We start from the raw sequence: 124,098 nt of genomic DNA on the forward strand, positions 1-124,098 counted from the left end.
AAAATGAGAAGACATGTCCTCCAATTCCTCTGCAGAAATGGAAGGCCCATGGGTGTAGAACACTGCATATACTTCCAGATGTTTTTCAATATTGATCAGTTATGCTGATTTTTTTTCTCTTCTTTTTCTCCTTAAAAAAAAAATTCATTGTTAAGTGAGATATCACTCTATGATGGGGAGGAAGAAGGACACAGGGAAAATAAAGCTATATAAAAACACCAAGCTATGTAAAAAGACATCAAGAAAAATTTATTTTTAAAAATTTCCTAATTTCCCAAATTTGATTCAGCTCACCCTTCTTTAAACTTAATTCTGGACTCAGTTCATTGTGTATCTATAGTGACTATTCCATATATACCAATGACCTGGCTTGTGGGCTGCCCATTAAACCTACATCTTAATCTGGGCAATAGGTATTCTTCATCTACCTGGCTGATTATGAGGATGACTTCTTTTAAGCCATCATAATTTCAGAGTCAAGTGATTTTTCATCTCACCTTTACTGATTGATCTTTACTTGATAGCCGAGCTTGTGTTCATTCAATATCAAAAAAGCATTTGACTCAGAAGAGCAAAACAGTCTGGAGAACTCTCCTCCAAGAAGGTATTTAAGCATCACCTTCACCAGCTCTGTAAGTTGAGGACTTCGCCTCATACTTCACCCTCCAAACATAAAGCTACAACCAAAAGCTCCCTCTTCTTTCCTCAGCCCTCCAGTGTCAACCTCCACTATCTCCTCCATTCTAATTTCCGAGGATGAGGTGACCCTTCCTACCACCAATATCACTCCTTTACACGTCTCCTGGATCTCATTCCCTCCCATCTGTTCCAGCAGATCCTTTCCTTAGTTTCTTCATCTTTAAAATGCAAGGGCTGGATGAGATGATTCCTTCTAGTTCTAACATATTATGACTGTATTGACTCTTTATTTAGAAATAGCTAAAAAATAAACTATCATTTTTCTTTTTTTTCTTACAAGTTAAACAATTAAAAATATACTTTCATATTTACTTACAGAAATTCATTACTGCGCTCATCAGGAGAAGGCAGGTACATAGTAACGGCATCTAATAAGGGCTGGACCCCTTTATTCTTCAGGGCACTTCCACAGAGCACAGGGACAGCTTTCTGGGCCATAGTTACTCTACGTATTGCAGGGTATAACTACAAGGAATACACAAGAAAAGCAATTTGCAGTTAAAATATAAAATATTAAAGCCTTAGCTTGGATTTATTCACACACATCAGAAAGAACCATTTCCAAACAAAAGCACACAAATACAAATTTGTCTTGCATGACTTTGTCACAAGGGTGGGTTTTCATTTGCCATAGTTGGAGGACAGAGATACAACAGATTAGTGAGGATAGAAAACAATGCAAGAAAGAGAAGAAAAGAGTATCAATGAAACATTTAAAAATGCCCAAAGGCAACAGAGAAATACTGGTCCAATCTGTTAAATTTAATGTATATCACTAAAAAGAACAAGTTATATGCAGAGGATTCATGGTTTCACATACAATCCCCATTTTCTGGCTTCCTTTGGGCATGGAATGATCATGTTTGTTCATGATTTTCGATTTCATAATGAAGAATAAAATGGAATAAATTTGTTTCTCAAAATAAAGTACAGAAGGGGCGGCTAGGTGGCGCAGTGAATAGAGCACTGGCCCTGGAGTCAGGAGGGCCTGAGTTCAAATCCGGCCTCAGATACTTACCATAAAAACTAGCCATGTGACCTTGGCCAAGTCACTTAACCCCAATTGCCGTCCAAAAAGCAAAAAAGACAAAAAAAAAAATAAAGTACAGAATAAGTGGACAGATCAAGGATTCTATTTCCCCTAAACTAAATAACTACTCTTCTATCTTTTTCAAATATGCAATGTTCTTTAAAAAAAAAAAAAGGCAACAAACCCAAAATTAAAAGAAAAAATATAGCTAACTTTAAGAATTGAAAAATTACAAGAAATAAATCACCACAGGTGACATTTAGAAAAAAAAAAAACAAAAGAAAAAGAAAACATTTCCTTTACAATTCTCTAATTTCACGTAACCAAAACTGGATTAGAGATCCTTTCATATCTGGAGGCCTAGATTCAATCTTTGAATTACAAATAGACTAAGTCATTGGTGTCCAACAGAAATGAGGACTGTTAAACCACACATAAGAATCTCTGTGGGAGGGGCGGCCAGGTAGCACAGCGAGTAAGAGCACCGGCTCCAGTGTTGAGATAGACCTGGAGATCGAATCCCGGGCTCAGACACTTAGCACCCACCCAGAAACACCTGGCCGTGTAACCTTGAGCAAGTTACTTAACCCCAATTGCTTAGGGGCGGCCAGGTGACTCAGCAAGTAAGAGCACCGGCTCCAGTGTTGGGACGACCTGGAGATCGAATCCCAGGCTTGGACGCTCAGCACCACACCCAGAAATAACTGGCCGGGTAACCTTGAGCAAGTTACTTAACTCTGATTGCTTAAAAAAAGAAAAAAAGAACCTCTGTGGGCTGCATATTGAGTTAGAAAACCACATATTAACATTCTTTAAGTTTTACTGTACTTCCATTTATCTTGTTAAATATTTCCCAAGTACATTTTTATGCTCGGAAGTGTTGTGGGCCACATGGCTGACACCTCTAGATAGGTCACCTCCAATGTTCCTTGTAGCTCTAAATCAATGATTCTATTATGGGCTCATTTTGATTAATCATTTTACATGTTATCATTTCAAAAACAGCATTTGATAACTTCTGGTTTCTGGAAACTAAGAGCAAGAAACACTAAGGTTGCCAAGCTCACGTGGAAAGCACCAGGAAAATCAGAGTAAAATGCAAGCTTACTGAAATTTGTTAATGTGAGGGCTGATTGAAACCAGCAGCATGATTTCCTGCCCTCTTGTTCAACTGATTTAAAAAATAAAACAGGAACAAATTTAGATTTTAAAATCTTCAGAATAACCATTAAGTGAAAAATAATTTCAACATTAGCCTGAAAACCCAGTAATTAATTTGATGAGACAAATTTGTGTTTGAGCTTTCTTCTTAGAATCCTTTAAAAGGAAGTGATTTGAAAGGAACAAAGTTGCAAAAGTTGTGTAAGGTATTTAATAATGAATAAAACTTGTGTTATCACAAGCTGCATTCATACAGACCCCCAGGTTTATAAAGTGCTCTTCTCATCATAGGGTAGGCAGTACAAGTATTATCATTCTCCCTATCATACAGATGAAGAAAATGAGGCTCATGACTAATCAGATCTTTCTAATTAGGGCTAGCATCATAACACATGAATCCTGATTTTTTCACTAAGGTATACAAATTTTTTTTAGCATTTACTATTATACTGCACTGTGCAGGTGTTTCACAAAAGACAAAAATGAGTAAGATATTATCCCTTCCCTCAGAAGTCACGTGGTCCCAAAAGTTCAACTTCTAATATCCAAAGATTTAGCACATAAAGTACAGCAGATCATCATCATCACCATCATCACCATCATCCTTTAAGTTTATAAGCAGTAAATTTACTTTGGATAGCTTTGGTTTTTAAACATTTGTTGATGTTATGCAAAGTACAAGAAATGAGCACACAAATAAATAAAGCTACATCTAATCAATCATGGTAGTTACATGATCTGTTTTACCTTTTCAGCTGGTAACAAATCAAAATTTTCAATAAACTCTCCTAAAACTAGGTCAGCAAACTCGTCATCTAGATCTGCAATCTGCAACAGAAATGAATCAGTACATTTCCATCAAGTATAGCTACTTATAGCTAAACATAAAAATGCAATATTCATGAGAGGAAAAAAAACTTTTATCAAGACAAATGAAGGACCCAATGCAGTAAAAGTAAAATGGCAAACAGCTACCTGTTGGATATTTAACAGGATTATAAACTTTTAGTGCATTAGTTTTGTCACAGAATTAATTAGGGGCTAGGAGGGGCAGCAAGGTAGTGCAGGGCTTAGAGCAACAGGTCTGGAGACAGGAAGATCTGAGTTCAAATCCAGCCTCAGATACCAAGTAGCTGTGTGACCCTGTGCAAACCATTTAACTCCTATTTGCCTCAGTTCCTCATGTGTAAAATGGGAACACAAGAGAAAAGGAAAGGGCAAAAACCACTCCAGGATTTTGCCAAGAAAACCCCGTGGACAATGGGATCACAAAGAGTAGGACACAAGTCAACAACAACCAAATAACAGAAGGGACCATGGGAGTCAACTTGTCTCATGTCTTCATTTTGTATGTGAGTGAACTGAGAAATATTGGTTCAGTTACTTGGTTATTCAAGGCCATATATCCATGACTCAGACTCTTCTGATTCCAAACTTAGAGCTCTTGCCACATATTCATAGCTGCAAAAATGTAGCACTTGATACATTCTTTGCAACAGTACTTTATTGGTGAATGCAAATAATTCACAGATGGGACATTTATCTTCATATCAAAAATGGTTAAGAGAAAAGATAAGCAACCAGAAAAACAATTAAAGGGAGTTAAAATTAGGCGATACATTATGGGTTTCCTGAGCTCATGGTTATTTAAATTCTGGTAGCTAATGTCTATTCACAGTGTCCTAGAAAATAATGAAAGGTACTCCAAATGGTAGCTTGAATGTTAACAATCCAGTGAACTATTTAAGGATTTTTTCTGCAAAGCTATAATGGTAGATTTTGTTTTTATTTTAGTAAATTTTTATATTAAGTCTAAAATATTCTGAATGTCTTCAGATTCCCAAGGTATTCAAATAAGCACATTATATTGCATTAAAAAACAACCAAAAATAACCCCACCTACTCTCACCATGATTTTACATTTAAAGAAAACATTTTAAAAGATGTGAATGTTTAGCAAATAGTGGTTGATAAATATTAAAGAGACATGAAAATTAACTAGCTCATAATTTTATCAGTTAATTTCTTTTGTGAAATATAAGGAAAATACTTCAGCTATCTGATAAAACAACTGATGTTCAAAGGGTGAATTTAAAAATTCTGTGCCAAATAACTTGAAGGGAGGACAGAACATAAATCTTTGTAGCACCGATATCTATGACAGAAACTAATCTGCATTTCTGTACCATTGCTAGTATCAATTTGGCATTTAGTCAATGTTAACTCAATCTCTTCATTCTCAAACATTTGTTTTCTGCAGCATACAATAAGCATTTTTATACTATCCTTTGCTTAGTCATTATTTCATGTTTCACTCTGCCATAAACTTCTTGGAGACCAGGATCATAAATTAAACACAAGAAATATGTAAATGTTTTTTTTCATCTCTCTGTACATTGCAATAAAAACATTACTTGTTAGATAACAAGTACAAATTTTAAATTTACTCTTCAAATGAGTCTTGATTACTATTAACTACTTTAAAAATGACAAATTTTACCAACAGCTGTAAAGTTAACCACAAAGTATAATTTATGAAAAAGTAAGCTCTCAGCATAGATTAGACCTAATTCTCCTGTTGGAAAGTTGAAATTGCAGGTTCCTAAATAATCTTATGAGATATGTAACTAGACCTCTTTAGTTGAGTATGACAATATTTTTGTTCTTTGCAGACTTACTGATACTATAAATACCAGCAATCCGGCTTAATAAAATTCTACAAAGGAAGAACAATCCAGACTGCATTTCTCCTCTCCCATAATTATGAAATAAAGGCTTTTTAAAAGCTCCTGAATATTCCATATAATTTAAGCACCAAGTATATTTACTTTACTTGTTCAATTAAGGCATTTCTCGCTTCCTTGGCCTCCTTCAGCAACTTGGGATCGTTTGATTCTGTAAGGGGCTCTCTCACAAACTGTTTTCCATCATCAGAATTAGATTTAGGGTTCCAAATAACTTTTTCCATAGTCACAACATCAACCAGTCCTTTGAAAGTTTTTGCTTCACCAATTGGCAACTGCAAGCAAGAAATTAACATTATTAGATCAACATTCAACTAGGATTACAGTGGTGCACAGTCCAGGCCCTCCACAGAAATGTGCCCCCAATGTTATTTTAATAATCTGTTGCTATTAAGTCAACCAGTTTACCTGTAAAAGCAAAGGTTTGGTCTTCAACTTCTCTCTGATGCTATCAACAGTATAGTTAAAACTGTGGGAGGTAAAACAATTACAAAGAAAAGGTAAGAAAAAGATTATATAATCTGTAAACTCAGCTCAAGATAACTTTTAAAAATTTGGTCACACACAATTTTAGTAATCCATAATTTTCCTCACACCTTCCAGGTTCCCTAACATCCTCTAAGAAACATACTGGCTCCTCCCATCTCATCCAGACTGGAAACTTAGCAGTTTGTGACCTGGGTCAGAGCCTCGGGGCTCCCTCCTTATATGGGTTCCCCACACTGGTGCCAGATGCAGTGCTGGCACCAGATCAGCTAGAACCCAACTGCAGCTCTGAACTCCAGAGCTCATGCCACCTCCTAGCCTCAGCCTTCCCAGTGGCAGAGGGTGGAGGCGATTGCCACAACACACCTGGCCCTAACTTCCTTTTATCAATTTCCTAAAGGATATCCTTTTGAATAACTTCATACATCTAAACACTCCCACTTAGGTTCGCAGATTTAGAACCAGGAGGTCATGTGCTCAAATCCTTATTTTACAAATGAGGAAACTGAAGCTCATAAAGGTTAAGTTACTTGCCTAAAGTCATACAAGCAGTAGAGCCAGGTGAATCATCACTCCAAAGATGAGGAAAGAAGGATATTTCAGAATTAAATGGGATGTAAAAACATAAGATGTAAATTAAAATATGGCAAAATATAAAATTTTAAAGAGCAGTACCATCAGATCTAGGTCTTTAAACTCCAGAACCATCACTTTTCACTATATTATGTTGATAACTAAAGATAAACCTTCAGGATTTTTTTTAAAGAATCTCCTCACCAGTCTTGCCCCCTCCAATTCATACTTCACTTCACTAATTAGTTAATCTTCTATATTTATAGAAAACTGATGCTAATATTTCTCTACTCAAAACCCATCAATGGCTCCTGAATGCATAAAGGGTAAGCCTGGCATATGAAACCCTTTCCAGTCTACTACAGCCTGCCTTCCAGTCTTATCTACACTTCTTTGTTCCACGTACAATCAAAATAATTTTTGTTGCCTGAACATACCTTCCTATCTTCATGCCTTTGCTCAAGCTACTCCCAATGCTTCCAATGTCCTCATTTCCTATTATCACCTACTGAAATCCTAGATCCTTCAAAAATCAACTCAAAGTTCACTTCTTGTATGCCACCTACCCAGATGCCCTCTAGTCTGCAATGATGACAAAGATACCTGACAAAGAACTGTTTGTTCTTTTATAAATTTTCTGTTCTATTTTTGTGATCAAGTGATTTTTAAAGAGGAGAGACAATAAATGCTGTCAGAGAGGAGAGGGTAGTCTCAAATTTCACATTACAAAGGTAATGTCTATTATTTTTGTGTTTCTTAATTTCATACACTTTTTATTATAAACCAGGCTAGGCCAAACACAATTTTCACATAGTCTGGAGGCTAGCAACTGATGGCATACAAATACGCTGGCATTCAGATTCATTTTTATTACCATACCATCTGCTGACACCCTCCCATTCCCCACTCCACCTCCTACTTGGATGCAGACATTTGGTCTCCCTTTCCTGGGAGTTAAGAGTCAGTGTGAACAACAGTTCAGGATCCGAGGAAGGTCATAATTTTAGCATATCAACTTTTTAAAATACTCCTATATTAATATGATTAATGAATAGAGACAAAAATCATTTTAAAATATATCAATTCTAGTAGAGGTCACATAGAAATACAACACATACAGTACAATACAACACAAGCTAGTTTTGTCTTGGTCATAACATAAATAGCTATACATTCTCCAACTACATTCATAGAAGTACAAGGACCCCTAGCAGGTCTTCCTCCATGTTGGAAATATCTTTAAGTCCCTTTAAGGTAAAGCTTTATACATACCACTCCTAATCAACTATCACACTTCCCACTACTCAAATCATTTTTTTCCTGAGGTCTGTGAAAGATGGTTTGCCAGAGTTTTGTTGCTGTTTAAGTTATGCCACTATATAGGGGAGATGAGGCTTCCCCTTCTTCTATCTGTACCCTTAAGGCTCTTGCCCTCCCTCCTCCCCTACGGCATCTTCTGCACAGACAGTATAAAGTATGACTGTCCATGCTTTGGGGTACACAAACTATATCCAAAGAGGTCTAGGCTTGGTATTCATTTTGGTTCTTTTTGGTGACTAAGGGAATAAAGCCCTTTTGGCCTAACCCCTCAGATTTTCTCCTTGATTCACAGTGTGATTAGCTTTCCTCATCTACCTTGATTCCCATTCAGAAATTTCCCTTAATTCTGCCCACATAATTTCCTTAAACTATATTCCCTTTTTCCTTGACCTACAGTCTTTACATCAAATCCCCTAAGCTACTACTGCTTTTCCAGTCTCTGGCCTTTACCCTCTAAACCAGGGGTGGGGAACCTGAAGCCTCAAGGTCACATGTGGCCCTGTAGATCCTCAAGTATGGCCCTTTGACTGAATTCAAACTTCACAGAAAAAATCCCCTTAATAAAAGGATTTGTTCTGTAAAACTTGGTCTCAGTCAAAAGGTTGGACCCAAAGACCAAGAATGCCACCTGTGGCCTTGAAGCTGCAGGTTCCTCACTCCTGCAAAACCCTCCACCTCTTTTTTTTAATTCTAAAATGTCCTCCTTTCCTGAACCTAGTATTTCTAAAAGCTTCAAGTTTGCCCAGATTTATTCTCTCTCACTTCTTTGGATTAACTATTGTCCCCAGATAGCAACTACCTTCTTTTTCACTACCATTCTATTGCTATGTCCTATTGATTTTCTATGTGCATTTCTTAACATCTATACACAAAACATTCTCATTTCCTCTATACTTATATTGACCAGTCAAGAGCTAAAGAGAGCAGGAGACATGACAGAAGTAGCTTGTCTCATAGATAATCATGGCAACAGAAAAGGGAATAATATTTCACTCTCTCTGCCTCCAGAACTAAAGAGGGCCAAAGTGTCTTCAATTAGCCTGCAAAGACCATATATTTACACTAAAAAAAAAACCCCAAAAGTCAGCAAGTCTACTATCTACTGTGGCAAGAACCGTCCACCTCAACCACAGCTGAATCTGTCTGACCCACTTCACTACCAGTAGGGGCTCCCACCAGCTAGTCTATTGAGCTACTTCCTTACTAAAAACTGTTATTTGTTCTGGATTATTTGCAATGCTACTTATAAAACAAGATAAAAAATATTATCAGAAGATATACAGAAGATGATTCTCCAGAACAGTTACACAGTTCAGATTGTAAATTTCAATTCTACTTCATTGAAGGCCCAAATAATTTTCTCATTTTAACAAACAAAACACAAATGTTTTCAATACCTTGCTCCAGTTTTGTCCATCTTATTTAAAAAACAGATTCGAGGTATATGGTGTTTATCAGCTTGTCTCCATACTGTCAGAGTCTGTGCCTAAGACAGAGAATGGAAAATAGAAACTTATTTGACAACAATAGACATTTATTACCAGGCATGGAAATATTGTCATAATCATAAATTTATTTAAGTTTAACACAGAATTAGGTTTTTTCTAACACTAATTAAATGTGGAATCACTACATTTTGCCACCTACACTGTCACACCTACTGAGTAAAATGCTATCATTTTGCTAACTATACATATGACTATTCAATTCAATAAACATTTATTGAGCATTTAAAAAAAAGAAAAGATCAAAATTAATGCTACCTCAAGTTTCTACTGTATTAATTACCACTGTAGTGTAGATTTGATCCTGTATTAATTTTATAATTAAGTCTGCATCTGCCTAAAACCACCTTTTTATGTCCTTGAGTTGAGCTCAGGAATTTCCTCTGAATTAACTTTAAAGTTAGTTTAAAAAAATATTGTTATCTCTAATGCCGGTACCCCTTAGGATACTTTTTTGGATATGTCTGTTAAATCCAATAAGTTAACTTCTTACAATTCCCAAAGATAATGCCATCAGTCCTTGCTTGTCTTTTTGTAATTAGGAGACTTTTAAATCTCTTTCAAGGAGACAGTGAGTCTGACAGTTTTGATCCCCTAGCAAAGATTACAAGACGTGGATGGGTCTCTTAAGACAATAAATAATTCTTAATTGTTGGAGAGGTGTAGTTATTAGTCCCATGTAGGCATTAGCCCCTTGATGTAATCATTCACGTTGTCCCAAACCCCACAGTGTTATCCACCCTGTAACCAATCACACTGTCATCCCTACCTTCCCAACTCTGTACTTCCCAAATCTATATCAAGGCTAATAAGTCCCATCTAGGGGCCTCTGGCTATTGAGAGACTGTGGATCCAATTTATTGGTTACTGTTAGCCCAACTAATAAATTGATCATGATCATGCTGAGACCATTGTCTCTTAGTTTACCTTGATTTTCAAATGTTTAACAAAATACATTAATCTTACTAGGGTAAAGAAATAAACTATTTGGGGAGGAATCTGTTCTTCCAAGACATTAAAATGCCATATTTGCAAAATCATAAGTCTTTTTCCCAAGAGTTCCATTACCTTCCTAGGGTAATTTATGTTCTAGTTTCTGATGACTTAATATATATGCAGAATTAAGCTCACTCTGCATATTTAGGAATGAACTGTTAATTGAACACTAGACTATTCTATCTAGTTAGATACATTATATACTTCTAGGTTTAATCATTTGCTTTATGGCCAGCACATGTTTGATATATGAAGGAAAAGGATGCTCATACTGTCTGATAGCAAAATCTTATAGGACCTGGAGTGTCATATGGAATGAATAAGAGAAAGATGGATTCGAGATTATATTTTCACAAGACAGTCAACGTGGTATAGAGAAAAGACAGCCAGCCTCTGAGTGAGGAAGATCTGGGTTCAAGTCTCAGAACTGATACATTATTTAACTTCTCAGTACCGTTAGCAACTTTCTAAGATTCTAAGGTGTGTTAAAATAGGAGCTCTTCATTTACAGAGAAAGTTGTTCACTTATGGCACCATGTTCTAAAAAAAAAAATTAATTCTAAATTCTAAAAAAAAACAATTCCAAATTCTAAAACAAAAAACAAAAAAAAATCTTATTTTCATAGCAGGTTATAGTTGGCAACGTTTGCTCTGTGTGTATGTTTAAAGAAAACATGCAACATAAAGACACCTATATAACAAATATCTACTTATGTTTTTCTCCTCTTTTATTGTGAGCACTAAACTTCACTCTAAAAATTACTAGGTATGGGGCGGCTAGGTGGCACAGTGAATAGAGCACCTGCCCTGGAGTCAGGAGAACCTGAGTTCAAATCCAGCCTCAGACACTTAACACTCGAACAAAAAAAACTATCTGTGTGACCTTGGGCAAGTGACTTAACCCCAATTGCCCTTCAAAAATAAAAAAAAAATCATTTATTAGGGGCGGCCAGGTAGCACAGCAAGTAACAGCACCAGCCCCAGTGTCAGGATGACCTGGGGATCAAATCTGGGCTCAGATACTCAGCACCACACCCAGAAATAACTGGCCGTGTAACCTTGAGCAAGTTACTTAACCCCAATTGCTTAAAAAAAAAAATTACTAGGTATGGGGTTATTATAAAGCTTTATGACTACAGATACCATAAACACCACTGTCTATTACAATCTTTTCGAAAACATACATACAGAATTTCAATTAGTGATAAAAATCATAACTGTTGTTATTCAGTAGTTTCAGTCATGTCTGACTCTTCATGACTCCATTTGGGGTTTTCTTGGCAAAGATACTGGCATGGTTTGCCATCTCCCTCTCCAGCTCATTTGACAGAGGAGGAAATTGAGGCAAACAGAGTTAAGTGATTTGCCCAAGGTCACACAGCTAGTAAGTGTCTAGGCCAGATTTGAACTCGGGAAGATGACTCATCCTGACTCCAAGGCCACCACTCTATCTACTGAGCCACCTAGATACCCCCAAAGTAGGTCCACCTAAAAGTGAGACTTGTACAATTTACTCCTATAGCAATACTAGGAAGGGTCCACCTAATACAAATACAAATACAATACAAATACAAAGAAGGGTCCACCTAAAAGTGAGACTTGTACAATTTACTCCTATAGCAATACTAGGGGAAAAAAAACAAAACATATACAGAAAATACCTATGAACAAATTAATAAAACAAATGCAAAGAATGCTTTCTCTATTATTTGCCTTAAAGCACTTAATGCTTCATAAATCTAGAAATCTGTTATACAAACACACCACAAAATTGAGGCAAAGACCATGTAGGCAATAAAATGTGTCTCTTAACAAGAAAATATCTGGCAAATAAATATAAAGTAACGACAAGCAAACTTATAGGAAGATTGGAAGTGGAATGGAAAGAGCACTGGTTCTGGAATCAAAGGATGTAGGTTCAAATTCTGCCTCTGTCACTTATTATCTTTGTGATACCAGGCAAGTTATTTCACCTTTCTGGGCCTCAGTTTCCTCATCTGTAAAATCAGGAGATTGGATGAGATAATCTCTGAGATAGGTCCTTTCCAGCTCTAGATCTCTGATTCAATTAGAAAGTAAGAAGGCTAAGGTGTGGTTCTCTAGCAAGAAGAGGAGATATATAGGGAAATGTAAAAGATATGAAAGTAAAAGATATCAGTAACTTTTTTTTTAAGTGAAATGCCTCATACAACACCAAAAAAAAGTCAGTAGTGGATAATCAACTCTGTCCCATGTTCAGACAATTCTCAATTCAATGAATAATTGTTAAAAGTGTCCACCATGTTCATAGGCTGTGCCAAGTGCTGGAGTCACCAAAGACAGAAACAAAAATGTTGCCCCAAAGGGGATGATGAGCATGGTCTGCACATACTGTCCACACTGGACAGATGTCCTGATTGGACGGTCTTTTCCCTTCTTGTGTTGCTCTCTGTCACAAGGAATGTGACAAATCAGAGAGAGAGGCAGTTCCATTTAAAAACAGAAACCCTATGAAAATGAGGCTGTGAGGTTTTCTTTTAAAAGAAAAAAATAACTCTTTTTCCCAAAGATATTTTGTTCTACTGGGGGACTACAATGTCTATACTTTGGTAAAATACAAGACAACACAGAGAGGAAAAGAATTTAAGAAACCACCAGTCTATGTTTAAAGTATATGACATATGGTATATCATCTGATCCTCTCAATAGCTTTGTGAGATGGGTGGGAAAAATATTATTTCTTCATTTTACAGATGAGACTAAGGCTCAGTAATCAACTCCTAAGGCCGGTGTTCTTTCCACAAGACAATGGGATGCATAATGATGCAGGAAATCTTAACGAGGAAAGTCATCATTGATTGGAGGTAAAAGAGAAGCTTCCCAGGGGAGACAGTAATTAGGCTGGACTTTAAATGACAGGTAAGAATCAGTGTCTGTCATAGGTTTTTATTGGCAACTTAAAGGTAACAGCATCTATAGGTCAAAGTTCACAACATTAACAAAGAAGGTAGAAATATTGCAGCTTTCAAACTGTACATAAAGTAACTACTTGGGCACAGAGAAGAGAAGAAGGGCATCAGTAATGAATGTATCTTTAAAATCTAAATATAAGAAATTATACCTTAAAAATGTAACACAATATAATTTAAGATAGCCAAGGAGGCCTCATTATGCTAAACTTTACATTTCCTACAGAATGGCACTATGCTCTAAAAAAATTATGAATACCTTTCATCTAAGATTAAACACAATTAAATTATTCAATACTTTGTAACAAAACTTTGACGTATATGAGCTATCCACAAACAGAAAATAATACTAAAAAATCTCAGAATCCTTCAACAATTTATTTAATATCACAATAGCCTCCATTATACTTTAATATTTTTTACCTCTACACCTGCTGAAGCATCAAATACAGCTACTGCACCATCCAATACTCTTAGACAGCGTTCAACTTCTAAAGTGAAGTCCACATGACCTAAGGAAAAGATTACAAATAAAATGTTTAAAGTGTAACAGAAATTAATAACAACATATCTATACCTGGTTAGAAATGCCATACCTAGAGTATCAATGTACTATACCTGGCGTATCAATGAGATTAACTCTATACCCCTTCCAATCAAAGGTAACAGCAGCTGATTGAATGGTAATGCCTCTCTCTCGCTCTTGGGCCATGAAATCTGTCACTGTGTCCCCATCATCAACATCTACCCAGAAAAAAGATTCATACATCAATTTAGTCGATAATTTTTGTATTCTCACGACAAAATAGCTTAAGTTACTTTGGAGAACATAGCAATAAAAGATAATATGATATATAAACAACTTCCAAGCCATGAAGACCTGGTTTAATTGATTAAATGGAGAAAAATAAAGTTTCAGTCACATACAACTATACAACTTTTGCACAAACAAAATCAATTCAGCTATACTTTTAAATTATCAACCGCAAAAATCTTTGCCCCAAATATTATGATAAAAATCTGATTCAAGGGAGCTAGATGACATAGTGGATAGAGTGGTGGGCCTGGAGTTAGGATAATCTAAGTTCACATCAAACCTCAGACACTAGCGGTCACTTACCCTGTCTTCCTCAGTTTCCTCAACTATGAAACGAGGAAAACAATAACGTCTACCTCCAACATAGGTTGCTGTGAGGATCAAATAAGATAATCTTTGCAAAGTGTTTGGCATATTTTTGTTATGATTGTTGAGTCATTTCAGTCATGTCTAATTCTTTGTGATCCCATTTGGGATTTTCTTTTCTTTATTTTTTTTTTTGGCTTTTTTTTTTGGAGGGCAATTGGGGTTAAGTGACTTGCCCAAGGTCACATGGCTAGTTAAGTGTAAAGTGACCAAGGCCACATTTGAACTCGGGTTCTCCAGACTCCAGGGCCCATGCTCTATTCACTGTGCCACCTAGCCGCCCCTATTTGGGATTTTCTTGACAAAGATACTAGAATGGTTTGTCATTTCCTTCTCTAGCTCATTTTACAGATGAGGAAATGAGACAAACAAGGTTAAGTGACTTGCCCAGGGTTACACAGTTAAAGTGTCTGAGACAAGATTTGAAATCAATTCCTCCTGAATCCAGGGCCAGCGCTCTCTCACTGTGTCACCTAGCTACCTGCCTGGGACATAGAGACTTTTAATAAATGTTTGTTTCTTTCTCTTACCATAATATTCATGATATAGTTGGAATTGTTATGACTTGATAGACAGAGCTATTCCTCAGTAGTTAAGTGCTTAAAGGATATGAGTGTTTTCAGAAAAAGAAATGTAAAATATCAACCACCATGTGAAAAAAAAAAATGTTGTTAACCACTAACAATAGGAGAGACACATTAAATTTTTCTCTCACATTCCTCAAATGGGCAAAGATGACAAAAGACAGAAATATTTAGCTTGTAGTAACTGCTGGGCTACAAGAAGAAAGGCACAGTAATATACTCTTGGTGACAACTGTGCCACATCTTATGTAGTATATTTGAAAAACTCAAATAATTGAAGCACACACTTGAAGCACCAAATGCAAGGGAAACACTGAAAAGTGGGGGGAAAATTACAAATATTCATTCTTGGATTTTTTTTCTTTTTACAAATATTACTTTAAGTTTAGTACAATGGCAAGACTCTAGAACCTAGAGAAAGGATAAAAATATATCAATACTTCAGCAAAATGACCATAAACTTACTATTCTGATAGAAGGATGAAGGGCCATCTATTACATTTCTTCATCAAAATATTTTCCAATACTACTTTTAATTTTATTTAAATTGTGATGGGAAAACCATTCTCACCTCCCAAAGATCTGGTGTATCCGGAATAATACAATATTCTCTCTGTGGTTGTGGTTTTGCCTGCATCGATATGAGCCATAATTCCAATGTTACGAATTCTGTTTAAAGAAAAAAAATTTTAGATAACATACTAATTAATTCTAATGAGGAAACATAAGAATTAACTTAAAATAAGTGATTTGAATGCCTTCACTGGAATTGTAAATAAGAAAATAACACATTTATACAGGGTTTCAAGCTTTTGAAAGCAGTGATGCATATTTAATCATGAAACTGCATGGTATTTTATGTTATCTGTACAATAGCAGTGGCAATACTTAGCTTAAAAAATGAAAATATATCTCATAGTACCATTACAACATTACATTACTATCTAATTAGATAGAAATGATCATAAAAGAAACTTAAAATCTTGAAAACATGATGATTTTTACTCTATTAAAATTAAAGTACTGAGAGACAAATAGCAGGCATTCTGGATTTTTCAGATACATATTCAAGTTAATTATTAGTCAGGATAGAGATTATAGCATTCTCTAAATTAACAAAGAATAAACAAGAAGAAAAACACAGCCTCACAAATTAACATGAATGTAAAAGCAGGTGATGTCTATGAAATTACTTACTTAGACATAGGAGGGTTGATGATGGAGCGTAGAGATTTGACATCATTTTCTATTATACAAAAGAGGAAGGGAAAGGGCAAAATTAGTTTTCATTTACCTAAGAAATTTGCAACATAAAAAAAGGAATTTATACATCTACATAATTCCAAATAAAGCTAAAACCAATTAAAACCCAACTCACCCCAAGTTTTCAAGTACCTAGAATTTCTTCTGCAACCAAAATGAATAACAAACAACAAATAACAAAACATGTTTACCTCAGTATTTCTTTTTTTAAAAAAAGTCAACTTCCAGGTTATATAAATGAAGAGATTTTAAGCCTATGGTTTCACAACTTTTACATCTTAAATCTACAGAACTAACAGATGCAATTAAAAATGAAAATACTGAGTCACTAGAACTTGTACTGCATTTAAATTAAACTCTAGATAAACAGCCTCATTATTTATAGTGAAAATTGATGCTGAAGAGCAGAAAGTTTCTAGTGAGCAATTAGTATCTTCATGCACTTTCGCCTTTTAAACAACAGCCAACCAACTATACCCACAGGGAAGACGAGCTAGTCTAGCTGAATCATCAAGGCATCAGGGTCCCCTCAGATCCTGAGCCCAAGAACCCTTGGAATAGTGGCAGTACTGCTCCCCAGAGCACCAGCCCTGCTTCCAGCCCAGGCCCTTCAGCCACCAGGGCTCCCTTGTCCTATTCTTCTTAAGGACTTTTTTGTTTGCCCTTACCATCCCTGTGACCTCAAGGCATGAGACAAAAGAAAAACATCTCTTGTAAGAACAAAGGGCTCAAGGCGGCTAGGTAGTGCAGTGAGTAGAGCATCAGCACTGGAGTCAGGAGGATCTGAGTTCAAATCCAGCCTCAGACACTTAACACAAAAAAACTAGTCGTGTGACCTTGGCAAGTTACTTAACCCCAATTACCCTCCAAAAAGAAAAAAAAAGAACAAAGCTCATTTTTTTGTAATATGTACATAAAACAATTATCTCAAAACACAGAATCTTTCAAGTTTGTGGCTCTCAGAGGGTCACTCTGAACCTGAACTGTACTTCAATGTCAACAAACATTTATGGAACACTTGTCATATTAAGTCACTGTGTTAGATGGTAAGGGAGATACAACGACTAAGATAAAACATAGTACCTGCTCTCAAGGACTTCACAAGGGTAGAAGGGAAATAAAAGAAGAAGACAGAAAAAAGTTAAGGCAAATTAAGATGTAACCAAAACCTATACCTGGTAAGGAACTACAATTTCTTCCAAGAAAAACTTGTGATATTAATCCCTTTAAAATCACTCCTGTTCTACAGGAACATGTGTGCTGTGAAGGAAAAGAAAAATGAGAAATTAACTTTACTAAAATACACCTAAAAAAAAGCAAACTTCCTTTTGCATTGTCATTTTCCTGACTTGCATTATATGCTTTGTGTCATTACAATCTGGTCCTTTACATTTCTTTGAAATTCTATAATAAAGGACTCCTAACCTTTCTGGAACTGACAGCCTAAGATCATTACAAATGAAGCTGCAGCAGAAGATTAACTTCACATTGTCTCCTAAGGTGATTTGGGGGAGGGAGGGAGAGGAAATAAATGAGAAAGGGCACTAGGTGTCTTTTCTCACATACATCCTGAGGAGAATAATTTTATTTTATTTTGGGGTTTTGTTTTTTTGTTGGGGGGAGAAGGGAGCGTAGAGTGGGGCTGGACTGGTTATCGCTATGATCAACCGATCCTTGGAAATCACTAGTAATGAAGAAATCTATGACGTATTGTCACAAGCTTCTGTTAGGTACTAGGGCATCCCAGCCACCAACAATAGAGGTATAAAAATGGTCAAATTCCTTCTGAACCAGATTAAAATGTCATTGGTAAATGTTTAAGAAAATTAAAAATGCAATACAATATAATGTTATTTTGTAGTTTTCTAAGTCAACATAGGGCTACAGGATCTAATAAGACTTCCAAAATACCTATTTAAAGCTTGTCAGCATATTTCATGCAATTTTAGCTAATGTTTAATGACATATTTGTACCATAACCTCCCTTTTCTAACACACTTCTATATTTTCTATAGTATTTCTGTTTAAAATAATAAAATCATAAAGCTAAAGCACTCTTAGAGATCATCTAGTGCAAATCCTTCATGTCAACAGATAAGGAAACTGAAGATCACAGAAGTTAAAGGACTTATGAATGCCAGGAAACATCTGACAAAAACATGTGTTTGGAATGCATCCTATTCATTAATGGGATCTTGCAAAGTCTTGGGTTTTGTGACTGGATCAGGACCAAAGCTATTTGTTGAAAAAAAAAAATCCTGTAGCAATGAAGTCAGCAGATTATTCTAAGAAGATAATAGTCTGTAAATTGAAAAGAAATTCAAGGATGAATTTCCTTCTATAGAATGAATTCTTACCACACAAAGGAAAAAGTCAGGGCAGGAAGAAAATAAAGCCTAGGTTAAGTGTCTTCATCCAGGTCACAGTGGTAGTAAATAGCAAAGACAGTTTGGAATCCACAGCCAATTCATGCCTAATAATAGGACTATGAACTTAAAGTCAGAAGACTTGGCTCCAAATTTTTCCTTTTTTACTTATGACGTGACTTTATATTAAGTCATTTAATTTCTCTGGGACTCAGTTTCCTTCTCTGTAAATGAGGGTCTTATGGCCCCTGAGATCCCTTTTTTAGTTCTAAATCTATGGCGCCATGATTCATTTAAAAAGGAAACCCTGATTAAGGCTTTTAACTAATTGTTACCTCAGGGAGGATGGAAACGTTTTTCAGAATGTACTTATGACTTTAGAGAAGACTGGTTATAGAAATCTGGCGAAATTTTGAAATAGATAACCCAGCAGAAACATAACTAGCTTCTGAATTTAAAAAAGTTTAACTGCTATCACAGCATATACATCAAACCAAGGGTTATCAATTATTCCCAAATAAGATGCTTCTTCTATATAGAAAAACTTATGTCTCAAAAAGGGGAGCAAATCAAGTAACATCGTAGCTCAACACTTATACATGTCATACAATCATACCTTCTGTATTACAGAAAAATATGGTTTTGCTATATATGTTCATTTTGGTTATTTTAGTAAAATTTTAAAATTACATGAACTCTGCTTCAAAGCTTTTGTTTTTTAATATGATAGTCTTTAAATTATTCAGGGGTACAATAAAGTGAGGTTTAGGCAGTAAATTTGACAATTTGGAATATGTGTGTATGTATATCTAAATCTATCCAAACCAACTTTACATGAGAAATTGTGGTTCAAGTACTAAATTTTATATACATATCACTTAACTTCTCTGGGTCTCAGTTCTTCATCAATAAAATGGGGGTTGGTCTAGATGGCTTCTAAGGTCCCTTTCCAGCTCTAAATCTATGAAGCTATGTAGACATTTAAAAACAAATATATGGAATGATAAAAACTTACATTAATATACAAATGGGATACTTTCTGTTGATTCAGTACAAATTTCCTTAATTTTGTCAACATCATGGTCCTATTTATTCACTGAAAGAAAATGAACATGACAGAATTAAATTTTAATACTTCAATTATGGAATTTAAGTATTTTGCTTGAATAAGTGTGGAAAGTAATTTTTCTTAACTCTCTTTAAAAATTTAATAAATTAGTTTATAAAACAAAATTTTACCTAAAAATAAGAAAACACATTTGATTCTCAGGTTAAACATTTTCCCCTTATCCCCTAAAATTAAATGCCTCCTTTGAAATAAAATCTTAAAAGTAAAGATTGATGCTCTAACTGAATATCATAAAATAATTTAAGCAACAGAAAAAATGATAGCTAAGATATTCATGAAAATGTCAGTATTCCATATACAGTTTTAGGTTCTCTCAAGCAGAGTGAAACAGATTGTTTTCTGTCCTTTATAATCTAATTACTTTCCTATCTCTAGCTGAAGTACCATAAGAAAACAGGAAACTGATAAAGAGAATTCAAGTGTTATAATGAATACAAAAAGAACTGGAAAACAGTCATATACTTGTTACCATTTTTTTCCTTTTCTTGGGCAATGAGCCACTTAATAGGAGTTATCAATGTCCTCTACCACCTAAGCTAGTGCCTCCTATGACAGGCAAGGCCAAGTTTTTGTCCAAGTGTCTTTTCTCAATCTATATCCTTCTTAGCCTTTCCATAGCACCAAACACTACTGACCACTTCCTCTTCCAAGATTCTCTCTCCTATGTGGATTTTTGTGATAAGGCTTCTTTCTGTTTCTCCTCCACCTAGTCTGCCCACTCTTCTTATGGGGAATGATCATCCATTTCCTGCTCCCTGATTGACTTAACATCATTCACTCCCGTTCCAATACTCTATTCCTGTCAAATTGGCCTATTACCAGTTCCCCTTACTCAAAATTACTCTTTTTACCCTTGTATAGATTGTCTCCCGTGCCTGGAATACTCTGCTGCCTAACTTCTGCATCTTCAAATCCTTAACTCCCTTTAAAGTTCAGCTGGAATACCACAGTCTTTTCCAATTTCAGGTTTTTGGTGCTCTCCCCCTCCCCAAATTTACTTTGCATATATTTTGTACTGACCGAAATTACTGCATTTCTCACTACACGGTAAGTTCCCTGAAGGCAGAGAATGTGGTTGGGTTTTTTTTTCACAGTATCTTATATTTAGACTTGTAAAACAGAACTAAATTAAATTAAATTGCAATACACTTCAAATAACACACTGGAAATCAGCTAAACCACAGTTTCTGAAATTTGAGGAGAAAAAAACAGACAAACTTAAATGTACATTAAGAACTGGTGTAAATAAAACCAGAGACATTTGTAGCATCAATGATTTTCTGGCTAGTTAAATTTTTTTTCCCCTGATGTGCACTGCATAGTTCAGGTCACTAGAGGGCAGTTTTATATCGTTACAGCCTGTATTTTCCACTCTGAATGGCCCTACAATCAATGTACTCAGAAAAACATTCACTTTCCTATGGACCAGACCCACTGTTTATTTTTATGTTCAAATTCCAAATCAGCACCCTAACCGAATGCCCTTCTGTTTTCTAAAAGCAGTAATAATACAGATATATTTGAATGACTTTCAGTGACCTCAGCACTTCAGAGTCCTAATTCTCTCCGTACTGCCCGGAAAAATAGATTACTTTCCATGTTAGTGTCTGCCCATTCTGCCAGCAGAATACCCTCCCGAAACATTTTTGATGTCTGATTGAGGTGTAAGCTCCTGTCACCAACTTTTGGGTTTTAAAGGGGTTGGGGGCAGGTGACCCCTCTACTCAAGTCAGGATGTAATTATTAAGTACCTACTATGTACCTAGCACTGTGCTAGGTTAAACGCTGAAGACGGAAAAGCAAAAGGGTAGCTACCCTCAAGCACCTCACAATCTAATGGGGGAATAGTCAACCCCACTGGCTTTCTATTGTCTCCAGGATCAAATAAATTGTTTGACAGATCTTTACCTTCTATACAACCTGACCCTAACATAACTTTGCTGTCTCATTGGAATCACTCCCCCTCCCAGAGCCAAACTGGCCTTTTCTCTATTCCTCACCCATAATAGTCCGTCTCCCATTTCCATGCCTTTGCCCTGGCTGTGCCCCATAGGGGGAATGCACTCCCTCCTCACCTCCACCTCACAGTTCTTCTGCATAAGATGCAATTTACACATCACCTTCTGCATGAAACCTCTCCAGACCTCCAGCTTCCCCAATTGCCGGTGCTGCTCCCAAACAACCTTGCAATAAACTACTTCACTTACATTTATATTTTTGTTGCACATCTTCTATGTGCTTGTGACCTCCCCCATCGGAATGTAAGCTCGTTGCCAATGGGGATCCTATAATTCTCTACCCTTGCAGCCCCAGTACCTAGAACAGTGGCTGGCGCACAGCAGGCGCTTAATACTTGCTGGGTGCTGGGATAGACGCAAGGCTCACATTGGACACGGTCCCCAGGTACCTGTACTCAGGAACCTTATAACCTAGGAGTGGTACGAAAAGCAAACTCCGTGAATCCATCGAAAAGCCCTTCGTCGTCCTCAGGAGGAGGAGCCCCCAGGGACCCACCTGAGGGACAGCTGCCCCCTCGGAGCGGACGGTCGGCTGGCCTAGGGGTCAGTCATCAGCTGCTGCAAAACCTCCGCTAAAGGGTCAGACTCCTCAGTCAGCAGGTGCTTAGTATTCGGGCCGGAAGTCGGTGCTATCCGCCTCGGCCACGAGAGTGCAACAGTCAAATGCAGCCTCCGGTGACTTCCGCCCGGCCTCCCTTTGGTGTGAAGCGGTGAGCACTGGGAAAGGGAAGGCGGAGCGACGCGGAAGGAAAGTGCCGAAACCTCTGATTGACTCCGGGAGTTTTAAAGGGAGACCCATTTCTTTCCGGCTTGTGGGGAGTCGGTGGCTCACGGCAGAAGGTCTGATCTGAGGTTTGGAAGCGTTTTCGGCGGCTCTTCGACGGGCCCCCAGCCGTCAAAATGGTGAGCGGGTCGGTCCACTTAGACCGGTCCAAGGAGCGGAAAGAGCTTCTGACACTGATCGCCCGGGAAGGGGGAGTGGGGAGCGGAAAGCCCCTAGTGTCAGGTCCGACTGGGCTGCTCTGGAGACCGTGTTTACCCGGAAATGGGGGAAGGGACGAAAGGAGGGGGGAGGAGGTCGCGCGGCCACGTGTTCCTTACCCCAGGACCTGCCCGGTGTCTTTAGAATCGTGAAACGAATCCAGCCTTCTCCAGTCAGTCAACCCAAAGGCATTTATTAAACTCTTCCTTTGTTTCTGGCACAGAGCCAGGCTCTGAGGAGATAAAGAGAGGAATGAGATATATAACCCCTGCCCTCCAGGAGCTTGCGCTCTAGGGAGCGGAGGAGGGACGTATAGACACATTAATATAGGACCGAGACAAACCAAAATAAAGGGACTTGGCTAGTTGGGGCTTCCTGGGAGGCGGCACTCGGGTTGGGCCTGAAGGGGGCGAAGGGTTCCGAGAAGCCGAGATGAGGGAGAGCCTGGGCCCGTCTAAATACTTGGGGGCTGAACGTTAAATGTTTTGTATGACTGTTTGGCCGGAATATGCCATACGTTGATGAAAGGAAAGTATAATCCCTCAGCAAAGATCTCCTGGAGCCAGATTGTTAATGGGTTTGAATGTCCAACAGGGTGTTTTATATTTTATCCCAGAGGCAGCAGCAGGAAGCCACTGGAGCTTCTAGAGCAGATGAGCAGTGATCAGATCGCTGCTCTGGGAATATTAATTTGGCAGCTGAGTGAGGAATGATTGTGCGGGGGAGAAGCTGGATAGAGAACAATTAGTCCGGGGAAAGGTGACCGTGGTCGTGGTGAAAAATAAGGAATATGATAACAAAGATGTTCGTGATAAGGTTGTCCAATCTCCATTTACATTAGGTAATTCATGTAAGTGACCTACCAGCCTTATTCTCCTGAAGCAAACCTTTGGTAATTGCATCAGAATGATTCTTGGAAGCTCAGAATGCAGGAGCAGGATGCTACTCTATTTTTTTTTCTTTAAATGAAAAGTAAAAGATAAAAGGGAAGCATAGTTTGAATCATTTGAGTCATGGCAGTTTATTAATTGTTGAATATCTCTCCTGCCCATAAAATGGGTTTATTTTAATCTTTCTCAATCAGTATGGCATTTGCCAGTTACTTATGCTGAACAGATAATATGTTAAGGGACTAAAGAGGCATTCCCTGCCAGTGTTCTCCTATATAAAAAATAGCTTCAAGGGGCAACTAGAAGGCACAGTGAATAGAACACCGGCCTTGGAGTCAGGAGGACCTGAGTTCAAATCCAGACCTCAGACACAACACTTAGTAGCTGTGTGACCTTGGGCAAGTCACTTAAACCCAATTACTTTGCCTTCCCCCCTTCAAAAAAAAAACAACTTAATTTTGTCTTGGAGCAGGCATATGTGAATTTAAGTACTATAATTACGTGCATGTATGAGTAATCACTTTCAGCTAGGGTGGATTTTCTCTTAGCATATGGTCCATATATAAGAAAGTACTTATTTAGGAAGTTATTCTTTCAGTAATTGCTTTTAAAAGTATTTTATGCTTTCTGTGCCTTATAGCCGCAGAACGAATACATAGAGTTACACCGAAAACGGTATGGCTACCGCTTGGATTACCATGAGAAAAAGAGAAAGAAGGAAAGCCGAGAGGCTCATGAACGTTCAAAGAAAGCAAAGAAAATGATTGGTCTAAAGGCCAAACTCTACCATAAACAGCGTCATGCTGAGAAGATTCAGATGAAAAAGACGTGAGTATATTTTATTTATTTGCTATATTTGCAATAACTGTGTATTAACTTTTGAAGGAAAATTATTTGGGGTAATTTTTTTTCTGGACTTTTTATGTAGTATCAAGATGCATGAAAAGAGAAATACCAAGCAGAAAAATGATGAAAAAACTCCCCAAGGAGCAGTACCTGCATATCTGCTGGACAGAGAGGGACAGTCCCGAGCCAAAGTCCTTTCCAATATGATTAAACAGAAACGAAAAGAGAAAGCTGTAAGTGATAGTACTTCTTAGGATATCATTTTTCTTTCTTCCTTTTCTTTGCTATGTTTAAATGGTTTCTTTTATGAAAAATATTCATGTCTAGTTTTATCAAAGTTCATAAGAAATGTTTCATAGTTTTTCAGATTGATCTGAGACAAAAGGCTTAGTTAAAATTGTCCAATCTTTCTTGAAGAATTCATGGTTCTGTTAATACTCCTACACCAGTGCAGTTAGACAGTCTTTCAGAGTTTGGATGGCCAAAAGATTCAGTAACTCATAGCCAACTTGGTAAGCAGGTCGTCCAGTTTTTGATAGGCTAGTTCTTAGATGACGGAAAACAATAGTTTTCTTCTAGAACTGCAATTGAAGCCTTTCCATCGTTGTAAAAATTCATACTTTGGGAGAGATAAGAGCAAATTGACAGAGAAAATTGGTGAATCAATGACATGAAATGAATTGCAGGATTGTTTTGGGGGGGGTGGATTGGAAGCAAAAAACTGGATATACTCCTTATCCACATGTAGTTTGCAATGTTTTTTAGAGAGAAAAAACAACCATGAATCGCTTAAATTATAATACAAGTAGACAACCTTTGAATAATTACATATTGACCATGGGGTGAGGTATAGAGAATGAGAATATAAAAGTATTATATAAGTTCTTTGTTTATGGCACTTAGATTTTAGTAAGACTATAAGTTATGTTGAGTACAGATAATAAGGATAGGAGTTTAGAATATATCAAACTAAATCTTTATGTAATTTGTCTCACTATATACAGAATTAGCAATGAAATAAGCATTAGCTTTAGTGGTTCTTGATACTACACCTTGATATTACACATATTACTGTGTTTTTAAAGTTAGCATATGTTGTTAGTTCCTTCACAGAATTTCATATGAGGGAAAATTCATCTAGTAAAGCTTCTGTCATTTCTGTGATGTCTTTCAATAAACCACTAGTGATGGTATCATATTTTAAGAGGTGGTAACTCTTATACTTATTCTTCCAGTATTAGGCAATGATATCTAAACAGCACAGTCTTCTATATGCCAAGGTCTGTCTTAGGTGCTAAGATACAAAAATAAATGTGGGGGCAGGAGTTAGGGATACAAAACTAAGAAAATAAAATATAGTAAGTACATAAGAGGTACAAATAACAGGCTTCATAAAGTCCAGTGGAAGAAAGATTATTTCTAATTGAGAGATCTGGGAAGGTTTCATGGATGAGGTGTTATTTTGCCCTGAAGAGGTTTTCAGCTGGTAGTTAGATAGAGGCAGGATGTTTAAGGAATTCAGGGGTGGGGAACCTGCATCCTCAAAGTCACATGTGGCCTTCTAGGTCCTCAGGTGTGGTCCTTCGACTAAATTCAAACTTCACAAAACAAATCCCCTTAATAAAGGATTTGTTCTATAAAACTTTGACTCAGTCAAAAGGCTGAATCCAAGAACCTAGAAGGCCACATGTGGCCTCAAGGCCGAAGATTTCCCATCCTTGTCATAGAGGCAAGAAGAATATGGCGCACATTAGGGGAACAGTGAATAGTTTACTTTGACTTAAGTATAGAGTATGAAGTTAGGAATGGTGTAGGATTAGGGTGGTACCAGACTGAGAAACATCTTCAATACCATGCTAAGAACTTTAGACTTGATTTGATAGGCAATTGGAAACCATTGCCTTATCTCTTTAGTTTGCCATTTCCTACCACTACCAGTAATGAAACCTCCAAGGATCTTAAGGAGATCAGACTTTTAATTAAGAATTCTATGTCCTGTTTTTCCTCAATAACTATACAGATTCAAAAAACCAACTCTTTCTACTGAGCCTTCTGCTTCTGTGATTTATTAGCCATGTGACTTTTGTCCAAGTCATTTAACATTTCTGAGTCTTGTTTTCCTCATCTATAAATGGGAATAATACATATGTTACCTGCCTCAGAGAGTTATGATTAACTGTATAAAAAGTGCTTTGTAAAACCCCTACCATCTATATAAACGCGAGTTATTTTTATTAGCTTTTGGCTCAAAAGTCTCCACATTTTGCTACCAATACCATATGTTAATAATGATTTGTATGTGTACTTTTAGGGTAAATGGGAAGTGCCCTTGCCTAAAGTTCGTGCCCAGGGAGAAACAGAAGTGTTAAAGGTTATTCGTACAGGAAAGAGAAAGAAGAAGGCATGGAAAAGAATGGTTACTAAAGTCTGCTTTGTTGGGGATGGCTTTACTCGAAAACCACCAAAATATGAAAGATTTATTAGGCCAATGGTAAGTAATTTGCAAGAATTTGCTGGTTCAAAGATTGATGCCAGTCCTCCAGATCTACATGAAGTTTAAAAAATGTAATGCAACACGGGGAAAAAAGATTAAGTTAAAGAAGATAATTTTTTCACAGTATTTTTTAAATTTCTTTGTCCTTCGTGACCCTTAGAAGGGGACAAAATCTTGTTTGAATTAATAAAAGCCATAGTTCTATAATTTGAATTATTTAGTAATTGAACATTTCCAGGGATCTATTTGTAACATACTACATTAGAGTTTCTATTTTCTACATATTGGCTTCTCTTCTGCAAATTGTTCTCCTGAAATTACTCTTTCAGAAGAGGCTTTTCTGGTAATATCAGAAATAAGACTTTTGTAAGCTTACTTCTTGAAAAGATGTAAGATTCAGTAATGTAAATAAAGATTTTAAGTTTCTGTTCTTTTAAAAGGTTGATGATTTTTATAAGTAGTAGTATTACTGTAATCTGCATTTTTAGCGTAATTTTTCCCATCATAAATAATAACTAGGCAGTTTGGTGAGACTATCAAAAGGACTATTAGATAATTAGATTACTAGACACCTGCAGAGATAACAAAAGCATTTCACCTATGGTATTGTATACCTACCAGGCTACTACCCCTTCCAGACATGTTTATAGGGCAAAAGGAAAAGGGCAAGAGTGATTCCTATCTCTTAAATGTTCAGTAGAGAACATTTGGCTCATAGCTGTTAATATTTAGAAGAGAGAAAAGTACATTGTAACCGTAGATACTGATGATATTGTAGATTTTGTTATCCTCTTTAACTCATAGATTTTCATTTGATGAAATTTTTTAGCGATTTAGTATGTCTAAGACAAGATAAACTTTTCAGTAGGGGCAGTTTTGTGAGAAGAACGTGCTCTTTAAGTTTTAATACCTTCTTGATCTTTGACTACACAAATGGTGAAAAAATAATTTAGGTAGTTGGAAATTAGCTATTGACATTTTTGTTTTTAATAGGGTTTACGTTTTAAAAAGGCTCATGTAACTCATCCTGAACTTAAAGCCACTTTTTGCCTACCCATACTTGGTGTGAAGAAAAATCCCTCCTCCCCACTATATACAACGTTGGGTGTTATTACCAAAGGGACTGTCATTGAAGTGAATGTGAGTGAGTTGGGCCTTGTGACACAAGGAGGCAAAGTTATCTGGGGTAAGTAGGATTCACTATGCTGATAACTGCTAGTAATCTGTGGTTTGAAAATAAGCACATAAGATCTGACATTCAAAAGAAGCAGCTAGTATATAATACTTTTTAATGCTCACTGGAATGGATTTAATTTTTATCAAATTTACATCATATCTATGAGGAAGACTATTCTAAATTCATAGCTCAGCAATAAAGATTTTTTGATAGAAGGTGTACTATTCAAAAGCAATGATTTTTTTTAAATTAGTGTTACAGCTACATCAGATTTTATTTACCAAAGGTAAATTGTCAAAAATTTGTCAAAGAGAAGACATTTTACCTTAATTCAAAAAAGTTTGTGATGAAATGCTTTTTAAACAAGTACTTTTTAGCATTAACCATCTTATTTAATTACATATTCAATTAAAATTTCTACCAAGTCAGCATGTAAAATTGAAATACTGTGACATACCTGAATCAATATTCCTTTTTCTTGTTTATCAACATAGATCTAGGAAGGTCTTTGTTTGCTCTTCACTCAGTGCCCAGATCATTTCTAAATTAGTGCAAAAATTACATTCTCTCTACACTAACTGAAGCTATTGTAACATAAAGTTTTATGCTCAGATGTTTTGTAACTAAAGAGGCATCATGGTGAGGTAGAAAGTACTGAAACAGGAGTAAGGAGTTGTGAATTTGAGCCTTGATTCAATATAAAAATCAATTTCTTTGAGTTTCACTTCCTTAATCTGCAAAATGGGGATAGTATTACAGTATATCTCGCAGGGTTGTTGTGAGGAGAGCATAGATGTGACTTACTAGACATCCTAAATCTTAACATTCAGTCAGATCTGTGATTTTGTTAGATGTTCCCTCTAATGACACAGACCTGCCCATCCTGTGGTACTCTTATCCATCTACTATGTCCATAAAGGTTCTCCAACATTCTAGGGAGTTCAAGAGTGAGGAGTCTTCCTCTGGATCTCTTGATTTCTGTGGGTATGAATTGAACACACAGGCTATCAATTGGTTATCCCTTGCTCTTGCTACATGACCCACCCATTTTCTCTTCTCATATATCTCTCTCACATCTTTTGCATGATTAATACTTTGTAACACACTGAAACTGGTTGATATCCATGAGGAATCTCTTTGGATAACTCTTTAGGAAGTAGTGTTCCATTGTTGATAAGAGGTAACATTATATGAATAAGTTGTTTGGTTGTTGTTTTTTTTCCTAATGGGGCCTTTGTTTCAGATTAGCATATAATTTAAAAAAAAACTACCTCTTCCAGAAACATTTCTCTTTTTAGAATGTCTGACTACATAGTTATAGCATAAATTGACACTTTTAGGGGCGTCCAGGTGGCTCAGCGAGTAAGAGCACCAGCCCCAGTGTCAGGATGACCTGGGGATCAAATCCAGGCTCAGATACTTAGCACCACACCCAGAAATAACTGGCCCTGTAACCTTGAGCAAGTTACTTAACTCCAATTGCTTTAAAAAAATAAAATAAATTGACACTTCTTAAAGCTGACTTATGCTCTGTTACTAACTTGTTTGTGCCCGTATTTTTAGTTTGCAAAATTTTTGAAGCTTAAGTTCATGCCTTATTTTACATTTAGAGATTTTGTTATATCTACATTTGAACATTTTGAATATAACTAAAAAAAGTTGTTTTGAGGAGCTTTTATATCACAAACTAAAGTTAGTGATTTATTAGAGTAGAATTAATACTAATTCTTCCTAAATTTTTTTTAAAGGAAAATATGCACAGGTTACCAACAATCCAGAAAATGATGGATGCATAAATGCTGTCTTACTTGTTTGATTGACTGAAGTTCTACATCTTTGATAATTATTAAAGATTCTACAATATATCAAGAAAATGACAAAAGTTACTATGTTCAACAGTCAAAACAGAACCAAAGACCCAGTTCTACACGTTGGTTGTTTTGATTTGAGACGAGACACTTTTCTACTCTTTTATGAGACTTTTTCCCATTTTTGAAGTGGCAATAAAAAAAGCTTGTAGCTATTCTGCCTGCTGAATACATTGAAATCCTCTTTCAAGATCAAGAAGTAGTAAATTATTTGTCTCCATTTTGTCAAAGTGTTTTTCTGACCACTTAAGACTCAGGTAGAAAAAGACTAACGAAGGGTGTTAGGTCAGTCTAAATTAATGGATGTTTTGGGAGAACAAGAGCTTCATTCATATTAAATTGCAAGTCTGACTTAAAAGATAGTTGAAGGATGAAAATTAAAAGTGACAGGATAGCTTTTTATCTGATTTGCAAAACCATGTCATTAATAAGGAAAAGGTACCAGAACTGGGTTAGGATGTGCCAGTGGGCTAATACAGATTCATCCATACTACTAGGAGAAAACTTCATAAGACAAAATACGATGTATTTACTGCTAATTCTTTACATTTTATTAATTCATTGCTTTGCCAGAGTAACCAAGAGGCTATTACCCTCTTGAAACAACTAGAAACAACTAGAACACTGAAGTTTTAATATATTATCAATAATTAAATGTTTTATAAAAGCTTACATTTATAATACATTAATTCACAAGCTGTCTACAACTCCAGTGGGGTGGAAGTAGCCCTAAGTTCTTGAAAACCACTGCTTCAGAACAAGCTCTGACAGGTTCTGTGCTGGAAAGGATAGGTACCATCCTAGGGAGAGACTGTCTCCAGCTGAAGGACCAGCAGAACTGAGGGTGTGGAAGCTCATCACCAAAAGGTGGCTATTGCATTATTTGCCCATGGCAGCCTATTAAAACCTCTCAGTTCTTCAGTGATAATGGCAGAGTGGGGTAAAGAAGAAAGGCTAAGAAACACCATTTACTAACAACTGTTGGTACTTCAAATGTGACATTATCATCCACTGACACACTAAAATGGACAAGCCAAGTCATATTAATCTTGACTTTGTTGCTATCAAACTAGTGAGCAAAAAGGAAGCTGTAACTGAGAAAAACAAGTAGATGAATTGGATTCATTGTCCCTTCAACAGCAACAAGAAAAATTTATGTGATTGTTCATCTTGTATAGTAGGGCTTGCAATGCATACTTGCAGAAGAGCTAAATGCAGTATTTATACCAAGGTTTGTGGTAGAAGGGAGAGGCAGAGAAATGAGCACAGTGAGATCTTTTAATCTAAAACTTTTAGCTAACTACATGAGAATAAAGGTATCACCTGTTGCAGGCTAACATTTGTGGAAGTTGGCTTATTTCTAATTTGTCAAGGATGCCCTTGATATGTATGTAAATCTAAGGTTTTGTTGGGGTTTTTTAAATGGAAGAATAGGCATATGTATGGGTGATACTTTATTCCATTTTTGTGGTAGTAATAGCCATAATTTATTCAGGCATTTCATATTCTCCCACATGAGAACATTATTCAGGAACAGTTTAGGTTCCTATTCAAACAAAATGAGACAACTATAGGTGATTGAGTTGAAGAAGAGATTAACTTAATCCTAAATTAGAAGAGTATTCAACAAGGCTACTGAAGCATTTAGCTATGGTGGGCTAACCTCTGGTCAGCAGGGCAGGTGTAACTAATCTGGCTTTCTGACAATTAACCACAATCATGTGGGCCTGACTCCATGTTAAGGTGGAAGGACCATACAGCCAGAGGTTACCAGGTAGCAGCCCTAAAGGGATGCACATCTTGAGCCTTGGCCTCAGTAATAGCTTTGTGGTCTTTGAGGGGAAAACTAGGGGAAAGGAAGAAAATTAGAAGATCTTAGTCCTACGACATCCCTTTCAGATGTCTTGAGAATTGGTGTAAAAGAATAAAATGCTGCACTTTAATAAGATGTCTTCAACATACATTTAGATTATACAGAAATCCAAAAAAGATGACAGTTCAACTCTTATTATCAAAGACAAGCAAATGCTCACCAAAGGTTTTACCACCGTCATGAAGGAAGTTGTCCCAAAGAGAAGACAGATTGAGATTTCTAGAATGTTGGTATACACCAAACAAATGGGTCATTTGGGGGAAGAGGATAAATTGTGGTCATTTACTACAACTGGAAAGAGCCCTCTGAGAGACAGTTTTGAAATGAGGTGTGACCTGTTTCTCCTGACCTTTCCAGTTCCTACCTTTGGCAGGTAACACCTCAGCAATTGAGCAATCAAGTGGTAATCCAGTGTAGACAATGGATTAGTGGTGGAAAGGAGAGAGCACAGACCTAGTAGAGGGCTGAAAAATGTTTTAACTAACAACAGGTTATCCAGGGAAAATTAGTATGATACACTTTAAATTGAATCTGCATTAACATTCTATCACCTAACTCTAGACAATCCTGTGTGCCAATTCCTGAGGTGTGAATGCTCACACTGAAAAGCTAACAGTTGCCAAGAGCCAGTATAAACTGGTGCTAGAACACTGCTAATCTCCCAAAGAGATGGGGGGGGGGGAGAGTGGGGGGTGGCTAGATGGTGTAGTGGATAGAGCACTAATCCTGGAGTCAGGAAGAGCTGAGTTCGAATTCAGACTCAGACGCTAGCTGTGTGACCCTAGGTAAGTCACTTTATCTACAAACAAAAGAGATACGGGATATTCTTTTCAGCAGTTGGAGAAGGGAAGAGGGTGCTGTGGTACTATTAATCTGTCCAGAATGGGGCAATGGTGTGGTAGGTCCTAAAATGCCTTTCCCCTTTTGTACAGGAAATGTTCCATCTATGATTTGTGTTGAGATGCGTCTTCAAGGTATCACTGATCATCTCTGCTTCCAAATGTGTACTTGGGGAATAGCGTGATGAGAGTATTGGATTAGATAGGAATGTTTGCCAGTTTACACAAAGTGAAGTAACAGAGGTAAGGGTAGGATCTTAACCTATGGTCTGAGGTGCAGTGGAGCTATTTGGGCACAGAGAAGTATATTTATAAAGTTACAAGTGGGCAAATGAGGTGACCTCCTTACATGGTTTCAGGGGAGAAAGCAACATATCAATTCAATTATAAAGATTTAGGATATTGGCCAATTCCAAATTGCTAGGAGAATGAGCTTGGTAATTAGTCTTCCAAAAGAGGACCGAAAGTCTTAGGAATAGTTGATGGCTATTCTCCTTTGATATTCTCCTTATGAATGCTACTGTCAGATTGTAGAGGGAACTCGGAATACACAAAGATCCTAATGTATGTATGATTGTAACTGTTCTATAGCAAACATCAATTAATTTAAAATTCCCAAAGTGAGAAAGTTTGACATTTGTTATTACATAACTCTAAGAAGCAACTATATCTTAATACTCCAAATTAAAAAGTGTAGTTTCTGTGAATCTTAGACCAATCACTATGAAACAAGTCAGAGCAATAGGTTAGTAGACCATGAAATAAAGAGGTAATAGGGGAGCAAGGACTTCTAGACATCCCACAGGACATAGCAGTTGGGCTGATCCTTGAGGGAAGATAAAGATTTTTTTACTAGACAGATATGAGGGAGTGCACATCACTCACACTTGGGGGAAGAGACTATGCCTGCTAAAGGCACGCTGATAGATGAAACATCATGATTTAATGTGTGAGGAGCAGCAAGAAGGTGAGTTTGGCTGGACTGTTAAAATATGAGAAAGGAAGTGATGTGTTATAAACCTGGAAAGTTAGGTTAGAACCAGATAATGAAGGGTTCTAAATGCAAATTTATAGGAAAAATCTCTTTGGGAAATCTAGAGGATAGGTGAAGACTGGGGATACTTTAGGCAGAAAGACCAATTAGGAAAAGACTGAAAAAGTTCAAGTGAAGTATCAGGAGCCTAGACTATGGTGGTGGCCATTTGAGTAGAGAGAAAAGACAGTAAGACAACTGATGAAATATGGAGGAGAGTGAGGAACCTGGGTGAACCTTTCTGCCTTTGGCAAGTCAACAGAGTGAATTTGGAAGGAAAGGTCATGACTTCCAATTTGGATTTGCTGAGTCTGAGAATCCTCTAGGACATCAAGTTGAGAATGTTTAATCTGAAGTTGGTGATGCAGGAGGAAAAGGGAATCATCTGCACAGAGATGTTCAACAAGTCCTTAGATCTGATGACATAGCCAAGTACACCAACGGGGAAGCATGGAATATGGATTGGTGATCCAGGAAAGATTGACAAGGAGGAGGGAAAAAGGGAGAGAGGAGAAATAAAGAGAAGAGTTCTAGAAAGAGTGAGCACAAAAATCCTGACAGGAGAATAAGTAAGATGAGACAATAGTCAACACTGTCAAATCCTGCATATTGGTTGAAAAGAACTGAAAAAAGACCAAGATTATCTGCAGTTTTTGAGAGGGCAATTACAGTTGAATGATTATGTCAAGGGCTTGAAAAATAATAGGTAGAGGCATAGAGTATTGATAGTTCTTACTTTCTTTAATGTGTACCTTTTTCTTGAAATGCATTTTATTAATGTCTTTAATCTTTAAACAAGTCATTTCCAATCCCCCACTCCTCAGATGGGACCCCCTGTGATAAAGAAAAACAGTTAAGCAAAAACATCCAATATAGGAGCCTTGACTGCCAATGCACCTCTCTCCCTTTTCACAGAGGTGATGGACCATGAGATATGGTCAAGAACAATTAATGTGCTGATTTAATTTTCTGAAAAATGTTTGCCCTCTTTTTGAAAAAAATCATTACAATGATAATTTACGAGGTGACAGCTGAAAGGATATATCTAGAAATGAAGTTACATTAAAACAAGAGATCTAATTGAAAACCCTTTATAACAAAATCTGTTATTGTTAAATTAAAAGGATGTTATTCTATGGTCTCTCTGGAGCCTTGGGACTCCCTCCCAAAAAGATGCTGATGAAATACCAACAGCGGGGATGAACAGTCCCATAAAATGATAAGATATTCAGTTATTTCAAGTAAGATGCTTGAAGAGGAGAAAATGGCTCCCCACTCAAATTATACCTCTGAAAAGTAGGACCAGGGCTATTCTAAAATGATTTTGCAGGAACCAACAGGACAATTTATACAATGATGACAATGTAAAGACAGACAACTTTGAAAGAACTCTAATATAGACAATGACCAATCACAATTTCAGAAGACAAGTAATGAAACAAGCTACTCACCTTCTGGCAGCAAGGTGATCTCAGGTTGTAAAATGAGACAAAGGAACAAGTCATTTTTGGACCTGGCCAATATGAGAATTTGTTTTGCTTTCTTTACTAAGTGTATAAACAAAAGTTTTTCTTCCTTGTTTTTCCCCCCTAGTAAAGTAGGGGGGACAGGGCAGGAAGTGAGGATGGAGAAAAAAATCAATGTTTAAATTTTAAAAAATGATTTTGCAGGCCAAACCCTTTATAGTAGAAAGTACTTAGTACAATGAGATTAAGGGACAATTGGTCCATACAACCACATGTAGATTTCCCTGCCTGTGGTTGTTGCCCCAATTACTGATTGGGGTCAGGGATTTTCTTTACTTAAGTATACCTCATTATCAGGTGTCCATATGAAAAAAAAAAAAAGTTAAGCCTTAAATGAAATTAAGAATTCTGAGAGAAGGGGCAGCCAGGTGGTGCAGTGAGTAAGAGTGCTGGCCCCAGCTTCAGGAGACCTGGGATTGGTTCCGGCCTCAGATACTTGGCACCCACACAAAAATAACTGGCCATGTAACCTTGAGCAGTTACTTAACCCCGACTGCTTAAAAAAAAAAAAAGAATTCTGAGAGAGATGAGGAAGGACTCTAGTTCAAACATGCAAGACAGCCTTGTACCCAACTGGGGGCATAATAGAGAAATCCAAAGACCTGCATCTGGGTGGGAAATGAAGAGACGAATGACCTGAGCAACAGCTAGTTTAAAACACTCTCAGTGCCCAAGAGAATTCTTTTCAAAGCTGTAATTTGGAGAAAAGATATCTATGTATCCATCTGCTTTGGTAAATAGTTTCCTCACCACAGCTCTGTATGCAAAAAAAAAACAAACAAACCCGCAATAGGGAGCCCCTGAAGGTTTTTGAGCAATTCAGTAACCACTGGCAGCTATATGGAAGATTAATTCATTGGTGAGCAGAGTGACTGAAAGCAGGGGAATTAGAGTCCAGTCCAGTAGTGACTGAGGAAAAATGTCCCAAAGGAGGATGACTGCCCAAGATATTTTGGAAGAAGAACCTACAAAGCTTAGCAATTGTTTTATTATGGGGAGAGGGTAGTTATACAGTTAAGTTATCCCTTCCACATCAAGACTTTCCCCATCATGGTTTTGATATATCTCAGGTCAGCATAAGAAATTACTATAAATGGGAATTTTGGGGAAGTTTTATAGAAGTACAGACAATACATGAAGGCCAGCAGACGACACAGAAAACGTTTAGAAACTCAGAAATGCATAAAATATACTTATGACCAAATATTTAACCCAAATTTTGCAATAAGGTACTATAAACACCTGAGAAAAGAAAAAATTCAGACTTCTCTGGTATGAAAGGAGGGCCAAAAAATTTTAAACAGATTTTCTAGATTATGGGGGCACTGTGCCCCTGAATGGTTAAGTGAAGTTGTGAACTTCAGTAACTGGGAAGATGATAGACCTGTATAACTCTTGACTAGAGAAATGCAAATTAAAACAACTCTGAGGTACCACCTCTCATCTATCAGATTGGGAACTGTGCCCAAAGGACAATCAAACTGTGCATACTCTTTGATCCATCAATACACTACTAGGTCTGTATCCCAAACAGATGACAAAAAAAGGGAAAAGAACCTACATGTACAAAAATATTTATAGCAGCTCTTTTTGAGGTGGCAAAGAATTGTAAATTCAGGGGATGACCATCAACTGGGGAATGGCTGAATAAGTTGTGGTATATGGATGTGATGGAATGCTACTGTTCTATTAGCAATGATGAGCAGGAGGCTTTCAGAAAAACCTGAACTTACATAAACTGATGCTGAGTGAAGTGAGCAGAACCAGAAAACACTGTACACAGTAACAGCAACATTGTGTGATGACCAGCTTTGTTAGACTTAGCTCTTCTGAGCAATGAAATGATCTAAGACAATTCCAAAAGACATGTGATGGAAAATGCCACCTACATCCAGAGAGAGAACTATGGAGTCTGAATATAGATCGAAGCATATTTTTTCACTTTTTTGTTGTATATTTTTTGTGGCTTTTTCCTTTTGTTCTGTTTCTTCTTTCACAACATGACTAATGTGGAAAAATGTTTATGTGATTGTACATGTATAACCTTTATCAGACTGCATGCCATCTTGGGGAGGGAGGATGAGAGGGAGAAAAAATTTGAAACTCAAAATCTTATTTAAAAATGTTGAAAACTTTTTACATGTAATTAGAAGAAAAAATACTATTTATAAAAAAAAACTGGGAAGCATTTAACAAAATTAATCTCTCTGTGACTCCCTCTTACCCCACAAAAGGCCAGAGCTTCAGTCTGGGACTCAGAGCCCACCACTATTTCTCTGGATTTTATTAGACTCATCTCTCACTGCTTCAACATAAAAGCTTTCCAATGGAAGCAAACTGGTTATACTCTTTTTTGAAAAGTTTCCTTATTACCTTCTCAGTAACTTTACTCATCCTAGCCTTGTACCAACCTCCCCCCTCCCCTGAATATCCCTCCTCTTGGGCTACCCACTTTTAAAGGCCCAGCTCAAATCCCAACTCCATGAAAACTTATTGCACATCAGCAGTCTAATCTCCCTCCTCTAAACTCCTACAGCATTTAACTATCCTCAGAATTCATGTGGCCCTTAGAACAAGCTGCCTTCTATTTTTAGTTAACTTTTTACACACACACACACACACACACACACACACACACACACACACCCTTCTCTATTACACTGAGTTCCTTGATGGCAAGCCCTTGTACATCCCTACTTACATAGCCAGTCAAGTACTTACTGATTGATTTAAATGTTTGACTCTTTAACACAGTTACTTTTATAATACTAGAAGTATATGTACATTGTAGATCTTCAATAAATGCTTGTAAATGAATGAAAAAAATCTACTATGCTAATGGTAATAATCAACTAGCATTTAAATAGTATTTTAAACTTTGCAAAGTACTCTGCAAATATTATCTCATTTAGTACTCATGACAACCCTGGGAGATAAGTGTTACCATTACTCCATTTTACAGATGAAATTTTCCAGGAAATACAATCATACCAGACCCTGGTAAAAATAAGCAGTTGGATTCCATCCAGACTGCAGATGAAGTTCATTTTAATGAAGTTTGACTTGGGTTGTAGGGGATACATGTTCCTTAGTTTCAAAGACTGTATCTCTAAGTATTTAAATAAGTCTCATGAAAATCATAATTCCTGATTTGTGAAAGTTGAAAGTTAATGCATTCTCCCAGATAATTCAGGTAAAAGTCTAATGTGTTTTGTTTTTCTCGGTAATCAGGTAATCAAGTTAAAGACACTTTCCCCTAAATACTGCCTTAATTAATGTGGAGATAAGCTGCAAACTAAGTTTATGTTCACTGTTTATTTTTTTAAATCTGTAGCACAATTAAACAACAGGGATGTTATCATTAAGAGAACTAAAAAAAAAGTCAATAAAATCATTTTTCATGATAAAGCCAGCCAAGAAAACTACCAAAGTGAAGAGAATCTCAAAACAAACCAGAAAACAATTATAAAATATAGATTTAATTAATACTTTAAAACACTAAAACATAAAAGCAAAAAAAAAAATCCCAGTACTTTGAAAATAAAGCAACATACTCTAACAAGACTTAATCATCAAAAACAGTAACATATGTTCAGTAAGATTTATAAACATCGTACCAACAAGTTTATAAAACACCTAAAGAAGCTTATGAAAAAATTATATTCTGTAAATGAAGATTCAACATGACAAAATCACTTATTTTAGAATAAAGCACAGAAGCTGAAACTTGGACTAATCTTTATTGCTTACAAGGGGATCTTAACAGGTACTTTTGTCATGATAAGTAATGCGTAGATCTAGTTAAATGAACTACTGTATGAAACACATGTTGCTGCTGCATAGAAGTTGTGTTCAGTTGTGATCTTTTTGTGTTTGAAGGTAAAGAATATTTCAAGATTGGCTTCTTGAGAACTGAGGTTAACCTTTAAGGACCATACATGTCAAAGAAAGCAAATTAATGTATGTAATATTTCCCCCTTTAATTAATATCTTCTAAGGTGCAAAGAAAGCCTTTAAGAAGGCAGTAAGTACAGCAGCACATGGTTCCGAGCCCCCCGTCCCCGAATATTAGAACAAAGTACAAAATGTTTAACCATAGTCTCATCTAGAACTGAGGCTACGTTACTAGTTAAACACTGTTCTGCTCCTAGTCAAAAAGGAAGACAGATATAATGCTGAATACTTTTAAATTTCTAAAATACTATTCCACAATTGAATCATGCTAATGAAATTATTTACATTGAGTACTATTCCAATTTGATTGCTGATATGACCAAACCTCAAAATTTCTTAACTCCAATGCATAAAGCAAAACACAGAAAGAAGACAAAATAAATGTCATGTAATACCTAAACGGTTCCAAATCCAAAAAGAACAAATTCCCATTCTGTGTAAATGACTTTCACACACATTGTTTTCCAAACTCACATAAATAGCATTTCGGACTATACCCCAGCAGTCTTGGTTCTGTGCTGAATATAACCCCATTAAGCACCAGGCCAGTTGATCTTTTCCACAATATAATTCTGTGCATTGTGTGAAGCACTAGGAATGTTGGAGTGAAGTGTCTTAGAAGTTAAAATTATAATGTTTAGGTCAAGTTACATTTTATAAAAACCAAAATAGTCCCCATCCCCATTCTAATGATGGCAGAGAGGTTATAAATATCAGACTCTCTCTATAGATATATATTCTGAAATAACTAGCATTTTCATCAGCATTTTAAATTTTTGATGGAAGTAGAGTTTTTACTAATAGCATCTGGATTTATCATATATAATTTTAAGTATGTATGCATATATACAAATACAGACCTGAAGCCCCTTCTTGATACAAAGAAAATCTTAGAATATTATAGATAAGAAAACCAACTTCACAAGGGATTATTAGGGCATGAAGAGACATTAAATAGAAAACACAGCAAATGACATTATTTGGATTGAGATTTGCATTACCACTCAGTTCTCCATAACTGCAAAATTTTGTTTACTCCCTTATAAGACACCTTAAAGTATCCAATTAAGTTCACAAAATTCTTTAATAAAGGTAAGCTCTGTCAGAGTTTAAAAAGCAGTCAAATTCTGTACCCATTTTAAGTTATTATACATAAAAATGACTGATTAAAGTTGACCTAACCTTCCCCAATTTTTGACCCACAAGACAATTCCCACACACACATAGAAAGTAGCATTTTAAATTGTAGTTGTATGTAAACTGTGGCAGATATAACAAAAGCTCTGATGGGCTGAATAAAAAGAGTTTACTTTTTTTCTTCCTAAAGAAATGCTTATAATTCACTTGCATATACAAGAGTTAAAAACAATCATGAATAGGCTTATATTTCTAGTCCCCAGTGATCATATACAAACTATACATTAAAAAAACAATTCAAATTAATGCAGCTTTCCATTGTCCAGGTTTGTAAACTTAATGACCATGTGCACAAACAACACAGAACTGACAAAGTAGGCAGAATCGCAAACGATCACCCTCACCCTTTGTAAGCAAATCAAAATACTTTAAGAATAATATGTAATTCTAAGAAAATTAAGAATAAAGTAAGAAAATCTCTAAAAATTTAAACTAACTATAAGACCAAAAGCAGGTTCTTAAATTTATTTCAAAATAAAAAGAAAATTATGGATTAAAAATTTAACCTATTAACAGATCTTAAATAAGTGTCATCCATTGTGAAAGTATCAACAAAATATTTCTAATCAAACTATTAAATATATATATAATTGAGAGAAATGATTATTAATAAGCAATGATTTGGGGAGATCCAGAGTTTCTTTTCTCCCTTTTCCCTAAAGTCCTGATTTTAAAAGCTCAGTTTCTAGAAGGACATTGCAGATAAAGATATTGGAATAACTTTCTTGTTCAGATCCCATCCAGGTAGGGTAGCTATTGTGTTCTGTTCAGGCTTGGGTGGGGAATAAATTCTTTGAACAGATTACCCAAGGCTAGGGTTAAGAAGTAAAAGGCTTAAACAAAGTTTTGGTCCAGCCCCTCATTGTAATATTCATTCTCTCCTTAATTATTAACCAATCAGGGTTGATTCCCAACCTGGGGAACACTTTCTACTCTTCAGAGGGTATATAAACTGTGAGCCCACCACCATGATGGTCTTTGGTCTAAGAGAGATGGCCAAGTGACCACCCTTTTATTAATAAACATGCTGGCCTTATTAATAAAATGATTAAATTACCCAGAAACTGTTTCTCAAACTTTTTTAATCACCACATTTATGGCAACCATGAAGGGATCAAAGCCTTGCACTGTAGATTCTTAATAAAAAACTTCCCTATCTTGGGCCCATGTAGAGAGTTCTCCACAAGGAGAGTTGTTGGTTAGAACTCTGCCTGTGAACTGACTTTCCCTTTTATTAGTAATTAAATTTTATCTGGGTCATAAATTTGCACGTTTTGTGTCTATTTGTTTTTAACGATGCTGCTCTCTAATTTTCACTGTCACCACATGGGGTCCTCTTGAACAGGCTTATGTGGACAGAGTTTGCAAACAAATGAAAGTCTCTGCCAAAGAGAGCTTTGAAAATAAGTTCTATTTTTAAACTGAGGTTTTGGGGTGTTTAGGGGTGATCTAGCAGAGATGTGGGGAGCCACCTGAGAATCCGCTTTGGGATCAGAAACCTGCCCATTCCAGTTTTCTTATTAATTTTAAAGAGTTAATAAGCAGGTGTGGCCCAAAATTTCTTGCAGATAAAAGTTTCATTGAAAGCCCTAAGATGGCTTGATGAAACAGATAAGCTGTGAGAGTACCAACTCTTATAAAAACTGTGAATTTAGGGGAACAAATAAAAATTCTTCCCAAGAGGGCTTTGAAAGAAGCCCTCCTCTTAGGCAGAGGTCTATCAGAAAGAATTATAAGGGAGGTGGGGGGGTGGGGGGTAGGTGGTGCAGTGAGTAGAGCTCCGGCCCTGGAGTCAGAAGGACCTGAGTTCTGATCCGGCCTCAGACACTACACACAGACACAGACACACAGACACACACGCCATGTGACCTTGGGCAAGTCACATAACCCCAACTGCCCTCCAACAAGCGAAAAAAAAAAAGGAATTATAAGAAGGAATTAGGCTAAATGAAGGAATGAGTACAACGATGGGAGAAGAAATCTGCTCTGAACAAAAGCAGGAGGCAGGCAGAAGTAAAAAAGCAGCATACTATCTCAACTTTGATTTCTATGTTTTTGTCTGTGTTTTGTCCTTTCTTAAGATATGGCCTGTATTTTCTAGGTAGGGAAAAGGAGGGTAAGACTCAGGAGTTTACAGTTTTGGAGGTGGAATCAGAGAAGGGATCTCTCTCCAGAAAAATTGTAAGTTTTAAATCTTCTTGGATTTAGCAAATTTCTAGACCAAGCAGTCCAAAGACAGCAAGAGTTGATTGGAGAAAGCTAAGAAGCACCTTAGCAAAAGGGAATTTTTTTATTACTCCAAAACTGAACTGTATACCAAAGCTAAAGTTTGTAGATTATGTTTAAATTAAATCTAGGTACTGTCTTTGCCCCCCTCGATATATCTGACATCAATGTGTTTAAAACTACAAAAATAATTTTTTTGTCTTTTAAGATACTTTGATCAGGATTTTTCTATCATAGTCTTGAATGTAATCACTTTAGAATTTCAATAATTTGTTTAAAATGTATATTAACATTGTAAAAACTGTTTTTATAAGTAATGCTGGTCATGTGTTAACTCTCCAGATTCTAAAAGATGGAAAGCAGCAGGAAAGGAAGGAGGGTGAGTTGATTTTTAATTTGGTGAGTATCATTTTTAATTTGGAAAAATGTTTCTGTTGGTAAGTAGGCAGTGAAGCCTGTTAATGAGCTTGGAACCTAGAACGGATACCACGTTTTCCAAGCCACTCTTGTTCCTTGGTGCCAGTGCTGTTTCAGATGCTCTAATGAGGGGTTTAGGGGAAATCTGATAAGCAACTGCTCCTAAGTGTGACAGAATTTGTTATAATTAAAATCTAACATACTATCACTTTAAGATCTTTGGCAGTGGACTAGCTAGAAACAGTGAATCCCATAATGTGAAATGCTTTGAATAAATAGCCCTTGTGGAAAATAGAATACTAAATCAGTGAAATTTTAAACTAAGGTAATCCTACCATTTGGAAAATAGATCCAGATGTGTATCATTATTAGACTATATGGGTCAGAAAGTTTGGTAGTAAGCAATTACCCAAGTTAATGTGATTTATAATGTATTAAAAGAAAAGTGTCTAACATTAATTTTTATTGTATTAGAAACAGAAATATGAACTCTTTTATTCTTTTGGGTTATGGATTTAATTGTAAAAAGACTGCTGTAAATACGTAAAAAAAAATCAGTAGCAGATTAGTAACTGAGTTAAGGGGTCAGTATTTTAAGATTTCAGGATCTAGCTCCAGAATTTGATTGAAGAACTAGAAATTTCACAGGAGATGTTTGGAAATCAGTATGTAATCAGTGTTCTTAAGCAGCAAGGTCAGATAGATAATCATCTGGTTAATCATGTCCACCCACCTTTTCAGCATAAATCTGTAAATCTATCGCTACATAAATATTAGATATGGCAAAATAATGGTTATTATGATCTATGATTACTATATAAGAATCTTAAATTTTTCCTGGAACTGTTCAATTATTTAATTATTATTTAATTCAACTATTTACTTAACTCCCTTGGTGAAAGCTCTTAAAGTCTTCTGCATGGAAAAAACTGGCCACACCCAGCCAGCATTAAATCAAATTCCTTAGGTCTCTTTGCCTGGGCCAAAAGTAGCAGCTCAAGTTAGAATCTTAGGATATTTTAGTCAGGCACAAAAGCTAACCTGGTAACAGGTGTGAATTCAAACTGTAACTGATCCAGCTTTTTAAGGAAGTAGAGGAAAAAGTTTGTAAGGAAGTAGAGGAAAAGTTGAGAATTGTCATCATATGTCTTTTAGAGAGAGAAAAAGAAATATATGAATTTGTGGATAATCTTTTTTTCTTTTAAAGTGCTAAGAGTACTAGGCCTTGGAAATGAAAATGTTACCATTTGCAATTATAAATCCAGATTTAAGCCAAAATCTGTCCTGAAGGAAACAAGAACAAGGTCTGAGTGTGCTCTCCCATAAGGAAAATTGTGTGTGTGTATAAGCTGATTTAGAGGTTTACAGGAATTGGCCAGTGTTTTTCTAGGAGTCTAAATGAACTATCACATATTCACTATGTGGGATTCCAGAATTAATTTCTAGCGGCATATTTTATACCAGATTGAGTTTATACTTTAGGAGTAGACAAAAAAGGAAGAAAAGGATATTGAGTAGATTTTTAAAGGTCTGGTAAACTTTATTATTGTGATAAGGCTAATTTAATTTAGTATATGTATTTTTGGCTTAGGAAACAATCTCCTCCCCATTATAAATACCTTTTGACTAGAGGAAGGGTTCCACTTAGGAATTTGTGATCATTAGAAATTCATTGTTTTTAAGATTGAGGATTTTTTATATTACTTAAAGACAACTTGTACTGACTCAGTTTGGATGAATTCCAATTTTAAAGATTTATTTTTGCTTTAAGACTGAATAAGAGATAGATGTCAGTTTAGAGATTTCCAATTAATTTAGTTCCTAAAAATCTACTGATTATCTTTTCATCAGGATAAATTTTTTTTTTTTTGCTTTTTAGAGGGGCAGTTGGGGTTAAGTGACTTGCCCAAGGTCACATGGCTAGTTTTTGTGTTGTGTCTGAGGCCGGATTTGAAATCAGATCCTCCTGACTCCAGGGCCAGTGCACGAAATTCACCCCTATCAGGATAAATTTTAAGCTATTTTTAAGAAAGGGAAATACTTTTAGGAAGAAATGTATAAGTTTAAATTTTTTTTTACAAAAGCTTCTGTGATATTTTAGAAGGCCTACTAAATTTTATTTGTAAGCCAATATATTCCAGTAATTTGATGATATTGATAAGTATTGTGTAATTAGCAAGACTTTATTGTTTGAGGAAAAACCTTTTTTGGGACCTTGAATATTATGGGTTAAGTGACTTGACCAGGGTTACACAGATTTTGAGACTGGATTTGAACTCAGGCCCTCCTGACTCCTGGGCCAGTGCTCCAATTCTTAGGTTTGTTGTGTCCCTGGATTAGCCTTAAATGGGGGCTTTAAAAAAAAAAGTCAAGTCAGCAGCTCAATGGAAACATATGAGATTTCAAGCTAGTGAATATCTATCTACATGTCCTTGGGAATAAGGCAGGGAGGCAACTAAAAAAAGCTAAGACTGGACTCTTCTTAATTCATTTTCCCATATAAGAAATTGGTCCACTATGCCAGGCTGCTTATCAGAAACATGCTTATAGAGGTGTAGGCCTTGAGGACCAATGTCCCTGCTTATAACTCTCTTAGCAAATTTCGATTATCAGGGTAGACAAAGTGAAAGTTTGCTATTGCAATACTGAATCTATTTGTTATTGGATTAATAATAAGGCATCTGAATTGCTGTATTAAGCTGTAAGTGGGAAAGATTTTGCTGTTTTGACCTTAATTTGTTGTTATTCCATGATCTAAGCCAAGAGTTAAATTAGGGCTTGAACTTGCCATATGCATAAGATTCAGTTCCTGAAGTATTGCATTCTTTCAGAATGATGAGTGTAATTAGACAAAGGTAAAGAAGATTGTGAGACAAAGATAAATTTATTAAGTTGTGAGGTTAAAGTCAGGAACCTCCTTTGTTTATGTTGTAAGGAATAGGATTTCAGTTCAGTTAGCTATGTTAGTGAAGAGTAATAACCTATGAGCTATCTTTCCTCACCTTAATGGGAAATCTGACTTTACTTGTGCTTGTTATTTAATCAGGGATCAGAATACAGGAATGCATGCAAACTACATAAGAGCTGCCTTAGGGGCAGCTAGGTGGTGCAGAAAATAGAGCACCAACCCTGGAGGCAGGAGGACCTGAGTTCAAATTCGGCCTCAGACACTTAACACTTACTAGCCGAATGATCTTGGGCAAGTCACTGAACCCTAATTGTCCTGCCTTCCCCCCTTCAAAAAGAAAAAAACATCGCCTTTATTAAAGATGTCCCCATTGTTTAAAAGGATTCTGAGAACAGTAGTCTATGCTTATGTCCATTTGAGCATCATTAATAACTGAGCACGTTTTACTATAGACAACTTTTCAAATAATGATCTCTGTATGCAATATAGGATTATTAAATGTATACATCCAATCACAAGTCTTTGTTATTTAAGCATCTTAAAGCAAAATCATTTGTGTGATGTTGAATTTAGGAATGAAAAAACATCTACTTACCATGAATACTAGTTATATCAAGATAAGTTGTGATTTTTCATGATGAATTTCTTATTGTTATCAATGTAAGATTATATCAATACTTGTGACCTAGGATATGTGATTCCTCAGAGCTGAACTCACCTGATCCTCCGATTACTGGAACCTGCTATTTAAAACCCTGTGGGGCTATAATTGATATTATTCTGAGTCTGGCTCCAGGTATGACCATCAAGAAATGCTGAGCCAATGAATCTATGATGCTTACAACCCTATGGAGCTTTATATCTATGGACAGCAGGTAGAGTTCTTATGGGAAAGGCTAGGTCCTAGCCTCTAGGAGAATAGATCTTGGCATGGCTGAGGTAGGATTCTCCTCACTCAATTTCCCCAATATGAAATTTCCTCTTGAATGGAAAATATACCACCTGGCTGAGTCTGGATCAATGCAATTAGTGATCTATGTAACTTTTGCCTGGAGTTAACTTGAAGTTAGGGAAGCATGCTTCCTTATGTCCCCATTCTTTTATGGCATATTGCTATAATCATGTCAGATGATCAGCATGAACACAATATGAAATATTTTATAGAGCACATCTGAGCTACCATAATAACATGCAGGTATAAGTTCTGAGCCTATAATTTTAGTCTTCTCCAGCTAAAATAAACAAGTGTTTGGCCTTGTCATCTGTCTGTTACTTGGTGTGTGTGTGTGTGTGTGTGTGTGTGTGTGTGTGTGTAAAATAAGGTCCTTAAATGTTTCAAAATACATAAAGATGATTGAGTATTGATTCAACAGTTTATGAGATCAAGCTCTATTCTATTAATTATTAAGACTAGATCAGAAACATCTTCAGTTTTGTTTGAAGGAAAGAATTTTGGTACAATCAATTTCCTTAGAGGAGAGTAATTTATGGCAACTTATTTGATATGCACTGTTCTGAAATTGAACACTCAACATATTTATACATGAATATATATTTATATATGGAGCCTTTTGTTACAACTGAATTTAATCTGGAAACTTTTAAACGAATTCACTTTTACATTAGAGTCCATCTTCTTATAACAAGTGCTCTATAAATTCCTTAGAAGAATCTCATCCTCCTAATCGGGGAATGAATAAGGCCAAGTATAAAAATTGGGTTCTAATTTTCTGTTTGTATTTGAGTTTCCTATACCGTGTTTCCCTGATAATAAGACACTGTCTTATTATTTTTTTTGGAAAGAAAAACACCAGAGGGCTTATTTTCAGGGGAGGGCTTATGTTGTCCTGCCTCAGCTCTCCTCCGTGGCACTGCTCTCAATGGCGCCAGCAAGAAAATCACTGGGGAAGAACAGGATGACGTGCTCACTGCTGCAGCTCTGATTGGATGCAGCTTGGAGCGCGGCGTGCGTTTCCGGGGGGCGGCTGGACGGTGCATACAGAGGGTACCGTAATGTAGCGTGTAGTGCAGGGGATCACCTTCACTACAGTAGCAATCTCAATAGGGCTTATTTTCGGGGGAGGGCTTATTTTAGAGGAATCTTACACAGTAAGGGGAGGGCTTATTTTCGGGATAGGTCTTATTATCGGGGAAACACGGGTATATATCAAGATGACAACTGCCCAACCTAAATTGTAAATTGCCTGGTCTAAAATTGATTTTCTGATAATAGAGACATAAGGTTTAAGCTAACTTTCATTATTTCACCTGGTTACTGGAAAAGTAAATTTAAAATCTTATTAAAACCAATTCTGTAGGAAATTTTGTAGGCAGAGAAGAGCATCTCTACAAGTGAACTGAACCAGGAAAAAACTGCTCTGAGGCCACTCCCAGAGAGCTGCACCAGATGTTTCCAAAGAAGCAGAGGGACAAGACTTTTATTTTACTATTGTACCCACTACACCTTTTTTACCTGTAAGATCTACTTATCAATCTACTTTTCTCCCCTCATAAGTCCCATATTTAGAAACCCTTGATGTCTTATCAGTTAGTGATTCACTGAGGAGGCTGTACCTCTCAACAAAATCAAGTAGAGAAATGACAGAAATGATTATTAATAAGCAATGATTTGGGGAGATCCAAAGTTTCCCCCTTTTTTCTAAAGTCCTGATTTTAAAAGCCCAGTCTCTTGAAGGGCATTGTTAATAATGAGATTAGCAGAGAGACTAATTTTTTTGTTCAGACCCCACCCAGGCAGGGTAACTATTGTGTTCTGCTCAGGTTTCAGTGGGGCATAAATTCTTTCAATAGATTATCTAAGGTTAACATAAGGCTGAGGTTAATTTAAGAAATAAATTACTTAATCAAAGTTCAGATCCAGCCCCTCATTGTAATATTCATTCTCTCATTAGATGTTAACCAATCAGGGTTGATTCCCAAACTGGGTAACACCTACTCTTCAAAAGGCATATAAACTATGAGCCTACCACCATGATGGTCTTTGGTCTAAGAGAGATGGCCAAGTGATCATCCTTTTATTAATAAATGTACTAGCCCTATTAACAAAATGATTAAATTACCCAGAAACTATGTCTCTTGAACCTTTTTAGTTGTCACATAACTATGGGATGGCTGCTGCTCATCTTTGATTGATACACCATTATTAGTCTTAATCATTCAAGATTTTTTATTTAATAACCATTTGTTAAGAAAATAGATAAATGGCCAAAAATTTGGCTCACTCCTGTTCAAGAAACAATGAACATAAAAAAGGTTAGAGAGTGTTCAAAATCCAAAAAGTTAAATAGTGTGTTTGCCTTGAATAACTGTGATCTCTGCAATTTTGGATTCTCTTTCCAAAATATGAATCCCCAAAGGTAAAAAGTCTTTTGAGTTTAACCAACATTATCTAAATATAGATTGAAGAAAGATTCCCAACCAAACTTCAGTATCTCTTGCAATAATACAAAATAAAAACATAACCTGAACCCAGACAGGTCAAATGGCTTTTTACATTCACCATATAAGGATTCTTGTCCCAATGTATCTCCTGCTTTCTAAACTATGTGTGCATATTCAAGACAGTGATACTGTCAAAGAGTAATTAATGTGGGGCAGCTAGGTGACACAGTGAATAGAGCACTGGCCCTGGAGTCAGGAGGACCTGAGTTCAAATCTGGCCTCAGACACTTGACACTTACTAGCCATGTGACCTCAGGCAAGTCACTTAACCCCAATTGCCCTGCCTTCCCCTATCCAAAAAAAATAAAATAAAAAGAGTAATTAATGTAAGGTTTGATATTTTAAGATTGTTTTCATTTCAAGGGTAGCTAGGTGGCTCAGTGAATAGAGCAAAGGCCCTGGAGTCAGGAGGACCTGAGTCAAATCCAGCCTCAGACATTTACAAACACTAGCTGTGTGACCTTGGGCAAGTCACTTAACCCCAATTGCCCTACCTTCCCTCCTCCAAAAAGAAAAAAAAAAAGATTGTTTTCATTTCTAATTAGAAAATGTTAAGATTACTAAGTCACAGTTTGGGGGTGGGAAAGTCTTAACTCCCTAGAATAAATTCAGCACTAGTAGGTCACCAGTGACTGTATGAGTCACAACACCATCTACAAGCCTTCAACCAGGACAATGGGCCATAAGCAAGGGCCAGAATGAGAGCTGAAGCTTACAATACAGTTCATAACTCTGGTTTCCGTGACAGATCCTGCAGCCCTGCAGCCCTGCTCATGGCAAGGTCAGCCCCATTCTGTAACTATAAGACATGGGGCAGGTGAGTAAAACTCACGGAGGGTCAAAGACAAGACTCCAAGATAGCTACAAAGAACTTTAGGCCAAAAAATGTAGTAACATTTTTTGTAACAGTAACAGGAATTAGTAACATTTTCTGTTACAGGGGGACTTAGCCCAAAAGTTTAGAGAGGTGGTTGAGAACCATGGGGAGACTAGGTTAGAAAAAAATTTCTGTAACTAGGGTTCCAAAGCCAAGTCAAGGGACCTCATCACAGTGAAAGGATTTCATTGTTCTTGAATTCATGTGATTTAATAGTGGAAGAGGAAAAGATATGCTACCAGCTGGGCTGGTAACGGTACTCAATAAATGGACTCAAAAGTGGTACTTAATCTCTAATGTTTTTGTCCTGACACAAAGGACAAATCTCTGCCTGGAACAACCAAAGGTATAACTCCAGTGAAACCAAAGCTAAGGTTTTAAAATGAGGTACACAATTACTAAGTGAGAAAGTTTAACATAGTATGTGATGGGGGTGAAAATTGAAACTCTGTTTAAGGCTTTTAAGGCTCTTAGCATCTGATAAATTCAAGTGTTAGGGACCACAAAAAAATAATTTATAGCAAAATAACAAATTTAATATAATTTAAACATAATTTGTTTACCCAACACCAAAGGATTAATGCTCCTATCACTGGGAGTATCAGATCACAATGTAGAAGAATGACTCAGGAATTTGTGTGTGTGTGTATGTCTGTATACCAACACAAATGGATGGAAGAATAAGCTTCCATGATTAGAATCAGAAGCCAAAGTATCACTATTTACATACCTTTGACTTAATATAGTTTTATGGTCATGCTGAAGACAATTATCTTTTTATTCTATTTTAGTGATATTTTTAGATTAGTTGTTGCCATTTTAAGCATTCCTATCCTTTAAAAACTGCTTGGAAATGAATTTTGGTATTCAAGAGTAAGATTGTGAAATACTTTATTTTGTATGAAAACATCTTAGTATAAAAGTATAACTTGTAGTACAAAAGATGATTTCTGTGATAAGCAGTGGAAATTCTGCTACTTTCACAGCAGCCTTTGTTTTTATCATATAGTTTTAAAAAAAAGTAATGGCCATTTATCTTCACCTGCTAATGATGAAATCATCTTTTTTTCCTAAAAAAAAAAAAAAAGATGAAATCCCACTCTTATTTGGTGGTCCAAAAAAGGAATGGGTTAAAAAAAAGTTTTTATATATAGTGCAGAAAATGTCTAGAAAAAATTAAGAAGAAGAATGGTGAATCTTGATTCCTACAAGAGGGGAAAAAATGCATCACAAATAATTCCAACCTGAAATTTTGGAACAACAAATGTGTTTATCCTCTATCCCATGTGGTTTTGTGAACTGCCATATTATAAAAAACTACACCAACTTTGTTACAAAGAGGATTCTTAAGACTGATATTTCTTCCACTATTCAAGCTAGCTTGGCCTTTTTCTTAGTGGGTCCTTTGTACCCCTTGGCCTTTCTTCTTAAATTCCGCCTGTCTATTACTGGAACTTCAATTTCTACCTCCTCAGAACTGCTGTCCGCAGCCTTCTCAGTTGACTGGGTGAAATGATCCTGAGGTTCTGAAGATGCTTCAGACTGTTCTTCTGACTGATTCTTTTGTCCTGTATTTTGGGTATCTTCAAGTTCAACCACTACCAGGGAACTCTGAGAAAGGGTTGTTGCTGGGTTTTCCTGAGAATCAGGGACCATTTCCTCCCCCTGATCTTCCAGTGAGGAAGATGTATTAGGTGACACATTTTCGGAAATAGATTCTTCTGATGTTTCACCTACCACAGAGTTTGAAAGACCATTATCAGATAGTTCTTCCTTCGGTGTTGTGGCAACACTATCAGAACCTGCCAAAGAAGGTTTCTTTCGTGTAGCTGGGAGAGATTTTTCTTCTGAGCTTTCTTTTTCATCATGTGAGCTTTTGTCCTTCAACATTTTGGAATCAGTCACATCTGTGGCCTTAGGGGGAAAAAACAAAATTAAACGCTAAATAAATATATAGATCAATTCAGCTCTAAAAACTATGATTCTCAGACCCTGGTGACTCTTAAAGAGAGAGCTAGACTCTAGCACTTCCCTTCCCCCTCCCCCCCCCACATTTCTAGAGCCTGAGGCTTCAAACTGACCACCATCCTAATTTTCTCAAAAGGCTGCTGGTTCAGAAAAATGGAAATATAAGGGAAGCACCATGAAGAAATAAAAAGGTTATCTGGAATGTATGCTTCAAAAAGAGCCATCATAACCACAAAAACAAGTCAGAATCTGATTCTTTAAGATAGGGTGAAATGTCAACAATGTGGATTATAATTTGAAGGAATTTGTAGGTAGGCTCAAACTCAAGTTAATCTCTGCCCTACCTACAAAGTAAGGATTTGTTAAGCAAAATAAACTTACAACCAGATGGCAGGGAGAATATCTGCATCTGCAACCAGAGGAAGAACTGATAAGCAGAAGTATGTATAGAATTTTTACATGTATGTACATATATATGTATATTTCCATATATATATATATATATGTATGCATACACACCTATTTGTGGCTAACGTTTAGCCATCTTTAGGGGAAGGGTGGGGGGAGGGAAGAAAAAGAGGCAAAAAAATGTTACATGATAATTTTATTATATATTTAAAAGAAAAAGCAAGTCGTACATAATAGATTTTCAGTTTTATGTGTGATAATCTTTTTTTCTGTTCTACTACGTTATGGAAATGCTTGTTTTATTTTTTAAGTTCAGAATAAAATAAATAAAATTTTTAAAAATTGCTTGACAACACATTTTTCAAGCACCTATGTATATTCAGAGGATATTCCAATTAAGAAAAAAAATTTTCCTATTCTTTGAAAAAACTAGTCTCTTAAAACTTTCTCCTAATACTCTGTCCTAAGTATTCCAAAGTACTACTATGTTAAACAAAATTCAGCTTGATTCAGCTTTCTGTAAAGATTTTTTACAGGGGCAGCACAGTGGTACAGTAGATATGGTGATGGTCCTGGAGTCAGGAAGACCTGGGTTCAAATCCAGCCTCAGACACTTCCTGTGTGATAGTGGGCAAGTCACTTAACTCCTTTTTGCCTCAATTTCTTTATCTGTAAAATGGGAATAATAGCATCTACTTCCCAGGACTGTTGTGAAGATCAAATGAGCTAATAATTGTAAAGTACTCAGCAAAGTTCCTGGACATAATAAAGTGCTATATAAATGTAGCTATTTTTATTATAGCTAATCCAAATTGGCAAAGTCTCTAATTACTGGTTTTACTGCATTCATTATGTTTTATGCACTAAATATATATCCCTGTAGCCATGTTATTTTGCATAAATACACTCTTCCTTCAATTCAACATTTACTAAGGATCTACTAGGTATTACAGTGCTGGGGGCACAAACACAAAAAGTGAGTAGTGTCTACGCTCAAGGAGGTTACATTCTATTGGGAGGATTCAATATGCACAAAAATCAGTATAAGGAAAACCGAAGATGGACAGAATGCTGAGTGGAGGAGGGGATAAGCTCTCAAAGGAGGGTGGAACTGACTTGAGTCATAAAGGAAGATGGGGTTTCTTGGAGATAAGAGTTGAGGACAGAGTGCACTCTGGACAAGGTAATGGTTGTGAGAATGCTTGGAGGTTGAAGACAGGGCACTAAGTTTGGGGAATGGTACGGTCTGGCCAGAAACAGAGTTCATAAAGGGCTATACATAAATACTGGAAATCCTGGCAGCTCGCTTCACCCTCTCAGTTTCTTCCTCTGTAAAAATGGGGATAATACCTGTATCTATACCACAATCATGGTGCTGTTACGAGGACAAATGAAATAATAAAGAGCGTGTCCCAAAAGTCTCAAGGTCATTAAGCTATTAAAGCTTAATTTTATGAGCTATTAAGGCTCAAAACAGCACTGAGACTTTTGGGACACCTTGTATGTAAAGTATGATATGGATTTTAGCTGTTAGTAACAAACGGGATTTCAGTGACAGTCATCTCTGGATTTGATTCTGTTACTATGGTAACCAGGACATGACCAAAGTACAGGGAGTAACCATGGCAAAGGGATCCCACTATCAAGAATTTCTCTAGAACTAAACACACAAAGTTCATAGAAACATAAATTTTACCACAATGCACAAGCATCAGTTACAAATGCCAAATAGGAGTCAGCAGGGCATATTGAATATGGCAAGCATCTATTTTTCAGCTCTTACTGAAACCAATTTAATGTCCATTTCATTGTCTTAAAAAAGACTAACCAAAAAAAATGATGCTCAAGTACCAGTAGAATTTGTAGGCTCCTTGAGGACTTTTTAATGTGTCTTTGTGCTTCATAGCACCTAGCACACACAGTAGGTATCTTTTTAAGTGCTGACTGAACTGAAGTGAATTAATATAACTCACCAAAAAGAAAGATAAGTGCAGGTGGGAGCCAGATTGTGGAGATCCTTAAGCACCAATCTAATTAAGGTAAATTAAGAGCCGCTGAGGGTTTCTAATTAGGACAGTGGCTCCAATTCTTAGAAAAATTTCTCTGGCAACTGAATGAAGGATTGATTAGAAAGGGGAGAGACCAGCAGTAGGGAGACTGACTAGGGGCTATTATAAGTAGCTCCGGCAAGAGGTGAGAGGGTCTGAACTCTGATGACTGCTGCTCCCCTGGAAGAAGGGGAAAGATATGAGATGTTGTGGAGAGAGAACCGACAAGACTCATAACTGAAAAGGGATCACCATTATTCTCTGTGGGTTCTGCAAATGTCAAAACATATGCCAATCTATTTTCTTGGCCTACTGATGCTTTAAAATTTAGAAGTTAATGCAAATTCTGAATCAATGGCAACAGCATCAGAAACACATGACTCACTTTCTTCCTTGTTAGGAAAGGAAAGTTAGGCATTTCCCTTACCTTCTCTGGTGCTGCATCCTCAGCAGCCTTGGTAGAGTCAACTGCAGGTGGACCAGAGTCTTCACTGGAATGACCAGACGGACATTTTGAATTTCCATCCAAAGCATCATGAGCAGTTTCCTCTTCAGGTTTTGGTGAGGCCTTTATGGTATCTTCCATTACCTCACCATTCAGGGGTTCTAATTCAGATTCCTGTAGCATTATTAATTTTTTTTTAAGTGAAAGCATACACAATTACAGACTATCTTCCTAAAAATAGGGAAGGACCGTCCTGATAATTCAGTTTAAAATAAACTGTTCTTGTTGCATCTAATATTACTAATTAATCCATAAAATGTTCTTAGGAGGTAACTAGGGGGAATTTTATACCCATTTTTAAATGAGATTAAGGTCTTCTGAAAATCAAAGAGAAATGGAGCTAGGTTCCAAGATGGGGCCTCAAAAATGAGTCAGGGCACATTTAATCTTATCTTGATGGTGACAGAGAGCTATTAGTCTTTGAGCAAGATAGTAATATGATAAAAACTGGGTTTTAGAAGAAGTACACCATTCTGCACATTGCTTTCAGATTAGGCCAGTTAGGATATTACAGTAAATCAACTGTCAAATGATAAGATCCTGTAATACAGTGGCAGTAAGTAGGAAGAGAAAGAATGACATCTTTGAAAGTAAAAGCCATAATAGAATTTAGCAAATAATGAAAAAGAGGAAGAGATGAGGTAAAAAATTACAGCAACATTTTGAGCCTGGTTAAGAAATGTGGAAGCTGACAATACATAAGCAGAAATTAGAAGTTTAATTGGGGACATAAAATGGCCATTAGGCAGCCAAGGGTGAAATGGGAACCGCTGTCTGATTCAAAATAAGGGGCATAATATGGTTTAAGACTTGGCCCTTCTACTCATTTAACCCTCATAGGCCCTTTACTTTATCTGCAAAATGAAGAGGTTCAAGGGGTTCCAAGTCAGAGAATCCCTAAGGTACCTTCTAGCTCTAAATCTTATCATCCTATGATGTGGGACTGGAACATGGGTCAGGAATAGAGACCAAGATTTGGAAGCTATCTACTGAGATGAGGTCAGAAGAAGAGAGACATTTTTACAAACCATGCAGGAAAATGATACTATGCCTTGGCAAATGTCCGTAGTTTAAAAACAGTAAAAAGGTGACAGCTAAAAAGATGGAGGAGAATGTGGAAAGGAAGAAGAACCATAACAGTAAACCGTGCCTGATAAGAAGGTAGATAAGTGGGTGACCCACACTTGAAAATTAAAGAATGACTAGAGACCACTAGCCTTAGCAAGATGGAAGTTCAATATAATTTCAGTAGAGTGGTGGGGATAAAAGCAAGATTTCAGGGAGGAAAAGGATGGGGAAAAATAAAAGACATATATCATAGAATACTTTTGAAGCAGTCTGGCAATGAATATAAGGAGAAAAAGGATAAGGAAAAAAGACAACATAATTAAATGAAAAACTTTCCCCAAGACAATGAAGCCTTCAGCATATGAAGAGGAAGAGAAAGCTGTTAAAGAAGAAAGGGCTGGTACTGGGGGAAAGACTGCACCACAGTCTGTCACATCTAGTGTCCAAAGAATACAGGGTGGAAGAATTACCGATAAGACTGACTGACACCTCCTTTCTCTAAGCCTGCCAGAAGTCAGGGCAAATGGGGTAAGCAAAGTAAGAGGGAAGAAACAATGAGAAGTTGTACAAGATGGATGACAAGCAATGAGGAGGGTAATGAAGGGAGGTCATTCTAGAGAACTGGTAAATGATTCTTACTGTTTATAGCAATTTTTCCCAGGTTTAATTATGTCCTATTCCTTCCACAAAATAAGGACACCAATGAGGGCTCAAAGTGTCTGATAGCTAGTATCTGCATTCCACAGAAAAGTGCTTTGCATAAAAACACATTTTTAAAAGCAGCTTAGAAATACGTTCTTAAATATTTGCTTAAAATACCTAGTATACCAATATTCTGATAACTAGTGAATCACAAAACAATAATATTTTTATGGTCACATGACATTGGAGTTAAAAAAAAAAAACTCTTAGGCAATGATAAGAAAACTAGTGAGTCATATTTCAAAATTATTTTTCCTCTATACTGTTCTGATTTAAGGCCCCTATGTGAGAGATTTGGATATGAGCCTAAAACATGACAACACTTTCTTCTGAAGAAAGGGCTTCTTTTTACAATGCCCACTGCCCTTTGACATAAATATGTGCACACACATATACCTGTGCATTGTTCTGATGTATATTTCAAATTTTGTGTAAGATGTATTGAAATGTATTTAATTTTGTAAACTAACAGATTATAAAGGCATTTGGGGATCTCATTATTCAAATCCTAGGGCAAATCTAATTAGAAGTTATATAATTAAACACCTACCACCCCCATTTATCTTTTGATTTCAAATTTTCCATGGTAAAGTGTTGTGGGTCTGAGTTCTGGGTTTTGGGTTTTTTTTGCTCCAAATGAAGGAAACTCTCTTTCTGCCCCCTTATTAATGTATTCATTTTATTATATGGGTAAATCAGAATTATTTAACATCATATGGATATGTAATTCTATTATATGAATAAATAATTGCAAACAGTAGAACTTAAGTTTATTTCTTAACTGTATTTTATTAAGAGGAGTAAAATAATTTTGACTTTTATGTCGTGGTCTCATACCTCTTCGTCATCTTTCTTCTCCGGGACTGATTTACTCAACCCTTGTGTTTCTAGGATGTGTTGTTCTTTATCTTTTTTTTCCTGCTCAAAATCAACCACACTCTCCTCTGGTTCATCTTCAACTAACTCTTCTGAGCTCTCAGATGTATATGCGGTAGATTCCAGTCTGGGGAAGAAAGTTATTTTTGTTTTGTTTTCTTAAAAAGGACGATAGAATAGAGAGATCTCAAGAAGTGGACATGGCCTGAGAAGCCAAGTAGTTCCAACCCTCCCCGCCCCATGAATGGATGGCTCCTCTTCTACAAAACTCCCCATAAAGCCATAAACTCACTACTCACTACCTACAGCAGAACAACTCATTCCATTTTTTGTAATTTCTATATATTTGTTTTCCTTTTTCTAACACAAACAAAATTTCGATCCCTATAACTTCTATACATTGGTCCTACCTCTGGCCCTTTGCAACCAAGCAAAGTTCTCAGAAAGTCTTCTATATGCCAAATTACTCAAAGCAATAGGGCACAAAACAAAGTGGATTGGGAAATAACTAGACAAAATAGTATGTGAGTGTACAGGAATAAGAAACAATAAAGGTGAAGCATGGGGATACCCTACTGGAACTGGTGCTGAATGAAGTAAAAGCAGAATAATATGTACTGTGACTAAAATAACAAAATGTAAAACAATACAGAGTATATTGTAAATAACTGTAATGACCAATATCTAGACCCCTCAAATAAGATGGCGAAACATACCCCCTTCGTTCCATCAGAAGCAAGGGAAAGACTCATGATGGAAAATGCTAACCACATCCAGAGAAAGAACTATGGAGTCTGAATGCAGATCAAAGCATACTATTTTCTTGTTCCCCCCTTTCTAGTGGCTTTTCCCTTTTGTTCTGATTTTTCTTTCACAACATGACTAATGTGGAAATATATTTAACATGACTGTACATGTATAGCATATATCAGATTGCCATCTTGGGGAGAGGGAAAAATTTGGAACTCAAATTCTTATAAAAGTGAACGCTGCAAACTAAAAACAAATAAATAAGTCAATTTTGCAGAATGTTGTACATATTTTGCCAGATTTGGTCTATACTGATAAATTTTGTTTAAATGGCTTTTCAATGTTAAAAGTGAGATTTCAATATTGGTGTGTGGAAGTTGTGTGTAGTGGGGGATGGGGATGTATACACACTATCAGGAAATCACTATTATAAAAACAAAAGCTATCAATAAAGCACCTCCTCCCAAGTCCTTCCTCTTGATACAATAATCCCTTCAAATATTAGAGGATAAGAGTTATGTCTTGACTATGTTCTCCCTCCCCTCCAGCAAAAATTCCTTAAGTTCCCTCAACTAATCTCTGATATGGCTTGATTTCAAGGCTCAATTCATTCAAGATCATCCTTCCTTTGGTTAGTGTTCAGGAAGCTTGACTACTTAATAAAAAATTCTTGGAATCTACTGTCTGGAAGGCACTACCTGTCCTCAATTGTGTGCTGATTTTGATGGAAGGAATAGAACCTAGTTGAATTGGGGCAGGGGGTAATGGGGGGGGGGGAAATTGCAGTAAAATGCAAGAATTCTTAGTCATTTGTTAATAGCTTTGACCACCACTGGCTCACCCGCTCATTCTGAGGAACACAGGCTGTCACCATATTTCCCAATTCTATGCAGCAATGTGTGGGTTGGTATATAGTGCTCTTAACCAGTAAATCTGAGGCTCTTCATAAAAGACATGATAAATGAAATTAAACTGAGAGAATAAGTACTCTCAATAGTTTGGGTTTCTGCTTTCTGACCTGTTCTATTATGTCAATGACTGTTCCTAAAATATTATGCCCCAAATTGTACACAATACTCCAGGTGAGGTCAAGACAAAGTACTCTGGAGCTTTGCCTCTCCTCATTCTGGACACATATTTCAACAGCCCTGCCCAAGATTTCATTACCTTCTTAGATTGGAATACAACACTGTTGGCTCACTAAATTGCAAAGTTCAATTATGTAACTTCTATTTTTACACATGCACCCACACACGTATGAATGTTAAGAAAATTTAAGCATTTAAGAACACACACATACACAATCATATAGGTATATACATATGTACATGTGTGTATATACATCTATGCATACATGTATGTGTGTATTCTTAAATGCTTAAATTTTCTTATTATCACATATACACATATAAAATTACTGACCACTTTCATAATAAAGTACAGAAATATTTTTTGAAAATCTAAACAGTATCATGAATATACTAGAGGATCTTGAAAATTAAAGGACTCCTACAGTAGTGATTCACCGAAGCAGGAAAATATAAGCAAGAGCCATAAGATAAAATGGAAATCAACATTTTAAAAAGTTTTCTTTTTCCATCAGTCAAAGTATATGTTATTAGTAATACATTTGTGGTAGCAATGAAAGGAGAAAAGGATAGTTAATTAAGGAGTAGATAAAAAGAATTGTAGCCCATGAATGTAACAGAATATTATTTGCAGTAAGAAATAATGAAGGGGAGGTTAGGTAGTGCAGTGAATAGAGCACTGGCCCAGGAGTCAGGAGAACCTAAGCTCAAACCTGGCCTCAGACACTTAACACTTACTAGCCATGTGACCTTGGGCAAGTCACTTAACCCCAATTGCCCTGCCTTCCCCCCTCCAAAAAGCAAAAAAAAAAAAAAGAATTCAGAGGCATGAAAGAATTACAAGAATACCACATGAACTGATGCAAAGGTTAAGTAGAAAACTAGGGAACCAATTTATATAATGACATTATATATAGTATAGTGTAAAAACTGACAAACAAAACAAAAACAAACTCAAAATGAATTATATGAAATTGTAATGACCAAGCTTACTCACAAAAGAAGAAATGAGAAAATGTTATTTTGTGTTTTTCTTTGCAGAGGTTGAGGGGGTGGGTAGGGATGGGGGATAGAATATGGGTGTGGAAAATTGACTGCAAATACTATCAGATTTGGGCAACATTGTTAATTTTGTTGAACTGTTTTTCTGTTGCTTCTTAAATCTTTGTTACAATGGATGGCCCCCTGGGTAGAGAAGGAGGAGGGATATTGATGGAAATGGGACAAGTGAGTTCTCATCTCTTCTTTGGGGTTAAGTTTGGCAATTTTAATTTTTTTTTTGAGGCAATCAGAGTAAAGTGACTTGCCCAGGGTTACACAGCAAGTAAATGACTAAGGCTGGTTGACTTCAGGACTGATATTCCATCCACTATGCCACCTACCTGCCCCTTGGCTATTTTGAAGCATTCAATTGCAGTGCTTTGGTTGTTATTGTTCTTTACCTTGTTGCAGTAATTCTGCTTTCCTGGTTCTACTAACTTCACGTTGTATCAGTTCATATCAACCTTCTCCATATTCAAGATGTTCATCATTTCTTAAAGCACAGTGACCTTCCATTATATTTGTGTTCCCTAAGGCATTTTTTAGTTGACAGGCACCTACTTTGTCTTCAGTTCTTTACTATCACAAGTGCTACTATAAATATTTTTTTATATATGGAGTTTCTCTTTTCATTTATGGACCTCCTTTGGCATATATACACAAGTGGAACTGCTGGATGGACATTTCAGAGACTTTTTCCATCTTATTCTATACTGCTTTCCAGGATAGTTTAGACTAATTTTCAGCTCTACCTGGGACTTCACAGTTTGCCGATCGTCCCATTTGGGCAATCGACCATTTTTGCCATCTATGCCAATTTCCTGGGTACTTCAGAATATTTTTTATTTGCATTTCTCTTATTAGTAGCATATCTGGTGCATGAAAAGCATTTGTATCCTTTAACTTATTGGGAAGCGGATTTGGGTCTTACATACTCTGGTTCTTCTAGTATTTCCCCATTAGATGATGAACTTCCTGAGGACAGAGATTGTACATTGCCTCTTTTTGTATTCCTCAGTGCTTTGCATAGTGCTTGGTGTACAGTAGACTCTTAATATTAATTAAAGTGTGTCAATGGTCCTTTACCTGCTGACTGGAGACCCAGATGAAGCCTGGGGGGTGTTTTCATCCACATCTTGAAGAGGGTTAATTTCTGAATCATGAAACCTCTTTCCAATCTTTGGACGCTTCAAATTTATGCTTCTTGTTTGAGTGTTAAGAGATGTATTATCAAGTCCTAAAAGACAATAAGCCTATCCTAAAGTAGATGTCTAGGATGACAAACTTCCAGCATACAATGAAATATAGGAACTAAGTTTTGTTTATATATTGACTCTACATTCCTCATGTTCCTTATTCATTTATGCCCAGTTATTTATTCAAAAATAACAAAGATAATTATATCAATAACATTAATGGTCTACCTTACAAGAATAGTGCTTCATGATTTCCAATTTTTTAAAATCAGATTTTATTGACTTTTTTGTTTCTCACATCACTCTAATTATCCCAAATATCCTTTCTCCTCCTCCCAGAGAGCCATCCCATGTGACAAAAAGTAATTTTTTTAAAGAAAGAAAAATGAGCACAACTAGTCAATTACCAATATGCTTCTAAATCCCATTTCATTATTTGGTATCTCCAAGTCAGGGGATGAGTTGGGCAGGTTTAAGCATCTTTTTTTTTATAAAAGAGGAAGCAAATGCTCAATAACATTAATTGAATGACCCAAATTCACATTTGCTATTTTAGTGGTAGAGACAGAATGAAAGAACCTCCAGGTTCCAGGGGAGATGAAGAGATGCTAAGAACACAAGAGGGTCTCAAATACTGGGCAACTGATTGACCAGTAATATTTCTTACCTTCAGATGTACTTGCATTGGTGTCTGAGATACCTTTTCCTCTTACAGGATCAACCTAAAACAGAAGAATAGATTAGATTTCAAACTTTTCTACCTAGATTTTCCTTCTTTGAGAAATATGAGCTTCTCCAACTGCAAATGCTTTATATAATTGTTTTATCTGTACCTTTATGATTAAGTATAACTGCATGATAATTTGGGTTGTTCTAAGACAAGGTCGGGGAACCTGCGGGTTTGAGGCCACATGTTCCCTACCCCTGTTCTAATACATATATAATTTAAATGGTTATGATATTGTATTGACTATTAATATAAATTAAGGAATGTTTCCAAAGGAACTTCTGTGTTTATAAACTCAAACAGTATGTTTAGTCTGAGTTATAGAAATATATGGTCAAATACCACATAACTTAGTGTTAAAGCCATAGTAGGCATATGTTCCTCATGGGCTCATATAATATTAGGAAAAAAAACTGTAATCTTATATTTTGGTTACAGAGCAATTCAGAGCACAGATTGATACAAAAAGATTCTGAAAGTGACCTAAACAAAGGAATTTATCATTTCTTATAAGTGTTGAATAACAAGATGGGATAAATTCATACAATCTCAGAAGATGGAGGGGACCTTTTTCAAAAGCCATCAAGTTCAATCCATATTAAACAAAAGTTCACCCTACAACTTTTCTGGTAAGTCTTGGCTTTCAAGACTTTTTAATGAAAAAGAGGTGACTATATCACCCATGGGCACCCATCTCAAATGCAAATTAATCTCTCTTATTTAGTATAGTATGTTAATTCAGGTTTACCTATACTCACTTTTCTTAAAGCAAAGAATGTTTCTATTTCTCAATTCCACTATTTTCTCTTACAATAAGATGTAAGCACACTATCATTTCTGAACAAATAAGCAGTAGTTTTACTTTCCTCCAAATGATCATTTTCACAGAAGATAAAATAAGTATGTGCAGAATATACCACAACATTCACAACTCTAAGCTGGACTGAGTTTTTTGGTCACGTGCACAAAAAACATCTTACTTTTATTAAGAAATGTGTGCAGCTACAGTTACCTTCATTTCATTAGACTGGTTTTCTTCACATCCTGTTTCATCTCCAGGAGTAGGTGTAGAGTCACAGTCTTCAAATGTAAGTTTTTTCACTTCATTCTGAGAAACCTCTGTGCTTAGAAGAATTTTAAAAAAGAAAAGCAAGCCCACTTAACATATTTGGTTATAATATCACCATTACAACCATTATAATGATTTTTATGACATTTGATTATAACAATCACCCAATCCTCAGGAGTTTTTTTCTTCAAACTCTAACTAAAAGAAAAGATTCCCACAAGGATTCTTACATAGTATTTTGCACTTTGTGAATTCCAGGAGAATTCATGAATTTGGGGATTCCATGGAGATTGTGACCTTGGATCCCAGAGGATAACAAGTATGCTTATTATATTATATGTTAAGCACTCTACCTCCTTTCTCTACCAATTCCTAATTAACATATTGAGTAGTTAGTGGAAAAGATGGCAAAGGCATTTTGAATCACTCAGGTGATTACTAGTAGCCTAAAAGTTAATATACAAGAACAGTGAAACTTTAGAATATCTTTGTAGTATCAGCTGTTGTACACACAGTGTACTATATTAGCAGTGGACATTCGCTTTCTGAACTAGAGTGGGATTGTAACCAATTTCTAAACATTCTTACCGGCATGTCTGAATGCTTCTCTCTGCAATGCACTGGTGATGGGTATTCTCTGATGCCACTGTCCAGTTCCTTCAACCTCCCAAAGAAGATCATGATCCCCTGGGTACTTCTCAAAATACTGTCTACAAGCTACAAAACACATGTATAATGGTTTTTCTTTTCTTTTTTTTTAAATCCAGACATTTAAAAATATAACTTATGAAGAGTATGTGCTAGTGAAAATAAGAAAAAATCAATTTACGTTAAAAAATATCAATGATTACCCCTGAATGCTTAATGGTTTCAACAGAAGATAGCCAAGTGCACATGGAAGTATGCCACAGTAGAAAGAACACTGGAACTGGAATTGACAAGGGGTTATGATATTTAATATATACTGAGAAGATTAAATTGGTTATGTATCCTTTTTTATTGATCTTATTTACAGTTAATTATGTCCTGTAACTGCCACAAATCATACTTGTGTCTGAACTTAGTTCAGAAATTCAACTGGTCTGTAAAAATCCAGTTTTCTTGCTAATCACTGTTCTATTCTTGCCTCAAGAAAATCTGCTATATTGGGGGGATTTGGGTGGACATCACAGAGTCTGACCTAACATCTCTCTACCCCCATACTATCTTTCAAGGATGGTTTGTTTGCTATCCAAAGAAGTCTTGTCCACTATGTTTAAGCTTGCACATAAACCCATATAAGGAACACTTCTAGTCCACTATCTTTTTTGTTTTGTTTAGGGTTTTTTTTTTTTTTTGGCGGGGGGGAGAGGGGAAGGCAAGGCAATTGGGGTTGTGACTTGCCCAAGGTCACAAGAACTGGTTAAGCGTCAAATGTCTGAGTCCAGATTTGAACTCGGGTCTGCCTGACTTCAGGGTCACCTGAAGTCAGCTAGTTGCCCCTAGTCTACTATCTTTAAGTTTGCAGGTAAACTCAAATAATGAACACTTCTTAGTCACAGGAAGGAATGAATGGGTTATTGCTAAAACCTTATTCCCAATTTCTAACCAATTATATTACTCTCCATGACTCAGCTATGTAACCAGTCATGTTGTCCTCAAGCCTACAGCCAATTGTGTCACCCTGTTCTATTCTAGTTTTATATCTCATACCAGATGGCAAGGTAAGGTCAAAATGAGTAAAAGATTTAGACATAAAGGATGGTACCATGGGCAAATTAGGGGAACATGGAATAGTTTCTTTTAATCTGAGATCTATGGATAAGGGAAGAATTTGTGACCAAACAAGAGATAGAAAGTATTATGAGATGTAAAATGGATAATTTTGATTATATGAAATTAAAAAGGGTTTCTACAAACAAAACCAATACAGTCAAGGCCTCTAGGTGGCACAGTGAGTAAAGCCCTGGCCCCAGAGTCAGGAGGACCAGAGTTTGGTTCCGGCCTCAGACACTTAACACCTACACACACACACACACACACACACACGCACACACACACACAAACTAGCCGTGTAACCTTGGGCAAGTTACTTAACCCTAATCACCCTCCAAAAGGCAAAAAAAAAAAACCCAAAAAACAAACCCAAACTAATACAGTCAAAATTAGAAGGAAAGCAGTAAACTGGGGAGAAATCTTTACAGCAAGTATATGATAAAGGCCTCGTTTCTCAAATACATATAGAACTAAGTCAAATTTTTTAAGAATACAAGTCATTCCCTAATTGATAAATGGTCAAAGGCTATGAATAGGCAGTTGTCAGATGAAGAAAGAAAAGCTATCTATAGATATACAAAAAAGTGCCTAAAGGGAGGCTAGATGGCACAGTGAATAGAGCACCAGCCCTAGAGTCAGGAGGACCTGAGTTCAAATCCTGCCACAGACATTTAACACAAAACTAGCCGTGTGACCTTGGGCAAGTCACAACCCCAACTGCCCTACCTTCCCCCCTCCAAAAAGAAAAAGAAAAAAGTGCCTAAAACACTACTCAGAGAAATGCAAGTTTAAAAAACTTTAAGTTACCATGTCACACCTATCAAATGACAGAAAAGAAAAATGACAATTGTTGGGAGGGATAGAACAATTGGGACACTGATGCACTGTTGGTGGAGTTGTACACTGATTCAACCACCACCACCAGCAGCCCCCCCCCCCCAAAAAAAGGGGAAAAGGACCTACATGTACAAAAACATTTGTAGCATTTCATTTTGTGGTGGCCAAAAATTGGAAATTGAGGGATGTCCCTCAACTGGGGAATGGTTGAACAAGTTGTGCTATATAATTCTGATGGAATACTATTGTTCTCTAAGAAATGACAAATGGGATGGTTTTAGAAAAACCTGGAAAGACTTACATTAACTGATGCAAAGTGAAGTGAGCAGAACCAGGAAAACACTGTACAGATAACAGCAACATTGTGTGATAAGACTTTGATAGACTTAGCTCTTCTAAGCAATGCAAGGATCTAAGACAATTCCCAAAGTCTCAGGATGGAAAATACTACCACATCCAGAGAAAGAACTATGGAGTCCGAATGCAGATCAAAGCATACTATTTACTCTCTTTTTGCTATTGTTGTTTCTTCCTCATGGTTTCTCCCATTGATTCTAATTCTTCTTTACAACATGACTAATGTGAAAATATGTTTAATATGAACATATATGTATAGCCTATATCAGATTGCATGCTGTCTTGAGAAGGGGTGAGGGAGAAAATTTAGAACTCGAAATCTTATAGAAGTGAATGTTGAAAAATAAAAACAAATTTTTTTTAAAAAAACTTACATAAATTGATACAAAATGAAGTGAGCAGAACCAGAACATTTTTTTGGTCTTTATTAATTTGTTTGTTTACTTTTAGTTTTACAAGATTCAGTTTCATAATCTCTTGAGTTTCAAATTTTTCCCCCTTCCTTCCCCCTCCCTTCCCCCCCCCCCGCCCCACCATGGCGGCATGCAATTAAGTATAGGATCTGCAAATACTTTCACATTAGACATTAGTCAGGTTGTAAAGAAGGATTATAACCTATGGAATGAACAATGGGAAAGAGGAAACAAAATCAAACAAGAAAAATAAAAAGAGCAGGTAGTTTGCTTCAATCTGCATTCAAACTCTGTAGTTCTTTCTCTGAATGTTGACATCTCTTTCCATCATGAGTCTTTTGGAGTTGTCTTATAACCTTGAATTGCTGAGAAGAGCACAGTCCATCAAAGTTGGTCGTCACACATACATTGTCTCTGTAATTGTGTACAAATTTCTCCTGGTTCTGTTCTTTTCACTCAGCATCAGTTTGTATAAGTCTCTCCAGGTAAATATGAAGTCCATCTGCTCCTCATTTCTTATAGCCCAATAATATTCCATTACATTTATATACCAAAACTTGTTTGGCCATTCCCCATTTGATGGGCATCCCCTTAATTTCCAATTCTTTGCCACCACAAAAAGAGCTACTATAAATATTTTTGTACATACGGGTCTTCCTCCCACTTCTATGATCTCTTTGGGATACAACCCTAGAAGTGGTATTGTTGGCTCAAAGGGTATGTACTTATTTATAGCCCTTTGGGCATAGTTCCAGATTGCTCTCCAGAATGGCTGAATCAGTTCACAACTCCACCAACAATGCATTAGTAAAACCAGGAGAACTTTATACACAGTAACAGCAATATTATATGATGATCAACTGTGAATGACTTAGTATTCTCAGCAATAAAACTAGCCAAGACAATTTCAAAGGACTCATGATGACAAATACTATCCATTTCCAGAGAAAGAACTGATAGAGTCTGAAGGCAAATTGACATATACTATCTTTCACCTTCTTTATTTTTTCATGTTGGTTTTTTTTTTTCGATCTGTGTTTTCTTTCTTTCACAGCATGACCATTAATATGGAGTTGTGCTTTGCATGACTACACATGTATAAACTATATCAAATGCTTACCATCTCAGAGAAGAAGTGGAAAGAGAATTTGGGACTCAAATTTTTAAGAAAACGAATGTTAAAATTGTTTTTACATGTAATTGGGAAAAAAATAAAAAGATGGCAGCTGACAAACCAACTTTATTCAACTTATGATTCCTTGTCTGTTATGATTCCTTAAATTATGACTTATTACACTCCTCAAAAATTAGGATGATTAGGGGGTGAGGAGTGGGGGAAGGTGAGGATGGCACAGAATTCCCTCCTAATTAATCAGAACTGGGGGAGGGTGGATTGAATCACTGTAGGAAGAAGTTTAGAGCACCTCTTCCTCACCCAAGCTCCAGATGCCATCCCAAAAGTCAACAGAGTTTGGGATGGGCATTCCACATTTGATCCCTCTGCTGCCAGCCAAAATAGTGCCACAGTCCTTTCTAATAGCAAGCAGATGGCCTGCCTTAGGAAAAAAATATTTTCAATCAGAGTGCATTTCTGACATTACAGTGGAAGTCAATAAGAAAAATGTCTCATTTTTATAAACCTTGCTTTATAAATTATCTTTGTAGAATGCCAGTGAACCCTAAAAGGCTGTTTTAAAATATGATAATAATATACTAGGGAAACAAATTAAGCTCTGACTTTCCAAAGAACCTAGTATATTATAATAAATCTTTTGAGAGAAATTTAAATTCTAAAGTTAAAATTGAGATTTATGAGATGCTTGCAGTGTATAAAACCTTCCACAACACAGTAAAAACTTTTTTTAAAAATTCATTTACCTGTATGCATAAAAGATGACAGCGGAAAGCGTAAGCCAAGTTTGTCTTCTGTAAAGGAATCAACGAAGTCTTCCAGCATCAGCAGCCCCAACTCTTTTCCGCGGTATTTCTTTCTTACAAACATTGTGTCAAGCACTGGAAGCTGGTAACTTTGAGTAAGATAGGAGGTACACATGCTTCCTGCAATTATGAGAATGGAAACCAAATTATCACTATTTTTTGAGGCTATACACACACATATCATAAATCAAATACAATGAAGACAAAGGGGTTTTTAAGTTTAACCCCAAAGAATCGGCAGACTGAGCAAAGCAATCAATATTTGCTCAAACTATTTGGCACCTTTTATTATACTGGACATTCTTTACCAAAAGGTACATCCTGCCAAAATTAGGGAAATGTCTAGGTACATAAGGGGAAGATGGCTACAAAGTAGTTCTCAGCCACAGACCCAGTTCTATCCAAAGTGAGTTAGGAGACAATATCCAAAGCTCATAGAACAAGAGTTGCAATAGGTAGGGAACAAGGTGTTTTCATGAGAGGGGGTAGAACAGTGGCAGGGGTAGGAATAGTGGCAATGAGAAGCTCATGGAAGAGGGTTTCTGAGGCAGGAGGACCAAAAAACTGATGGGGATAAGAGAAAAAATAGAAACTGGAATTCTAATCCTTGGGGCCAATGACCAAAGAAATTGCAAAGAGAAAATAATTCCCATGATTAACTAGAAAGATATGCAAGTTTATTTTATGCTGAGAGAATGAAAGGAAAGAGGAGAGACTTGAACCCAGGGCAGAACCTTGGACTCCTTTTTAAAGTTTGGTATATTTCCTTTGTTAAAAGTTAGCTCTTTGGGGCAGCTAGGTGGCACAGTGAATAGAACACCGGCTCTGGAGTCAGAAGGACCTCAGTTCAAATGTGACCTCAGACATTTGACACTTAACTAGCTGTGTGACCTTGGGAATATCCTCTATGATATAAAACTGTTACAAACACAAGTATAGGAAATATTTACCTTCCCAGCCATCAATATTGTGTTTGTTCCACAAATAACCTTTTGTATATATTTCCTCACTCACCTCCATTTGATTTTGTTCCAAAATGAAGTAAGTATTTGGTATACATGGCTTGGCTTACAATTTTTAAAAATGAGAATGCAGTATGGGTAAAAGTTTTCAGTTAGTAGGGTATAGAATTCTACCTAAATGCTGTTGATATCATTGTTCCTAATTGAAATTCAGAAAGTGAACAACAAACTAAATGAGCTTAAAAAAAAAGAATACTTAAAAAAAAAACCTTGCTGATGGAAAAGATTCCTTATTCTCAGTTTTGTGGATTAGTTAAAAAAAAAAAGCCCTTAGCAAGTACTAAATAAAATAACTTCACTTAGAATTCAAGTGAATAATTTAATAACATATTTGTATTAATAGAACAACCTAGTTTGGTCAACATAAACAATATATTTTAAAACACTCACCTGTAGGTTTAACTGAATAAAATCCAATGGCTTCACCTTTCTTCCACAAAATTTTAGCATAATCTGTACTGCTATGGCATAGGAAGGGGACCTCATTTCTTTCCATTTCACGTTTTCTATAAATAATTCGATTCAAAACATACAGCACCACTCTCTCCCCAAGAGTGCTCACCTAAAGGGAAGAGTCAAACACCAATTCTAACAGTTAGATCAAGAGTGTTGCTACTCACCTTGCTCTTGGCTCCCACTCCTTGGAATTCACAATTAGTTCTAATAAATTAAATGAGGGCCCACCATGAATGTTACATACATTGTCAGGTGTGGTCACTATGTCAATACTTAGCTCTTTCTTTGTCATAAGGAAACGTTAAATTCCCATGGGATGATGTTAGGAAGATATATCTAAAAATGATTATGATATAATTTTTAAAAGACTAACAACTTTTTATAATACTTATTATATTTCACTAAACTATAAATACATTATCCATCCATCCATTCTAAGCACCACCTATTTTAACAGACTGATAGGTGCCAATCACATTTAGAGATCTGATTCAAGAAAAATGTTTGTCTTAAGTATGTCCACCTTGTTTAGTGGCCAAGGTCTTCATCTGCCTCCTTGGTTATCCATCCTACATTATATATCCTAAATTAACTGTCCTTAATGTTCTCAAATCTTTTCCTCCCCTGCTCCAGGCCCGACATTCAAACAAAAATTTTGTGTGCCATCCCATGAAAGCGAGGATCTCTGCTTTCTTATCAGAGTAAGGACTCGTTGCAAATTAATTCGTGTTGGCATAAGTCCTGCTATGAACAGGTGGGCGGGCTGCTTGCCCTCCCCACTTACATCAGAGTGGCCTTAAGAGGCCATTGCTATCACCCTTAGATCTAATCCAAAGAAGTGTTTCTAACAGTAGGAAATTCAGTTTAGATGAAGGTGACACCATGGATGGCAGCCTAGGAGTGCACACTTTTTGAACAAGTAGACCTTGTATTACTTGTCAACACACACCATGTAACAAAAATCAAATCCATGTCAAGATGGTGTGCTTTCCTCCATACATTTCCTACAGACATGCCAAATGGCTATGTCCAAATAGTTTACCCTCAACTTTTTTCAGAGGACAAGAGATTTCTTTAAAAATATTGACTGAGAGGCAAATGAATAAAGTATAAAGAATAAATGAATAAAGAATAAAGAGGCAAATAAGTAATGTCACCTACCCTAATATGATACTTTAAAATCCTCTACCTTATTAAGAACGTTAAGTGCTCTGCCAGTAGGGATTCTTTCATTCTCTGTACTTGTATCCACAAGCACACAGTAAGTACTTAATAAATACTTGTTGCATAAGATTACAAGACCTCCCAACTCTGAGAGTGACACTCCCTGTCCTTTAAGCAATGTCTCCATTCCACCCTATACTCCTCCTACTTATTATTCTGGGACTATGGTTGTAGTTATCAATCTATACACAGGAACCATGTTTCTCTTAAACTGTTAAAGATGACTATAAATTGTCCACAGTCTCCTAACTAAGGGCTACTATTACAACTACAAATAGCTTTGACCCAGGACCACCTTAGACTTCCTCCCTTCTGTACTGGACCACTCCAAACCACTTCCCATCAAGACTAGCCCCTCATTATTAGACTTTTACTTCCTCCTGAGACTGTGTGTATAGGCTAAATGAGAAAATGGGAAGTCTGGGCACCTTTTACGGAAAGAAAAGAAAGTGAGAGGCAGGGAAATGGGACAGACTTAGAGGAAATGTCTAAGAGCAGGTAGGTGTACAATATCAAGTGAGGTGTCCTTGTGACAAATACTTCTCTGAAAAATGACTCAATATAATAGCTTTAAAAAAAAAAAAGGGTAAAGCAACTTAAGGGTTATTATGATTCCAGGCTATCAGGGAGAATGACAATTTCCTAGAAGCAATGGAAACAGTTTAAAAGCAAAAATAAGGAAGAAACAGGACCTGAAGTAGCAGAAGCGAAGCCCGCCTGTGGCAGGAAATTGGACATTTGAAGAATATGATGAGAACCTGGAGCTAAATAGCAGAAAGGGCCTAATTATGCATGACCACCACCATTGATCTCTGGGGCATCCACAGCTTTGATCCTTCTCAGACTTGGTTACAAGATTCATAAACACAGACGCTACTAGAAGAACACTGGTGTTACAGACATGGTTAGGTGTGTGGGGAACAGCTTGTGCCACTTCTCAAATACAAACCAGTTTGATGTCTTCTGGGCCCAGCTCCCTGCCTCTATTTGTAATACCTGGCCCAGGTAGAGATGCTGACGTACTCAGTCAACTAGCCATCCAACTGCATCTCAGTCTGGGGAAAAGATGCATTTTTTTTTTTTTACCATCCTTTTGATTTTTCTTCTCTGGATTATGAGGCTATTCTCTTGAATAATCGTGGATCTCATTGAGAAAGACTTTTAATCTTGGGTCACAAAGGAGCCAACACAATATTATAGACAAAAAGGTGTACCTGGAGAACCTCACCATCTAGAGGGAGCCCTCTTTCATTTAGAGAATATTCTCCCTGACAGTGTCTCATGCTTATGAGGTGGCTCAGGTGCCCAAAAGACCCAGGTTTCAACTCTAGGTACAGAACTCTTTTACTATATTATCAAGCTTGATTTGAAAGCCAAGATAACTAAGAATACAATAAGAGTCCATCTCGCTGACCTTGAAATCTAATTACCAGGCCTGGACATACTGCCTCACAGAGCACTAAAAGATCTGGCAGGTGTGACTGGCTGAGATGCTGTCTGTGACTTTGAAAAGATCCTGGAGAATGGGAGGGGAGATGCCATAGAACTGGAGAGGGGGCAGCGCTATCCCCAGATGCAAACCAGAGGCCAGAGAGCTTCCCTTCAATTCCAGACAACATTCTGTAACACATTAGATTTGGCTTAAGGATATTTAGAAAAGGGGTGGCTAGGTGGCACAGTGAATAGAGCACGGGCCCTGGAGTCAGGAGGACCTGAGTTCAAATTCGGCCTCAGACACTTAACACAAAAACTAGCCATGTGACCTTGGGCAAGTCACTTAACCCCAAATGTCCTACCTTCCCCCCTCCAAAAAGCAAACAAAACAATACAAAACAAAAAGAAACCAACATAGATGGCATGCTTATCAAAGATACAAAATTTAACTCACAGCTTATTAAGCAGACATGGGCCTAAGCACACCATGGTGCTACTAAGCGCTGGGTATACAAAGACAAAACTAAAGCAGTCTTGGTCCTCTAGAACCATTTATTTTATTTGGAGGCAGCAGTAGAAGGTGTAAGGATACATATACAAACATGTACACAGATTAAATGAATCAGTTCTGGCATGACATCTTCTCCAAAGAGAAGTGCTGTGCAGACAGATATCAACCCTGATCTCATTATTCAGTCATTCTCAAAACTCTAAAGAAATCTCTGCTTTTGCTTTACAATTTCTGTGAAGTTTCATCTTCTGTTTCTCAACTGCTATAAAATGTGATATGAGAACTACCTTGTGAGGGTAAGGGAAGGAATTTTTTTTCCCTCTGATTTAATAAGAACTCTGCTAGTCAGCCCTTTTTCTTAAATAAATAAATAGTATCTTTGACAGATCTGGCTGAAATACAAGTAGAATGTTTTCTTCTACATGAGAGAACCACTTATACTAGGCATGATAGCAAAGGTATGAAGTTTTCTAATAGAGAGATTCAAACCCTATCAAAACCACAGGAAAAATGCACCAAATTACTAATAATTAGAAAAATGCAAATTATAGCAACCTCTGAGGTTCCACTTTACACCCATCGGATTAACAAAAAAGGAAAATGACAAATTATTGGAGGCTGAGGAAAAAGAGAAATATTAATGCGCTGTTGTTAGAGCTATGAATTGATTTAGCCCTTTTAGAAAGCAATTTGAAACTATGCCCCCAAAGTCATTAAATCGTACATATCCTTTGAACTCAGTAATAAAATCACAGGGTCTATACTCCAAAGAGACCAAAGGAGAAAGATTCATATGGACAAAAATGTCTTTCTGTAGTAGCAAAAAGAAAAGGGGGGGGGGCAATAAGCAAGTGCTCAGGAGAATAGCTTAACAACTTATGGCATATTAATGTAATGGAACATTATCGTACCATAACAAGCAATGAAATATTGTTGCAGGCAAAGCCGAGAAGATTTACCAGAGTGAAGTGAGCAGAAGCAGAAAATTTTACACAATTATCAACATCATTCAAAAATGACTTTGAAAAACTGAAGAACTCTGATCGATGTAATACCAAACCACAGTTCCAGAGTACTGAAGACAAAGCACGCTAACCACCTCCTGACAGAGAGGTGATATATTAAAGATGCAGAATGAGAGGTACATTGGGGCAGATAGTTGGTGCAGTAGATAGCATACCAGCCCAGCAGTCAGAAGGACCTGAGTTCCAATGGGGCAATGGACATTTACTAGCTGTGTGACTGTGGGCAGGTCACTTAACCCCAAATGCCTCAAAAAAAAGAAAAGGGTGAGAAATACATTTTTGGACACATATGGTTGCAATCTGCCTTGATTGAGGTTTTGTTGTTCAGTCGTGTCATACTCTTCTAAGCCCCATTTGGGGTTTTCTTGGCAGAGACACTAGAGTATTTTGCCAGTTCTTTCTCCAGTTCATTTTACAGATGAGGAAACTGAGGCAGAGTTAAGTGACTTGCCCAGGGTCACACAGCCAGTAAATATCTGAGGCTAGATTTGAACTCAGGAAGATGAGTCTTCCTGACTCCAGGCCCAGCACTCTATCCACTGTGCCACCTAGCTGCCCCTAACACAACAACAAAATGGCTGGAATCTACCTAGCTTGACTAGGCAAATTTATAATGAGGTATTTTTTTCCTTTTCCTTTGATTCATAATGGTGAGAATGGGGAGGAAAATAAATGTTTGTTAACTGAAAATGAATTTAATTTTTAAAAAGTAAAGGCAGGAGATAAAGTGTCACATAGAATGGACATTTAATAAGCTACAGAACAACCAGAAAGGGAGAACCAAGAGAGTGAAGGGCCTAGATATCATGCCCTTAGTGAGGAGGAGGAGGGGATGGGGAGAGAAGTGGAGATGGGATGACACACGGCAGTCATTTTCAGTCATTTGACAGGCAATCACAAAGAAGGGGTGGATATGCTCTGTCTGGGTTTAGAAGGAAAAATTAGAGACAATGGGTTGAAGTTTCCAAGAGGCAGTCTTCAATTGTTTGTAGGGAAAGATTTCCCAAGATTCTATTCAGACTGAGCTAGGGAGAGAAGATAAATGCCACTGACGATAATTAGTCTACATCAAAACACTGTATTAGGAGAAGAGCAACATAACCAGAAAATTTCAAAATCTTGTTACCTGCTGAAGCCCTTCTCTGGAAGGGATTGATGTTTTTACAATATCATCAACAGCCCACCACTGCTCAGCAAGGTACAGAGCCACAGCTTCAGAGGAAACAGATCAAAAAGGAAGGAAGGACAAGAGTATTAATAATTAAGTTAAATAATTACATTTTAAAAATAATTTAAAAGGTGCTATTTATTATACCTATCATTGCTATTTAGTAGTAGGGCTTTTTAAATGTTTATCTCTAAGACCATTAAAGAAACCCAACATCAAACCACAAACTACAAGTTCTGTAAATATTTAGTTTGGAATTTTAGTCAATATCCTCAAGTTGGCTTATCTGAACATTTGGTAAAATTAAGCCATCTTGGCTAGCTCTGCTCAGTTAAGGAAAATAATTTCACACACTGGGGTAAGGGATAAGGAAGGAACCGAAAAAGAAAGAGGAGGTAAGTTAGGGCTTCTCTAAATATAGTTAGAAATAGACTGTTACAAATGTATATGTAAGTAATTGTAGATGTTTCTAACAGTCTGGAGGAAAATCTATTAATTTATAAAAAACAAAAAAGAAATATACCTGTGAGTGAATCCTCTGGCGCAAAAAGAGCAAGAATTTTGTGGGTCTGATCACCACCATAAAGAGGGATGAAGCCAACAGTTGACAGGCTGATTGGAATCTGAAAGAAATAAGAATGGTTTATGATGAGGAGCTAAGGGGAAAGTGCAACAAAACCACACACTGTCACAACGTTAAGTTGTATTTATTACATCTGTGAACAACTGTGTGATCAGGCACCCACCAGATGTCGGTAGGTGACCCAGAAGATAGAGCAAAGAAAACTTAGAGGCCTGGCTTCAAATCATGCCTTGGACACTAACTGGAAAACCATGGGCAAGTCACTTAATTGCTACCTGCCTCAGTTTTCTCCTCTGTAAAATGAGGGTTATAATAGCACCTACCTCACAAGTAGAATCAAATCACTTAACACTGGTAAAGTGCCTTGTCAACTTTTGAAAAACGATATAAAAAAAATATTAAAAAAAACTATTATTACAAAAAAGCTACCTAATCAATTTTAATAAAATTAACCATTTTTCTCATGCTCATTCCAATGATACAAGATCTTTGACAAAGTGCAAAATTAGGGAGAAAAGTTTTTTTTTTTTTAACAAATTAGCAAAGCATTTCATAAATAATCATTGTTTTGGGGGCATCGAGGTGGTGCGCAGTGAATAGAGCACAGGCCCTGGAGTCAGGAGGACCTGAGTTCAAATCCAGCCTCAGGCATTCAACACTTACTAGTCGTGTGACCTTGGGCAAGTCACATAACACCAATTTCCCTGCCTTCTCCCCCTCCAAAAGGCAAAAAAATACTAATCACTGTTTGTCACTAATTACACCCCAAAAAGAAACAAGTTAGGGACAGAGAGGATTTTTTTTTTAATCAATAATATGCTTAAATAAATGAATGCTCTCTTTCCAGCATAATGAATATTGTTTATCAGCTTGGCATCTCTTTCTGTTATCCAAAGAGGAATTCCCCAAGTGACAGAAAATATTACCAGAGTATTCCAGTCCCTGAAGCACACCCTTAGGGGTTATCAAACAGCTGCGGCTTGGCTCTCCCTCTCTCTACACCATCCCTGGCAAGCAATCTAACCTCTACCTCGACCTCCTGTGACAATGGCCTCCATATTCTAAGGAAGTCAGTCCACTTTGGCACTTCTAAATTGTAAGGAAGTTTTACTATACCTTGACCAAAATCTCTCTTCAAAAACATATACTCCGTTTTACTCTATAGAGTCAAGTGAAACCAGCTTTCTCTATGAGTCAACGTTTCAAGTATGTGAAGAATAAGAGCATGTCCCTGGGCCTCTATTTAACAAGGAAGGGCTCAACACAGTTTTTCTATTCATTTCCCATTGGAACACTTCTGGACTTCTCTGGAAGTCTCCAAGAAGCCCCCCTCCCAGACTTGAGTTCAAATCCGGCCTCAGACACTTAGCACTTACTAACCATATGACCTTGGGCAAGTCATTTAACCCCAATTGCCCTGCCTTCCCCCCTCCAATACAAACACACACACACACACACAACTTCCTCTTCCCATCCTTTTTACTTTCCTTTAGACTGTAAGTTTCTTGAGAGTAAGACTTGGTTGTTATTTATGTTTGTATCCCCAGCTCTTTGCACCCTGCTTGGCATACAGTAGACGCTTAATAAACGTTGATTGATTTGACTGATGTGCTCACTGAGTCTACTCTTAGTTTATGGAAAGAGAACAGGGCTAGATGTCAGAAGGCCTGAGCAAGTCCCATCTTTGCCACGTTCAGTGTGACCTATGCCAAGTCACTTCTCTGAGACTGTTTCAAAATACTCCTACCTACTTCAAAGGACCCTATAAGGATCAAATGGGCTAAAGCATGTAAAGTGCTTCATCACTATGTGGCTATTAAAAAGAGTGGGAGAGACAGTTTATGGTCATTTAGGCATTTTATTAATAAGGTAGCATGTTTATGAATAAAAGGAGGGTCATTTGGCCACCTCTCTTAAACCAAAGAAGATCATGGGGGAAGGGAGACAATTCAGTTTATATATCCTTTGAACAGTGGGTGTTCCCCAGGGTGGGAATCAACCTTAACTGATTAACAATTGAGAGGATTACTAGCCCTGTGACCTTGGGCAAGTCACTTAACCACAATTACCCTGCCCTCCCCCCTCAAAAAATAAAAAACAAATACCACCAACAACTGAGAGAATGAATATTACAATGCTGAGCTGAGAGTGGCATCCAAGTCACCCCTGGACAGAGAGATCGTTATCCCTATGCCCAGACAACCCCAGTCTTCAACCTATCCTTGTCCGGCATAGTTTAAGTGCTTGCCTACTGCGCCCCCCTCTGCTGTACCCCCCTTCCTAGTCACTTTCCTCCAGAGCCATTTCTACCAGTCGATGGCCCTGCCCCCATACCATATTTTCCCAGAAGCAGGTGTGTGCTGAAGTCAGCTCTAACCGGCTCCCAGGAGCTGTTAGATTTTCAGAAATCAGCAAATTGTAAGCCAGGGTTCGATTTATTATTCTGTTGATTGTCTAAATTTAAGTAATGGGAGAAAATGTTAATAAAGCACATTACATTTAAAGGTATGCCTTGTGTACATCTTTTATTTCCCCATATACTCCTGGATGGCAGGGACTTTAGAGACAGATAATACAGTGTGGAGCCTAGCTTAGAAAGGTTCCGCACAGATTTACACAGATGATAGGAAATTTGGCATTAGAGACCTGGTCTACCAATTTTTGATTCTTTGTTATTTTTTTCCACTTTATCAAACTGGTACATCCAGTTCAGTCATTTTTTCAGTCGTGTCTCACTCTTCGTTGACCCCATTTGGCATTAAAGACCTGCTTTACCAATTTTTGGTTCTTTTTTTCCCCCATTTTATCACACATTGTTATTATGCCTGGTACATTCAGTTCAGTCATTTTTTTTTGGGTCGTGTCCTACTCTCCAGGACTCCGTTTGGCATTTTCTTGGCAAAAATACTGGAGTGGTTTGCCATTTCCTTCTCCAACTCATTTTACAGATGAGAAAACTGAGGCAAGCAGGTTAAGTGACTTGCCCAGGGTCACATAGCTAATGTCTGGGGCTGGATTTGAACTCAGGAAGAAGAGTCTTTGAATTTATTTATTTTTAGTTTTCAACATTCATTTCCACATGATTTTGAGTTACATTTCTTCTTCCCATCTTTCCCCTACCCCTCATCCCAAGATAGTGAGCCTACTGAATACCCCTTCCCCCAAACTGCTCTCTCTTATATCATCCCCCATCACCCCCCTAACTTTTCTAGTAGGGCAAGATGGGTTTCTATACCCCCGTACCTGTATATCTTATTTCCCAGTTACATGTAAAAAACAAATTTTTAAACATTTGTTTTTAAAACTCTGAGTTCCAGATTTTTTCCCTTCTTCCCTCCTCACCCAGCCCCACTGGGAAGACAAGCAATTCAATATAGGTTGTACATGTGTAGTTACATAAAACATTTCCATAGTAGTTACATTGTGAAAGGATAACTATATTTCCCTCCATCCTATCCCACCCTCCACTTATTCTATTTTCTCCTTTGACCCTATCCCTTTTTTAAAATGTTTGCTTCTAACTACCCTCTCCCCCAATCTGCCCTCCCTTCTACCAAACCCCCCCCCACCCTATTTTCCTGTAGGGTAAGAAACTCAATTGACTTTGTATGTTATTCCTTAAGCCAAATTCAATGAGAATCAGGTTGTCCCATTCCCTTTCACCTTCCTGCTCTACCCCTCCATTGTAAGTTCTCTTGCATCTTTTATATGAGATAATTTATCCTAATCTATCTCTCCCTTTCTCCTTCTCCCAATAAATTCCTCTCTATGTATACATGAACATACATATGCCCACAGTCACATACATATTAATATACATAAATACCCTTCTATACATACATAGACATGTAGTATACATATATATATTACCCTCGACTATCCTCATACTTAGAAGTCTCATGAGTTACAATTATCATTTTTCCATGTAGGAATGTAAATAGTACAACTTCAATAAGTTCCTTATAATTTCTTTTTCCTGTTTACCTTCTCATAATTCTCTTGCTTCTTGTATTTGAAAGTCAAATTTTCTGTTCAGCTCTGGTTTTTTCATCAAGAATGCTTTAAAATCCTCTATTTCATTGAATGACCATATTTTCCCCTGTAGCATTATATACTCAGTTTTGCAGGGTAGGTGATTCTTGGTTTTAGTCCTAGCTCCTTTGACCTCTGAAATATCATATTCCAAAACGTTTGATCCTTTAATGTAGAAGCTGCTAAGTTATGTTATCCTGATTGTGTTTCCACAATACTTAAATTGTTTCTTCCTGACTGCTTGCAGTATTTTCTCCTTGACCTGGGAACTCTGGAATTTGGCTATAATATTCCTAGTAGTTTTCTTTTGGGGATCTTTTTCAAGAGGCAATCAGTGAAATCTTCCAATTTCTATTTTGCCCTCTGGTTCTAGAATATCAGGGCAATTTTGCTTGATAATTTCTTGAAAGATGGTGTCTAGGCTCTTTTTTTTTTGGAGGGGGAAAGGCAGGGCAATTGGGGTTAAGTGACTTGCCCAAGGTCACACGGCTAGTAAGTGTTAAGTGTCTGAGGCCGGATTTGAACTCAGGTCCTCCTGACTCCAGGGGCCGGGCTCTATTCACTGTACCACGTAGCTGCCCCATTAGACTCTTTTTTTGACCATGGCTTTCAGGTAGTTCAATAATTTTTAAATTATATTCCAGGTCAGTGGTTTTTCCAATAAGATATTTCATATTGCCTTTTATTTTTTCTTTTGCTTAGATCTGTTTTATAGTATCTGAATTTCTCATAAAATCATTAGCTTCCACTTGCTCCAATCTAATTTTGAAGAAATTATTCTCTTCAGTGAGTTTTTGAAATTCCTTTTCCATCTGGCAAATTCAGCTTTTTAAGGCATTCTTCTCTTCATTGGCTTTTTGGACTAGTCTATTTTTTAAGGTGTTATTTTCTTCAGTGTATTTTTGGGTCTCCTTTAGCAGGATGTTGACTTGCTTTTCATGATTTTCTTGTTATCATTCTCACTTCTCTTCCCAATTTTTCCTCCACTTCTCTTACTTTATGTTCAAAATTCTTCTTGAGCTCCTCCATGGCCTATAACTAATTCATATTTTTCTTGGAGGCTTTTGATGCAGGAGTTCTGATTTTGCTGTCTTCCTCCCACTCCATGCCTTGATCCTTTTTGTCCCCCCAAAATGATTCTATGGTCTGTTTGTGCTTCCACTGCTTGCTCATATTGCCAGCCAATTACTTGATTTTTGAGCACTTTGCCAAATGTCCCAAAATGTCCCAAATCGCTGGGGTTTTTGCAGCTGCTGCAGCTATTAGGAGGGAATCCTCTCTACAGCCCCTACAAGCTCTGGCTCACCAGTCACACGCCTCAGGACCACCACCCAAGACTGTGATCCAGATCCAAGCAGGTAAAAGCAAGACCCATTACCCTCTGAATGGTCGAATGGTCCCCCCATGATCTACAGGCCAGGAGCTCTGGAAGCAGCCACCTGTCTCCAGCAGCTTCTCACCCCAGAGGCAAGGGCTGGACCCTGCTCTTCAGTCCCCCATTCCAATAGAGTTCTGCACTGACCTTTTACTTTGTCTTTGATATTTATGGGTTGAGAAGTGTGGAAACCACCACAGCTGTCCACTGTCCTGAAGTCTGCTCTGGCAGCCACTAGTTGGGACTACCTTGGGGCTGGAACCACGTGGCTCGCCCCAGACTGCACTTGGCTCCCAGCTCAATGCGACAGACCCTTCCTGCTCACATGCTGGGCTTTCTTCAGCAGGAGATTTGTTTCTCTCTGTCACTGTGTGGGTTCTGTAGCTCTAAAGTTTGTTTACACGTATTGGAAGTGATTGGAGTGGGAGCCCATGCCAAGTTTGTGCATCTACTTCACCATCTTGGCTCCCAAGATGAGTCTTTGTAATTCCAGGCCCAGCATCCAGTCCACTGAAGCCCTTATTATACATTGCCACATACTAATTACCACTTTGCTTTATCTTTCTGATGAGGTAAGCTCTTTCTAAAAATAAATATTATGAATATATATTTTTAAAATACCCCAAATTTAAAAGTTTATTTTATTTTCTTTTTTTAAAACCAATCTTATAACTCACAAATACCTAAAAAGCATTAAACTCGTTAAAGTATCAAAAATTTACAATTAGCATTTAAAAATTATAAATTAAGCAATTTAGCACCTTCTAGGGGACACTCCTTGGAAATAAGGTTTCACTCCTAAATTCATTCATTATTAATGTTAAAATAAAAACCAGGACTAGAACACCTTACCAGATTGTTGAGAAAAGGAAAATGTTCTGGGTTCTCTGGATCCCCACACCTGAGATCTAACAAGTAATCTTCTGCAGAACTTTCTAATTCTTCATGACTACAATTATTCAGCATGTCCACAGGAAATGCCATCCCCTTAAAAAGAAAAATAACATGGATTAAAATTTGTAAAAGCACTAAATTATTAACTATAAATCAAGGGTTTCTTTTAAAATCAGGAAGAAAAAGGGTAGTACATTTTTGTTGTAACCTTTTTTTTTAAATCAATGAGTTATTTTGTCACAAGGGAGGTTCAATGGTTAGGGAAGTAGGGTAATATCTATTCAGACAGAAAAGTAATGTAAAAACAGAAGATATAAATAAAAATAAGATCCAATTCTAAAAATAAATAAAATCAAAATCTATTCTGAAAACTTGGGCTACTGGGTCAGAGGACCCCTTTAAAATAAGTCATGTGGCTTAATCAATCAGTAAACATTGATTAAGCACTTAGTAGGTGCCAGCCTGGGTGCTAACATCTACAAGAGTTCCTTGGGTACCAATCTGTAAATTTAATTTCTACTGTAGTTCAGAGAATGATGGGCAGGCTGTGGTACAGTGAGTAGAGCAGAGGCCCTGGAGTCAGGAGGACCTGAGTTCAGATCAGGCCTCAGACACTTGACACACTTTTGGAGGGCAATTGGGGTTAAGTGACTTGGTCACATGTGACCAAGTCACTAAACCCCAATTGCCCTCCAAAAAGCAAAAAAAAAAAAAAAAAAAAAAAAGCAATGAACCACCAGAACTAGATAATTAAGGGTGAAGCTCTCACCTTCAGAACAAGGACCTCTGAAAAAACAGCAGTTTCAAGTGCTCTAAAGAAATGATGACGATACACAGTTGCCCCCAGGGAGAAAAAAGAAGGAACTTCAGTGACTCCCAATTTCCTCTAGGCTACACTATCAATTTTTCTATTAACATTTAAAATCCTTCACAATCTTTCTCAAACCAATTTTTCCAGATTGATTTCACAATACTCCCCCTTAGGCAGGCATTCCACATGCTGTCCAAGTTGATCTACTGGTTACTTATTGTTCCCCATAAGACATTCCATCTCCCTTCTCATTTGTTGCCCTATGTTCCCCCTTCTCTGCCAGGAGTGCACTCTCTACTTACTTCTTCATTTTAAAATCCCTAGCCTCCTTCAAGGAGTGCTGAAACAGGAGTTAGGAAGACCCGAGTTCAAATACAACTGCAGACTCTTACTAGTTGTGTAAGGCAAGTCACTTAAACCCCTCAGCCTCAATAGTCTCATCTGTAAAATGGGGGTGATGATAACAGCACTACAGATAATAATTATGTATGTTTTGCAAATCTTAAGGTGATACATAAACGCTAGCTAGTATTATTTTACTAAAGGATCAATAATACTTCAATTGTACATATTTCTTTCCATAAAAAGTAAATTCCTTGTAGGTAGAGCAGGGTTGGGGAACCTGTGGCCTCCAGGCTACATGTGGCCTTCTAGGTCCTCAAGTGTGGCCCTTTGACTGAAAAAAAGCTTCACAGAACAAATCTTTATATTACAGGTATTTGTTCTGTGAAATTTGGATTTCGTCAAAGGGTTGACCTTGAAGACCCAGAGAATCACATGTGGCCTCGAGGCTACAAACTCCCCACGGCAGAAGTAGAGACTATGATGTCTTTATACCTCCAGAAACAAGCAATGCCTTTCACATGTTTGTTCAGTCATTCAGTTGTGTCTAACTTAGTAACCTCGTGGATTTGTCTATAGGGTTTTCTTGGCAAAGATAATGGAGTGGTAAGTGCTAGTTGTTTATCATTATGACTTTTATTATTATTATGGAAAGCCTGGAAGTGAAGGGAGAGAGCTCAAGGAGTAGGAACATGACAAAAGATCTGTTTCCTCAAGTCCTAAACACTCCCTCTGATCATTAAGTCACACGTATTTTTATTATTTTATAATTATATTAAGAGCTTACTAAAGCTCTGTACCCTGGTGCTTAGGTCATACCTTAGAGTATTCTAAGCTAAGACATAGGGACCAGTGAAATAGTTATCCCTCTTTTAAAGGACATCAGTTTTGAATCAAAATCATCTTGCCATGTTAACAAAAGAAAACAGCCACCGGAATCCACTGGGTCCCTTGTTTGGGCAGAAACATGGGGGGTGGGACTTAAATTGTTACTATGCCTCCAATCCAGAGCTGGAAGGTAAAGAGGTATCAGTTAAAGATAATGGCTAAACAGACAGGTCCCTAACATCCACCTTCACATAGGGGGAAACAGAGGCGAGGGGAAGGGAGGTGATCCGTAGAGCAAATGTATGTTACCATAATAAAACTCACTGCTCATTCTGCTTTCTTTTAGTTAAGCTTCTGGTTGCATGACTACAAATCTGTCAGGTCAAATGCTTGTCATGTATTGTTTTTTGTACAGTTCAGGAGATAAAACCAACTGGCCCAACTAAATTCATACTGAATGACAAAAGCTCACTGTAGCCTCAGGCAAATTAACTCATCAAAAGTATTTATGTGGAATGACCAGTGAAGTGTAAAAGAATGTCCAAATTAATTTTTAAGCAAGTGGAAAACTCATTAGAACAAATCTGAATCTGGTAAAAATTCAATACAAGACCTCTTACATAAGAGCATTAAGATGCTTACTAGCTTTATTATATACTTTACATACAAATCAGCCTTTTACTTTCATTCATTTCCCTTGAAAACACAGCAAGAAAAAAATTAATTCTGTTCTTGAGTATATGTACCACAGAAGGTACACAGGGAGATGGAAATTAAAACCTCTTTGGGAAGGCAAAGATAGAGAGGTTCCACATACAGCAAAATATTTTTAGCAATGCAAACTGGAAACAAAGTAGCCGCTCCATTGACCTCACTAAGCAACTAGTGAGAACTGAATGTAACAGTATTTGCTACACAACAATGAATAAAAATGCAGAGAAAGATGTAAAAGACATTAACCAGTGCAGAGTGAATTAAACAGATGCAGGAAAACAATGTAATATAGGCACTGACTACTACAATATAAATGGAAAGAATAAAAAAGGAAAAGAACTTAAATGATAATAAGCCCAGACAGACCAATAGATAAAATCTTTATTATATATTTGCTTGAAATCAAGTAAGACAATCCTTGCCGAAAAAGAGATTGCATTGTAACAGGGGAAGACAGAAGACAAAGGAGACCAAGCAGACAAGAAAGGGAGTTGGGGGGAAGGCATGGTACAGGGCTTGGCTGAAGTGGTGTGGAGACCTGGTTCCAAGCAAAATAAGGTAAAAATTCACTTTCAAAGTTCAGTTTCCCAAGGGTAGAGTTTAATGCTCTAAGGAGGGTTGGGGTGGGGGGCAGATAAGGATGAAGGCAGCAGGAATGCAGCTGGTGGCAAGGTGGATAGAGCACCAGGCCTGGAATCAAGAAGAACTGAGTGACAATCTAACCTCAGACACTTCCTAGCTGTGTGACCCTGGCCAAGTCACTTAAGCCTGTTTGCCTCAGTTTCCTCATCTGCCAAAGAGTCTGAAAAAGGAAATGACAAACCACTCCAGTATCTCTGCCAAAAAAAAAAAAAACCAAACCCAAATGGGCTCGAGAAGAAGTTGGACATGAATAAAAAATGACTGAACAACAAGATGGTCTGGAAGTGATCAAATGAGAGAATATACCTCCTTCCCTTTATTGGAGAGATGGAGTTCCTACAGTTGGAGAAAACTGTTGGTGGGTTAATTTTGCAGAACTGCTTCTTTCCCTTTCTCTTTGTTCTTTGTTGTAAAGTATGGCTCAGGTGGAAGAGACAGAGAAAATATTTTTTTAAAAAGACAAAAATTATTTGTTTTTCAGATTTGTTGTATTAAATGCCAGGAGTCAATTACACATTAGGAAAGAGATCTGTCCCAAGTTTCATTCAGTTTATTACTGTTTCTCTATCTACATTTGGTGGTCAATGAAACTGAGACATAATAAAGTTATTAGCAGGGTTTAGAACTAATACTTGGCCTGAAATCAGGAAATCTGGTATGGTAAGAGGTGCCTAAATTATAGTCATTGATTGACACCCCATTGACTTCATTGATAGGGGGGCATCATTTCTAACACCTTGGAAAACGCCACTCTGCCTCAGTTCTGGCCAGGAAACCAGGATTTGGTAAGCAGCTTTCTGTTTCTATCAGGGCAGGACCCTATCAATAAAAAAACAAACAAACCTGAATCCTTTAAAATGATGAAGCAGTACTCCCCTCCCCCCCCAAATGCTTGTCATATTTGTCATACAGCTTGAAAAAGGCAGTACATACAACATTGCCTTTAACCCTCCCTCACAGAGGTGGGGTGAAGAGAGAAGCTAAAAGTAACAGACTATAGAAATTCTACCAAAAGGGAAGGTAGACATGTGAATTTACCAGGCTACAAATTATGGGATGGACTTTCCTTAATAGATTATTCTTTTCTTTTCTCTCAGCCTTTCTTTCATCTCTGGCTATGTCAAGGCCACAACTCTTATCACTGTGATTTTGTAGTCAAGCATGCTCCAAAAGAACCTCCCCTCAGTCATTTCTCTCGTATACAACTCTTCATGATCCCATTTGGGATTTCCTTGGGAAAGATACTGGAGTGGTTTGCCATTTCCTTCTCCAGCTCATTTTACAGATGAGGAAACTGAGGCAAACAAGACTTACCCATGGTCACACAGTTAAGAAGTACCTGAGGCCAGATCTGAGCTCAGGAAGATGAGTCTTCCTAAGTTACTCTAGTCTGGAACTGTTTCCAAAGCACCACCTTGCTGCCCCTCTTGCTCTGGACAAGTGACCTCTATTTTAGCACTAAAGTAAGGTCCTCTGCTGAGACAGCCCTTTGCCACGTTCAGATCACAAAGAGTAATTTTAAAAGTTGCAAAGTGTAATATTTTTACAGTAATTATATGTTTCCCATATTCTGAAATACCTTTAGCAAGGGCTAGAAATTGGGGCAGCTAGGTAGTGGAGTGGATACAGCCCTGGCCCTGGAATCAGGACCTGAATTCTAATCCCACCTCAGACACTTGACACTTAACTAGCTACATAACCTCAATTGCCTCCAAAAAAAAGCAGTATCTGAAAATTTATAGACATCTGCTGTTCAATAATTCATTTTTCTCAATTCAGAAGGCCCTAAAAGCAAATAATCATTCCTTATCCATTTAACTTACATAGTCCAAAGAAATAGATTGAAGCCAGCCTAAAGAGAAGCAACATACAATAACAATAATTATGAGACAGTCTAAAAATGTCACAAAATTTAGCGTTACTAAAAAATCTGGTTTTGGAATATTTATAAAAAAAACCACTCTTTCCTGGTAACCCCACTTTTCCCACCTCTTAACATTTTTCAAATTTCGATAGCAGATATTAGGGAATCTCTTAGAGGTATACCTGTCAATAGAAGGCCAGTGATTGTGGGTCAAAGATAGGCAGCTAGGTGGCGCCATAGTGCACAGAACACTGGGCTTGGGACCAGAGAGACTCATCTAAGTTCAAATCTGGCTTCAGAGACTTCTTTGCTGTGTGACCCTGGGCAAGTCACTTAACCCTATTTGCCTCAGTTTCCTCACCTGTAAAATAAACTGGAGAAGGAAATGGCAAACTACTCCAGTATCTTTGCCAAGAAAACCACAAATGGGGTCATGGAGGAAACAAATGAACAAAACAACACCTGTCAGCAAAGGCCCAATGACTGTGGGTCAAAGTTAGGCAGCGAAACTAAATGCAAAGAAATGTATTAAAATGCTAAGGAAGATTGCTGACTGTAGCATCAGTTTCCCAGGGTACAGATACAGTTTTTCTCATTTTTCAGAGCCCCTTAGAGTATACAACCCATCAGAAGCATCCTGTGGCAACTTAGGACAGCTAAGTAACACCTTTCACAGGAGAAGGAGGAGGAGGCAAAGGAGGATTCATTCAAGGGGAAAAGGGAGCTCCTGTAGGGGAATATCTGCCATGAAGCTACTAAGATTTGTTAATAGAATGAGAAGAAATTCCCTGTTCATGGGCAGAAGACAAGAGTAGGTGACCAAATACTTTTATAATAATGAAAGACCTTTTAGACAAAACTGCAGTTATGGTTATTTAGAGTTATTTAGTGGGTTATTTAGAGAAGAGATGAGGTATATCTTACCCAAGAACAACAAACAGTGGTTACAATAGTGGATGACATGATGGTTTTACCATGTCCTTGCATAGTTTGCTCTGGCTTATTTCTCCCTCAAAGTTATTGGGGACTTTACTATCAGATCACAATATGGGTGGGGGGGGTGGGTCTACATTAAAATATCACGATTGTGGTTCCTATTTTTCCACTAAATGGACTAGAGTACTGAGCCAAATTTGCTCTTCCAATTATGCTTCTAATTTCATCACTGAAAAGAAACTATTTTCTTTAGATTTATCAATGATTTCTTAATTGCCAAATCCTTTTCCTTTCTTTTTTGCTTTTTGGCAATTGGGGTTAAGTGATTTGCCCAAGGTCACACAGCTAGTAAGTATCAAGTGTCTGAGGCCGGATTTGAACTCAGGTCCTCCTGACTCCGCTGCCCCTGACAAATTCTTTTCTTAACTGAATTTGTTCTGTGAAGTCTGGATTCAGTCAAAGGGCTATACTTGAGGGCCACATGTGACCTCAAGGCTGCAGGTTCCCCATTCCTGGCCTAGACAATCAGCAAAATGATAAATTGAGACCTAATTTCTAACACTTAAGACAGATTTGAGGTGTAAATGCTCACAATGAAAATTTAACAACCAGCTGTCAAGGTTCTGACTCCAATAAAATCCTGTGTTAAGGGAAAAGAAGCTGGATAACAGAAGACCCTAGTGCCCCAAGGAAAAGATACTAGACAGCCCTTCAAAAGACTGTTGTCTTGTCTGTGCATGTGTGGCAGCAAGCATCCCAAGCGTCCTCAGGGTTTGCTGCCAATACAGGTTCTTGGATCTGCTTTGATAAAGGAAAGCAACTCAAAATGGGTTAACAAGCTTACTTTAATCAGTCAGACATATATCGTTTACCTTGTTCAGGGGAAAAGGTCAGCACCCCGAACTTCAAAGTACACAGACAGAATTATCAAGACAGAAACAGATCTAGTAGACAGATTTCAAACTGTCCAACCATTACATCCATACGCAGTCAACATCTGGGTTTCAACATCTGGGTTTTTTCAAAGCCGGGGGGCTCAGGACAATGGCTTCCCAGAATCCACATCAAATCACAGAACACTTCTCAAAGTGAGCCCCAAAACAAAGCTACACATCAGGGCTTATCTAGCCTTCTCCTGGCTCAGAGAATGTAACAATCTTTTGGACCCACTGGCCAATCAAAAAGTATCTACTGAAAAACAAGCCTCCCACCCCAGGCTCCAGGTGCACTTTAGCCTAGGGGCAGGGAAGATCTTTAAAATTTACATTCCCATTACAGCATGCCAAGTCTTTTTTCCAGACTGAAAATCTCATACACCACCCCCCAACTCCCCACTCTAGTTCCTTCAACCACTCATCACAGTCCTTTCACTATTCCAGTCCCTAGCTTTTAGACAAAGTTCAACTTGTCTTTTCTAAAATGGTGCCTGGGATTGAGACGCAGTGTGGCAATTCTGACATTCCTGGCCACTTAAGAATCAGCCAATGAATGCCCTAGGGCTTCAAGGTGATGTCTGTAGGGTAATAAGATACCCTTGCTCCATAGCCCCCAATATCAAATATGCTCTGTCCCCCAGATGTTGGGGTTCATATCCAGCCAGCACTGCTTAGATAGGCTACAGTGGCACAAAAAAAAGCCCAAAACAACAACAAAAAAACTAGTCACCCTCCCACCCAGTTCCTCTTTTGTTATAAATTGGAAGGAGTTAAGAGATTTTAACTATCATAGGACAAATCATTTTTAAAGTAATAAGTGGGGGCTAGTGGGGAGAGGGAGGAAATGAGGTGAATAAGCCTTATATAGAGCTTACTATGTATCAGGCACTGAGCCAAGCACTTTACACATATTCTCCCATTTGATCCTCACAACACCCCGAAGAGATGGGAACTCTAATTATCCACATTTTACAGAAGAGGAAACTGAAGCAGAAAGAGGTTAAGTGATTTGCCCAGGATCATACAACTTGTAAGTACTTTGAACTTTGGTCTTCTTATCTCCAAGCATGGTGCTCTATCCATGATGCTACCTAGGTGCCTCAATAACTGAATAACTGACATTTCTACATATATACAATTGTGCTTTAAGATTTACAAAACCTTTAAACTGCATGATCTCATTTGTTCCTCAAAGCAACCCTTAATACTACAGATATTATAATCCCCATGTATAGAATGAAAACTGAGGCTCAGAGAGACAAAGTTGTCACAACTAAAAAAATATCAGAGGTGAAATCCCAGCAGTACTGTGCACTCTTCACTGTCTGCTACAGTATGCTGACAAACGGTTACTGGGCACAAGGCACTGAGTACACAAAAAGGCAAAATAAGAACAAATCCTGACTGCAAGGGGCTTACATTCTACTGGGGTGAATGGATAAACTAACAGAACTTGGTTTGGATTATCTAAAAATTTCATTCCAAGATAGTGATTCCCTGATTGATCAGTTACATGATTATGACAATTCCACCATCTGCCATACCCGAACATGGATGCTAGATCCTTATCTTACAGAAGAGAAACAATTGGCGAGACACACAGAATCAAACTGCACACTGTTGTAGCTACACTGGCATTGGTGTTACACAATGAACGTACAGTAGATGGTGGATATAGTGAATATGCATAATATTAATAAGAGAGAAATGCACTTCATTTTTTACATGTGATATTACGGAAATGAAAACAACACCCTTTATCATGAAGACGTCAGCAACTAGTGCATGACCTAGATTACTGCATATTATTTATGTAATCACTTGGAAGCAGCTTACAACAGCTCAGAAAAGCCAAATCAAAACCACTAAACCCAACACCCCGTGCAGTCCCATCCTTTCCCTTTACCCAGGCTGTTCAATGTTACATAATTAATCTAAAATTATCTCTTTCTCCTACCTCCAAGGATACCCAGACTTTTAAGATATATACGGTGTTTCCAGTTCTACAATGCTTTCTCAAAGGTGGAAGGAGTTATGTGCATGCTTAGCAGCCTTGGATAATTTTAAGGACATTTTAAAAATTAAAGAGTTAAAATGCAGTAAATGCATTGTTTATAAACATCTTCAACCCAAGATCACAGGAATTCATTTTAAGGAAATCAAATCCTTAAATGAAATGCAAAGAAAATAAATGCTTAACAATTTTGCAGCAGCCTAGCTCAAGACAGAATAAAGAAGGGGCATTTCACTGCTGAGTATTTTGTACAGGGTTGCACAAAGTCTATACCAACTCATGTAAGTACAGATACCTATATTTTAGGACCAGAGTAGTTTCTCAGATGTCTGCCTACCTACTGCTATCTTCTGGTACACCATCATGAGTAGTTTCAGTTGTGTCTAACCCTTCATGACCCCATTTGAGGTTTTCTTGACAAAAGATCCTGCAGTGGTTTGTAGTTTACTTCTCCAGCTCATTTTACAGATGAGGAAACTGAGGCAAACAGGGTGAAGTGACTTGCCCAGTCACACAGTTAGTAAGTGCTTGAGGCTGCAAGACCAAATATCTATTTTTCCTTCCTCCCACTTCAGTGCTTAGCTCCTGCTTCCAGTTTTCCATCAGCTTTCATAGTGATTTCCACTTATCACTATCATGAGAACCTGCCCATGCTTTCCCAGCTAATCCCAGGGTCTTTTCCAACTTCTTTTGCCAAGAAGGAGCTTCTTCTGGACCCCAGGGGAAATGTGACAAGGAATTTAGCTGGGCCTCACCACCCTGTAACTCCTGTCAATGATGCTCCAAATAACACCTTGAATGCCACTCATGGGAGCATACCTTGGAGGGAAATAGGTCTGCCTCAACTGGACATCTGTGCCTAGAATGTCAAATGATAAAGAAGCACAGGGCAAAAAATTTGGCATACCTACAAATCTAAATGCTACAAAACACAGCCCTGCCTAGAAAACTACAAAAAAAATTTCTTTTCAGCCTAAAATGAAAACATGTTTTTTTTTGTGGGAAATAAGGTGGTTTTTTTTCAATGTATCAAAAACATAGTACAGCAGAAATCAGTAAATAAGTTAAGCAAAAACAGCATTTGACATACCTTTGGACTATTGCACAAAGTAGTAGCAAAGCATTTTTCAAATAGAGGGGATAGCAAAATTTGCAAAAGAGCATATGTTTCAATGCTCCAACTCACTAATAAGAAAAACACAAATTAAAACAACTGAAGTTCTACCTCATACCCTAGAAATTTGCAAAGAAAGACCAAAAAAAGGTGGGAGAAACAACACAGTGGAGGAATTATGGGAAGCCAGGCACAGAAATACAGTTGGTGAGGCTATGAATCTGTCCAGCAGTTTTGGATAGAAATTTGTAATTGTACAAGAAAAGTGACTAAATTTGTAACTTCTGACCCACCGGGTCACATGAGCAACAAGATGTTGTCCCTGGATTGCTACAACCTCTCAAAACCAGAAGATAAGGTAACTTCAAAGATAAAACAACTTCAGGGGTCTCTCTCTAACCCAAAAGCATTAAAAAACAACCCCCAAACCCAGGAACTGATGGTTCACTGACCCTGAGCTCACTCAGCACCCCTTCTCCACCTCAGTGAGGGGAAGTGAGGCTGCACTAGCAGACCTGAGGACAACACAAAGGCTTAGTCAAAACTCAGCCCTGCAACCCAGTCCCCCTTCTTTTTCTCTAATGCCATGAAGACACTGGCTTCAAGACGTGGAACTTTGCTCCAGCCTCAAAAGCTAGCTTGGTCACAGCCTTTTAGGATCAAAAGCCTGCCAGGGGCAACAACCCAGAAGGGTCAGTGCTGCAAAACTAAACTGCTGGTTAGGGGGCAGAGAACTGAGGAACAGAGGGAATGGGACAAGCCATCAGGAATGGATGCCATGCATGTGGGGAGCTATGCAGCACTCCATCAAGGCCGAGACAAAGAATATAGCACCCAGATGGGGTCAAGCGGAGTCAAGTGGAGCAGAGACAAGGCTGGTGACAATTGCCCAGCATGGAAGGAGCTGAGATACTTTGATATCCAGCCCCCAAGAAAACCACAGAAGGAAGGGAGTCAGGAAATAAGAGGAGAAAAAGACAGAAAAGACCAAAGATTTCAGGAAGAAGAAAACTCAAAAGACCTTGAACATAAACAGATAAATCAATGAGAAAAACAGTAACAACAAAAGAAAATATGGCCTCCAGATCTAGTAAATGAATTCTGGCATCTATTGATAAATAATGCAAAACAAAGGAAAATAATCCAACACCCGATGAGACAGAGGACACTGTGGAATTTGAGGAGATTGGAGAGCCATAACAAGTTATTCCTGAGTGGTATAAAAGGAACAAGAATTATGAGAGCGGAATTTATATCCTACACAGCAAAACTAATGAACAGAATAGAAAAACTTACATCTGCAATGGCAAGCTTCATCAAAGAAACAAATTACAGAATAAGAGAGTGAGAAGGCAAATACACAGGACAAGCTACAAGAGAAGCAAAAAGCAGTAACATTAAAAGAAAATACACTCATTATGCAAGCAAAACATACTGAACTCAAAGACAAAATGCACAGAGACAACCTGAAGATCACAGGTCTCCTAGAAGAACAGGACAGGTCAAAAAAATTCCTAACACCATAACAAAGGAAGTAATAGAAGGAATGCCCCAAACTTCTAAACATAGAAAGTAAAATTCTAATTAGAAGAATTCACAGATCACCTTTAAAACAAAAGTAAAAAACCAAGACTACAAATTCCAAGACACATAGAGGTTAAATTTAACAATTCAATTCAGAAATAAGTTCTGCAAGCCATCAAGAGAAAGTCCTTCACATATAAAGGAAAGGATATTCAATTAATGCAACACCATTCTGCAGTCACTAGAAAAAGGAAGGTTTATTCCAATAATGTGCTCCAAAGAGCAATGGTGCTCACTCAAGGTGACCAATCCTGCAAATCTGAGCTTAACCACACAGGACAAAAGATGGATATTTAATAATAAGGAAGAGTCTGAAACATTTTTAGAAAGAAAACCAGAACTGAAGAGATTATTTGCCTCTCAAACACTCCCAAATAACAGAAATGCAGGAGTGAATAAATTAAGCAGACAATGACAGCAACAGAGTGATAGACTTCTTTCTACATGAGACAGGGGTGAAGGTGGAAATCTTATAGAGGTCACAATAAAGAGGCGGATGGGGACATTATGGACAGAATATAGTGACATGTCTACTAGTGAAAGAAAGCCTCTTTTGTGGGACTACATTACAACATGGGAAAGGTATATAAAGGAGGGTAGGGGAATAGGGAGACAAGAATGATTTGTGGGGGTGAGGGTCAAATCAAGGGCTAACAATGAGGATGAAAGGTGACCTCTGTGGTCTCAGAAAGAGAAGAAGCTGGGGGATAAGGGAGTTGAAAAGTGGGGGAGGGAAGGGAATAGGCCTTACTTTGGAGGTGAGAGAGGATCCCACTGAATTGTCCTATGGGTGAAGAGAACCTTACACTGGATGAGGCTGAGGGATTTGGCACTTGAAAAGTCTACTTGTTCTGGGGAGGAGAGGGAGTAGAAAGCTGGAACTCCTTGCAACATAGGCAGCTGGAGAAGTGGGAGAACAGACTCCAGAAGGAGATTTCTAGACAAATGTAGAAAAAAAAAAGTCAACAAAATCAGATATAAATCATAGGTGGACTAAGTAATAAGGAACATGGTGGGGAGGGGCCCTCTAATGGGGAAGTGTCCTTTATGACATCTATAATGATGCCTATTGTTCGGCAAGTGAGACCCACTAGAAAAGGGGATCCATGGAGTAAACCCTATAAGGCAGTGGCAGGAACTCTCTAGAGAGGAGAGCCTAGAATGAATGCCTTGGAAGCTTTGAAGAAGCATGAAGAAGACAGAAATCATTTTAGGGGTGATGAATCAGTGAATGAAGGTCTAGTAGAAAGAGAAGATGGAAAATGAAGAGAGAAAAATCTTTCTTGAAAAGAGCAAAAAGAAAAAGAAATTAGGGTGGCTAGATGGCACAGTGAATAGAGCACCGGCCCTGGAGTCAGGAGGACCTGAGTTCAAATCCAGCCTCAGACACTTGACACACTTACTAGCCATGTGACTTTGGGCAAGTCACTTAACCCCGAAAGGAAGGAAGGAAGGAAGGAAGGAAGGAAGGAAGGAAGGAAGGAAGGAAGGAAGAAAAGCAAAAATAGAAAAGCAAAAAAAAAAAGAAATTTAAAAACAAAGGAACCAGGAGAAAAAGCAAGGGAGGGGAAATATCAAATAAGAGGAAGGGGTGGGGTGAGGGGAAGAGAGCCAGTAGAAACAGTGCCACCTCAAAAAAAAAAAAAAAGATTAAAGTTAATTTTTGTTATTCAGTCATTTCTCAGGGTGTCTGACTCATTGTGACCCTATTTGGGGTCCTCCCCACCCCCTGCAAAGATACTGGAGTGGCTTGCCATTTCCTTCTCCAATTCATCTTATAGATGAAACTGAGGCAAACAGGGCTAAGTGACTTGTCCAGGGTCACACAGCTGGTGAGTGTCTTAAGCTCACATTTGAACTCAGGGAGATGAGTCTTCTGACTTCAGGCCCGGCATTCCACCCACTGCACCATGTTTTACTTTATTTAGTAAAGTAACTGAAAGAACATAATACTATGTTTATAGCCGAAGAGGGAACCAGAAGCTGAAACGTTTTTACACAGACAACATTAATGCTTCTAGGATAAGAAGCAAAGTGGTCAAATGGGAAAAAAATATCTTTGCATCAAACTTCTCGATAAGGATTTGGTATCCAAGATCTATAAGCATTTAATAAATCCATGAGTCTAATATCCAGTCCCCAAGAGATAAACGGTCAAAGCATATGAACCAACAACTCTCAAAAGAACTGCAAAGTATAACCTTTGGCCCAATGATTTCGGTAGTCCGGTATATAGCCCAAGGATGTCAAAGAGGAACGTTCCAATATATACTAAAACATTCACAGCAGCACCTTCTGTGGTAGCAATGATGGGAACAAAGTGCCCATCGATTAGGGAATGGACGAGTATAATATATTGTGTAAGTGCAATGGGATATCACTATGCTGGAAGAAATGACAAATGAATTCTGAGAGACATGAAAGATGCAGAGGGAAATAAACAGAAACACAATATCCAGCATGACTCCAAGTATGAAAATTCAAAGATCAGTGAGTAAAAGGAAGCCAAATTCCAAGGAACTGAAAAATCAGTAATGGGTCTGAAGAACAAGAATAAACTGGTGTAAATTGGTGTAAAGTAAATATAATAATAATAAAACATACCCCCCCCTTTCTCAGCAAAGAAGTAACAAACTATGAGGGCAGAACAAAGATACATACATTGTGAGAAGCAGCCATGGTATGGTTGTTTTTCTGTAATGTCTTCTTTAAGAAAGAATATTCAGGGGCAGCTAGGTGGCACCAGCCCTGAAGTCAGGAGGGCCTGAGTTCAAAAGTGGCCTCAGACACTTAACACAAAAACTAGCTGTGGGACCTTGGGCAAGTCACTTAACCCCAGCTGTCCTCCAAAAAAAAAAAAAAGCAAAAAAAAAATGTTACATGGTATGGCTTTCTGAGAGGAAGAGGAAGGAGAATACTGGGAGAAATTTTGGTGATTTTTTAAAAAAAGACATCATTGAAAATTTATTTTAAAAAATAAAGTCTGGGAAAAGGTATATGAATTGATGCAAAGTGAAGTGAGTAGAACCAGGAGAAAACTGTACTCAATAACAGCAATATTGAAATGATGATCAACTGAAAGACTTAACTACTCTGATCAAGACAGTGATCCAAGTAATTCAAGTAATTTCATGAAGAAAAATGCTACCTCCCTAAAGTGAGAGAATTGATGAACTCAGTGAAGACTGAAGAATACTTTCTTTTACCTAATATTTCTTGCTTTTTTGTGTTTTTGGAAGGTAACATGGCTAATATTGAAATATGTTTTACGTGACTTCACGTGTATGATTGACATATTATTTGCCTTCTTACTGGGTGGAAGAGGGGGGGAAGGGAGGGAGAAAATCTGAAACTCAAAATTTTAATTTTTTGAATGCCAAAATTTTTTTTAAATGAAATTGGTTAGTATTCAATGAAATAAGAATATTTAACAAAATTTAAAAAAAATAAAGTACAGGGTAAAAAGAACTCATTAGGGGTGGCCAGGTAGCACAACGAGTAAGAGCACCGGCTCCAGTGTCGGCGGATCCTGGGGATCGAATCTGGGCTCAGATACTTAGCACCACACCCAGAAATAACTGGCTGTGTAACCTTGAGCAAGCTACTTAACCCCAACTGCTTAAAAAAAAAAAACTCATGTAGAGGGAAGTGTTCAGACTTAGGGAACTGACTTCCATAATGACAACACTGCAGAGGAAAAATAACTTTTAAAGACTCTAGAACTCTGATTGATATAATGATAAAATCAAGTGTAGAAAACTGAAGATCAAACACGCTGCTACTCACCTCCTGTCAGAGAAGTGCAAAAGATTTAAAATGAAGAGACATTATTTTCAGCCAGGGCCAATGTGGAAATGTGTTTTGCTGGACTTCTTGCATGCTGGGGGAGGCGTGGGAGAGGGTAGTTAAATGGGCAGATTATAAATGCATGTAAAAATACACAAATGTATTAAAATATTTTTAAAAGACAAAGACCAAAGACCTGCATTGAGGCTTTAAAAAAAAGTGGAAGGAAGCAAGAATGTCATGTATGGGAAATACCAAGCAGGCCAATTTGGCCAGGTTGTAGAGTGCTCTAGGGGGAATAATGTGAAATTAATCAGAAAAGACAGGTTGGAACCAGGTTGGGAAGTTCGAACCACAGGATTTAACACTCAATTATAATGTCATCTTGGATTCTGTAATTCAGAAGGACAGACCTAGAGCTGGACTCCATTTTAGAGGCCACCTAGTCCAACACCCTCATTTTACAGAGAAAACCGAGGCCCAAGCAATTAGTGGGATTTGAATCCAGGACTCTGACTCCAGAACCAATGTTCTTTGCACTATCTGTATTACTTCCTAATTGCTTTCATGTGTAAAATGGAGTTAGAAAATCCAATCCCAGCTCTGCCTCATTTGTTTATATGACCACTGGCAAAAATCACTTAAATTTCTCTGGACTTAAGTTTCCCTATCTGTAAAAGGGGGAGTTAACTAGATGATCTCTAAACCTTTCCTTTTCCAGCTGTATTATATGAACCTAATGCCCAGCCCTCCCCAACCCCTTTCCTTTAGGGAGCTGTCTCACACTTCAGACCAACCCTCAAGGAACTTATTTATTTTTCTTTTTATTGACTGTATCTTCAGGACTTAGCACAGCACAGTGCTTCATACATAGTAGGTATTTGTTGCTGTTGTTAAGTCTTTTCAGTTAGACTCTCTGTGACCCCATTCGGGATTTTCTTGACAGAGATAATAAAGTGGTCTGCCATTTCCTTCTCCAGCTTAATTTAGACAAATTTTTAGTTTTGTATAAATGTAAATACTATTATCTTATTCTTAATGTTTCCACATCATATTTCCCTTGGCACCCTGTTAGGCTGATCTTCACAGATGAGGAATCTGAGGCAAAAAGACTTAAGTGACTTGCCCAGGGTCATCACCCAGCTAGTAACTGTCTGAGGTAGGACTGGAACTCTGGTCCTCCTGATTCTGGGGCTGGCTATCTGGCTGCCCCAGAAGACATTTTAAATGTTCATTGGATTGGACTAGTACAGTGCTGGACATATAGGTTAGTGCTCAATCAAAACTGTTGATGACCTTTCATTTTAGTTGAAAAATGAATCCAATTTTCACAAAGATCACTCAACTAAGAGCTTGCCTTCGGCAAGTAAAAGAAAACTTCTAAGATTATTTCACTTCCTAAATATTTGGGGGGAAAGAATGGAAAAGGAGGAATTTGAAATCAAATGAATTTTTTTAAGTTTGCAAGGGGGAGGTATAGCATGACAATGTTTAAATCATGAAAATTCAAACAAAAAGCTTTACAAAATCATGATCCCTACCTTTTCAAAGTAGTTAGCAGGAAAAGAAATCCTTTCCCAAGGCTGAGCAACTTAAGGAAAAACTTACTTTTTTATAAAAAGGAAGAGGAAATACAAAAGGGCAACAAAACACCACTGACAAGTCCACAGGGTCAGAGACCATCCAGAACGCTTCTCAATATATACCAAAATGCAGCCCCAAAGTACACAAAAGCAGACACTTGGATTTTCAGCTTCACTGCTGAAAAATGTAATCCCACATATTTAACAGGATGCAGAGGGAAATATGATGTAGAAACATGAAGAATAAGATAATAGTAGATACATTTATACAAAACTAAAAATTTGTGTCTAAATTAAGATTAAATGCAGGAGTTTGCTACTGTTGTAGAGTTGTTTCACTTGTGTCCAACTCTCCATGATCCCATTTGGGGTGTTCTTGGCAGAGATATTAGAGTGTTTTGCCATTTGCTTCTCCAGCTTATTTGACAGATGAGGAAACTGAGGCAATCAGGGTTAAGTGACTTGCCCAGGATCACATATCTAGGAGGTATCTGAGTCTGATTTTGAACTCAAGTCTGACTTCAGGCCCAATGTTCTACCCACTGTGCCACCTAGCTGCTCTTTAAAGGAATTTTTTATATAAGGAAAAGAAAGTCCTATTTTGCTAAGTATGAATTTTCATGAGTTTATGGCAAATTACACCTATATGATTAAAATTGGTAGCTAACATGGTAATAACAAAAATTCCAAACACTACATTACATTACATGGAATAACCTGTTGAGTCAGATGCAACATCTCCCCCCCGACCCCAACCATGATACAAATTCTCTATTTTCTAACTTAGGGTGCCGTCTTTGGGCAAGGCCATTGCTAGAAAGTTGGACAAGAAGACTAATGGTTGCATTCTAGCAATAAGATACCATGTGACACAACTGAACAATGACTTTTGGGAAACAAACTAGAGATATTTTCTCAATGTAAAGGTTGGTTGTATTCTAGACAAGTTGGTTCTAAACAGAATTTCCATACAAAAATCCAAATTTCCTACTTCCTCCATCTTCATGAATAAAGCAGGTGGTCTCCAACCCAGCAAAAAACATATAGATAGCTCTTCCCCACTGGGATGGGTTTTCTTTTACTAAATCCGGGAAAACAATAGCTGAGATTGGATAAAATTGGCCCCAAAACTAATCAGCCCCTTCACAGTGCCCACTTACTTCCTCTCCTAATCAGGGACATTGGCATGTACCAGAAGAAGTGAAAGAAATCAATTTAGTGGCACATTTTTGAGAATACCTCAGCAACTCCATCTAGGATATGGAACAGGTTCCTGATTTCAATTATGTTTTAAACTAGAACCACAGGAGTGGCTAGGTGGCATAGAGCACCCTCCCTTGAGTCAGGAGGACCTGAGTTGAAATAAGGCCTCAGACACTTAACACTTACTAGCTGTGTAACCTTGGGCAAGTCACTTAACCCCAATTGCCCTGCCTTTTCCCTCCAAAAAGCAAAACAAAATAAAATAAATTAAAAAAAAAAAAACTAGAACCACAGATTTAAAGTTGAAAGGTATCTCAGAGGTCAGTAAGTTCAATTCCATTATTTTACACATGAAAAAATGGAGGCCAAGATACACAGAGTGCCTTTGCCCAGAGTTACCCAGCTTGTCATTGTCTAAGGCAGGGTTAAAACTCTCTAACTCTTAAGCCTATGGAGCCATTCACTACACCATGTTTTTCTTTGTATATTGACATGTTTGTTGTTGATATGTATTAACAATTTTTAAAAATCAGAAGTCTATTTGAAAAATTATTTCATTGGCAAAGGCATTCTGAGTTCCAAACACCATAAAAAAAAAGGTAGTTTGGATGTTGCAGGCTGGTATACAGTTTTAACTACTTTCATGTTGAACACGTATCAAAAGCCTACTAAGTACAGAAAAACCTACTGTATGATATGAGAAAACAAAACAAGACAAGGTCCCCGCTCTTAAAGGAGTTTACATTTTATAAGTCAGGGGTTTCTTAAAAGGCATGCCCATTTGGTTTGCTAGGCGAGCTGTTAAATTTTGGATATCATATTAATGCAAATAAAATAAAATGTATAATTTTAGTATAAATTTTGCTTACTCAAGCACATAGAGTTGGTAAATGGGTAGGGAACTGACAAATTTAAATGGAGGTAGGTAAGGGACTGGTCCAGGTGATTTCTAAATCTAAGTGTTCATGTATTCAGTGCCTAGATAGCCAATCTCATAAAATAGTACTTCTTTTATTAAAGATAGTGTCTAAACTCTTTACAATTCATGATAATTACCCAAATATAAAAAAGCCATCATTCCAAGTCAGCAATGTCTTCTTAAAACACCAAATATAGAATAATAGTCACTTCAAATAAAAATCTCAATTCTCAGCTGGAAGAGACTAATCAGTTACTTCAATTTATGCATTTTCATTATTTTGAAAATATAATGTTTTTGTCTTGAGTTCAACATCCCAAAATAGCCATAATTCCTGCAAAATCTGCATAATGTAAAATTTCAAATGATACTCAAAAAAGTGCTATTTCCAAAAACAAAGAAATGAAAATTTTAAGGTTACACAGTTCAATATAAAATTTTTCACTAACTTTTAAGAAGTCATCATTATTCTACTCTGTCAAACACACTTAAGGGAAGCAAAACAAACCTGCCCAAATTCTGTCAACTTGCCAGCTAAGACATTTGTACAACACTATGGGATTTTTTCTTTAGGAATTTTGCTATAGGGGAACTACTCACAATTAAAATATCCAAAAATAAACTTCACCAGATGTCAGATGTTGCATTCTAGTGGAATTCTAGAAGCTAATCAGCTTAGTTTTTTTTAAAAACTTACAAATATAAATATACCAATACTGTATTACAGTGGTTCTCAAAGTATGGTCCAGGGAACCTGAAGGGGATCCACAATGTCAAAGATATAATAGGACTAAGATTTTTCATTTGTAATGCAGTAAATAGCAAGATATATATATATATATATATGTATATATATATATATATATATATATATATATAATTCATATCAAAGAAAGCTCTTTAAGCTAAGTCCTCAATAATTTTTAAGAGTGCAAGACTCCTGAGACCAAAAGTTGAGTGCCACTGCTGTACTAAACACCTGAAAAACCCTTTTCATTTGCTAAGGAATACACACAAAAGGATATTTACCTCTAATTTTGAGTTTGCTAAGCTAAAAACAATAACAACAACAACTAACATTTATATAGAATTTCTCAGGTTTGCAAAGTGCTTTATTTGATCCCCACAACAATCCTATAAGGAAAGGTGCTAGCCCCATTTTACAGGTTAGAACCTTAAGGCTCATATCTAGTGAGTCCCTGAGACAAGATTTGAATTCCAGATTTTCTGACTCCAAGTCCAACCATGTATTCACAGCACCAGTTAGCTCATAATTGAGGTATGACCTACTTACTTCCCAAACTTGGAAGGCAATAGTTTAAAATGTAACAGAATACACTTTCCAAGCTCCCTTCGAGATGGGATTTGGGACTTTTCTCAAAGAGTCACCTTCCAATTATCCCCCCAAATCCAAATCCAAGAGTCCCACCCACCATCACCTGTCCCAGCCAGCCTAGAGCTGGACACAGCAGAGTAATACTAATTATTGTCCTCTTGGATTGTATTCCAATGCTGGGCTTGTGGTTATTTTCTATTAACCATACTATTTCTTCCCACATTAATAGAGGCAACAATTAGAACATTACACACAAAAAATAAAATCTAAGATTAGATACTAAAACCCACCAATTTTATGCCCTTTGCCTTTCTTTGTATTGTTAACACAGTGCTTGGGATATAGTAAATGCTTAATAAATGTGTGTTAACCAACCAGATGGCCTCTGAGTCCCTTTCAAGACTAAATTCACCTATTTCATAGAGTTCTATAAGGGAAATGCTATACACATGTGAGTTATTATTATTTTCACAGCCATTTACAAATGATGCTCAATGTCTAAGACAGTTGAAGAAAAACATTTCCAGATCCCACAGATGATGCAGTTGCACAGATTTAATTATGTTAGTCATTCTTATCACATGGCATATGATGAACTGGTACGGCTGACAAAGCACGAAATTTAGTGGGAACAAAAAGCTCCCATTAGCCAGGGCCAGCCTTTATCCAGGAAATACCTGGGAGGCCGGGGCAGTTCTAAGGATGTTCTTGTTAGTGGTTACAAATCACATGAGTTAATATATGCACAATGCTGTACACATGCTGTACAATGCTTAAAGCATTACATAAATGCTCGCTATCAGTTATTACTGGAAAAAGACAGGCCTTTGCTAGCTTTTTTTTTTTCCTGTTCTTCCTCTTCTTTGTTTGAGTATTCATTGTTATATGAGTTGGCTCTTTGGAAGGGCTTGAAATGCAGGAGATGCAAAAACAAAAAAAATCAATAAAAATGTATTTTAAAAAATAAATCCCCTTTCCAAATATAAAAAAATACTGCTTTTTCACTCTATGCTAAGAGCTATGGACAGAAAGACAAAAATCATGAGGTTCTCATCCCTCAAAGGTGAAGTGGATAGAACTCTAGATCTGAAATCTTGAGCATGTGAGTTCAAATCCAGCCTCAGACACCTACTAGCTGTATGACTGTGTGACCCTTAACCACTGTCTGCTTCAGTTTTCTGATCTGTAAAATGGGGAAAATACATGACTTATTTATCTCTCTGGGCTGCTTCAAAGATAAAATAAAATGTGATCATATTTGTAAAGCAATTTGTAAACTTTAAAATAATATATAAATGCCATCATAATCGTTATTTTCTACTGTACGAATATGATGGATATGAACAATTTGTCCTACAAAAATAGACCTATTTTTTCATTCCCTTACCCCCAAGACACTGCATTAATCACCATCCTCTCTAGTACTGGATGTACCTTCTCTCTTGCCTCTGATACAACAGGCTAAAATGAGTAAACATCCTACTAACTTCTTGTTTCTACTGCCAGACTGTCCCCCTGTTGCTTCATTCAGCAACCTTTCCCTCTTCCAAGATCCACACAATTCCATAGATATATATCACCCCATCCAAATTCTGGTAGCATGACAACCCCCATATCATCCACCTTCCTTTGTCAAGGAGTTCACTATCGGCCTTGGTCTTCCTCTTTACTATACCACCTTCCTTTATACTTGAGGACTTTGATATCCATGTCGATGCCTCTACATACTGTGGTTTCCCAGTTCAATCAACCTTCTTAACTTCTTAACTCCAATGACGTCCACCTTCATTCTATCTCAACCACACACAGGGACAGATGATCATAGCCTTGATAGTTATCAAATACAGATATTCCAACACACAAATCCAGAATGCTGAATATTCTTTGACCATAACCTGCCATCCTTCTGTCTTATTCGATTCCTCACCCATTCTTAGTTCTCATTAAAACCTCTCCATTCATTCTATCTCTATCACCCTGTATTCTAGTCCTAGAAATCTTTGGGCTGGAAGAGTCAAGATGCTAGTGTAGAGGAAGGAACTCATCTGAGCTCTCCCAAATTCCTATCTAAACAACTTTAAAATAACTCCTCCAACTGAATTCTGCAGCTGCAGAACCAACAAAAGGTCAAGGTGAAACAATTTTTCAGTCCAAGCCATCTTAGGAGGTTGGTAGGAAAGTTGTCACACGGGCGCAGGCAATAACAACTCTATCCCCTCAACATCAGCAAGCCTTAGAAATGGTTGTGTCAGTGGAGGTGGAAGTTTCAGAAGCTCTCAGGGCACAGACTGCAAGGGGGTTGGACAACTGGTCAGACAGAGTTTACAGGGGACCCTTTGCTGGCACTGGGTTCGAGATGCTACTACGTTCCTCATCTGTAGCTTCAGGTAGCAGTCCCAAGGTGAAGAAGAATACTATGGTGTGTGGCCACAAGGAAACAGGGACTCTAGCCACAGTTCTAGGGCAAGGAACAGTACTTGTGGTCCCTCTTAAGGCAGCAGGGAGTCTGGTCTCAAAAATCCACTGGAGAGAAGAACCATTGAAGAAAAAATTCCTTAAAAATGAGAAGTGGGAATCTAATGACTCCATGAGATATCAAGAGATATCAAGAGACTTAAATTATTAATAGGAGAAAATGTGAAATATCTCATTAGAAAAATAACTGACCTAGGGGTGGCCAGGTAGCTCAGCAAGTAAGAGCACCGGCTCCAGTGTCGGGATGACCTGGGGATCAAATCTGGGCTCAGATACTTAGCACCACACCCAGAAATAACTGGCCGTGTAACCTTGAGCAAGTTACTTAACCCCGAATGCTTAAAAATAAAAAAAAAAAATTTAAAAAGTAAAAAAAAAAAAAAGAAAAATAATTGACCTGGAAAATAGATAAAGAAGAGATAATTTAAAAATTATTGGATTACCTGAAAGCCATGATAAAAAAAAAAAGAGTTACACATCATCTTTCAAGAAATTATCAAGGAAAATTGTCCTGATATTCTAGAACCAAAGGGTAAAACAGAAACTGAAAGATTCCACTGATTACCTTCTAAAAGAGATCTCAAAATGAAAACTCCTAAGCCTTTTCCAGAGCTCCCACGTCAAGGAGAAAATTTTACAAGCAGCAAGAAAGAAACAGTTCAAGTATTGTGGAGTCACAGTCAGGATCACATAACATTTAGTAGTTGCCACACTGAAGGATCAAAGCACTTGGAATATGATATTCCAGAGGACAAAGGAGCTAGGATTAGAAACAAGAATCACCTGCCCAGCACAAATGAATATAGAACTTCAATGGAAAAAAAATGAAAATTTAATAAAACAAAGAACTTAAGTATTCCTGATGAAAAAAAGCAAAGTTAAATAGGAAATATCACTTCAAATAGAAGACTCAAGAGAGGCACAAAAAGGTAAAACATAAAAAGAGAAATCATAAGAGATCTAATTAAGTTAAAACTGTTTACATTCCAATATGGGAAAATGATACTTGTAACTCTAAAAATTTTATCATTATCAGGGCGATTAGAATGCATATACATAGAAAAGTGTAGGAGACAAGATATTTATTTGACTGCCTACCAAACTGAAGGTCTACAGAGCTGTTGTGTTGACCTCATTTTTGTATGTGAAATCTGGAGAGTCTCTGAGCACCATGCCAGGAAACAGAAATTGCTTCCATTTGAATTGTTTTAGGAAGATTTCTGAAGATCACCTGGCAAGATAAGGTACCAGAGATATGGAGGTCCTTTGGTCCTTTGTGGAGCTAACCGCCAAGCATTCAAACTCCACTGCAGAGTGCAATTCTGATGGGCTGTCCACATTGCTCAAATGCCAAACCTAAGTTTGCATAAAAGACTATTTACACTCATACAGAAGTCAGAAGAAGCGATATAGGGGCAGCTAGGTGGCACAATGAGTAAAGTGGCAGCCCTGGGGTCAGGAGGACCCGAGTTCAGTTCCAGACTCAGACACTTAACACCCACACAAAAAAACTAGCCATGTAACCTTGGTCAAGTTACTTAATCCCAACTGCCCTCCAAAAAGGCAAAAAAAAAAAAAAAGTGATACAATGCACAATGACACTATCAAAGTCTCTCTGAAGAAATTTGTATTGATTGTGAGACATAGAAGACACTGACACAGCCTCCCCCCACCCTCCCACCCCCAGCATGGCATGCCTGTGTTGAAGAAGGTACTGTGCTCTATGAGCAAAGCAGAATTGCAATAGCTCAAAAGAAACATGAAATGTGCAAATTTAGAGACATTTCCATCATGTGGACTACTTATGCCCAACCTGTGGTAGAACCTTCCCAGCTTGCACTAGTCTGATCAGCCACAGCTGGACACCTTGACCTTGACATACTGATGTCATTTGGGTCCTCTTTGAGAGGTATGGACAACAACCCAATGAACATAGACAGAGCGCGCAGGTGTGGGTTGACTATGTGTGATGTGACTATGATGGGATTATTTCAAGAAATCTCAGGGTTACATATAAGTAGCTCAACTTTATGCAGTCCTCTACTCTTGTGTCTCTTGCCCCCTTGTCCTATTCACCACTACTCATCCCTTTCCACATCACAATCCTAAACTATTCCTAACAGATGACTTCCCACTCCTACATATGAGATGCCAGCCATCTCTGGAAGAAGTCACACAACTGTGCTCATTACATCGCCTTATTTCAAATGGACCTTCACTGCTATCCAGAAATTCTTCTTACTCTTCCCTAAATGACTCCTGTTGTACTCTCCACAGATGTTCAAAATCTGCTCTCCTCAAGCTATGGACCTACACATCACCAGCTCCCTTGTTCCTCCCAGCACAAAGCATGACCTCATCTGTACAGAGAAAATAAAGTGCATCCACGAGTTCCCTCTTCTTCCAAATTTTACATTTTATATCTCCCCAATAACATCCCAAATTCCTGCTCCTTTGTTCCAGCTTCTGACAAAGAGGTGGTCCTTCTCTTTGCCAAGGCTAACATGTCTACTTTTACCTTTGGTTCCACCATTCCTTCCTTCTCATCTCCTCTAGGAGCTTATCCCCTAGATCATCCCCTCTCTAATCTTCAATCTCTTTTAGTCCACTAACTCTTTCTCTGCTGTCTATAAACATGCCCAGATATCCCCCCTGGTAAAAAAAAAAAAAATCAAAAAACCCTTCACTTGACCTTAACATTCTCTCATTGTTTTCTGCCTACCTCTGATCCCTAGAGGAAAAAAAACCTGTCTACATTCACTGGTTCTATTTTTGCTCAATCCACACTTCTCAACCCCTATCATTCTGGCTTTGAATGCCAATGTTCTACTCCAAGCCAAAGATCTTTTCCCTTCTCAGTCTCTCTGACATTGCAGACCACTCCTTCCTTCCTCCTGGACACTCCCTGAGTTTTTTGTGATACTACTCTCTCTTATTATATAGGACCTACTGTGTGCTGTGCACTGTGCTAAGCACTTTACAAATATTATCTCATTTGATCCTCACAGTAACCCTGGGTATTATTATTATCCCCATTTTACAGTTGAGGAAACTGAGGCAAACACAGGTTAAGTGACTTGTCCAAGGTCACACAGCTATTGTGTGTCTGTAGCAGTAGTATATGAGGAGGCTAGATTTGAAATCAAGTCTTCCAGATTCCCAGGCACAGTGCTCTATCTACTTCACCACCTAGCTGCCTCTAGGAAGGCTACATCTAAACAAATGATTCTTAAATCGACATATCTTTCATCTCCCAAAAACTCCAGTCCCACACCATCAACTGACTTCTGAAAGTTTCCAACTGGATGTCCCACTGACATTCCAACATTTTCCAAAATAAAGAAGTTACTCTCCCCTAAAACCTACTCCTCTTCCTAACTTCCCTATTTCTTTCAAGATACCAGCATTCTTCCAGCTCCTCTCCTTCAGAGAAGGATTTGGAGGCATCCTCAACTCTTTCCTCTCCTTTGCTCCCCACATCCAATCAGTTGCCAAGAGCTGATTCTATCTCCACAACATCTCTCGAATTCAGCCTCTTCTCTCTTTGATACCACCTCACTTAAGAACCTCTCCTCACCTCTTCTCTGGATTATAACTATTTCAATAGCCTGCTAATTGGTTTGCTTTCATTCTCTTCTCTCTATAATCATTTTCCACAAAGCTGCCAAACTGATATTCTTAAAGCACAGATCTGCCCATGTTACTTCCTTGCTCAAGGAACTCCAATGTCTCCTTATTACCTTTATGAAAAAAAATACAAAGTTCTACCTCTGGCATTTGCAGCCCCTCACAATCTGGCTTCAACGTATCTTTCTAGACTGAATTCACATTACTCCCACACTCACATACTTAAGGGATTTAGGCAAACTGCCCCTGCCTCTGCACAGCCTGTCCTTGAGGAGGCATGGAATGCTCTCTCCAGCTCCTTCAAGGCTCAGCTCAAGTATCTTCTCATACAGGAAACCATTCCTGATGGATCAGATATTAGTGATAGCCCCCTCCCCTTTCCAACATCGATTCATAAGTTGTGTTTTCTCCCAGTAAAATTTAATTTCTTTAAGAAATTCCAGGGGCTGTTTGATTTTTTGTCTTTATTCCTAGTATAATGCCCAACAAACAGGTATTTTATAAATGTACACGCATTTCAACAAGCAACAAGTATTTATTAAATACCTACAAAGCAGAAGGTAGTAGGTCAGTGATTTTTTTGCCTTCCAATAGTTTCTATTCTATGGTATGGAGGTATATAACAGGAGGGAAATACAAAAGAAAATTTGAGGAAAACATTAACAACTTCTCTAGGAGTTGTTTATTCTTCCTTTTTGAAGAGGACCATGATATCAGGGAGGTGATGCTATGACAAGTGAATTGGATTGAAGAGAGGGAGGACCTTGCAAAGTCACTAGACTCACTCTTTCCTCTGGAGCCTTTTGCATCCAGTGGCAAGATCAGGAGTGTAAATGGCTCAAATTAAGACCTTGGTCTTCTTAAGCTAAGGTCTTTCCCAGGTCTCAGTTTGACTATGGCAATGCCCATTCAGTGATTAAAGCTAGGTAAGAAATGAGGCAAAGAATCAGAGGAGGCAGTAACGGAGATTATCTAAAAGGAAGATAAGACCAGTGAATACAGCACCGGCCCTGGAGTCAGGAGAACCTGAGTTCAAATGTGACCTCAGACACAACACAAAAAACTAGCCGTGTGACCTTGGGCAAGTCACTTAACCCCAATTGTTCTACCTTCCCCCTTAAAAAAAAGCAAAAAAAAATTTTTTTAAAGGAATATAAGGATTCTGAGAAACTGAGAGGAGGAGGAAGTGCATTCCAGACAAGAGACAAATGAACCAAGGGAGGAAATGGACAGCTATTAGTCCAGTCTGTCTATAATATACTAGATATGAAGAGAGACTAATGAGAAATTTGGCTTGAAAAGTAGGCTGAAACCAGACTGTGGTGGCAGGGGCATAAGCTCAGGCTAAAGAATCTGTGCTTTTTAACTAGACAGGGAGCCATGGAAGGTTATTTGATCAGGGGATATCAGACCTGTAACTTAGAAAAAATTACTTAATTTAATTTACTTAATTTAAGAAAAATGGGAGATTGGAAGCAGGTGATAAATGAGAGCATTATTACAAGAATCCATGCTAGAGAAGGGATGAGGGACTGACTTAGTATGATATTAGATAGGAGATGTTTAAGAGCTAATATTAATCAACAAGACTTGGCAACTTGGAAATGGGGGGAGGGAAGGATGAAGCAGAGGAAGAAGTCAAGGATGTCTGACTCTGTGGTTAGGATCTGGGATGATGGTGATCTCATGAGGAAATTATAGCAAAATTGGGAAGAGGGGCAGGTTTGGGGGAAAGAATCAGTTGTCCTTTTTAGATGTGCTAAGTATAATTTTATATATTCCTACTTCAAATTTATATTATTATTCAGTTTTTATCTGGGAAAGGACACCATTTGTAAGAACTTGGAAAATATAAAAACCTCTAAGGAACCCACAACTCATGAACTATTAGAACTGTCCCTCTGAAAGGTCAATGTGGTCACTCATAGCTTATTTATTATTTCCTGGGTTGCTTATAAGATAGCAGCTTCTAATAATAAAGCTACAAATTTTCATCAGCGAATTGTAGCACATTCACTTTGTATTTGGAAGAGATCACAATGGAATTTTCCCCAACTCCTCTCACTTCCCCCAACCATTAAAACCAAAACAAAACATATCTCCGTAGGTTCTGCCCTATCGGTAAAGACTCCTCCCTCATGTAAATACTACAGAAGAAAAAACCAAGACATCTGTCACTTACAAAGGTCAACCATGAATCTTTATAAGGTAAAATAACAGAAACTAAGTGCCTGAAACAGACTCATTTTGGCGAATCTTCATAAAACTAACCTACACAAGGTGTATGCAATACACACAATGTATTGCATATTGCATTATGCAATAGCCACTAATCAACATTCAAGAATTTAAATTCTGCACACAATTCCAATTCTACATTACCAGATATAATCCAAATTGTGGCCCAAATAAACAATAATTTACCATCTCCTTCGTAGCCCAATAAATTTAAGACAAGCACATAAACAATACATTAAAATATGAACTGCGAAATTTTCTGGAACCAAGCAAAACATACACAAACTTTTCCTTGAAAAGGTCCCTAAATGTGGACCAGTTAATTTTAATTCTAATCCCTCTCTCCTCTTTGAAGAAATAAAAACCACACCTCCAAACCCCACCAACCCAGATTTACATTCATTTAATTCTATTTTTAAGAAGATCAAAGTCTTGGGGAGGCTGAGGGGAGTAGGAGGAAGGGGAAGATAGGGAGAATGGAAGAGAAAAGACAATTTACATCTGTTTCCTGTATTCTGACTGCTTTAGCTGAGTTGAGGAAGGACTACTTAATCTTTTCTTCCCACTGGCAGAAATAGTAAGAAATATGACCCCAACTCACAAGTTCATCCATAAAACCATCTAGAGAACTCAAGGCTCTATATACTGCCTTCCTGAGAAACAGGATGATCCTGATAAGTCATAAGATTGTAAAGAAGCAGGCAACCAGCACTCATGAAACGTTTACTACGTGCCAAGCACTGCGCTCAGTACTGGGGTCAGGGAGGGACGGACACACACACGCGCACACGCACACACACACGGAAAAAAAAAAAAACAAGCATGATCAAGAAGTCACAACCTGAAGGAGGAAAATCGATGCTTTGGATCCCAAGTTCCCTTCCACTAATCCAAGGATTCTTGGTCCCTTTCCAAAGTATAGTGAAGGTAATGGACCCCTTTCTCAGAATGTTTTTAAACACATAAAATAAAATGCATAGAGTTACAAAGGAAGCCAATCATACCGAGAGATACATCAATATATTTTTAAAAACAAGTTCACGAATCCCAAAGAACCTCTGGATGACTAGTCAAGACTATTTAAAGGTGACTGATGGGGTAAGCAGCCTAAAGGACCACATGGCCAGTCCTATATCCCCAAAGGACTGAGACTTGAAGGGTACAGTATGTTCACCCCAACACCAAGCCGAGGTGGGGGAGGGGGGAGGGAGAAAGGATGCATGAGAGGGTAATTAGCTGCAGAGACCCAGCTAGAGGCCAGAGGAGTGGGATGGAGGAGAAATTCCCTCACACAAAATGGTGGAGCTTCCACGAAGCTGGGCGCACCTGGGGACGGACGCAAGGCTGCCCCTCACCTCCCACGCCAGGGCTGTCTCCCGGAGCTCGGCCTTGACAGCCTGCTTGCCGCACCCGGGGCGTGGAGAGCGTTTCCCTGGGACGGGAGTGCCTAGCTAAGGACGAGGCCAGGAGAAGGTATGTGTGTGTGGGGTGGGGGGGTTGGAGGGGCTGCGGGCCCAGGGAAGGAAGCCACCCCGAGTCTCACTTACCTCGGCTGGGCGCGCCCTCCGGACGCACAGGAGAGGAGCCAGGGAGGAGGCGGAGCCTCGTAGAATGAATGGAGCGAGGGGCGGCTGCGCTGCTGCTGCAGCGGCGGCGGCTGCGGGCAGGCGCGCCCCAGGCCAGCGGCGATCACTGTTCCTCGGCAGTCCCTTCCTCCTCCTCCGCCGCGGGGGAGGCGGCGGCTGGGACGCCGAGGCTCAGGGCTTCACTGCGCCCAGGGCCCAGTTCTGCGCCTGCCCCTCGTCCTACTCGCGTGCTGCGCCCACAACTGCGCCCGCCCCTAACTCCCCAGCTGACTCAGTTCCACGGTCTGTCTGTCTATCACTCAGGCCGGCCGGCAGTCTGTCTGTCAGGCAGCTTGTGCCCACCGCTCGCCCCCTCCGCCAGCCACTGACGCACACGCTGCAACGCCCCCAGCCTTTAAAGTCGTATCTCTCCCCCACCCCACCACCAGAGCCACCAACCCCACCATCGCCTTCCATCTCTTTAATCCCCTAATCCCCCCCACCGCGGTCACGGTCATGGTCACGAGGGGATGGCAGTCGCAGATACGCTCCCAACCCCCACGCATGAACCCGCCAGTGGGAGCCACTGACTGGGAGGAAGGGAAAACTGCTATGGGAGAGACTTCACCATCACTAACTGTCCCCCTCGCTTCCAGGAGTAGCAGTCTATGCCAGGACCTGTGTAACTCCCATTCCCCACTCCCTCTTCACCCCTAGCTCTCGGCTGCAGCCTGAAGGGGGGAAAATGACCAAGGCGTCGGCGCAGAAATAGATACGAATATATAGCATTGGATGTTATGCCTGATTTGCGTATTGTTCGTTTTAATGTCAACACGTCTAGGATGTCCATCCCTTCTTGCTCCTGCTGCGCAATAATAGATATGAACATAATGCTTAATTTGCATATTCTTCCTTTAAGGTCAAAATGTCTAGATTGTCCATCCCTTCCTTCTTCTGATGCTTCGCTCCACACCTCCCTCCCAGGTCTCCCAGATCCTAACTGCTGTGTCATAATCAACTCCTCCGGCAGTGAAATGTCTACTCAGGAATTGCCCAACCTTGCCTGCTGCGCTGTCCCCAGCCTCAATCTCTGGATGGGGAGAATCCTTTCTATCTTCGCCAGTGGGATTAAGGGAAGACACAAATCGTACAGGAAGACCCACAATTTTAATCAGAATGGGAGGAGCAAATCCAACTTTCACCTCGAATGCAAAGAGGAAGAGAGATCTTGGGCTACATTTGTGTTAAAGAAGGCTGAGAATTCTTTCACTTCAAAGAAACCCCCATAGCCCTTTATTTCATTTTTTTTTTTTTTGGTGACTTTCAAACAGACCTTACCTCGGAAAAGGCCCCTAGTTCTCTTCCGAGAGCAGGGGACCATTGTCTTCTAAATTTTACTCTTGAAAAGAAGACCTTTTAAGAAATGCTCTTCAGGCAATAATAATGAAGAAGAAGACAGTAACCATGATTTTTCAGGTAACGTAGGTTTTTTTGAAAAATCAAGATGTGTACAATGTCATACTTAAATTTTATTTTTAAAAATTTATTCATATGTAAAATGCCTACAGAAAATTAACAACCTCGTGTCAGGCTCAGTGGCAATTCCCTTACCCATGAATTGCCTAAGGCTAACCAGATGTTATCACTCTCAGCCTTTGACTATTTTGTGAATCTCCTAAACTCTCCGCCCCGGGATTCTCCTGCTTTCTCCTGGAACTTTCAGTAGTTATGCAAAACAACTTACCTGCTGAAACCGCAGAAGGTTCACGCCCCCCCCCCCCCACTACCACCTGCAGCCACTTTCCCTCTGCCTAACCTCTCCCACCCGCAGGTCGGCCATCCCCCCCTCCCTCTTAGTACCCTATAGGAGCCCTGTTTCCAGTGCCTCCTTGGGTACCCAAGCACTTGCCGTGTAACACCCCAAGCTGCAGTCTCTGGCCCTGATCAAAGACCTCAATTGTGCTATTTTGGCTGTTTTCTCTTGAATTCAGGTAGACACAGGCATTGAAGAGCCTCCCAAATTTTCAGTCATTTTGGAAATAAATTCTTTATCCTAAACTGGAAAGAATTTAGGATTCTATTTCAAAGGTCAAAATTTTCTTTCTTTGAATATTTTTCAGTGACTCCAGTAACATGTTAAGTATTAAAAAAAATTTGTTGCATTATTTATATTAATCGAGCTTTCCGAGTTTTGTATTTTGTAACATATTTCTGTGTGTACATGCACTGTACAACTTTTAAATTTAGAAACAAATCTCCCAAATGTACCATTTTAAACTTTTCTTTGTCAAGACACTACCCACTAATAAAGTCAATAGCAATTTTTTGAACTACTATTTAATATTTATCATTTTTTTTTAAAAAGGAACGATGGTATAATGGACCAACTAGTTCTGACTTCAGTATTTGAGGCTCAGATTGAATGACCCTGTCTCTGTGCACCCATATCTCCAGCTAGAAAAGAATCATAATTTCCATCAAAATATTTTGTAAGATGCTTTGAGGCACTTCAGAGAAGAGCTTTATAATGATTACATTTGTTTTTATTGCATATTTATTTTCACTGTTCTTGTGTTCAACTAAAAAGCAGAAGTGGAGGAAAAGAGCCTTTAGTGATCTCCCTTAATGGTAGTGCCTTCTCTCTTATTATCTCTGATGTATCCTATCTGTATCTTGTTTGTACATAATGGTTTACATGTTTCTCCCATTAGACTGTGTGCTTCTTGAGAGCAGGGACTGGGTTTTTGCCTTTGTATACTCAGGTCTTAGCACAAGGTCTGGCACCTAGGAGGTGCTTCATGGTTTGAATTATTGAATAGTTATGTGCATTTAGCTGTCTGGTATACAGGAGCTCCTTTCCTTGAAATTATCTCAGAATAAGGAGAGAAGAAAAATGTGGAGGAGGGCAGTTAATCATGAATGCTATTTTCAGAAGTAAAAATACAAAGTTTCTTTGGTGATCCCTAGGGAAAAGGTGCTGGGGAAGCTAAGTGGAGAAAGAAACCATGAGGCTAGCCAAAAGGCTTCAGAGCAGAGAGATCCCAAAGGTTGATTTTAGGGGTGGGAAACGCTATCAGAATGACCAAACTGTTAGAATTTAAGGCAACAAAGACTTTGACTCAGTTAAGAAGCCAAAAATGAGATCAGTTGGAGTAATACTTAAAGGTCTCAATCCAGATTGAGAGGGGTGGGAGTAAGATCAATTAGGTCTCCCTACTGAGCCCTCTTTTCTTCACCCTTATATTTCACTTAGTGATTTCATCAGGAACCATATGTTTAATTACTATTTCAATGCTATTCATTCTCAAATCTATCCTGCCCCAACTTTTCTTGTGACCTCCAATCTCATTTTGAACTAGATGTCCAGTATACTTCTTACTCCAACATGTCCAAAACAGGACCCATTCTCTTTCCCCTAAACCCTCCCCGTCCTTTTCTTGTTCAGCCCATTCAGTTACATCTTACTCTTTTTTTTTTTTAAAGCAATCAGCTTAAGTAACCTGCTCAAGGTTACACGCCAGTTATTTCTGGGTGTGGTGCTATCTGAGCCCAGATTTGATCCCCAGGTCAGCCCACACAGGAGCCGATGCTCTTACTCGATGAGCCACCTGGCCGCCCCTTACATCTTACTCTTAATGACTCCTTTTGGGGTTTTCTTGGCAAAGATACTGGAGTGGTTTGCCATTTTCTTTTCCAGTTCATTTCATAGATGAGGAAACTGAAGCAAACAAGGTTAAGTGACTTCCCCAGGGTCACACAGCTAGTAAGTGTCTGGGACCACATTTGAACTCAGGTCTTCCTGACTCCAAGCCTACTGCACTATCCACTGGGTCACCTAGCTGCCCTCTTCCTACCTTCCCTGTTACACTAACAGGCAACATGCTTGGGGTAGACACTCCTCTAACTTCCCCTGGCACAATGGGAACAATTTGTTCCAAAGGCCATGAAGGTGACTGAAGCAGGCAATGTAGAGAACTTAGAACTTGGTCAAATATAGAAGATGCCAAGGTCATATCCACTGCATCCCAGCCATAACCAGTCATCTTGAGTTTTATCCTCCCACAGAACATGGGTGATGACTCTGGAAGGGAGAGTGAAACCAACAGCTTTGTGTGACTGCCTTAAATTCAATGCATTGCAGGAGTCAAGACATCATCGTGTGATGTCACTGGCCCTATTCAAAAACCGAAGGAGGAACAACAGAGGGCAGCGTCATCCTCTCAGTCCCTCAGGTTAACAATATAGATGTCATCCTGGATACCCACTTATCTCTCAGCCTCCATATCCAAGCTGTTGCCAATGCCTGTCAATTTCACCTTTGCAACATCTCTCAAATACTCTCCCTTCTCTCTCCTGACATTGTTACCAGTTTGGTGCAGATCATCATCGCCTTACACCTAGATTATTTTTATTTTGTTTGTTTTGAGGGGGGAAGGCAAAACAATTGGGGTTAAGTGACTTGCCCAAAGTCACACAGCTAGTGTCAAGTGTCTGATGTGACTCCCGGTTTGAACTCAGCTTCTCCTGACTCCAGGACTGGTGCTCTCTTCACTGTGCCACCTACCTGCCCCTCTCACACATAGATTATTTCAAGAGCCTGCTTGTGGGTCCACCTACCTCAAATCTCTCCCTAGTAAAATCCATCCTCCCTTGATTCACTAATGTAATTTTCCTAAATTGAAGATTGGATCTGGTCACTCCCAATAAATTCTAGGATTGGAATTGCCTCCAGGATCCAATACAAAACCCTCTGTTTCATATTCAAAGCCATTTCTAATCCCATCCAACCTTTCTCCCCAGAGCTACTCTTCCAATCACTGACATTGGCCTCCTGGCCCTTGAATAAACAAGACAGTCCAACTTTTCCAACATCCCTGGTCTGGCTGCATTTGGTCTGTCTCCCCTATGCCTGGGATGTTTTCCCTCCAGAATTTTGCCTACTGACCTTCCTAGCTTCCTTAAAGTCATAACTAAAATCTTACCTCCTTTGGGAAGTTTTCCCCAACCCTTTTTAATTCCAGTGCCTTCCCTCTAATAATTATCTTCAATTTATCTGATATATGTTTGCTTTGTATATATTTCTTTGCATGTTGTCTGTCCCACTAGCCTGTGAGTTTCTTGAGTACAGAAACTGTCTTTTGCCTCTTTTTTTTAATCCCCAGTGCTTATTAGCACAGTGTCTTAAAGGCACCTAAAAATATTTATTGATTGAAATAATATTTGTATACTTGATAATACGAAAAAAAAAGAAAAGAAGACAGGGTCAAGAAGAATTATTTCTACTTTAGTTTCACACATGCAAGAGGAAGAGTAAGTGAATAATCTTAAAAGCTATGTTTAGATGGAAGAAAAGTAGAAGGAAAAGAAATTAGGGTAAAAATCTTTAAAAGGTTGATGAGGTTTGGGCTCTGGGAGCCCCCTTGAACTCTCCTTGAGTCCTTGGGGGTACTGGCTCTGGGAACCTCCCTTGGACTCTTCATTAAATTGTCTCATTTGATGAGGCATTTGCATGAGGCAATAAGCCTCAGACACTTAACACAAAACTAGCCATGTGACCTTGGGCAAGTCAACCCCAATTGCCCTACCTTCCCCTCTCCAAAAAGCAAAAAAAAAAAAAAAAAAGAAAAGAAAATTAAGACCATTATAAGAAGCTATAATCCCACTTGGAAAGATATTATTATTGTGGTTCAGTTTTCTTGGCAAAGAGCAGTTTGCCATTCCTTCTCCAGCTCATTTTACAGATGAAGAAACAGAGGCAAAGAGGGTTAATTGACTTGCCCAGGGTCACACAGTTAGTAAATGTCTGTACCCCTCTGACTCCGACTTGGAAATATCTTGATGTCTTTGTCACAAAGGATGAGAAGGCTAAGGTCCTGTACTGTGCTGTAAAGTTAGAGGATGAACAGAATAGAACCACATGACCCAGAATGGCCCTCATTGGAACCATAACAGTGAGAGTGATTGGGGAACATTCAATAATACAAAAATCGCCTTCTATGACAATCTAGAGTAAGAGGAACAGCAACTGATAGATTGAAGAAAATCCTATGACACTATACAGAATACACATCCTGATGCTTTCTCTATTCCTTTGTATGCTGCCACCCAGAAAATTGTTCATTTCCATCCAAAAAATCGTTGTGATCTAAAAGTCATCATTTCAGCCTATGTTAATCAATTGGTAGCAGTCATTCATGATTACTTTCATAAATCCTGCCCTGGATGCAATGGGAAAATTGTTGGTGAATTTAGGGGAATTTTACCCAATGTGTTTGATACCATCAAAGGAAAGGAGAGGGAACTTGAGAAAGGAAAAGGAAAATAAAGAAAATAAAGATAAGGAAGTGAAAATTTTGGTGGCAGGGCCCCACTCCAGGTGCTTGATGCCTTGGGGTGCCAATTAACTCCTTTTTGTCTTATTTCCTGAGTTTGCCTTTAATGGACCAGGGTGAGTCCCAAACCAGGATTTTTCCTTTAACAACTAGGATTTGATTTTTATCTCAAGTTCTGGGTAGAGGAGTAGATAAGAGAAGGGGCCTCACAGCTTAAACCCAAGTTTGTTGTTCAGTCATTTTGAGTTGTGTCTTACTCTCCATGACCCCATTTGAGGCTTTCTGGGCAAAGATACTGGAGTGGTTTGCCATTTCCTTCTCCAGTTCATTTTACAGATGAAGAAACTGAGGCCAACAAGGTGAAGTGTCTAAGACCATATTTGAAGTCAGGTCTTCTTGACTCCAGACCTGGTGTTCTATCCACTGCACCACCTAGCTGCCCCTTAAACCCAAGACCTGGGTTTAAATCCTGCCTCTGAAACTTACCTTGTGACTCAGGACATATACTTAACCTCTGAGTCGACCAGACAATTTCTAAGACTATAGACTGTGGAAAAGCTGCCTTCATGGATGAGCAAAGGAAGTTTCTTCACCTGGAAGTTCCCTATACCAATGAAATCACAGATCCTTGCAGGTATTTAACAAAGGTATCCAAAAAAATGAACAAAAGATATATTTCTTAAGTTTAATCTGCATTATTAACATTTTCTTAAGTCTTGATAACCAACAAAATAAAAAATCAATCCATTTTGTAGCATTTATGGATTTCTGAGGTGTAACTAAAAATTCAACAATCGACCCATGTAAGTCAATTAGAGCTGGCTGTAGGACCACAGGAGCCAGGTGGTCTCCCACCTGTTTTGGCAGCCATTTTAGTCAGAACCTGGATTTTTTTGACTTATGTGAACTGATGCAGAGTGAAGTACGCAAAACCAGGAAACCAATATCCATGCTCACTATAACAATGTAATAACTCCTCCTATACAGAAGGAATGAAATAAAACCCCATGCTGTGTAATCATAATGACCAAGGTTGGTCCTGAAGGGGTGCTTGGGTGTTTGTGCTTAGACCCCAATTCCAAGATCACATTTCTCCCTAGCTGCAAAACACTATCCCTGATAGTTTTCTGCCCAGTACAATGACACTATGCCTAGCAATTACTCATGAGTGGGTTCCAGTAAAACATCTTTCCTCATCACAAGAACAAACTGACCTCTGAAGAAATTCTCTTGTCAAAATAGGACTATCTTGTAACCACAGAATTATCATGTATTGATTCCCAAAGTTATTGTATTCAATTCAGAGGTCAAGCTATAGATATCAGCTCTCAAAGCTATCTTTCTATGGATATAACAAACCAAAAACACACCCCTGAGAAACCCCTTTCCCTGGTTTCCAGTAGTGAATAATGCCTGTGACCTAGGTTATAAATTATTACCTAATTAGCATATCTGTCAAATAATCCACTACTTTTCCTATATAAACTTTAGCATCATTGCTGTTAAGTTGCAAGTTCCTTAAAGAGCTCTGTTTGACATATGGGTGTTAACAATAAACCTTTGGTAACTTGATTTAAGAATGCTTGAGTCTGTGAATTGATTCCAGATTACCCTCTCCTGTACTTCAGTCCTTGAGGGGTTCCTGAACCCCTTAAACCACATCAGTCCCAGAAGACAGGTGAGAAAATCCACCTCCCTTATGTCTTTGAAGTGTTGGGGCCCACAGATATGGAATACTGCTTATTCTGTCAAACATGATTGATATATTAATTGGTTTTAAAGTGTTTTTTTTTCCCTCTCTCTTTTAAAAATGTTTGCTATAAAGGAATAGCTTATTGAGTAGGAGAGGTGGGGAGGCATATATGCTCAGAAATAAAAGTAAAGTTAAAACAAAAAATATAAATCAAAATAAAATTTAAAAAACAATGTCCTTTTTAGATGTCTTTCCAAGGAAGTTGTAAATTCACTAAGGGCAGAGACCATATATAATTACTTCTTTGAATCCCTCTTAGGACTTACTGGACAATGCCTCAATAGAGTCAGAAAGAAAAGAGAAAAGAGGTTAGTGACTGAGGCAACCCAAGAGCCTTTGTAATGTAGAGGGCATTCTGATTTTTATAATAACATGGGATATGATATGTGTAATGAATATACTAATAGATTAGACTTTTCAGAACTGCCTCTCTTGTGAGAGAGCTCACAATGCAGCTTGAACTTATCAACCCAACTTTGACAAGGCTCACAGTGACTGGCATCCTTCTGCCTACATACCTGAAAGTGAAGCAAATTAAAGACTGGAGAACCTTTTCCTGTCATAGAACTCTGGTTCTGTGACCCACTAAGTAAGGACACCCAAGGACTCCAGCATTGTATTGTCTTCCATTTGTGGCTTTGTCATGGGAAACCACTCTGGCTCAGAGAATAATCACTTGTAATTTACCCTCCCCTCTCCCTTCCCACTTGTGATTTATGTTTATAATCTCGGTCTTTACTTCAGCAGCCTGGAATTCTCATCAGGAGAATTCCCAATTTGCAAATCTGTTCCTGGTACTGAAGCTAATTAATTAAATGACTACCTGTTTACTGGCACTTTGTCTCTGGCCTGCCATTCTCAGGTTAGAGACTGGCTCAGTAAACTCCTGTTAACAGTAACCTTGATAAAACAGTTAACAAGTATAATAAGGTATCTGTCCAGTTCTGGAAACAAAGATCCTTTCAATGAAGGGGATCTGAGTACAGAGAGAGTGGGAGAGACCTTGCTTTAGCACCACAGGGTGAAAGAAGGGAGGGAATACACTTCCTGGAATGTTTCCATATACAACCAATGCTATTTCTACCTCTAGTAATGAAGGCTCTGATAACAAAAGGTGAATTTGAAATGCATCCTCTTTGTGAATAGAAGTACTACTGCTTTCATTGAAAACTGACTCTATTAAGGCATTGTCCATTAAGTCCTAAGAGGGATTCAAAGAAGTATTTATACAAGGTCTCTGCCCTTAGTGAATTTACAACTTCCTTGGAAAGACATTCCTAACATACATGATACAATGAAAAGACTAAATTATAGAAATTCAACACACTCTCTTCATTGCATTTCTACTCATGATGATTCTGTCTTTTTCAAAGGTTTTGTTGTTGTTCATTACTTTCAGTCGTGTCTGACTCTTCACAGCTAAGTGTCTGAAACTGGATTTGAATTCAGGTCTTCCTCACTCCAAGCCTGGAGCTCTCTCCACAGTGCAATCCAGCTGCCCTTTTCAAAGGTTAGATAATTTTAAAGTTTATGTTACCCAAAGAGTATGCAATGAACAAGAAAATAGTCTCCTGAATATCAAAAATTTCAGGAAAAAGGGACAGATTTTCTGTGAAGTGTTATGTAAGAAAAATGAAGTTGGAGTTGTTTAGAGCAGTGGTTCTCAGAGTATGGTTCATAGACCTCTGGGGTATCATCTAGCCTGTACGGTCCCTATCTCTTTAGGGTAGTAGTTTCTAAAATATGGTCTCAGGGGAACTGTGGGCATCTTTCAGAGGGTTTCTGAGGTCAAAACTATTTTCATAAGAATACTAAGATATTTAAATTTCTAATTCAGTAAATATCAATCTCTCTGCACCCACCCCTCCCCCTCTGCCCTTCCCCTCCACACACATACTGTCCCATATAAACAAAAGTTCTTTGTGAAGGAAGATCCTCAATAATTTTTAAGAGGCTAAAGAAAGGGGTCCTGAGACCAAAAAGTTTTAGAACCACTAGTATAACAAAGGACATATTGATGTTGACTTGCAAACATAGCTACCTACAAACTTTAAGTTACTAAATGGCACTGTGAAAGGGAAAAACTCAAAAGAACCAGGGAATGAGAAGGATTGAAAAACCTTTTGGTATTACATGTGCAAAACATTAAAAACCAGAATATTCAATAAATATGTGTCATGTGGAATTAGTACTGAAATACATATTCATATTGCAAAATTTTAGCACTATTTTCATACTTACTAATAAAAGCCAATATGTGTGTCTATAACACATACACACACATACCTTACGTTCATATTCAGAGATGATCACTCTCTACTCACATATGAGTGAAAAGTCTTCATGATCCTGGGTTTTTGGTCTCATTGATGTAGACTTTCCCAACACCTATGTAAACTGTAACTCTATGCCTTCTCATTCCATGTATTTCTTATTTATGTCTTCACATAAAT

At 37.9% G+C, this 124,098-nt stretch overlaps 3 protein-coding genes and 1 long non-coding RNA gene across 11 annotated transcripts in view; 2 read left to right on the forward strand and 2 right to left on the reverse strand.

The window, feature by feature from the left end:
* GFM2 (GTP dependent ribosome recycling factor mitochondrial 2) overlaps positions 1–22,658 on the reverse strand; it is a 49,422-nt gene extending 26,764 nt beyond the window's left edge. The window contains exons 1-12 of one of the 2 annotated variants that reach the window (XM_069085173.1): positions 22,502–22,658; positions 19,874–19,954; positions 17,668–17,752; positions 16,427–16,475; positions 15,801–15,898; positions 14,081–14,206; positions 13,886–13,974; positions 9,411–9,499; positions 6,043–6,103; positions 5,724–5,909; positions 3,638–3,718; positions 1,016–1,164 (exon numbers count right to left, since the gene is read on the reverse strand). In XM_069085173.1, coding sequence (XP_068941274.1) covers positions 1,016–1,164; positions 3,638–3,718; positions 5,724–5,909; positions 6,043–6,103; positions 9,411–9,499; positions 13,886–13,974; positions 14,081–14,206; positions 15,801–15,898; positions 16,427–16,475; positions 17,668–17,752; positions 19,874–19,939 — 1,079 coding nt within the window. In that variant the 5' untranslated portion in view covers positions 19,940–19,954; positions 22,502–22,658. Of the gene's footprint in view, positions 1–1,015; positions 1,165–3,637; positions 3,719–5,723; positions 5,910–6,042; positions 6,104–9,410; positions 9,500–13,885; positions 13,975–14,080; positions 14,207–15,800; positions 15,899–16,426; positions 16,476–17,667; positions 17,753–19,873; positions 19,955–22,194; positions 22,364–22,501 lie in introns of those variants that run through there. The other variant, XM_069085174.1, reaches the window with a different exon arrangement.
* Positions 22,659–22,752: 94 nt separating this feature from the next.
* NSA2 (NSA2 ribosome biogenesis factor) lies at positions 22,753–30,461 on the forward strand. The gene is made up of 6 exons (XM_069085182.1): positions 22,753–22,908; positions 24,518–24,705; positions 24,806–24,956; positions 27,035–27,214; positions 28,211–28,403; positions 30,143–30,461. The coding sequence occupies exons 1-6, from the start codon at positions 22,906–22,908 to the stop codon at positions 30,208–30,210; spliced, it is 783 nt and encodes a 260-aa protein (XP_068941283.1). The 5' UTR covers positions 22,753–22,905; the 3' UTR covers positions 30,211–30,461.
* An 18,934-nt stretch (positions 30,462–49,395) lies between these two features.
* On the reverse strand, positions 49,396–114,715 carry FAM169A (family with sequence similarity 169 member A). Of its 7 annotated transcripts, XM_069085177.1 has the most exons (14): positions 113,543–113,666; positions 95,580–95,765; positions 83,003–83,137; positions 76,684–76,783; positions 76,119–76,204; positions 70,733–70,904; positions 69,261–69,440; positions 64,609–64,737; positions 63,964–64,070; positions 62,892–62,946; positions 62,115–62,265; positions 58,111–58,276; positions 55,426–55,617; positions 49,396–52,488 (listed from the first exon to the last, which is right to left on the reverse strand). In XM_069085177.1, exons 3-14 carry the CDS (start codon positions 83,132–83,134, stop codon positions 51,946–51,948), a joined length of 2,013 nt encoding a protein of 670 aa, XP_068941278.1. In that variant the 5' UTR covers positions 83,135–83,137; positions 95,580–95,765; positions 113,543–113,666; the 3' UTR covers positions 49,396–51,945. The 7 variants fall into 7 exon arrangements, with proteins under 7 accessions (XP_068941278.1, XP_068941282.1, XP_068941277.1 ...); XM_069085181.1 differs by lacking the exons at positions 95,580–95,765; positions 113,543–113,666 and adding an exon at positions 114,619–114,715; XM_069085176.1 differs by lacking the exon at positions 95,580–95,765 and having other exon boundaries at positions 113,543–113,695.
* An 8,333-nt stretch (positions 114,716–123,048) lies between these two features.
* LOC138159152 (uncharacterized) overlaps positions 123,049–124,098 on the forward strand; it is a 14,686-nt gene continuing 13,636 nt past the window's right edge. Inside the window, exon 1 of the long non-coding RNA XR_011167822.1 lies at positions 123,049–123,155. This is a non-coding gene — a long non-coding RNA (uncharacterized lncRNA). The remainder of the gene's footprint in view (positions 123,156–124,098) is intronic.

This window comes from Petaurus breviceps, unplaced genomic scaffold (genome assembly GCF_028583685.1).
Source record: "Petaurus breviceps papuanus isolate PSGF00001 unplaced genomic scaffold, PetGlider_PUasm1.0 175, whole genome shotgun sequence".
NCBI classification, from domain to species: domain Eukaryota; kingdom Metazoa; phylum Chordata; class Mammalia; order Diprotodontia; family Petauridae; genus Petaurus; species Petaurus breviceps.

Bases quoted from the DNA above. Each gene is read 5' to 3' on its own strand.
- NSA2 (XM_069085182.1), top strand. The intron at 24,706-24,805 runs GTGAGTATATTT...CTTTTTATGTAG, and splicing joins AAGATTCAGATGAAAAAGAC to TATCAAGATGCATGAAAAGA. The intron at 27,215-28,210 runs GTAAGTAATTTG...TGTTTTTAATAG, and splicing joins AAAGATTTATTAGGCCAATG to GGTTTACGTTTTAAAAAGGC.
- FAM169A (XM_069085175.1), bottom strand. The intron at 64,738-69,260 runs GTAAATGAATTT...TGTGTTTTGTAG, and splicing joins GTCATCTTTTATGCATACAG to CTTGTAGACAGTATTTTGAG. The intron at 55,618-58,110 runs GTATGAGACCAC...ATAATGCTACAG, and splicing joins AGAAGAAAGATGACGAAGAG to GAATCTGAATTAGAACCCCT.